The 144,179-nt window shown below is 43.2% G+C and overlaps 4 protein-coding genes, 1 long non-coding RNA gene and 2 other non-coding genes across 9 annotated transcripts; 3 read left to right on the top strand and 4 right to left on the bottom strand.

Annotated features, from left to right (window-relative positions):
* Positions 1–75,317: 75,317 nt before the first annotated feature.
* TMC2 (transmembrane channel like 2) lies at positions 75,318–104,774 on the top strand. The gene is made up of 20 exons (XM_042816816.1): positions 75,318–75,363; positions 75,643–75,690; positions 77,584–77,905; positions 78,502–78,654; positions 80,317–80,407; positions 81,279–81,360; positions 81,648–81,754; positions 83,775–83,873; positions 85,880–86,022; positions 86,949–87,096; positions 87,608–87,796; positions 89,453–89,632; positions 90,461–90,610; positions 91,303–91,431; positions 94,403–94,470; positions 95,274–95,513; positions 97,065–97,190; positions 101,244–101,322; positions 102,848–102,968; positions 104,518–104,774. Exons 1-20 carry the CDS (start codon positions 75,318–75,320, stop codon positions 104,772–104,774), a joined length of 2,778 nt encoding a protein of 925 aa, XP_042672750.1.
* An 11,063-nt stretch (positions 104,775–115,837) lies between these two features.
* Positions 115,838–120,470, bottom strand: RPSA (ribosomal protein SA). Its single transcript, XM_042816925.1, has 7 exons — positions 120,418–120,470; positions 120,031–120,198; positions 119,379–119,497; positions 117,738–117,983; positions 116,778–116,906; positions 116,393–116,561; positions 115,838–115,979 (listed from the first exon to the last, which is right to left on the bottom strand). The coding sequence occupies exons 2-7, from the start codon at positions 120,161–120,163 to the stop codon at positions 115,885–115,887; spliced, it is 891 nt and encodes a 296-aa protein (XP_042672859.1). The 5' UTR covers positions 120,164–120,198; positions 120,418–120,470; the 3' UTR covers positions 115,838–115,884.
* Positions 117,419–117,574, bottom strand: LOC122159791. The gene has a single exon (XR_006168631.1). It is a non-coding gene; the product is annotated as a small nucleolar RNA SNORA62/SNORA6 family (small nucleolar RNA).
* LOC122159790 lies at positions 118,623–118,781 on the bottom strand. The gene has a single exon (XR_006168630.1). It is a non-coding gene; the product is annotated as a small nucleolar RNA SNORA62/SNORA6 family (small nucleolar RNA).
* A 3,654-nt stretch (positions 120,471–124,124) lies between the features above and the next one.
* LOC122159581 lies at positions 124,125–125,928 on the top strand. The gene is made up of 3 exons (XR_006168562.1): positions 124,125–124,309; positions 124,437–124,505; positions 124,850–125,928. It is a non-coding gene; the product is annotated as an uncharacterized LOC122159581 (long non-coding RNA).
* A 1,705-nt stretch (positions 125,929–127,633) lies between these two features.
* On the bottom strand, positions 127,634–134,392 carry SLC25A38 (solute carrier family 25 member 38). Its single transcript, XM_042817333.1, has 7 exons — positions 134,347–134,392; positions 133,975–134,096; positions 133,671–133,755; positions 132,717–132,896; positions 132,122–132,290; positions 131,340–131,506; positions 127,634–130,183 (listed from the first exon to the last, which is right to left on the bottom strand). The coding sequence occupies exons 1-7, from the start codon at positions 134,365–134,367 to the stop codon at positions 130,061–130,063; spliced, it is 867 nt and encodes a 288-aa protein (XP_042673267.1). The 5' UTR covers positions 134,368–134,392; the 3' UTR covers positions 127,634–130,060.
* A 920-nt stretch (positions 134,393–135,312) lies between these two features.
* Positions 135,313–137,677, top strand: LOC122159579 (C-C chemokine receptor type 8-like). 3 transcript variants are annotated; one of them, XM_042817330.1, is made up of 4 exons: positions 135,313–135,384; positions 135,483–135,629; positions 135,719–135,781; positions 136,504–137,677. In XM_042817330.1, exons 3-4 carry the CDS (start codon positions 135,728–135,730, stop codon positions 137,581–137,583), a joined length of 1,134 nt encoding a protein of 377 aa, XP_042673264.1. In that variant the 5' UTR covers positions 135,313–135,384; positions 135,483–135,629; positions 135,719–135,727; the 3' UTR covers positions 137,584–137,677. The 3 variants fall into 3 exon arrangements, with proteins under 3 accessions (XP_042673264.1, XP_042673266.1, XP_042673263.1); XM_042817332.1 differs by having other exon boundaries at positions 135,483–135,781; positions 136,789–137,677; XM_042817329.1 differs by having other exon boundaries at positions 135,483–135,781.
* Positions 137,678–144,179: the final 6,502 nt, after the last annotated feature.

Raw genomic sequence — 144,179 nt, 5'->3', positions numbered from 1 at the left:
ACTTAGCTCCAAGGATGGATGGATGCAGAAAAGCATGAAGCCAGGACTTGCAGTAAGCTTGGATCTGTCTTTGCCATGCCACGTGAGCAGGGGAAGGGTCACAAGAAGCCCTCCCTGGGGTCTGTATCCTCTGCACATGCTGAAGTACAGCCATTCTCCTGGAGGCTTGAAGTAGCAGAACTCCTCCTGAACTGGCAATAACTCCATCATGCCATGGCCATATTCCAAAATCCTGGCCTACAAGCAAAGCCTGACAGCTCATTAGAGGCTCTGCTGGCTTTCTCCACTGCTGATCCTTGTGATCTAGCTTATTGAGTGTGAAAAATCAGCATAGCTTCCTTGCCCTGCTATTGCTAAGAACAATGTGCATCTCCATCATGCCATGAAGCAAGAACTCAGCCGCCAGTCATTGGAAAGAAGAGGATCCCTTTCACATGGCCTCTTCCCAGACTCTTTATCAAAGGCCTCCTATGCAGCTTCACAGTGCTTTGAGAGACAACTGCTGATGAGCCAGTTTTCCCCTCTGAAGCCATTATTAAGCCATGTCTCTGAACAGAGACATGGTGTCACCCCATGATACAACACATCTGTTGAAGTAGTCTCTGTCTCAGGCTGCCTACATCTTCTGAAGTGGTGATATCAATTAGGTAAACTGAAAAATGCTTTTTATTATTAAACCAGAATGCTGAATCAATGGGGAAATCAAGATTTTGCTACCCAGAAATGAGTAGGCCTATCTTATATTTCATCCTAAGGCTAAAACAAGTTTTTCTTGCCAATGAAACTGCTGAGATTTTATACACTTTAATATATCAGCACATAACACACAATTGATTTGGGCACAAAAGAAGTTTCCTCATTCAGAGAGTATGTAGAGATGAGAAACAGACCAAGGACCTCTGTTGGCTTTCCTTTTCACGAGATCCAGAGGTCCTTCTACCAGAATTGCTCTGCAAGAACAGCTTGATACCTGAGTTTTTACTGCCACCTTCTATGGCCCAGAAGATGCCAGGTATGGTTGACTGGAGAGAGGCACGCAGGCCTGGCACTGACACACATGGAAAAAACGACATTTTTAACTGCCAGTTGCAACCCTTCCTAATTCCAGAGCTGATTTAATCATCTGAGCCAATGGTTTTAGGGCGAAATTAAATGACAAAGGTGACAGAAAGGCCCACTGCTGCTTCCTTAAATAGAACAAATTGTTCTGATCTGTCACAGTAGATCAGAATGAAGGCTTTAGGCTAACCATAAAGATCAAACAGGGATGAGGGTAGGGGAGAACTGATGTATATTTAATCCCAGGAACTCTACTGTAATAAAACCTTTAAATTTCAATTCCTAAAGTTCTTTGATGTGATATTAGATGAGGGAGTAGCTCTGCAATCTTGCCCAAAGCCCTTTACCATGCACATAGGCCAGAAGCTAGGCAATGACTACAAGACCAATAGCCTTCCCCTCTCTCTGTCCTGTCTCAAAAGGAGTCCTTGGAGCAGGAATGGGACAGTGTTACCCCAGGGCACTGCCAAGACAGGAAAGAGAAGGATCCTCCATAGCAGGGCCAATGGAAGGCTGTGCACTTCCATCCATCCTTCCATCCATCGCCCCACCAGATGCCATTCCACAAGCAAGTCTGAGGAAATGTGGAAACTGAAAGACTAAAAGAATGCAAGAAGGAAATAGTGCAGAAAATACTGTTGCCCATAATGATGCAGTATTCGGGACACAGATTGAGGCTGTGTGTGCTGAGCTCAGGATGAAGGTTGTTTTCTCCTGCTTCTCCAAGGCTGCCTAGCCCAGGGCACACTTGAACATCTCACATCTTCCTCTGTTGCCTGACAGTTCTTTTACAAACCCCCTTTCTCCGCTAACTCCAGCCGGTGCATCTTAATGTTTGGAGGAAATCTCAATTCTATTAGCAAATAACAATAATAACTGCTGCTGCTATTTGGAAGACTGCTTCTGTGCCCAGAAAGAGTAGCCTTTGCAGATCACTGAATGAAGGCTTTGCAATTATCCTCTGAACAAATCAAAATGAAACACAGAGCTCGAATCCTCAGCGTGTTGCATTTATGTAAATATCCAAATAAAACAATCAGCAGCACCGTTCAATGAAGTGAGTGGGATGTATTGGGGCGCACTGCTGGCAAGACTTCCAGAAACCTCAGAGCCAGAAGCTGAAAACACTGAAGTGCCATGAGAAGGATGGATTTGGGTTCTCCAGTCGCTTCACATTCCATTGAACATTACATTTCTGCTTTGTATTTTTGAATAGAGGAGGAAAAGTCCCTCTGGGCTAAAGGTTAAAGGAATCAACAGCAAGAAGATACAGTTGCTGAGAGACAGAGCTTCTAAAATAGGTGCTGGAATTGCCCTAAATCCAATGGGCTGAACAAAGGCTGGGTCACAAGATTTAGGCCCTTTGGAGCACTGTCTACTCAGATATTTAACTGAGCTGCTCTCCTGGAGGTCTCTTTCGCACATTTATCTCCACTCTTCTAGTCTGCAGCTTCTGAGATGCCATCCTTCAGGTGGTGTCTGTTTCCTCGCTGCTATGTACTTTCCTTACTACAGCCCCCAGTCATAGAAAACACACAGTGGGATCAAATGAGCACAATTCAAATGCTCCAGGCCATCTTCATCCAGGGAGGGTTATCACAGTCTCCTTCCCACCCTGGGAGAAAGTTTAAGCAGAAACCTATGCCTAAGTTTGTTAAGATTTGTTCTGCCCAAATGGAAACAGTGTTCTCTCTGGGTAAATCCGAGTCAAACAACAGTTTGCCCTCTGAATGTCACAGCCAAATGGTGGTGTCAAGGAGCTTTTCTCGCACACCACAGCACACTTGCCATCTTCCCTCTTCAGTTTGCTTTTGGATTTTCTTCTGCTCACTCTGTCCCAGGGACCCACAGCCTAATCCCGTGGTCAGGAGGGAGCTCCTTACTCCAATTTGATACTATCTAACTTTGCTTATGGCTGAAGAGAACAAGGACGTGTGCAAGCAAAGTTAATCAGGATCATTTTCCTGGATTTATGGGGAGAAAGGGCAGAATATCACTTTGGAAGTCACACACCCTGACCTCATCTTGCAGAGGTTACCTAAGAAGCCCATTTATCCAACCTGCTGCCTGAGAGTGATGCCATTGCTGAGCCCTGCTATAGAGTCAACTAAACTGGCCCATGTGAAACCACATGGTAATGCTCTGGACAATTTGGGAACTTCAAAATTAAGTTTTCATCATTTAGCATCTAGTTATTTATGCTCCTGAGGGAAAAGCTTTATTAGTATGGAGTGAATGCATTCACATTTTAAAGACAAAAGAACAAGTGACTCAACTAATACTTCATAAAATAATCTTCCCAGCTTGCCTTGAACAGTGGTGCAGAAATAACATGGTTGAAAAAAGTATTACAGAACCTCGGTCAAACACGATCCTTTGGAGCTAAGGAACTTCATTTTCATGCATACAGATGTCATTCATTCAGCCCTGCAAGTTTTCACCCTACATGAAGACAACACTACTTACTGGGGAATTAAGCAAAGCAGTTAGTTACTCTCCTGCTGCAACACAGAAAAACAGATTGGACAGGATTGTTTCATTGGGATACCCAGTCTGCCACTAGTCAAGGATCATCTAGACCTACGGCACACTTGCTGTGAACAAGTATTTCCCTTTGCAACAGTCCAGATTGCTAGCATGGCATTATTACACCTAGGTCAGGCTTTCAAACCCCTTTACTTGTGTTGTTTTTTTTCTCTTTGAAAACCAAACCACTTTCATTTTTCAACCATTTGTTAGGGGACAGCAACAACACAGTGGTTTAACAAAAAAAAAAAACAGAGCAACTAAATTCACTCACAGATAGTCTTAGGTTACCTTTGAGCTCCCAAGATGAAGGAAGTTGCTCTCCAGCCACACTCAACTAGTCTCACCCACAGACTCTGGAGAAACGCCTGTTGTGCAGTCTGTGTGAATGCTTTGAGCTGAGACATACAGCATTACGGGAAAGATGTAGCATAGCAAAGAGAGGAAAAGAACAGATCCTCCCGAAAACTCCTTACCTGCTGTGACCAATACGTGTCTTTCAAAGCATCTGTACATGATGTGCAGGACAGACAGTGACAGATACGCTTAGATTTGTCACTGTACAGATATGGTTGTCCACTCTATTGGCTTGTTACAGTTTTGTGGCCAGGTCCAGAGAGCAGACCTGTGTGCAGCAGGTTGGTGGTGGTGGGATGCTCTGCAGAGAAGCAGCACGTCTGGTCTGTTGCATGCAGTGCAAGCTGAATGCAGATAACCTACATGCAGAGGAGTCAGAGAAATAAATCTGCTATATGACCTTTCTGCAGTGTAAAGCCTACGTGGACAGTTCTATAAATCCTGATCAAGAGAAGATTTTACATCCATTTAGATAGACTAAGCAACTCAGATATTAAAAAAAATTATGATGGTGCAAAGCCAATGGCCAGCATCTCTGAAGATTTGGTGCTTTGGCCACCACTAGGTGCTGACACAATGCAACTTCCACCCATTTGTTACCTGCTGAGGTTATTACTACTTCACAGTTCACAGAGCAGTTCAATTACTTTCCCAGAGTCACATAGCTCATCTCTGTTAGAAGTGAGAAGTCAGGTGCTCACACTGCCACCCCAGACTACAGACTTCAGTAGTTAGATTTTGTGTTACCCAGCCCTTTGCCATCTTCAGCAAGAAGCAATTTGAGAGCGCTTCATCCAGCATTATATGCAGGAAAGGAAACAGAAATTTGAATAGTTGCCATCTGCTAAGTTGCTTTGATTTATTGCTTTCCAGTCTCAGCTGAAGATCAAACATGCTCTACAGAGAAATACTTCCTTAATTTGTTGTACCGTGTGCATCTCTGCTCAGCGCTAAACTGAGTCATGGGGACACAGCCAGGGGATGTTCTCTTTCCTCACCAGAATAATTTATACCTTTAATTCAGTACTTAAAACTAACAACACAAAAGGTGCTGTTTCTTCCATATGCTGATGGCAGATTTTCATTCAACCAGCAGCAAATTCAAAATTGAATAAAACAATTACTTTTTGTGGTTCCCTGTATGGCTTGCTGTACTTTCTTAGAAAGAAAATCTTTATCCATAAGAAGCATACTCATATCTTTTTTCAAATGTCACACAGACAACAGTAATTTTATGGCATTTCACCCCATCTGTCTACATTTTTCAGAAATAAGTTTTGCACTTCCTTTATTTCCATTTCCTATCCAAGTCCAAATCCATGTAATTCTTCAGATAATTACTGTTACAGTTTCCTTCCCATCATATAATCATTTCCCATGTCTATCTATCTGCCCCTTCATTTTCTGTTTTAATGTTGGTTAAAGAGAAATGTGCTACGCTACTGCTATTTTTACTTCAAACAGGGAGTTTCACACCAGGGGAAAATAATTTTAAAAAACAAACAAAAATGGCACAAATATCCACTCAAAGTCATTATTTTCTCATTAATTACTTTTCCCTTAATTTTCTTTACTCCCTCAACTCCTTCAGTGTTTCTGAAGATTTTTTTCCTGTTTGAATTAACTCTATTAGCTTGCTCCCAGATTAATCTTTGGCTCAGGTCCCAAGCACTGGCAGTATCTGAGAAAAGTAATTAATGGTACTAAAGACAGTTTCTAGCAGACTCTTACCTGAAAGGGCAGCATCTGTCCTACCAAGCATGCAAAAAAATATATCAGTTGTTGGGTCAGAAAGTGTTCAAAACTTATGCTGCTTGCCTGTACTCTCTGTCAGTCTACGCTGGGAAAGAAAATAATATTTCTTCCAAAACAAATAAGAGGCAACAATAATAATAAAACTTACAACAATAACCAGTAAGAAGACAGTCCTTCAAATATTCAGATAAATGCTTTGCCAGCTATTGCCTTTATTTTTCAATGTATGAAAACATAACACATAGCTGTATGCTACCTGTGTAATCAGTCGGCGATTTCACCAACCTGAACAGAACTACAAACAGATATACGAGAGACAGAAAAGGTTTAACAGCTCCCACTGCTACTATCCAGAAGTTCCTCACAAGCTTATTTACCTAGCAGCTTTCCATCCTTTAGCAGAGATTTGGGCTAAGTCCTCCCAACTACCATTCCATCTCTCCATCTTGGAGTCAGGGACTCCACATGCTCTTGCAAGCTGAGATCCCCTATCTTCACAAACTTCTGTGTGGGCATCCAAAGAAGAGTCTGGCAGGTGGAAGACTGACTTTCCTTGCCTCTGTGCAGCCAGCTAGCCATGCCTTCAAAGCAATCTCATCTTTTCCTTATATTAGATCATTTTACAGTGATAACTACACAGATCACTAATTCAACTTCCCACATGCATAGCCGTAACGCCAAGGAGCACCATACCAGATGGCAGTTTTGCAAGGAACTGTGCTAACATGAAGTGCAAAGAGTTCCTGTCCTCAAACATGTCAAGAAATAAGACATCAGGATGGAAGGATGTTGGTCCAGACAGTAATCTTGGCACTCCAGCAGGCTAGCTGTTGACAGGTTCAGATATCTTACACATTTGCGGGCAATACAGGAGGAGATCTGTTTATGGGGGGGATTTGAAAGATGATGCTGTTTATGGCTTTTAGGTATCACAAAGGCAGAACAAGACAGACCACACCAGAAGGCCTCATTCTCCCCCTCCTTTAGTCAGGACCGCTCGGAAAACTTAGGGCTCAAGACACTGGACTTAATGGGAATCATAGAATCATCTAGGCTAGAAAAGACCTTCAAGATCACAAAATCCAACTATCAACCTGAACTACCAACTCCCATCATCAAACCATGTCCCTGGTCTCATTGAATTGTTCTTGACCCGTATATATATTTTAATAAAAAGTTCAAAATCATTACTCTTCAATTCTTTCTACATCCATTTGTAATACTCTGTCAGAACTTCACTGACTACAGGAGAAGCTCAGCCGTACATGTATGTAAACTGTAGCTGTGTCCACTAAGACTAAAGCAATGGAGAGATTTAAGATCAGAATCAAGCTTCTAATTCACTTCAGTTAACCTAAAAGAAAGGGCTCTAACTTCATTCCTTCCAAACCAGATTCTGAACTCATATGTCTTCATGTCAAATTCCAACTTCCATCTCTTTTCTTGGCTCTTTTCTCATGCATATCATTGTCTTCGGGGTAACAGGTGTCACATCATTTCCCAGAATTCTAGACCCCTTAGAAGAGTCTGATTTCTTACATTAAAGGCATTAACAAAGCCTGAAACAGTGCTCCTTGCTGCCAAATTCATTCCCTAAAAGAAGAATGAAACAACTCCAAAGGGAGCCTCAGGATAAAAACATTCAACCTTATCTTTCAATAAATACCCTATGTATTCCATTCTCTCCTCCAAAATAATTTCAGGGCAGCAATGCCATTATACTGTACCAAACACAGCCATGACAAAGCCTATTTGTGTAGAGAATAAATTTCGGGACACAGGGCAAATTCTGTAAGACATTCTTGCTTAGTACTTACCTTAAATTTCCATTTTCTCTGGCAGATTTAAACCTACCATGAATGATTACAATAACTTAGAGGTATTCAGCAGCTTCATCAGCACTAAATTCCCAGAAGGATATATGGCAGAACTGCAGCAAAAACAGGGATATGGTGTGGGTGAACAACAACGAGCCGTCCACGTACTACACGAACAAGCTAATTTCACATTCTGATAGAAAATCTGATCAAAGCATTAACGATGAGCGATTTAAATATTATAATTAAATCATTATTTTTCTTCTCTTGTGAAGTGGGAAATGGTTGTAGCTTCAAATCTCTCATTTTGCGCAGATTTCTGGTAGAAATCAGTCTGGGATGTTAATGTTTGCATTTGCATTCATCCTACAAACACCTAAAATGTTCTAAAATGTTCGCCTCCTATGAATACTCGGTTTATAAAAATCCAGACAACATTTTTCACTTGCAGGTCAATAATTGCAATAACTTATTCACCAGAAGAGCTGAAATATGTATTGTTGAGCAAATATCTGTCTGTCCATCCATTCATCTACTTGAACAACTCATTTTAATTGCAAATAAAGCTTGTGGGAAATGTCTTAAAGCATTTGATCTAGAATGAACTTCTATCAGGACTGGTACAGGTGAAATATTGCAGAAAACAGCAATCAGTAGATAACAGGCTACTAAAGACATCACATTCCCCTAGAAAGGAACCCAGTAATGCCACGCTTGCACTTTAAATCTTATGTAAATGTGAAAATTTGTAAGTACACATAAAAAAGTGGTGGCAAATCACAGAGGACAGAAGGGTAGCCTTGTAGTGGTACGCAACAAAACTGCTTCTAGCATGGGGTTATAGCAGGTATGAAAGCTGGTAGGCCAATTATGTTTCTAAACCACCTGAGGGCAATAGAGAGAGTATCTTTCAATGCTCATTCTGCTGATATCGCTACCACAAGTATTTGCTTTCTTGCAGCTACCAGCATCTGTGCTATCAGGCTTTGGGTTCTGCTCTGTTGCTGTCTGCAGTCAAGATGACCCAAACCACTCCCACAGCTTAGTTCTGCAGCTGTATTGCCAAAAATCAGGTATAACCGTAGTTCATGTTACCAACCTACACTTATTGGTAAAAATGCTTGAATTACACCTCCTAAGATACAATAATTCACTCTAATTTAACAAGGTGGATTTTTCCACAGCGTAGCATGGTGTCCAAAGCTATCTGGAGGTCACTTGGAGCACTGGGAGCTGGTGGCCTCTGGATGCAGTAAAAGGCAGAAGTATATGCTGATAAAGTAGCTGACAAAGCAGAAGCCAAATGCAATTAATATGCATCAGAAAAGGCATTTCCAGGAGGAATAGGGAACTATTAATGTTACTGCACAAGCAATTGCTGCTGTCTTATCTAAAGAATAGCCCACATCTCTGAACACTTTGAAATGTCTAAGAGAATTCAAACCAAGTTGGAAGAAAAACCATGAGGGTAACATTTTTATTGGGGATTTGAAAAATCTGTGCTAAACCGGCCTAGAGAAAGGAAAGGTGTGGAGAAACATCCCAGTGGCTTCTCATACTGTGTTTGACCAGCAAGAACACTCCAACATGATTGCCTGCTATAATGAGGGTGAGATGCTGTGATCCCAGAGCATTTCTTCCAATCCCGTCTCTCAGTATCCATCTGAAGCAGCATCTCAGTGACAGAAATAATTCTTATGAATGAGATGACAAATGCTAACACTGAACTGTGATGGAAACAATACTTCCTTCTCAGAAGCTCATCTTCTTTATACAAAACTCAGAGACTTCAAAGATGGTACAAGAAATGCTGGAGGAAGTGACTCTGCTGTTCCCCTAGGACTGCCTGAGTAGAGAGAAGCCCCAAGTACAAATTCACACAATAATGCATTATTCAGATACAAAATACAGCTCCACTAATAAACTTTTTAACATCAAAGGGCAACGCTACAGTAGAATGCAAACAGTTGCTGTGATTACAGAGCAATTTTCTTGTGAGGCAAATGACTTTAAAGAAAAAAAAGAATTCAAAGCTATTTTTTAGGGCGGCCAAATTTGTTCCCATTTTGCAAGCTGTAGTAAATTCTAGCAAGCAAGTTGAGGAACAAATGACAAGACAAGCCGTGTTTCTTCATTATGAGCTGCGACATGATCCCTCTCTCTCCAAAATGGCTGTACCAGTGCGTGAGGACAAGGTTCTTAATTGTCAGAGACATCTACAACTATCGGCTATTGAATTCTGATGCTGCCATGCACAAATGGGAACACTCTGTTGGGAAGGACCCACTCGGATCACAGACAGAAGGATCTTCGTGTACAAACAATTGGGAAATTCCTCCCAAAGTAGGTGGAATGGAAAGTAGAGCATAAATGGCAAATCCCTCCAGATAAAATGTTTAGGGTCGGCACAGCTGGAATTAGTTTGCATTTCCTATTTATGTGAAGGACTGCACTGAGATGGAGGGGACCACCCTTCCCGAGCCAAACAAAGCGCTCTATTCTCACGCCTCAGGGTCTGCACTCTGATATATGGCAGTGCTCCCATGAGTTAAGTCTTTTTATACGAAAATGCAAAGAAGGCAACAAGAGAAAGCAATCTGTCACAGCTACTGATCTGTACAAAGAGGAAAAAAAAGCTCTTGGGGAACTACAGACAGAGCAACTACTTTGGTTTCCTTTCCAACACTTCTTGCAACTCTGAGCTCTGGCTTTTTTGAAGATATCAGCGGCAATGAGCACACACAGTTAGCTACTCTTGGATCCAGTCTTCAAACACATCCATGCTTCTGTTTGAACTCTGCTATGTTCAGCCTATATAGCATCACATGCTGGGAGTTACCACATTTATTAATATATCTAGAAAAAGGTGTCATCAAAATAAACAAGAAGTAACAGGCTCTTTTCCCAGTGACCAGAAGCGACACTGTTCCATGATACTGCAACTATCTTTCTCTGTTAGCTAAATTCCCACAACCTACAACGTATAGATTTCTTCAACACAGGTAAATATGCCACTGTGCACCCTTTTCATGAATATTTCTAGAACAAAAGCAAGCAAATAAATATTTTAAGAGGGTTTTTGATGTATTGCAATTTCCCTGATGTGGTTGTAGGCAGAAACATCCGTGTTTCTTATAGTCAATACACAAACTAATAATGAAGAGTAGATGGTACAGCTAGACCTGAGATACACTTTGTTAAGCACTTAACATGTCAGATGAAATATGATTTGAGATATCAAACGAGACAGAAGAGCTCAAAGGAGATTCCCACATGAATTGAGAAGAGTAAACAGATGGGCCCAGGGAACCTGACATATGAAGAGCCCATTTATTGCCTTAAGATTGCTTTTCTGCTGAAGTACCTTTTTCTTCAGCATCCACTATAATAAAGTAACAGAACAGAAGGTCCACCCTCAAACCTCTCAAGAGCAACCATGGATTAAAGTCTGATCTAGGGGATGGCAATCCTGCCCACAGCAAGGAGGTTTGGAAGTAGGTGATCTTAAAGAGCCCTGTCAAGGCAAGCCATTGATGATTCGACAATTCTAAGAATTGAATAAAATTCTAAGAGTAAACATTTCAGATTTGAAAGGAAAGTATTTGACTGATCAGGACCAGATGTGCACAATAACTGAGATCTCTCTGGTTCACCAGAGACTTCATTTTAAACACCAGTTCCCTCATCTGTGCCATTCACGTTATTGTAATATCATAACGAAAGCTCTCTAATATTAAAGTTTAGCTTTCTCCACATTTTTTGTTCAAAGCTAAAAATTGTCTGAAGGCCCATACTCTTTCCTAGTTATTATCTTCTGTTACATTCAGACTAATAGACTGACATTATGTTACAGTTGCGAGCAAGTTTTATAATGTTTGAACATATGAGATTTCAATAACCAATCTTGAAGTGGGAGAAATTCTGTTAAAAAAACATCCCACCTATCTGTCATTTTGCACACTTCTCACATCTGACGTGATTTTGTTTTTCAGTTGCATGTATATCATTGCATTTGTGAGATTTTTGCCTGTGCTTTTGTCCTTTATTACTATGAAGTTAAAATCAGTCCGTTCAGCCCTCAGAAAAGCTTCCTTGCTGCTAATAATGGAAAACGATGCAAGTGGACTCTCCTGTAGGATGCTAATGTATTTAAATACCACTCTGCAAGGACGCTCTCTAGATGTGAGAAAAGAGAGGAAAGTAGGTAGTCCAGACATTGGCCTGTCTGCTTCATCTGCCAAGAAATCAAGATTTATTGCTGACCTTGCTCACTGGGACAAATCAACGGAGCTGCTAGTAATGAGCATGAACGAGCTTTCATCACAAAAGGCTGAAAGCTTTTGTGTGAACATAGTTCTCCCACTGAACTATCGGCCATTGAATTCTGATGCTGCCAACAGCACATCATGGACACAAACGCGCAGAGAGCCCTGAAGATATCCTACATCCTAGTTCTGCAAACAATGCTGGCACATTGCTGGCTACAGGAAAACAGGGTCAGCTGAAAACTCATCAAGATGTTGGCTTCCATGCCTGAGCCCAACATGGGGAGAGGGATTTGCATTTCAACATTAGCATTAATGCGCGGTAAAACGCTTGACGGATAGGTTAGCAGTAACCCTTCATGAGAACAGTCAGTAGCTTCCTTCTTAAGAAGCTGTTCATCCTATCTTGGCTACTGAGAAGTTGTTACCAAGATGTCATTCTTGCAAGTCACTCCACTGAATCACTAAGAAGAGTAAGTTGAAGGGAAATTGTAAATCAATTTGCTTCCTGTTTAGTTCAGTTTCACTCTATTAAATGACTTCAACAAGTAACAATACAAAAAAAAAAAAAAGTCCACCCCATTTAAATATAACTGCCCCCTTTAATGCTAAAAGTCATGGGTTAAATTCTTAGAATAGACTTAGTATGGCTATGCCTAAGTCCTGTGTTTTGGTAGCCACCAGAGATGCAAAACTATGGTTTAAAATGATGTTTCCAAAAAACAGAATATTTTGCCCTGCAGCAAACATTCAAGGAACATTTGGATTTTGTTGAGGGAATGGTTTAGCGAGTACTATTGGTGATAGATGGATGGTTGGACTGGATGATCTTGAAGGCCTTTTCCAACCATGGTGATTCTGTGATTCTGTGAATGCAGTGCTGCCTTGCACCTATGGTCACATTTTATTTACAATTTTTAGATACTCAAAGAACAAGCTGGAGCCATACGCTCAATAATAAGATTATTATTATTTATGCCCAGTTTCAGGATGTGGGTATGTCATTAATAAAACAGGGAACAAGAAAAGCTATATCAGCAACAGCACAACCAAAACAAAAATGTTTCTGTGACTGCGTTCATCTGGCACAGCAGAGTCATAAGACACCTGGCCCCTTCTTTCAATGAATAGATTTACAAAGCCTTAAATCATGAGAAAAGATTCACTTTTGCAGCCTGTTCCATGGAAATACTGGTTGATTTCAGAATTCAGTGAAATAATCCTCATGAAATCATGAGCTCATGAGTTAAGATTTAATTGGAGAACCAGAAAGCTGCTTGACGAAGTTTACGATTCAGGCCAAAACCAAGTTCATCTCTATTTTTAAATCTTGTGCTAGTATGTATTCCTGGATTTAGAGCAAAGTTTAGATTACAGTTGCAGGAAGAAGGTGAGATGAGGGATCCTACCATCAGCCTTATTCCTTTGGATGCCTGTCATTTCATCCTGCAGACTTGTAGGTGCTTTAGAGCGAGCTCTAAACCCATCAGCACTGCGCCAAGCACATCTGTCCCTTCCAGTCAGAGCCTCACAATCATCCCTCACAAAGATGAGTTGAAGAAAGACAGGGATGATGGCATGGTAAAAGCTGCAGTTGTCAGCTTTAGAGGTTTTCATGTACTGCAGTGCTGTCGGGCAGATGCAGCTGCAAAAGCATTTTCCTGCTTTTTACACACTGCCCCTTGCCATGCCAAGTGACCAACCTGACCACCACCGGCTCTGCTTTGTCCCTGCTCCGCCATTCGCAAATTCCCAAGATAAAGCACACAGGCATGCCTTCATGAGGCTGTAAGCCACTTCGAAAGGACGTCATCTAAAAATTTGTGCAGGGGAAGAAAAAGTAGTGCCTGACTCACAGGTAGGCTGACAAACCTTGGGAAGGTTTTCTCTCAAGAACTGAAATTCCTGGTTTCGTTTCTTGCCAGTTGAAATTAACGTCAGCTATAACTGCCCATGAGTCATTCATCCAGCTCTGTGTTGTGGCCACTTGGGTGCATTTGGCCTGTTTTAGCCATTGCAGTTTTCTTTTGTTAAGTATCAAATGGCTTTTATATCATCTAGCGATGCACTGTTATCACTGAAAAAAGGCTCTGGAACTCAGTGCTACAAAGTGCCTGCAATCATGTCTTTTTTTTTTCCCTTTCCTTTTTATTTATTTATTTATTTATTTTTAAAACATCAGAGCTATTTTTTGAGCTGAAGAGAGAGATGAATGCTTCCCTGCTGTGAATACACCACTTATTTGATTACTGAAATTTGCAATAAAGTATACCCCCCTCCAATAATTTTACATAGCTTGCTGAAGATGCAGCACAGAAAATGGACTGCAATTATAATAGGAAGATTACAACAAAAATAGTTTACTTCAAGATATTTTCTGGTCTTTTTTGCATTTATTTTTTTAATATGAGTGGAATATTATCCTCACTTTAGTTCCATTACTCACTTTTCAGAAATAAAAACTATGTTTATCTATATATACACAAGACACAGAGCTCTGCGGATGTCTGTATTTTCTTCTTTTATCATTGAACAGGGCAGCAAGCAAGATCAACTAAAGCTGATCAGTCCTCAGCTAAGATTTGATCTCAAGTTGGGCAGAATGTGAGGTAGCTCTTTGACCCCTCTTGCATGTTCCTGCTTTGATCTCAGGTGAGGCTTAAATCACTTTCCCATCTGCTGGCTCCTAAGGGTGGAATTAGGATTATATACGGTGGGATCAACATGCTCTGTTCACAGGTGTTGCAATCCCAAACCTTTGATGCCAAAATATCTCTATCCTTTCACTGACTAAATCCATCTAGAATGAGAGCAGAGACCTGTCATGAGCTTGGGGCATGGCTACATGAACAGGCTACAGAGCTTCTGTACCAGAGCTGGCAGCTTAGCATGGTTTGTCATTGCCTTGTGTGGTATTATCATGGAGGGATGAAACTGCCTGAGGGATCTCTACACAAAAGCAGATATCTCCAAAGTCCCTTCAGATGACAGTCACCCACCTTACCAGGGACAGTACTATCACAAGACAGGCAAAGAGCTGAACAGGTGGAGTGCAAGTCTGTCCACTTTAAACAGAAAAAAAATCACTTAAAAACTTTCAAACAGAGAGAAGGCCACCTTCAGTTGATAAAATGGCTGCCACAAACATTTCATCCATCACCACAGTGGGAATCCTTTCAGAAATTTTTAGTGGTACTTGTAAACACTGTCTTTTGTGATATTAAAACGACTCTGAGTATCCCTTACTAATTACTGAACTTCTGAGAGAGCAGAAAATACCAGCCAAAAAAAAAAAGCAAGAAGGACTACCAGGTGCTTGGAAATTCAAACACTGAAGAGCAATAATTAGATGAGTGCTGCCATTTATGATTTTAAATATTATGAGCTAATTCAACCACATCCTGATAAATGGTAACTGCTTTGCCTCATTCCAGCAGTACTCAAGCTTGCCCATCCTTGGGGAGGACTTAATGCTAACTGTGGAAAACAGATACAAGGCAGGAGTATGAATTCAAAGCATGGTTTAGAGCAACTGAATAAAAATCACCATAAAGCTGAGCCTCACAGTGGTGTGTTTCAAGGAGAGTCTGAGCATTTCCACTACTTCTACAAAGACATGCACCCACGGCAAGATCTCAGACCTTTGCTGCTGTGTTGCAGGATGAGAAGCAGCCAAGAGAATTATGTCAAACAGATTCATGGCCATATAGATCACAGAGTGAAGTCCACAGCAGCATTTCCACAAGCGTGATGACTCTGCCAGAAACCAACGTCATTAGTAGTGCTTATCTCTCAAAGCAGTTCTATGTATCAATTTATATTTCAGGCACTATCTTGCCATTAAATTTCTAGCTAAAAATGCCTCTTTTCTACTCCCTCCCTCCTTCCAGTTCTCTGTCCTCCAAGATTAACAAAAACTCCTCTGTGCCTGCGTATCAATCACACCACAGAACTAAACCACAGATTGGAGCTGCAGCACATTACAACTGCCATTAAAAACTCAATATTGCTATTTTCCATCTTCAATTTTGTGAGGCTGTTGGCATTAATCTCTCCTCTAAGTATACACAACACCACAACAAATACCCTGATAAATCCTGAACTCTGGTAGATGCCATCAGCTTGCTGTGCGTTACAAGAACAGAACCCTTGTCTGGTAACTTGTTGGTGTCTACAAGGTGCAAATACACATGCACACAGGCTCACACAGGATTCAACTGAAGTGTCCTGCCAGCACATGTTGACTGATGCTTTACTGTAGAGAAACAGCAGGGAATATGGCCTGATGCACCTAAGGGTATGGTTGCCCCTTTTAGATGTTAGGGCATGATGCTGACTAGAATTTGGAACGAATAAAAAGTTTTTTTTTTTTCCAGACCCTATTTTAAACTTGTTCTGTAAAGGTAACACTGTAGAGTAAGAGACAACCTCTCCTTGCACTTTGTGTAGAAGCAAGACAGCATCCTGTGCTTAGATAGAAAATAAAGGAAGCACAACTGGACAAAAATACAGATTGTGTACACACTACTTTACAACCAAAAGTTGAGCTCCTTTACCCTAGTTTGGTAGCAGAGAGATACGCCATGGCACCCTGTTCTAAATGTCTAATTTCACATTCACCAAAGAAACAAAACAAGAAAGGAGAATTGCAGCTCTTGAACAAAACATAAACATCGACTCTCTCAAGGACTAGTGAGGTCCCCTGGGAGTCCACAAGAAAAGACAGCAATCCTGTCAGCAAATTTCTTCAAACCCTGTAGACACTGAGTCAGCTATTATATTAAGCACTTCAAAAAGCCCTTAGGCTCACACCCCTGACTTGGAACTGAATTATGCATGACTTTAAGCATGCAAAATGACCCCCGGCCACATTAAGAACTCCTTTATGTTCTTCAGCTTAAGCAATAGGGTCTTAACCTGCAAGCAGCAAAGCTTTGAACTGAATCCCTCTAAAAGGCACCTCAGCTGGTGCAGGCTGTGGCCCTGGCCTGGTGAAGTCAATGAAGGCACAACTTTGCTGCAGGACTCTCTACCACACCCTGCTCTCATCTCGAGGCCCAGCAGGTAGATTAAAGGCACGGCAGGAGGTGCAGCCCTAGGATCCATCTCTCTTCTTGGGAACTGTGGGAAACCTCCAGGACTCAGGCAAACTGAGCATTCCTGCAGGAAAAGTATCTGCCACATCACCTAGAAGTACCTGCTTGCCTTGCATTGCTCCTGACCTAAGCATACAAAGGGAAAGATGATGAAATTGCCAATGAAACTTGCTTTTCTAGCACACGCAGATCTCTATGACTTGTTTACAGTGCATTTGCGACAATAATATTGAAGCTATTTTGCTCACATAGTACAGAATAGCAAATCAACCCAAGCTTTCAGATCAGACATACAGTCCCCAGCACTCAATTGCTCTAATTAATTATATATACATCAACTGTGTTCATCCATTACCAGCAACCCTAACTGCTACACGAAATACTTTTCCTTGCACAGTCTACCTGCACATCCTGATGTTGTGCCTGTGTGCGATGTATTGGGTTGTGCAGAACCAGGGCTTGGCCTAACAACTGTGTTTCCTTTGGTGGTATGTGTGATCATGCAAATTTTTTTTCTAAATGTCAATTAAAAAAAAAATATCAGCAAAGCAACAAGGTTTTATCTCAGATCATACTTGTTTGCTTGTGAACTCGTACTTGTGTGTGCCTATCTGCAATAAGAAAAATAGAGAAGTTAGTTGACTGTTACCTTCATTCTCTGTGCACAAGTACATATTTTTATGTATAGACCTTCTTCAGATACCTGGCACTGCACAGAAACAGAATCTGAAGCCAAAATCCCACTCTGTTGGCAGCAGCAGACTAACTACACAAAGAAGCTAACAGCTGCATACTACATTTCTTCAGAATTTATAGGTTGCTATTAAACCAGCACTGTCATGGTGTTGGTGGCTAAAAGTTTAGAGCTTTCATCATTTATTTTCATTGCTTTAAACTTTGCAGATTCATTTTCATTATTCCCTGAGGAGCCACATTTTAAATCTCTCTCGAGCTACGATGCAAAACTGGAGTCATTCCTCAACAAGACAATAACTTCTTCTCTGACCCTGCTTCTTCTGCTCCTTGGTGCATGTCTCCACCTTCCTTCCCCTGCCTACACTTCAGGTTTGCTTTGATGCTCTTGCTGTAGGCACCAGTACTTAAAGGTACCCAAATCTGAAGCTGTTTGGGGATCAAGGCAAGGACAGGTGAATGTATTGGTTTGTCCAGAACTGAAGTCTTAATCCCCTCACTCTCTGCTCTTCTGCTACCGCTTGCAGGGCAGGCAAACTCATGCTAGTGGTACCATGCTTTTTGTTCTCCAGACTCCCAGCGCTTGTCTTCCCCTGGGATTTTGAGAAGTGAGGCTATGTTGGTAAAACAGGGAGCACTTATGCCGCTGTTCCTCATGCCCTTGACAAGGTGGCGTAGGATCAAGTCATAGCCTTATCTCTAGATTTTCCTCTAAGTGAGATTCAGTTCAGACTCTTCTAAAAACCCAAAGGTGGCTAACAGGAATTCTCTTTTTTGCCCTGAAGTAATTCAACAAAATAAATACTGCCAGTTGAACAGTTCCCACACTACTGTAGAAAACACTGTGTTCAGAGCTCCTGAAGACCAGAAAGTATTACTTACTGACAGTTCAGTTTTAGGAGAGGAAGCACTATGAAGTTATTCCACTAAATCAGCATATCATAAACACGTATCATTTCAATCTCTATGAAGCCTGTCCGCAAGTGGATGAGTCACTGATCAGCTGGGGTCTGGTTCTTTGCTCCTGGCCTCCCAGCGGATATGCAATTTTCAGATGTAAAATACTCCTGATTAGCATGTCTTTTTCTGTGAGCACGATGATTTTTTAGTGGGACCTTATGCTTGTTTGCTTAGGCACTGTCATCTATTCACGTCATCTCTCAATCAATCAGGTGGAAATTGTTTGAAACAAGAACTTGAACTTAAACACAGCAACATACTGCTACCCAACCAGCAAATTCCACTTAATGGCTGTACACTCCCAGGTGATTTCTAGTCTATATTTGAAGCAACCCATTGACTAGGTTTAACATAACATTTTATCATAGCTGAATTTTGCTCTTTCTGCATCCTGAAGGAATTACACCTAAGCTTCCCACATGTTTGAAAGCTCAGCTGATGGTTAAGATCAACACTAAGATGTTAGAAACAAGCCTTCTTAGGGCGGTAAGTAACATTAGAGGTCATCCTTGTTTAAACTCTGTTGATGAGGATTACTCAGCCCTTTTCCCTGAAGTCATTTCAAATTCTTGCATCTTGTCAGCGTTGAGGGACATGCTGCCTACCTATTTTGTTTTATTTATGGATAAGTCATTTGGTTTAACGTTGCAAAGTGTAACTATGCAGGAGATACTGTGCAGAAAAGCACAAGACTATGTTCTGCTCAAGCTCTGTGCCAGCCAGAAACAGCAGCTAAACTAGTGCCAAACTAGAGACTGTGTGGCTGTGTCAGGATGAACCAAGCTCAAACGCTCTTCTACTGAACCAGCATTTGATGTAGGACCTCAGAGTACAACCTCAACAAGTAGCAAGTCAGTGAAGAGTTTCATCTGAGGCCATGCAGGCAGACTAATACATGCCAGCCAGTTACCTCAGGCCTGAAAAACCAAACGCGGGCAAGACCTTCAAACCCACAGCTCAAATACCATCCTACTGCTCACAAAAAAGATTTCAAGGTCAGTAAAAATGTTCCATCTTTTAATTTCATGACTACACAATCTGCTTTCCTGTCCCATTAAATACCAGGATAAGATTTCTACTAACAGCTTCAGTATACATCTTGTTCTGTGAGTCCTCTAAAACGCAGAGTTGAGCAGTGGTATATCCCTCTGTTATTTACTGCTATCAATTTAAGGTGCTTTTGTGATACCTCAGAGAACTCGTTTTTACAGCTTCTTCCTCTACCTGAATAGCAATTGGTTTGTCTCATTACTTAGGAAAACACTTGCCAGGCCAAATATACTACTACAAAGCAAGGTTAAGTGAACTCAAAATTACACTTCTCTATCCTGATTAACACCAACATACACTGAGAGAAAATTGCATTACTAACATAAAACGGTATTACGTGCATTGAGAGCTATATTTACACAAGCAGTTGGATAAGGCTTAACCTCACATGATTTTGTGCAGAAATCAAATTCTGGTGTGGAAAAATACTCTATTTTGCATTCAGAAAACAGTATTTGGCAGCAGATGAAATGCAGTTTTGTTTCGTAAGCAGAAGTTATTAATTATCAGACCTGCCCACGGCTATTTCACTGGAAGTAGGGATATGAATATATTCATATTTACTGGAACTTCGTAGGGAATTACAGGCCATGCTAACACATTAATTAAGCTTATTTTTGAATTAATTGCTACAACACAGACAATGTTCTACAAAATTCTCAAGTTATCTATCATGTAAATGTATGGACACAGCCTCCCTTCAGGCTCTCTTTGCTTCTCCCAGCAGCAACATGTGCAGCCTCTCACAGCTATGCCGGAAGGCAGTTGGTGGTGGCTCACCTTTGAGTGCCAAGTGTGCAGCCATTGCTTCTAATGGGATGCCCACAGAAAAATTCAGGAGAGTGAAGCTAATAAGACACCTTGGAGATGGAGAAGCAAAAAGAACTCCTGTGGGTTCAAATGGTACCTTCCACACTGGGAATTCCAAGGAAATCAATAGAGACCTATGCCTTGATACGCCCACATCCAAGGAAGTTTCGCATACTATTAGTGCAGTGCTTGGTGCTCAATGAAGGCTTTAGGGACTCCAAAGAAATAAATATTCAGGTAGTATTTATCACATCTGCATCTTCACTAAGGAAACGCAGATGAGATTTTCCCTGCACATTTAAGTACCAAAGCAAAGATTTCACTGTTAGCTACAAGAGGAAATACAGTGACAAGATCCAGAGGGATTTTTATTTTAATAATCATTTTTTTCTTTCATTATTCCTCCTCATTTTCAACCTTTATGCTTAGGTTAGGACTTCAGTCAAAGCACAGAGGCAGACTGTGCTGTATTTCCTTTTGCCAATTCCAAAAGCAAGAAAGCTTTAGAAAGTTAAAGTAAAAAACATGAAAGGGAAACTTGAAGAAAAAAATGAAAAAGAACAAACCTACTCCTATTCTTTTGTATGTGATTTAACGATAGAAATGAAAAAGGGGCACACCTGACTTTTTGATAGAAAACCTAGAGGTGAAAAAATATTGTTCTTTTTTAAATACTTTTGAAGGGATATTTTTTACTGCTGCTAAAGCAACACAGTTGTACAACTCACGTTCCAGGTAAACGTGCCCACTTCAGCTGCAGGATAAAGGTGTGACCGGGGCTGCTTAAGGACTTTGCTCTTCGAATTGGCAATACCATTAAACCACACTTGTGCTTTCAAAGAATAAAGAAAAAAACAGAAATGAGAAGTCTACGGGATATATGCCTGGTGTACAGCACCTTCCAATGCCAGGATAAAAGCTATTTTCACAAGGGCATTAAATAATCCTGAGTCTTTTTACTAGCAGCAGGGAAGGTACTGGGATGAAGAGCAGGTTAAATACAAGCTATTGGGTACTCCGTTCTCCTATCTTTCACACTCCGTAACTGTCTTTGCCCTCCATTTCCTACTAGCAGACAGTTTGAGGTCTAACAGCCTCCACAGTATCACTCTCCTGCTGATGCAGACAATAAGAAAAAAATGTAAGTGAGGGATAAGCCTTGCTAAAAGCGAAAAACATAGCACCTTTAAAGTTGGTGTTACAGCTGGAAAGATTATAAAGATGAAAATGGGAAAAGAAACAAATAGGAAAGGAATGCTCACCTGTATTTGAAGATCCAGGTTCACAGAAAAGACTCCACAAAAGAGGGAACTCCAGCAAGAGACCCTTCCTCACTGGCAGTCAGCCCTTAAATGGGTCTGGGAGAGGTGCAGCCAGGCTCCAGCCCTTCCATCACACAGCTGAATCTCCTTCACCTGTGCTCCCAGGGCTGACTCAGTGCTCACCTCAGGTGATCAATCAGAAGTTCTGGCTGTGACTCAACAGTTCCCATGCAGCACCAAAACAGCCTTACCTGATGGAAGGAAATACTACACAATGACTATTTCTCAGCTACTGTTAGCTGGACGTGAGGGGAAGGTGTTTGGCTGAAAGTAGAGAATTGTAGCATGTCTTGGGTTGAAAGGGACCTAAAAGATCATCTAGTGCCAATCCTTCTGCTAGGGTCCTAGATCAGGCTGCCCAGGGCCCGGACAACTTGGCCTTGAACATCTCCTGGGATGGGGCATTTACAGCTTCTCTGGACAACCTGTTCCAGTGCCTCACCACTCTTTGAGTAAAAAGTTTCCTTCTAATATCTAATCTAAATCTCCCCTCTTTTAGTTTACAACCATTCCCTCCTGTCCTATCACTATCAGACCATGTAAAATTCTGTCTCCCTCCTGCTTATAAGTATCCCTGAAGTAATGGAAAGCCTTAATGAGGCATCTGCAGAGCCAAGCTGAACAAGACAACTGCCTCAGCCTTTCTTCATAAGAGCCCTTTGACCATCTTCGTGGCCTTCTTCTGAACCTGCTCCAACAGTTCCATGTCTTTACTGTACAAGGGGCCCCAGACCTGGATGCAGTACTCCAGATGAAGCCTCATGAGGGCAGAGTAGGGGGGATAATCATCTACTTTTCTCTCCCTGCCGGCTATCCCTCTTCTGATGCAGCCCAGGAAACAGGTCACCTTCCAGGCTGCAAGTGCACGCTGCTGGCTCATGTCAACATTATTGTCCACCAGAATCCTAAGTCCTTGTTGGCAGAGTTGCTCTCTGTGAGTTCTCCCTGTCTGTACACATATCTGGGACTGCCCAGATTTTCAAGCCTGTCCAGGTTCCTCTGGATGGCATCCCTTCCTTCTACTGTATCAACTGTATCACTCAGATTGGTGTCACCTGAGGGACACCACTTGTGATTCATCTCCACCTGGACAGAGCCACAGACTACAACTTTCTGTCTGTGACTATCCAACCGATTACTTGTTCAGAATAATCCAGCCTTCAAATCCCTATCTCTACAAGATGTGGATGCAATAGGCTTTGCACAAGTCTAGGTAGACAACATCAGTTGACCTTCCTTTGTCCACAGATGTCATCACTGTGTTGTCCTTGAAATACAGCATCAATATTCACATTAAGAATGTGAAGAATTAAGAATGTGAAGAAGCTCCTGTAAATAAAGGCAAGCAAACAAACAGTCTTCAAGCAGAAGAGGATTGGAATGTATCTATAAAGCCAGAAAGAAGCACAAAGTGGAGAACTGTTGCTGCAGATCAGAACAGCAGGAATCTGCAGATGTTTGCAAACACTCAGCAAATCTGCTTCCAAAACAGAGGAGAAGGTGGGAGGGAAGGAAGTATAAGGGCTACTCTGAAAGTAATGCCTCCTATTTTGTTATGTTCACTCATGATGTCAAAGGCAGATGTTGCTGGCATGACAGTAGAAACTGAGTCTTTCTACCAATATTCCACTGAATTTTGTTGTCATGTGACAGATGGCAGCAGAGGTGCAGTCTGACATAAGGGCATCAAAACCTGCCTGGATGCATTCCTGTGTGACCTGATATAAGTGTCCCTGCTCCAGCAGGGAGATTGGACTAAATGATCTTTCAGTGTCCCTTCCAGTCCCTGATATTCGGTGATTCTGTGATTCCGTGATCTGACATGGAATTGCACCTGAAGAAAAAAAGTGGAAATGAATTCCTCCATGTGGAAAAAATGGCATGTATTGACACTGATGGATGCTTGCTGAATGTTTATGGACATCAAACAGATATGAGTGCAGCAAGGCAGTGGGTGGTACATTTCAACAGTGGCAAAAGTGACAGAGGAACCCCTTTGCTGGTGCAGCGTGAGGGAGAGGCCTCTGCTTTGCTTTGAGAAGCCCAGGAAGGATCTGAGTGTTGACTACAGCTGCCTACTAAGAGCATGGGAACACAGAGCATGACACTGCTCCCAGATACTCAGTGGTGAAAGGACCAGAGTCACCGGGCTCCTGCTGGAGCATGGACAACTCCCAGTCAGGCAAAAGGAAAGGACTGCCACCGCAAGGGTGCTCAGATGTGGAACCAGCATCCAGAGAGACTGCAAGTTTCCATCCTTCCCAGCATGCTCAAACTTAACTGAGCTTGGCTGAATCAAGCCCACAGCACCAACAACGAATTCTCTAAAGGTGCCATATGCACCAGCAGCCTTCACAAAAAGGGATGAGCCAGAAGGAGAAAAGCTACAAATTGGCTGAGAGGAGACATTGCCCCTATGAGTCCACTGGGCAGCTTAATAGTTTCTACTGCCTCTTGTCAGTCATCTAGACAAGGCATGAAAGCAAAACACTGCAAACATCCAGGAGGAAGGGGCACACTAGGATCACCTGGTTCCACGTCAGCATAGGCACAGCAAGCCATCGCCTGACATGTGAATACAAATGGCCTTGGTCTTAGTTCAGCAACAGTCTGTATATGCTCTTGGCACACTGTTGGCAGTTTAGTCATTGCAAACATCTCCCTTTACTCTTCACCTGATGGTAGGGGCTGAACACTTTCATGTTGCTTGAGGTACACTGGGGTCCACTGATGGGGACCTACATACCTGTGCCCATAAGCTCTGAAGAGTACTATAGCAGAGACTGCAGAGAATGAACCAGTCCAAACTACTTAGAAGGGATGACTGACAGCCAGCTATTCACTGTGCACTGCCGTGGAGGGCCTGGCTTCACCTCCAACCATCCATTTTGTGGCCAAGGAGAGAACAGGACAGCAATCACCAAATTGGTGTCTCATCCCCCAGGTGCAAAACCCCAGCACCAGGCCCCAAGGAGCTCACAGACCCTCCAACGCACCCCCTGCAGTCCCAGTGCGGCCGCCCAGAGGACGCCAGGCCCTCTCCTCCACACCCCTCTCCTTTGGCATCAGGGCAGAAGAGATGCCACCTTCTCACGCTCCGGGGCCAGAGCTGAGGGATGGCAAAGGACAGCCGACACAAACACAGCAACTCCACTGCTTTTAATGACTGCCAGCCACCATGTTTGGGCCAGCATGTGGCACTCAGAATCCTGTCACCATGGGCACCCAACTACCCTCAACCGCAGTCCCTCAGCTGACACTGCAGGAGACAGCAGCTTGCCAGGCTCTCTCCAAGAGATACCTCGCATTTCTTGTGATTTCTGAGGACGGGATGGAGCAGCCACCTTTAAAGAAGAGGCGGCTGCTGGAAGAGGCTGATGACATCGAGCCCATGGAGGTGGACCCGCCTGGCAGCGAAGAGGAGCCCATGGAGGTGGATCCACCCGTGGCAGATGAGCTGATGGAAGTGGATCCACCTCCATCGGGGCAGACCGGCCATCTCTCTGCTGCTGCCAGGCCAACCAGGAAGAGGTCGCGCCCCAAATTTCATCACAGGGGCGCCAGGATCCGTCCACCTCCCGCAAAATGGCCGCCTCGACGCCGGCGCTGATCCTCCCGTCCTGTAAGTTTGCCTTACCTGCGAGAGCCCCAGCTCACGGCCATCCTGCGGGGGATGCCTCCATTGCCTGGTCCTTCTTCTGTTCACAGCCAAGGCTCCTACGAGCCCTTCCTTCCCGACCCCCTCCCTCGTCCCTTCCCAAGTCCTCTCATCTCTTCTTCACCAAGTCCTGAGCAAGAGGGCAGGGCAGGGACTGCCATCCTCGGAGCTGCTGTGCCGGGGCAGCGGGACGAGTCTGACAGAGGGACCTCAAACATCGCAGGGCTGCGAGGATCCCGTAAGTTTACCCTTAATCTTAAGTTTGCCAGGAGGGACAGCACCAAATCAGGGCCATCCCATGGGCTCACACAGAGCCTCCATTTCCTGATCATTCTTGTCTTTTGACAGCCAAAGCTCCCATGAGCCCATCCTTCCTGTCCTCCCTCATTCCTGGCCAGGATGGAAGAAGTCAAAGAAGGGACAGAGGCAGCTGCTCCTGGGGAGAACCACACTTTGGTTTGGACAGGAAGAAGTGCTGAGGTGCAGCAAGAAGGTCCAGTCCAGGTGTTTTCCTTTTTGGAAAGTTTAGACTTTCCTTTCAAGACTGGACAATCAACAATTTAAAACAACAATACAAAATATTATAAAAGTAAAAACTGCGATAGAAAATAAACACATTTTCTTTTTTAAAAAAGAAAAGCACTGATTGTGTCTCTGCTTTAGGAACCTTATAGTTTGCACGTAGGTTCCCGCGTCCCCTCCCTGCCTCCCGCACACAGAACGCACCCCGCAGCAGGACACGCTGCCCTCAGTGCCAGCCCGAGGAACAGCACCGCACTGCACACACCGCTGGGGCTGCCCCTTGCCCTGCCTCAGCACCTTCTGCTACTTTGCAGGGATCTTTCACACACATATAATAAAAAAAAAAACAGTAAAGAGCCTCTTCTTACTCTTGAATGACAGAATTAGAAAACTCACAGTATTCCACATCCTCTCAACAACTGATCGGTTAATGAACAGAGATGCTTGAGCTGAATACAAGAATTGGCATTTGTTGGGACAAATGCAGAACTAAAGCAAAACATTTTGGTTTCAATTAATGACAGCCCCCCCCCAGGTGGCAGTCAGAAGTCCCCTGCCCTGTGCCATCATGGCAGCAGCTCTGTCCCACCAAATAGCCTGGCCCAACTGCAGCCACACAGAGGTGTGCAGTCAGTGGCGGATGGGCTGACACCAGGACCTGGGGAGCGCACAGCGCTGTGCTAACTCAGGTGATGGCAAATAACCGTGTGCAGTTTGATAACTTCAGTTTCTGTGCAGTTTCTTAACACAGTCTGTGAACAGTGGAAAATTCACAGCCATGCTTTCTGTTTTGATTCAGGAATTTGAGAACAGGTTTCAAGATTGCCAGGAAAATGATCAGTTTTTTAATCTAATTGCGACTCCTTTTTCAGTCGGCTTAAGTAGGTTCTCTGCAAGTTTTTAAATGGAATATTTGCAGTCAGACACTCAGCTCAAAAAAACTGACCATGTCTCTTTTTACCAGACTTCTATAAGCCCCATCTGACCAAAGAAAAATACCCCTCACTTCACAGTCATGTCTTATACATGTAATTGCTTTCTGCCAGTACATACTTTCGTGATTGACTGTTTTCAAGGATGAATCACAGGAAGAGTAATATTTCATCAAAGATCTCTGACAAACACCTTTTGAGCTTACTGAGAATTGTGGCCACTGCCACTGAACTAGATTGATGTGTTTGCGTCACAAAAACAAAATCCATTTTTCTTGTTCTCTCTTTATTTTTTAAATTAAAATATAGAAAATAATAAAATATAGGTGGGCTGATCCAAAAGTTATGCCTCCTATTTTGTTATGTTTGTTCATGGCATCAGAGGCAGACACTGGTGGTATGGCAGTTGAGGTTAAGCTTTCCCACTAGTATTCCATTACCTTTTGTTGTTATATGACAGGTGGCAGCAAAGGGGCAGTCCGACAAGTTGGCATCTGATGTGGAAGTGCACCTGAAACTAAGGTATGTCACTGAACTACTCCATGTGGAAAAAATGGCACACATTGCCATTCATTGACACTTGCTGAATGTTTATGGAGACCACACAGGGTTTGTGACCAAAGTGAGGTGGTGAGTGGGGTGTTTCTGCAGTGGCGACAGGGGGTCAACTCTGCTAGTACAGATTTTTCTGAGCGTAGCATGCAGTATTCTGCTCATTGCTAGTGAAAATGCATAGCTGATGGTGAGACTATGTTGAAAAATAACATCTTGTAGCTGAGAATGCACTCTATCAAATAGTGTGGTTGTGCTCTTTGTTGTAGCTCCTGTTAAAATAAAAAAGGAGGCAGTACTTTTGGAGCAACCTATGTAATCTTAGGTGGATCCAATATGAGGTGAATTGAGACTTTTCCACCATGGAGGCACTCACAGCTAGTTAAACAAGTGCACATAGTCCTGGCCAGAGAGCTGGCTTTTGTCATTGGGTTGGCAATTGCTTTTGAGGCCACAAATCTATCTCGGTTGAGAGAATTATATTTGGGTATCAAAGGGCACAACAGATAGACTCAAAACCAAAGAAAAAGCAGGAAATAAAACACAGTGATGTAGTAAAAAGCAAAGAAAAAAAAGTTCTGCAAGATGGTGGGTGATGCACCACTCTTGAGATGTAAAGCCACCACTGCACCACGAAAACTAATTGCACTGTCGGTTTATCACACACATCATACCAGCCTTCAAACCTTCTACCTCCATATGCAGGCACAGCACCACAGAATTCCCAGGACATGCTTCACAGCTGCTGCTTCCATTTGCAGTGATTTCTGAGCAGCACCAACTTCACACAGGATAGGTGCTTTTTACTCCCAGAAAATCACAGACACATGTAGCTGGAGCAGGAGTTCCACAAGTCTGCAGTCCAACCCTGTTCCATCATCCAATCGCCCTGGCTCAGAGTTTTCTCTAATGGAATCTTCTTCCTTACAGCTAATCTATATCTGTTTTTCCAGCTTGTGCCTGCTAATAAACATTAGGTAAAAAAGTCCATCTTCTCTCAAATGCCAGAATTTCACTCTGAGTACATGGCCCATTTTTTAATTTTAATTTTGAGCATAATCACTTGAGAAAATGGAAAGTACAGTAACTAAGATTACATAGAGTAGAAAGGAACAGAAGAAAATAAATACAGGCTATGTAACAAAAGAGGATGAAATCACTCTCCAGGGGACATGGAATGAATCTCTTTCAGGAATCCCAATAATGAAATCCAAAAATCTAAGACAAGATTAGGAATACTAGATGCAGGATCTGAGACAAGGGCCTGAAGGTTACAACAGAAGCATTAAGAATTAAGAAGCAGCAAGAAGAATTTAAAAAAGATAAACTCTTAAATAGGAGGCACAGAATCCAGAAGCCTTAAAAAATCTTTTAAATTTGCAGTTATGGAAGTTATTCAGAAATATCAGGCAGCCTGAATAGTCTGGTCTTCCTCACACCTCCCTAAAACAATTCAGGAGCAAATGGCAGTGAGCAATTCAGGGGTGTCTTTTGCTACAAATAAAATGTTCTCTTTGTTGTTTTGTAGTATCTCTGTGTCACTGAGAAATCACAATAGAAGTTACTGTACAAAAACATTAATGCACTAAGCAGGTGAGTTAAGAGACCAGTCAAAACTTTCAAATATCAGCTCAAAAAATGGACTTTTACTATAAATATTAAATGAAAAACCTGCAGAGTGAACATCTCTTGCCATTTCTCATCATGATTCCTTTCTCTTAACTGGAGTAAATATTTCATTGTAGTAAAACTGAACTCTCATTCTTCAGTAATGGATTTGCTGAGATTTAGATGAAAGTATTTCTAAAGCTAGAACAAGCATGCTGCTCTTTAACCCAAAAGTTCAGTTGTGAAATAAAAACAAGAAGTGTTTTCACAACAAACCCTCACAAGGTCTCAGATGCTCCAACTGCTCTGCTTTCATTGCAGAAATCCCACAAAAGTCTCTTCCCTAAACCACTCCAGTTCATAAAGTGAGAGCTCACAGACAGATAGTTCTCCGTTCTCAGGTCCCTTTACCTATTTAACAATTTACTTATTTAATGGTTCTGGAAACAAAACATTTGAATAACAAACCTTTTCAGTTGTCATGCTTTTTTTGCCATTCATTCATTCAGTCACTGGTGAAATCTCAGATTGAATCGGTGTTTTGTCTCTCGAAAGGAAGCAGAAGCAATGGTTGTAACATCAATTTGATGGTAAGAAATCTTGGTTCTGTAAGAACCAAGCTCTAGATTCTTAGCTATAGAGATATGTTAATAATAACAGAATACTGTTAATTTCAAGAGAGAGTTTCCCTTCTGATGTTTTCCTACACAGCTATCAAGCATGAATTGCACTATGGCAGAGCCAATTGCGCCCTATGGGAGTCTTCAACATATGAAAAAGTAACAAAGATGTAAGACTGGGCTGAGCCTTTACTGATCCCAAGAAACCCGAGTCTCTTAAAACTTCATAGCTACCAAGTGACTTGGTTTCAAATGACCTGCCCTGCAATGACCCATTCCCACATAACACCAATATATTTTTTTTCCTTTTAAGCTGTGTATTATAATGTATGTCCCATTACTGCAGCCATTTCAGGCAAAGCTGCAGTTAGGTGTGCTACCTATGGGCCTTTCCGTGTGTCACCTTTTGTGTAAGCAGATGATGAATAGTGATGAAACGTACTGTAGCTCCACTCATTATTCAAGCCAAGGCTGCCTGTGCCTCCCTAAAATAAAACTTATAACCGCCGCTTGCCATCTGCTGCGGTGCAAAATACATTTAGGATAAAACAACCCTTTCTAATAAGACGAGAGCACAACATTTCATTTGTCATCAGCAAGTGTAATAATAACAGCTACTGACCTGTGGCCACAAACACGTCACTGTTCACAAATACAGAGAAAGGCAATTAAAATCTGAGGTGGTCAAATACTGAAAGCAAACTACAAGGACACGTAAATCGGAGTAAAGGAGTCATTTCAGAGAGGATTGGTTCAGCGGTGGGAGAAGATGAGTGAATACACAAATATACATGAGATGAGTAAATATGTAAATATACATTTCTTCACATGATGAATTAGGTGAATAGGTCTCATAGCCATGCCTTGTTACATTAATTTCCTTTAAAATGTCATTCCCCAAGCTGTAAAACCAGAGGCTTTTAAAAATGCAGTCAAAACATGTCCAAGGAAGAGAAATCCCACATAAAACAAGGCCCAACTTGCCACGCTGCTTTTATCAGTTCCCCATCCTCCAAAACCTGCACTCCCCTCTGGCTTCACCAACCCCCTGCTACAGGCAGTGCACCTCCACCCAAACCTAATGGGAAGAGGAGAGTTGCTAGACTCCATAAAAAGAAAATGCCTGTAATTTAATGCCCAATAAGACAGTTTTGCTACACCTGAAGCAGCCTGGAACAGGAAGATCCCTGTTCTTCTGGTTGCCATCAGCTAACGTATCTTAAACTCATTGCCACTGCTCTTTCACCTATGCAGTGAGCTGCTGTGCAGCAACTCAGTAAGGCCAAACAAATTATAAAAAAAAAAACACCTCGATGACCAGGTGGTTTTTTTTTTTCCTCTTTACATTTTGCCAGAGTTCTTGCATGCTAATAAGACAGTGTTGGGCACTTGCCCAGCCAGTCACTGCTTCACTATTAATTCTGAGTCTGGATACCGCAGGCAGCATCCCCAGCTATTTGCTGGAGTCCAATCAGCCAGATTCATACAGTCTTGTAGGGGGAAGCAGACTGTATCCATTCATTATCTCTAACTCTAAAGAGAAGTGACAGATGTTTTAGATTCTAATCTTTACAATAAATAATAAAAGCAAAGTAAGTTTTCCCAGGCAGAAGAAAGCAAAGAGGTATATTTCCTGACCAGTGCTAAGTGAAAGTGAAACGAGTGAGGTTTATGATCTTCAAAAGTATCACTGCAGTGGAATGAGTATAAGTGATAAAATTGTTTCATTCTTATAGCAAAATTGAAGTTGGAAACTTAGAGTAGATATTATTCGCAGTTTTGTACTACCAGCAAACCTGTTTTATATAAATAAGTTAAAGAATGACAGTCTAAGTGGATTTCAGAAAATTCTCTGTACTCTTCTGGACGATTATGAAATAAACTCAACTTTGTCTCTCTGGAGCTCCTATGAAAATACCAACTAAATTCAGTTTACTGAATGCTGAGGCACAGCCCAAGCTATGAGTGTTAAATGATTTGCCTCAAGTAATTATCAAGATCAAATGTTTCCATCACATTTGTATATAACAGCCTGCTGTGCTTCAGATCACTCCTTCAGATCATGAGGTAGGATGTTTCTGCTCTCATATCTCAGACTCACATTAGTCCTTACTTCAGTAATTTGCCCATGCTCCACATGACCTGGAGTGGTCATTTTCCTGGAAGAACTCCATTTTTCAATTGTTTTTCCTTTTGATTCACGTACCCACGCCTCTGAGGTTGAGGTGAATTTTCCATCCCATTTCCTCTTATTTTTTCCATGGTCACCCAGGTAAAACCACAAGGTTACACATGGTGTGCATCCATTATAACCCTGTTCTAGAGCAGAGGAATGCTTACTTCCAATAGCTGGGATTCTGGTCCATACAGCTGGGAAGTAGGACATATTGTCTTTGAATTGCTGGAACTCCTGGGACAGTTTCTCCACAGGAAAAGCCCAGAGGAAAGAACAGAGATTTTCTTCATACTGACAAAGTAGGCTACCCACTGTATCCACCGTTGATATTTTATCATCTTTTCAAACTATTACTGTTAGTGTGTTGGCATACAATGATGATCCACTCCATACAGATTTTCACCACGTAGCCCACAGGCACTTTACGTCATTTAGACCTTGGTAACCACTCTCTGTCTGGGTCAATACTATACATCATCTCCAGCACAGTAATTCCTTTAGGTATGGGACACATTTCTCCATGGTGACCATTTACCTGGGTATCATGCCAGATCTTCCTTAAAGGGCCTTCTTTCCTTCACAGTTGACAAGAACCGGGATGAAGTTACAAAATCCTAGAGGTGTTCTAGGTACCATTCTAGGTATCTGCCCTTATCTTCCCACACTCCCTACTGCTCGTAATTGTCCAACCTTGGGGCAGATCTTTGTATGGTATTCCTAAATAGTTGTTTAACTTTAAACTAAACCTGAAACACATACAGGAGGCATAGCAATAGGATCATGATGGTTTGAACAGTGCCCATTTTCTCCCCCATAGCTTGACTCCCTGAGGAGACAAAATAAAGAAGGCAATTATTAATAGTTTTTAAGATATGATTCACAAAGAATAAAGATGACTGCAATACTGAGTACAAATTAGACCAGATTAGTCTCCCAATCACTGTGACACAGTACAGAAAATTGATAACCTTAATCTAGCCCCTAGACATGGTGAACAGCACAACAGGGAAAATAAATACCAAGTAAAGTTGTAAATAATAACATTGTGATTAACAAATGTTAAACTACTATAACATGTATAACAATTTAGTTTAAGCATTCTCTGGTCAGATCTGTTGTTACGTCAACCCTTTGAAATCCATGTTGGATTCCAAAAAGGGCTCCTGTGGTTTAATCCAACAGGTAGCTAAGCGCTGCACAGCCATTCACTCATCCTGCCCACTCACTGGGAAGGTGAGAGAACTGGAAACAAAATAAAACCCATGGGTTGAAATAAAACTATTTACTAAAACAGGAGAGGAGAAGAAAAAAAAAAGAAAAAACACTGATAACTATGTAAGTATATATTGTTATAAACTTCCACAATGCAACTATTCACATCCATCAATTGAAACCCAACTAACACCTGCTTGCCACCTGCTGACTGACATTCAGCTAGCAACACAATGACTCACCATCCACCCAGCTTATCCCTGAGTAGTAGCTTCCCACACTGGCCAGCTCCCCGAGCTTTCTAGCCTTCCACAGGTGGCATGTGATAACACAGATACCAATCCAGGCCAGCTATCCTGGCTTTGCCCCTCCTTGTGCCCTGTCCTGGTGCTGCAGTGGCCTGGCGCAGGTGCCTACCCATTGCTCAGCAACAACCAAACATCAGTGTGCTGTTAACACCATTTCAGTGGAAAACAGAACACCTTTAGATATGTGTAAGTGCTGATAAGATCTCCTCTCCATCTTATCTTCTCCAAGGCTGAAGAATTCCAGTCACTCCGTCTTGTCTTTCCGTCTTTCCGTCTTTCCTGGTAAGGGAGGTACTCCAACCCTTAATCACCAATGCAGACCTCCACTGGACTCTTTCTAGTAGTTGTCTTTCTTGGAGCTCTCCTGCTGTTACTGAGTTCTCAGGTCTTATGTTGCTTGTGGAGCTATCATGGAACAGAGTCCCTGCATATTCGCTGCACTCCACCTTGGGAGTTTCCTCGGTGCTGTACCTTCTTTTAAGAGGTGGATATCACAGTAAGTCACCTCCAACAATTATTCCATATAATCTACCTCCAGACTATATTCACTCAAGCTTCACAATACAGAGAAAGAACTGGTGAGATCACATGCAGTCTTATGAGGATTAGAGCTCAAGAAGCTCTCTGGCTGCTTCCAGGTTTGCTAGAGACGCCGGGGCCATGTGAAGGGAGCTGCAGATACCCTCCTTTCCCTCTGCTGCTGGCTGTGAAGTTCTTCCTCAGCTATGCTATTCTTTCTCTTGTACTTGTACTGTTCTTGTACTTAACAAGGTTAACCAGAAATTAATAGTGGCTTGACAACAGGGTGAGAGATAATATAATTTTACTGGCACTGAATGTAAATACCCAAAATACACGCATATGTGCTCTGAGAAACTGGTAACTCAAAACACAAATGATTAAGAAAATTAGTTTCTGATATGACATCCAAGAAAGATTAATACTGAATTGATGCTCGACATGGGAAACACATCAGTCAGTACTTCACAGTACTTCTTGGACATCCTGTTTTTGGTAACTTGTTTTTGAAATGCCACTTTTTGGATAACTTCTGGATGAGGATCTAATTATCCTTCTCAGTCCTTTGGATTCACTGAGAGAAAGAAGGGAGTTAATTACTTTTCAATTCTATTAAAAAATAAGATTACAATGAGCAGCATGAAACCAAAGCATATCAGCTATGGTAAGGAACAGGGTTTAATACAGAATTTAAAAAATCTCTACCTTACGTGATAAAAAAAAAAGCAGTAAGTGATGCAAACTCCTAAAGCAGGCAGACGTTTACTAATTTTGTTTCATTTAAGTCTCCCTTCTAAATGTCTGTCTGCCAATGTGATATGAATATCTAAACCAGTAAAAACTGCAGCTAGATACTATATAAAAAGATGAATACACCTCGCTACCTAGTGCTTTTCGCACCAGAAGGGTTGCACAAAATTTACAGTCTGTGGCTGGAGTACAGTACATAAAAACGCAATGCACCATCCATCACTGAAATGCAGAACTGGTTCAGACAAGAAACAGGACAGTTTTTTAACAGCAGCAATGCACCAGAGTTAAGACAAGAAGTTATTGAATTCTATAATGGATATTTGGATAGGTATAATGTCATTGAAAGGAAACTTTTCTATTTTCTGCTCTTCTCACAAAGCAAATGAACTACTGAGAGAGAGCATGGCACAAGTGGTCAAGAGCTCAATTTGAATCTTACCCTGAAAATTAAAATTTCAAATATCAGGTAAGTAATCTCAGAGGGTGAAACCTGCAGTAGCTGTGATGATTGTGTTGAGCTTGCTTCTCAGCATTTCTGAATGTTTCCCATTCCCCTTATGGTGGGATCCTACCCAATCTTGAGACCTGGGGAGGAAGCCAGGATGGATACCAAAATGCTTAGGAATGCAGCAAAATTTTGTTGAGACCAAAAGTTTTTATAAACTCAGATTGAGGGGCTACCACACAATACACATATGTCTTTCAAGCTGAGCATGCACTCTTCAGAGCCAATAATCCTCTGAAGGGAAATAAAAATGGAACAGTAAAAATAAACTCATTTTCTGGTACTACTCAAGGACAATCCTAACAACTAATGCTGTGACAAACTAGTATGATGTGTGAAAAGGCAGTGAGGACAGAAGACAAGTAGTCAAACCAGTATAAATACAGAGATGTCTGTTGGTACAGGGCTATGTACAAAAGACCCAGCGACAACCAGAACAACCCCATGCCCATATTTACTCTGTGGCAGGTAAACGTAGCCCAGTAGCATCTCCCAACCTGGCTGCTGAGCTAATGGCTCCTTTGTCACTAGCATTGCATTGCATACTTCTTATGTTACAATCTTGGTAATCACCATCAACATACACGTGGTAGAGACTTCAACAAGTACCGGGGGACAAAATCACCTGATTTCTATCCACCTTGACTTATTTGTATGAACGTGGCTTCTAAATCAAACTTTCACATGGCTAAAGCTCTGTTAGAAAGCTGCTTTTAGCTGCCCTGATGCTAGGTGGCACAGCATGGAGCATCCAGACTGTAGGTTTGGCTAAACTCAGCCTCAGACTCCAAAGCTCAAGTTGGAAATATATTTCTTTGCAGACACATGGTGGCACTTTGGGGATTTTGAGCACAGCTAAACTGTATGCACCACACAGCCTGTGCACACACAGTAAAAACTGCATACACGCATACACAGAGACAAGTAGCAATCTCATACTGGAATCACAACATGTTCTGCCTGTAGGAAGCACTTGCTACATGAATACTGACCACAGCCAGCTCTGGCCTTAACTACAGCGCAGAGATGTTTGAAGGATGTCACCTAAGAAAGTAATCTCAGACTGCTTTCACTGTGCCTCAAACACAGCCCATTTGTCTTGTCTTCCAGACTTTGCAGTTGTTAAGGATGCAGTTCAAGATCATACACAGCCTTCCATTTTCCTGTGAGGGCAGGAAGGTGACATAAGGCCACCTGGGGCCTGGACATTTCTTTAATCTGAGTGTGGACAGACACTGGTTGAATGATGAGCCAGCATCGTGTACTTGCAGCTCAGAAAGTCAACCATGTTATGGGTTGTATCAAGAGCATAGCCAGCCAGCAGGGTTAAGGAGATGATTCTCCTCCTCTCCCCACCTTGTGTGGTCCCACCTACAGTACTGCACTGAGCTCTAGGGTCCCCAGCATAAGAAGGGCATGGTCCTGTCGGAGAAGGTCCAGAGGAGGCCACAAGGATGCTCAGAGTGCAGGAGCACTTCTCCCTGGACACAGACTGAGAGAACTGGGCTTGTTCAGTCTGGAGAAGAGAAGGCTTTGGGGAGATAATATTGAAGATTTCCAGTACCTAATGGGGCCTACAGGAAAACTGGAGAGGGCTCATTATCAGGGAGTTCACTGACACAAACAAGGGGCACTGGCTTTAAACTTCAAAAGGGTAGATTTAAATTAGTTGTAAGAAAGAAATTCTTCCACGTGAAAGTAGCGAGGCACTGTCTAAGGCTGGCCAAAGAAGCAATGGATACCCCATTCCTGGAGGTGTTTAAGACCAGGTTGGATGGGGCCCTGAGCAGCCTGGTCTGGTGGGTGACAATGGCAGAGGGCCTGAAACTAGATGGTCTTTTAGGTCCCTTCCAACTCAAGCTGTGAATCAGAATTGTCAAACCAGTTTTGAAGGAGCCGCACACACTTTCATGTTGGATGTGTTCATTCAACAGCATGGGCAAGCCCAGTATGTGAGCCTTGATCTATGTGAAACACAACTGGTTTAATGCAATTTGCAATTGGCTTGATTTTAAATTGATGAGATAACCATGTGCCTGCATATAATTTTCTAAATCTGCATGATCTAGGATGTTATTTTAACTGACAGTCCAGCATTGTCTGTTTTGGGGAAATAGAGAAGTAATTGCAGATTTTAAAATAATTGCACAGACAGCAGTCAGAAAGATCCCAAAATCCTTTGCAAGTTGAATACAGCTGCTCAGAAGGTTAAGGTTGCAGGCATGATTGACATGACAGTCAATCACCTTCTTGACCAAAATCATCAGTTCTTGTTGAAATCTTCTTCTTTTATCATTACAGGCACTTGCAGATTTAGGATCATGAATGCATCTACAATACAGAAGATCTGCCTCTAGCAATCATCCTACACTGTGCTACAGTGCCACACACAATTAGAGCCGCTCCTTCAACACATCAGACAGGTGTACTTCCTGCCCAGAATTATTTCATGTCTGACAGCAGCATGAAAGTTACTGGAAAAGACAAATTGAGAAATGAGCAAAAGCACATGGGGGAAATTCACAATGCCTGGGAAAGTGGAGGAGCTGCAGCAAAAGGGGGAAAGAGCAAAGGCAGAGAAAGACTCCTACACCAAACCTGCGAAAGTTGTGAATGGTTTCTTCCAGAAGTGCCACAGATGGGTGCTGAGACAAGCTTTGACAGGGTGTCCAGCATCCCTCTACACAGAAAGGAGCATGGGCATGAAGGCACAGAGGCATCCAGTCACAGTGGTGACATCTCCCTGTATGCAGCCTGCTTAGACTTGATGTTACCTCCAGCCTTCTTCCCCCAGCATAAAGTATGGCTCCGCGTTCCTCCTGAGACAGACCATAGCTCTGCAAGGCTGTTCACACTCTTCTAAACCCACATCAGCAGTGTTTGGAGCTTGTGTGGTGTTTTTCAGAGCAATTGGGTGCCCTGCTGGTGTCAGTGTCCTCAAGGAGGACTGCTGGGGGACACCGAGCAGTTGAGTAGAGCTTGGACAGAGCTAAGGAAACGCAAATTCTTTCCAAGCAAGGTAAGACCAAAGACAAGGTCCCAAGTACACTAACACAGAAAATTTATTGTAACTGCTACCTGTACGCTGGGCAGCTATAGTATTTCACAGGCTTCTCCTGATATCAACAAAATTCTGATCAGATTCATTCATTCATCAAAGCTTCTTCCAAATGAAAGGATACAGGTTAAAATCAAAACCTCTCTGAACCTGGACTGCATAAAGTACTTTGCAGCCCAAAATACTCTGTTCCCCTTCACCACTTGACACAGCCAGAAGTTCACATGAATCTTTCCATCTCCCTCAGATAAATGGAAAGAGAATTCTGACTCTATGTGAGAATATCTTTCATTCTAAAGGCCAATTCAAACAATCTTTGACCTCACCCTGGCTTGTCATTTTCAGATAAGAAATAAGAGAAATGTTCAGCTGTCTAGGAGACACCTTCAGTGTTTTCACTACCAGCAGTGCAATGCAAGCGGCATGTAAAGTGAAAATAAAGACTTAATCTGTGATTTTAACAGTTAAAATAACCATGTCTGCATGAAGGAGATGCATAAATTTACACATTAGAATACAACATATTTGAGAAATGGGCAAAGAGAGCAAGCCATCTGGTGCATGAGAAGCGTTGTGGTAAATCTCACAGTCTTTCCAGATCCTCGTGAATTGTTTCCCATACCCCAAACAAATGGAATAAAAGTCACAGAAAAGGGAAAGTGTGTGTTTGTGCCTGTTTTTCTTCATTATGCTTTATATGGATACAGAGCTCTTGATGGCACACTCTCAGGAATATGAATAGCTGCACTGTCACTCAGATTTAGCACAACCCCAGATTTCCACGATCTGCTACGTTCTTCCTTCTATAAGAAAATAGAGTTCTTCAATCACATAGCCTCATTCTCATTCAAACAGGAGAAAGTACATTGGTAACCTGGACTGAGAGGTCTGAGAAAAAGATGACTGATCCAGATTAAAGGAAATCCTTTTGCTTATTACGGTAAAAGAAAATTCTATTGCAACATTAGCATAAGAAAAACGTATAAGCTACAGGCCACTTTGAGGGCAAAATAGACTAGTGGAACTAAATCTGATCTATATCTCAGCCAATGAAGATTTTTGCTTTGCTCTGCTTCAGGATTCTTGTCATCGCTATGCTCTGGATATGTTTTACAGTACATTATGCCAGTGAAACATCTTAATTATGAGCATGACTGAGAAGTGGTGCCTTGGGCTCATCTTTCCTCCATTTAAATCAGCAAAACAGAGGAAACTATCACAGTGATGGGTTACTCTCAAAACATGAAAAAAGTCACAGGATTGGATGTAATGACAGGGGAAAAAAAACTTATCCCTTACAGATAGATTTTAAATATTACCAAAGCAGAGTCAATTCTAACATTCCTGTTTGAGCATCGCACCAGGCTGCCTGCACATTACCAGAGAAAACAAAAGGGATGAAGAGCAAATGTAAGCTCCTAAGCTGGGGTAGGCAGGATTCATGACACCTAGGTAAGAGCTCCCCAACACAGATCCTCACTCCAAGGAGTGGATGAGCAGGGGAGGTTGGGTTTCTCTCCCTGGAATTATAGAGGCTGAGTGAACTTCAGCACAACAGTGAAGATGGTGTCATCTTCTGCTTAAGGCACTGCACAGACTCCTGATGCTAACCTGTTATCAGCCCACTTTGTACTCTTCTTCAAAGTAACATCTTTATTTACATGCTTGTCTACACAGGTTACAGATTTGCCATGGAAATGGATGTTGTCTTGTCTATGGTGATCACACCATGCCCCCAGGACTCTTCCCATTTTGGTCTCCTTCTCATAACAGCATCTAAGAAACCTTCCTTCAGGCTGACCTTCTGCAATTAATCTATCCTCTGATTAAAAGCATAACAACACTGCGTGTATGGTGAAGAAGGCTTTGATGCACCACAGTGCATGTATTCTTGGAGTCACTAATATGCTGGTACCAACTACTGAGTACTAAAGGCGGACCATGCAGAGAGGGAGTGTGGAGTACTGCATGAACATCTTGCTTGGATGCAAGCCGCTGTTCCTGCTGCAGCTGCAGACACTTATTTTTCCAGCTTTAGGAAGCCTTCACTAACAGCTCATCTCTTTGGCAAGGCCAGGAACACAAATATGACTCAAAGAATGGTGATTATCTCAGGAAGTTTTCTGACAGAGCAAATGGCTGAGTGAATTTTTAGCCTTCTACACTGAAGTAAGAAAAGCTTAGAATGGAAAAGAAATGCTCATTTCATTTTAGATAAAGGCATTAGGTTGCAAAGGAAATAGAAGTATTATAGTCTGCTTAGCTTAAACTATACACAGAGATGCCATTTATCAATAGAGGATGTGATTTATTCCTCTGACATTTGCAGGTGACCCTCAGGAGCTTTGATAACGAGATCTGTACTGCCAGACTAGCTTTGCTTAAAGTTTGACTGCTTAGTGGAAGTGTGTAAAGCAAGAAGAATTTAGTTCCTAAGTTCCAATTTGAGAAACCTCTTTAAAAACTTTAAAAAGAAACAATATAGTGAAAATAAGTGATGCTGGCTCTAGAAGCGTAGAAAAGTCAGAGAGAATTACACATCCTGAGAAACGATTTCTTACTACTGTATACACTTAGAAGATGATGAGCCTATATCTGTGAACAATAGGAAACAGAGTTAGTAACTTGCACACAGCATACAGGCAACAGAGACAACAAGTTGATGAGGATGAAGGCTGCCTGCGGCTCTTTGCTTGTGCATGGGTCCTCTCTGGAGCCACCTAACAGCTAATGTGTGGGAGCCAGACTGACATTATGCTCATGAGGAGGGCAGCAAAGAGAAGCTTAAAGAAGAAAATGAGATGAGCTCTCATTTCAGACAGCAATATAATTTACTGTGCTATAAATGGTAGAGAGAAGGGGGAAAAAAAAAAAAAAAAAAAGAAAGAAAGCATTTGGTATTGCTAGCTGAATTTCATAAAAGCCATAAGAAAGTCAAGCAGACAACCAATCAATCCACATTTGCATTTTAGCTTCAGAAATCTAAGATCTAAACAGCAGGACTGAATTTGACTAAGAGTCAGTTCAGAGCACCTCAGATAACTACTTTTTAAGTTTGAGTGCATCCTTTATCGGCTTCACCCAGACAGAAAATGGGACAGGGATGTAGAGATGGTAAAGCCACACACCGAAGTTGAGAAACAAAAGTCCCAAAGTGCTTGCCAATGATATATCCACTTGGATATACTTGGATCTTCTAGTAAATATAAACTCATTCGGCATGCCAAGTCAAGGCCCACTCTGCTACCCAGATCATAACTCATGCTGAAGCTGACTTGAGGGGAGATCTGGTCCTTTTGATACACATCCCACTTGGACCAGTTGAAGAAATTAGTATAGGAAAAATGCATGCTGCTGTCACACCTGTGTAATCTCATTAGTGTTGCTTTCTTCTCCGTGAATTACAGATTTCTGTAAAACATCTACAATTCAAAGCTGAATCTTAGGAGCTTTTTCAGTCCCTTTTCACTGTAGGCTTGCTATTTTCTAGCAGATCAAAAAGATGTTTCCATGGCTAGCAAAACCACTCAACAGAACCAATGGAGAATTGCTTTGGGAGACAGCCAAGTCAGTGACCTGATGAAATGCAATTTCATTTGTTGTATTTAGGAAACACAGAGTGTTAGCCATTATAAAGACTTTCTAATTCACTTAGAAAAATACAGTTAAATTTTAAAAAGCGTTTGCTGATAAAAATGGCCAGCAGGGAAAGCAAGGGGGAGAAGCCCCTTTACACTGCTGAGCCCCTGAAAAAGCTGTGCAGAAAAATAACCACTTCTCTGGGCCAGAAAGAAGTGCTTCCAAGTTTACAGAGTGTATAGCATGGTTTGGCTGATGCTTCAGCAGAGACAATGACAAACATTACAGAATTGAAATGAGGACTCAGCATAAAGCTGAATTTGAAGAAGTGTGTTGGAACTATTTGAATTGGGAGGTGCTGGCATGAAAGATTGAATACAAGAAAAACCATTGTCTCATGTCTCATCTCCATCATAGAGTGAAATGCCAACAAAACATTTCCATGCCATGGCATCAACATGAAGCTAACCAGCTGCTTTCATTATGCTATGTGGTACCACACGAAATGGATGGAAAGGATATTTTAACCATCTCATAGGCATTTTACTGAGGAAAGAAGAGGAAGGGAGGATTTGGAATTTCTCTTTTTAAGCACGATCCTTTCTGGCAACATTCATTAGAAAAAAAGTACAGTCTTGTACTTCAGAAACATCTTCATTTTACTTTACAGAATGTTTTGGTCCAATTGCTCGAGAGGAAGTGGATGGTAAATGTTGCTGTTGGCATGTAACAGGCTCTCCAGGGCAGTGGGCATGGCCAAGTTGCCAGTGTTCAGGAGGCATGTGGACAATGCTCTCAGACATATTGTCTCATTTTTAGGTGGTCCTCTGTGCATCTAGGAGTTGGTCTCGACGATCCTTGTGGGTCCCTTTCAACTCAGAGTATTCTCTGATTCTATGGTTAGACAGGAAGCTTGTCTCAGGTCCACTGAATTCTGCTTTGTAATGAATCACTCACAGCAGCTTCGGTGGCTCTTACTAATTATTTGCATTGCAGCAGTGAGAGACTATGAGGAGAAACGAGGGTACATTGGTCCAGTAAGTGCATATTCTAAATTTCAAAGACAAGACAACGCCTGCCCCAAAGACCTTGAGCTCTTCAAATCAATGGTGAGAGCCTCAAGGAAAATTGTGTTAAGCAGAGGATAACATGATTCTCAGAGCAGGATCCTCATTCAACTCTGACCCACTGGTCCTTGTAAAGGCAGCAAGGAAGCAGCTCAGCAGCTGGCAGGGCTTTTAACCTAGAGGGGTTGTTTTTTTCAGCTGCCCCTCTGTGCTGACACTGCATTGCCTTGGAGAGTGCAGAAACCTGTAGCAAACAACGCTAGCAATCCCCTTTGCTGTATTTTTGGCCAAGAGAGGAGTGCCATCCATTCAGCCCAACACTGGAACCCAGCAGTGCAGTGAATTTCTTCTGAGTCCTTTAATCTATTCCAAAGGCTGAAATCACTCTTTACAAGGAGCCAATTCAGCTGTGATAATGATTCCTGTATGGCACAGTTTAGTATTTAATAGACATATCACCATCTGTTCGAGCTTTAAACAATAAAATCAGAGACAAAGGAACCAGCAGCTGCAATCGTTTCAGAGAAGGAGAAAAAAAAAAAAAAAAAGGAAAGAAAAAAAAAAGAAAACAGAGATGGAGAGGAAGGAGGTACATGAACACACACATACAAAACAATTGCAGGAGAAACCTTCCCAAGGTGCTCCGCAAGAGTGGGCTCATTGCTATGTTCTGTATTCTGCACAGCATGCATCCGTCATATTTTTTCTTATGTTTTCAACATAAACCAGTGGGGGAGAGACAGGAGTAGAGCTCTGTGCTGAAACAGTGAGTCCCTATCAAATGATTGCACCACAGCAAACAGGAATTCACAGCAAGGCCCTTTTCTGATGCTGGAGAAGTGCTAAGATTAGATGCATTGAGGAGGACAGTATTTTTCTCCATGGGCTGCAAATGGGTCTGAGTTGGTGCTGTGGTTTATTTCATGTTAAAGGAAGGAACTGCATTTTCCACAAGTCCTGCCTCTACCAGCAGCTCAGCACCCACAGCAGTGCTTCTGGAATCAAGCATATATCGAATAAGTGCGAGTTATGGTCACATTAAAGCAATAGGCTTTAGACTATATTCCTTCTCAGCATCTTTTTAGACAGTTTCTCTGCCAACAAGTCAAAGTAGTAGTTTGGCTGTTTTCACCAACCCTCACACAGCGTGTTTCCAGTGAAACAGAGCCTAAAAACTTTACTTTACCTTTTCGAGCACAAGTATGTTTTACATTTTCCTAAGGAAAAAATTTGAAGCTCAAAAAAGTCAATCCATAAACAATAAATCTGAATGCATATAAGAACTGTACTATGAAAATAGCTGTAAGAACGTGCAAGAGAAGAACTAAAATTTTGAATGTGATTTTAAGCTTATGCCATCTCTATAACCTGATGTGACATCTATTAAAATCAAGAGCAGCACAGCTACTGTCAGGGAGTCAAACCCATGTTAAACAAACACAGCTGGAATCAGGCTCTGTTCCTTATTATCTCACACATTCAAAATTCCTGTTGGTTTTGGTGGTATTTGGTTCTGTTTTTAAAAAATCCCACTGCAAATTGAAAACTTTGCTAATGGCTTCAGATAAATATCATGAAGGCAATCACAGCAGAAGGGATATCAAGATCAGCTCATCTCTTTAAGAGCAGCTGTGGACAGAATTTGTTGAAATAGTGTCTTAGCGTCAGCTGGGACAGAGTTGCTTTGCATCATAGTGCCCAGTATAATGCTATGTTTTGGTTTTAGGAGGAAAATAATGTTGATAACTCACTGATGTTTCCACTTGTTGCTGAGCAGTGCTGTACAAAGCCAAGGACATTTCACTTTCTGTTTCTCAGACTGTCTAGCCAGCAAGGGCTGGGAAGGCATAAAGAGCTGAAAGGGGGAAAAACCAAGACAGTTGACTTATGTCAACTGGCCAAAGAAATGTTCCATACCACACGGCATCATGCAGAAGGAAAGTTGGAAAAAGTGGGGAGGAGTTTTCTGGGCACCCTTCTGCTGCTTGGGGGCATCAGTTGGCAGGCAGTGAGCAATTACTTGTGCATCACTTCTTACACAGAATCACAGAATTACCAAGGCTGGAAAAGACCTACAAGACGATCCAGTCCAACCATCCATCCATCACCAACAGTTCTCACTAAACCATGTTTTTCAACGCAATGTCTAAATGTTCCTTGAACACCTCCAGTGTTGGTGACTCCACCACCTCCCTGGGCAATACATACATGAATATATTTGTTATAACTATCATCCTTTTGTTCCCCTCTTCCTTTTCTCTATCTTAGTAAATAGTTTTTAACTCAGCCTGCAGGTACTACTTTGCTTTTTTGTGCTTATTCACCATCCCACTGGGAAGGAGAGGAGTGAACAAATGACTGTGTGGAGCTAAAACCCTGGGAAAAAAAAAAGAGAAAAAAAAAACAAACCATTTGTATGAACAGTGCATTACAAATAAAATAAGTTACTATACAGCACTTAATTTAGAGGTTTCTGTACTGTATTAAGTCCTGTTCTCCATATAAATTGATGTAACAATATTGAACGTCATGCAGCCAAGCCTATTTTTGCTACACAAATACAACAGAGTTAACCTCGATGCTACTAATCGCTCACTCTAATATATAGTCAAAGAATCACAGCATGGCTGAAGTTGACAGGGACCTTGGGTCCACCTGCTCCAATCTCTGCTTCAGCAGAGCCTGGCCACCCAGAACAGGGTGTCCAAGATTGTGTCCAGGTGGCTTTCGGAGATCTCCCAGGAGGGAAACTCCAGAACACCTCCAGTCATTCTGCAGCAGTGCTCTGTCATACATCTCAGTGAAGCTTATTTCTTCGTCTTAGCTATCTCAGATGTTTTACTTCAGGATTTACTCTTTCCTTCTGCGCTTTATCTACGAGTCTTTGCTTGCTCCTTGTTTGTAAGTAGGTGTAACAAAGAGTGGATTGGGTCACCCCACCTGCCTATAAGAGATCATCATAAACGGTAACTGATGATGACCTTTCATACAGATTTAAGACCAGAAAATACGCATGACTATTTTTTCTCTGTGCTGTTACTTAACCATATCTATTGCAAGTTCAGATGCTGAAATTAGCTTTTGACAAGACATGCATTGTGCATATGTGTTAAACACTTTGTCAGAATAAGTTGCATATTACGTCTCTTGACATGATGTTTTTTCACATCTTTGTTCATTGCACACCTATCCAGGTGGAGTCTGCTTCAACAAGATGTAGAGGGAGAACCTGATAACATCTGTGAGAAAACAGCTAAGCAATGTCATGAACTGGAAAATGAGAAATGTTGTGTTAAAAACTGAAAAACTATGCAGTTTGAACTAATGTACCAGAAAGATATTTCTAAAAGTGATAAATTTCAGAAGGACTACTGTGGTTAAGCAGCAACATCCAAGGTGGCAAAGTTTGAGCTGAACAGGTTTACTTCACTGTTTTAACATGGATTTGTAGATGCAATCATCTTTCCATGTGAATAGCTTGTCTAAGATGGTCGCCAAAAATGAAACTTGGATAGCATGATATTGATTTTGTATGGACATCTGCTGCTACTGCTCTTATTTACATGTTGCTGGTGAATTTTTTTACTTGCTTGCAGTAAACATTATTGTTACTGAAGATTTGGAGCGTATGCGTCACATCTGTGGAGCTAAGCAGTGAACAACACAAAGCTGGTGGATGCACTTGAAAGCAGGCAATAAAAATCAGCTATTTGGATTACGTATAGCACCAGAACAAATTGTTATTAGTAAAATTAGATGAGATCCTCCGAATACTGAGACATGAAAGGACATTCAGTGCCTACAAACTACAGAGACCCGTCCAAAATAATGCCTCCTATTTATTCCCATGGAAACTTCATTAGATACAAAGAGCACAGTAAGACTATTTGATAGAGCAAATTGTCACCTACAGAATACTATTTTTCAACAGTCACCTCCAGTTACCTATGCCTTTTTGCCTGCAATGAGCAAAAGCCTGCACGTCCCACTCATCAAAAACTGCAGCAGCAGAGGTGACCCACAGTTGCTGTCATCACTGCTGAAATGCACTACCCACACCAAAATGCACTGGCATTCACTGTTGGGTCACCATAAACATTCAGCAAGCATCAATGACCACCACTGGGTAACATTTCTTGCTCGTGGAGAAATTCAGTGACACACCATTGCTTCATATGCACTTCCATGTCAGACACCATTTTGTCAGGCTGCCTCTCTGCTGCCATCTGTAGTAGAAAACAAAACATAATGGGATATCGGTGGGAAGGTGCAGCTTCTACTGATGTATCGCCAACATCTGCCTCTGACGTCATAGCCTAATAGAATGAAATAAGAGATATTTCTTTTGGAACAGCCGTCATAGTTTTATTTGTTTGCTTTCCTTCTACGTTTTGAACAGGGCAGATGGAAGGCTCACACTGATTAGCCAAGATCAATTGCTACGCTCCTGAAAAACCTTGTTATTCTGCAAGAGGAAAACGCACGTATGCTGTTGAAACATACTTTCTGTCCACGTGTTTTGAAATCATGAAAAAAATCAAGATTCCTTGAATACTGGATAGATCAGGACAGAGTGTACATCTTTGTGCTATTTCTACTGAAAAAAAAAATTTCCTCTCCTTGGTGCCCTGCCCTGACTTGGGTGCTGACGGATATATGAGAATGGTTTGAGGTGAGATGTCACACAACTAAAACAACAGCAGAAGCCCAGCCACAGGAGAAACCACTCCACACCACACGCGAAGAGCAGGCATTGCTCAGTCCCAAGGAGCAGGGCCTCTCTTGGGACTGTCCTCCCTCACCACAGCACACACATCCAGGCAGCCCACTGCCTAGCTGTATGCCTCTTAGCTAAACCATTAGCAAATAAGCTAGTATCTGCTTAGGGATATCCACAAGATTAAGAAGGTTAATATCCCCAGGTTCACTGCTTGCAACAATCAATGAAAAGCTCATTTCTTGACCATGTTATGGAAAAAGAGAGTCAGTTCCTTCTACCATCCTTCACACAGAATGAAGATATCTCAAGAAATACACCTCTGTACTGGAGAAATAAGCCTTCTTCACAACCTTACATAGAAGAAGGACAAAGAGCTAACACAACTTACTCAACATATATTATCATCAATAAATGTAATAGTATGTACTATATTACAACTGGATTAGTTATATCAATACTGAAAGAAATCAAATGCAATAAAAGCCAAAGGCTCACTAAGCTATCTGTGACCATCTGGATTTACCTACAGAACAGAACCTCTACATATACAAATGTACAACTTGGAAACTTACACCAAGAAGAGAGGCTTTGATACTATTAACTTTACTTCTGATTAAAAAAAAAAAAAAACTATCCTACTGCATTTGAAGCAAACATATCTGTTTCGTTATTTGTGTCTGAAGAGACGCAATCGCGTTCCTTCGTGCCAAGTCAATAACCACAGTACCCTGCACTGACCCACCAACCAGACAAGGGCAGGATTCTGGGTATGTCTCAGAACTCCTCAATCTGGAGGAGAAGTGCTGTGTTGTTTTAAAGACCTGTTTAAAATAGGATTTGTCTCAGTTGTTTACACTTTCATTCCATGGATGCCTACATTTGAGCAAGCACCTGAGGATGCACCTCATGATCTGCAGAGAAAGCAAGACACTGGTGCCAGAACCCCTGGCACAGCTGAGATGTCAGCGTGATGGCAAGCTTGAATTCTACTTCTGAAGTATCAACTCCTCTTTGTTAACTAGAAATGAAGCCAAAAATGACTAGTTCAGGTGTAAACACCAATACTTCAGGCACCAACAGCTCAGAGGGGATGAACTCTGTCCATACGGTTCTACAATTATCTTGCAACACACATCATCCACTTCTGTCACCAGCTTCTGATTGTTTAACTGGAGAGTTGGATTCACTAATTCTCAGTACTTAGAGGTTCTTTTTGACCAGTAAATATTTAAGACTTTATATAAAAACTATATATTCATCATTAACTAGAAAGTTGTGTCATCAAGAATATAGTTACTTTTTATAATCTGTTTCTTGGTAAAGGTTATATAACTACACAAAATCCACAGATACAGAAGCCTTCAGAATGCAACATCAAATCCTGCCAAGTAAAGTGGTGTCAGTAGCTGAAACTTCAGATTATAAATTTGACAAATGGGAGAAAAACTGAGAAGTTATAGCTGACAGATTCAATGAAGCACTGTGTCTGCAAAAAACTTCAAGAGAACTCCTAAAAAGTAAGAGATCCTGGAAGGCAGGGAGGAAGATAATTTGAAGGTTATGACTCCATGATGAATAGTATGACCAGAAACGGCAGTGATGATGCAGACTCTCAGAGACCAGATCAACTTGGAGATGTAGCAAAACTGGTGGTGAACAACCCCAGTTTAAGTGCTTGTTTACTCTCATGGGGCATGATATCAGGAGAAACAAAAGGAGCAAAGTTACATCTTTAAATATGGGTAGTATCTTAAGGAACATGTGAAGAAGAAACTGGTAATCGAATAGTGAGAAAGGGAAAGAGCTTTAAACTATGAGGGGGGAGACTTAGGTTAGATGTTAGGAAGAAATTCTTTACTCAGAAGGCAGTGAGGCCCTGGCACAGCTGCCCAGAGAAGATAAGGGTGCCCCATGCAACCTCAGAAGAGCTCACCATCCATGTTTTCAAAGGACATAAAAGTCTGGGGAAGATGTGGAAAAGTCTCTACAAAAGTCCTCCATATGAAAAACTGCTTTTAGGGGAATGTCGTCCATAGGAACAGCCACAGACAGGGAGTGACTGGACAACAGCAGGCTTCAAAGCAGGTTTTATCTCTCTAATGGACACAGAAAAGCAGCTATGTGAGCCAAATGCAAATGTTAGCAGCAACAGATCTGTCAGGAGAGTAGCCCATGGTCTAAAGTCAAACACAGCCAGGTTCTCCTCCTGTTCCCAGAAAAGTAGACCAGGGGATGCAGGAACAATGCAGGCACTGAAGCCATATGCTGCAAACCTACACAACTGTTCAAGGTAACAATCACATCAGAGAGGTCCACCATGCTGAACTGAAACCACTGCCTCACCACATGCCAGGTGAGAACCGCTCCAGGAGGTACAACAACACCCTTTCCTACCATCAGTGTTTTACTGAACTCGTAGCAAACAAGGAGGAGGACAGGAGGAAGTGACATTGCAGCCAAGTGCCTTTCTCTGTGCTGGAAGATGAACAGGCAGAGCTTGCATGCTTTGCTGAAGAGGTGGCAGTGGCAGGGAGGGCACACGAGGGCATCAATCTGTCCCCATGCATCAAAACCACTGCGGATTGCAACAAAGGGAAACATCCAGCAAATTTCAGACCCAAGCTTGAAATACTCTGAAACTAGGATTTAGAGTTATTTGATCTTCTTTTCCAGTAGAAACATTTTTTGTATGACCATAAAAATGCTCCTAAGAGAAATTATTACCTAGGGGCATCAATGTAGAACTAAACTGTTCTGTGAGATTTTCACATGAGGTTGGATGATACCTCTATGAGAACATTACAGAATTCTGCCTTCTTTCTTCCCCCTCTACTAAATGATTTCTGTGCAGAAAAATTTGCACTATAAAAAAAAAAAAAAAAAAAAAAAGCACACAGAACAAAGTTTCTTGACTTCAGATGCCTCCACCTTTCAGGTACCAAATTCTGACCTACCTTTCAAGGTAGTGGAATGATTTTGAAAAATGATTTTGAGTGTATCTTTTCTGGGAACCAGGTTCCTTTACAGATTTTGAAATTAAGAATCTAAATATCAGTTCAAATACTTTAAAATAGAACTCCTACACTTGATCCATCTCTCTGAAGAATGGTCAAAGGACCTCAAGTTAGCAACTCCCTGGAACTGCAGCTTCAGTCAAAGCAAGTCCCAGAGCAAACGTAAATTCTTGGTTCATTCTCAGATACTCAGTTACAGAAGTGGCAGAAGAGCTACTCTGCAGAAAAATGGACTAGAGCCAGGGCTGCAACCGTGGCTACATGCAGGATCCAGCAGATACGTGGGTGTGTTTTCCATGACTCTTCTGATGAGAAATTCTTCCCTCATAGCATAGAGGATTTCCTTAATTCAATGAGCCAAACTCTCAACCTCTCAACTTAGGGAACAATGTGAGCAAAAATAATTGATTTTTTTTTTTTTTTTTTTTTTTTTTTTTTTTTTAAACTGAAGATCTCATGCAGCTTTGATCTGGAGTGGGAACAAAGCAGACTGAAAGCATCGACAAGAATTTTCTGAACAGGAGAAGTTCTAGAAAGTACCCACATAGGGATACAGTGCAAGCTGCCTTTGCACATACTTCTATTTCAGAGCAACAGGATGCTTTAGCTTTATAGCACCCTGAAATCTCTTATTTCAAGAGGCTCCAGGAGGAAAGGGAAGAAAAGCAAAAAGACAATTGCACTTCCCCCTTGACACAGAACCTCTTCACAAAGGACCAGTTCTACTGCTGACAGCATGCCCAGTGCTCTGCACAACATGCCATGACTCCATCATCCAGAAAGCTGCAGTACGTGTGCCAGGCTTTCTGTGCCTTTGGAATCAGAAGGCATCTGCTTCCTGAAAAGCAGCCAGAGCTGCCTGGTGATGAGAATGCTTTTCTTGTGCTGGAGTGGATCCATCTCTGTGTATGCCACAAGGTACTTAGAATGCAATAAGTATTCATACATCACTGGTAATGCAGAGGACTTTTCAGGAGCGCTCAGCCAACACCAAGTACCCCAGAAGTGAATAGTGTTTTTTGTTCTTAATCACAGAAGAGCTTTGGAAAAATCCAGGTAGTGTACCAAAATTCCCAAGGCAAGTGTAAAAATTACATCTTCTTTCTCACAACTGCTTATAAACCTAAGCAAGGTATATGCAACATGAGACGTTCAATTGCAAAGCAGAATTAAATAAACAGATAAAATTAAGTGCTCCAAGCCAAAGTCACAATGAATCAAAATATAATTACATCCACAAATTGCCATAATCTGACAAATTCTACAAGTCATCCTAGACTTCAGTTAATGTTATCGCCTCTACCAAATTACCATAATGATATTTCACAACTTTGGCAGTCTCAAGATAGTTTAACCACTGGTGTTACTTAGCTCCAGCAGCCTTGCCAAGGAGCTGTGACATTTTGTTTACTCATTGCTGGATGTCATCACTGAATTGCCTTATTTCCTGCCCTTAACCTGAGATGCTTTGCTCTGGACAATCCCCTCCAATACTCAGCATGGAAAATGATCAGCTACACACACTGCTTCATAACAACTACTAATGACATAATTGCTGTGTCATTGTCCCGTTGAGGACCTGAACATCCGCAATTTTCAAGCTTGGCTGTTGAGCTGAGCACAGTGGTGAAGAGTTTGCTCCATGTGCTCTTTGTGTTGGAGATGGGGGTCTGAATGTGAGCTGACAGACAGACTGCACTGTCATTACAGCCAACAAGAGATGATACTGAATTTAAACTTCCTTTTTTTGTCACTTAATGAAGGCAATATAAAAGAGCTGCTTATAGGAAATAGTCTGAGATGGAGAAGTGCTGGGTTAATTCCCAAGAGGATTAAAGAGATAAATCAGTGTTAGTTTGTGGGCACAACAGAGAAATAAAGGGAACTGTTGGAAATACAAGCTGAAGAGAAAAACCTCAGCCTTTGAATTGCAAGAGCCTTGACATTTCCATGCATCTAGGGTAAAGAAAGAAGTCCTGCTTGGAGTTCTCAGTCTATGCTGTGGTAGAAAGCTGTGGGAAATGATTCCCAGTGGGAAGAAGAGCAGCATATTTGACTTGCTAGAAGTAAGAGGCCACAAGGATGAAGAAAAATAGAGGTTCCATCAAACATTTTAAGACAAAATGGTTTTGCCAATTTCTGTCCAGGACAAACACGTTAGAGAGGCAAAGGCAGCACAGTTGGCTGGAAAGCTGTCCTGCATGGAAGCACAGAAAACACTGTTTATCAAAAAAGGGAGAAGGAGGGATTTGAGGACAACCTCAAGGTGTGACAATCTAGCCTCACAGCACACAGAGGTTCAGAAAAAGTTGTGATGGGGGAAAAGAAAAAAGAAAAAAAAAAAAGAGTAACTTAAGACATAAAAAGAGACAATATTTAGCATGTAGTTTTCCAATCCCAGTTACATCAGAATAGCCTGTTGTCATTCTTTGGTGAAAAACTTATTTTCTAGAGAAAGGAGATCTGGTGCATTGCATCTTCCTTGCACTTCTTTGTGATGCTACCACAGAGGTTTACTAAATGAATTAAGAATTAATGCAGGAAATTTCAAGTGGTTAAAGTGACTGCAACCAGCTGGGCTGAAGAAAGGTTTCATCAGGCCAGAGGAAAATTAGAAGCAGAATTCATTATAGATAAATCTTTTCATTTTTTCTATTCACATTCATCAGTGTTTTAATTAATTACATTGCGTCATCAGCACATTTCCTACCAAGATGTTAAAGTAGAAACTCACTACTAGCATGGAAGAAAATAATAAAATTACCTTAAAAAACTAGGCAGCATCAAAGACAGGACTAATGGAAATATAATGATAAAGAGCACCAGATTGTGCATTTAAATACACAGAGTTATTGATGGTGGGGACTGGTCAATGTAGTCACTTGTAAAAGCAGAGGCTCAGACCTGTGGTTCTATAAAATTTTGTTTTGCGTGTTGACTGTATGCAGTTGTAGGTCAGGAGAGGGAAAATAAGACACAGGGGTGGCTACACTGTGCAGGACCAAAGAGCCACTATCCCCAAATGGTTTATTCACTAGCAAGTGTCCAAGACTGTGCAAGAACAGGACAAGTCCTTAGCAAGGCCTCCTTTCACACTGGGGAGCAGGAGCTGAAGCATTCTGTAAAGGTGACAAGAGAGGAAGAATCATCACTCTATGAAAGGTGATCATATTGTATCCTCACGGGAGTCATTGCCTCATCTACCAAGTAAACTGAAAAAGGCCACTGAGCGTGGACTGTGTGTTACAAAGGAGCAATAATGTGTATTGGATTTGGAGTCACAGGATGCTACACCGTGAATTCCCATGTGATTAATTAATCCTGTCCCCAAGTATCAGGGATGCTGGTTGCAGAAATTAAGGAAATCCCTGTGAAACTGTGCTACTGCATGATAAATAGTCACTCAAGTTTCTCTGTTATTCCCATAAGCAAAGGTATTAACAAGTGAACACTGGTTGGCCTTCTTGATAGGTTACCACAGCTTTGTCTGCACCCTGATTTTGCTATATACAGAAAGGCACATCAGGGTACAGATAGTCCTAAATAATAAGACAGTCGATGCGTTAGGATCCCATGCAGGTGTGAAAAAATAGGCCTGCCTGATTCTAGCTTCATCCTCTGCACCAACTTGTATGAGAATCTCTCTAATTTACCACAATGTACTGAAAGCTTGGAAACAACTCAGCAACAAGGATCGTAACCATCTTGATTTGGAGGCTAAAAGATGGCTTTCCATTGTGCAGGCAGTGATTACAGCATATAAATCAAAGTTAATCACTCCCAGAAACGAAGCCTGCTCCAGCCACCAACTCTTTGCTAACAAGACAAAGGAGATGGAAGATAAATAAATAAATAAAGATCAATAAATAAAGTAGAAACGAAACTGCAGAAGCATTTTACAGCAAGGCAGGTACATATCCATCATCTGCAAAGTAAACAGTCTTAAGAACAAGAATTTCTGTGAATTTCAAGTAGGCAAAAACAAACAAAAAAAAAGGCTCTGAAATGAGCAAGTAGAGTAACATATTTCATCTATCAAAACCCCAGTTACTCCCAGTTATCAGGGTGGAGGGATGTGGGCACAGTTTAAAGAACAGATCATCACTTGCTTCACATCAGCTTTACGGTTTTGTGTCAGGGAGTTTTGTTTGTCTTCCTGGCAAATCTTACATAACACTTTGTTGGCAAAAAAAAAAGTGATGTTCTGAAGGAAGGTGGACAGGGGACTTGCCACCAAGGACCCGGCACCAGTTTAGGTCAGCTTATCCCCAGACAGGCACCCAAAAAGTTGGAAACAAGCACGTTTCTGTAAATAACCAAAAAGGAATGGGCAGTCTTAATGTGAAAGTGGAGAAAAAAAAGTCACAAAACATGGAGCAGTCCTTTTGTCTTTCAAATTAAGGATGAGGAGGAAATGAGCTATGAAACAAATAATCCTTCTGCTCCTATTCATCGAAGAAAGCTGATTTCTGGATATATTTTGCCCACCCAGAATAAGAGCATCTTAAATCATTACTGACTTCATAGGGCTTACAAAGATGGTTCTGACACGGGTTTATCCTAGCTGAAATCTTTGCTGGCTCCCTGCAGATAAGGACTTGTCTTATCTGAAGTTTGATCAGCCATCAATAAGTTGTACAAGAAATCAGAACTCAACTTTCCCTGAAACATGGGTACAACAATGCCCTAAACAACTTAGAACTGTGACCGAGTCGCCTTCTGGAAGGTAAATTCCAATTTACAAACTTTGCCAGTTCATGAAATAAATGGATTACCTACAATGCGCTAAAATGCAGAGATTATTTTTGTGCCATATTCAGTCGCCTGCTCAGTATGAAGCCGTTTTTCTTGTCTCAGTGCTTTGAAGATAATAAACCTCAAACTCACAAAACTACTTGACATGAATTTAAGAGACCAGAAACAAATTCTTCATAGATTCACTAGCAGTATCCTACAATTGCAGATGTCAAATCGATGACCATCTACAAACTACATTAAATCTGTATGGCAAAAGTGGGACCAGTATGGGCTAAGATATTGAGTGATGACTCACATCAAGTGTTTGGCATGCCCAGAAGATGCCTCAGGAAAACTAGCAATTGGAAGAAGTCTACTGATGCAATTTTGTAGTGGTCTGTTCATCACAACACCTACGTCTGCATTATCAGAATGTGTAGTGGCTCTAATGGCATCCCAGACCTTGACATCTGTGTTTCTCTGACTCCTCATGGTTAAAATAACAAGAAAATCTGCTCTGTCTTAAAGAGGGGGAAAAAAAACACACAAACAAACAAGAAAAAAACACCGAAGGCACTTCAAGAATGAAATGGCCCCCTCAAGATACATTGCATTCTGGAAGAAAACAAAAAGCTTACAAACAAGTTGTTGGTGATGGGAAGGGAGAATATCCAAGTTGTCTTCTAAACTTTTTTTGTTTATTTTCAAGCTGTTGATGTATTTTGTAAACCAAAGGATTTAATAAGATCCCGGGAGCTCCAAGGCGTGGAAGACCAGCACGATTGAAAGTAGTAGAGGGAGTAAACGCTCATGAATTATATTCTGTTATAATTAAATCATTTTGCTGAATACATCACATTGCTAAACACAAAAATGTTTACATATAAATCAACGTACCCCTTCATGTTTCTGGTATAAATACAAAATACTATTTATTTCGGTATCATGACTACAGATCGATACCAATTCTCATGCTGCCCCTAAGAGGAGAGCTACAGCAAGGAAGAGCCTGGATCAGGAGTTCACTCCAAAATTGCCCCATAGGGAGGGATTCAAAGCTATATCTAGTTACCCTGAGAAATGAGTCAAGCACATCAGAAGTGGGTAGCCCCTACACTTCTCACATCTTAGTCAGACAACATAATCCAACAATGCCAACAACTGCGACCAGTGCCACTAGCCCTTGTTTAGATTACCATTCCTAAAAGAATGGGTGTTGGGCCCCTAAAACAAAGGCAGGAGTCACAGGATCACGTCTCTGGCATGGCAGGACAAAGCTTCTATTTAATTTAAGGCATGGCATTAATATATCACTTTACAGCACTTGAGGCAGGCCAGGAATAACACAGAGCAGCCGCAGGGATTTTGTTTTCTTTCAGAATCCATTGTATGTTCTCTCACAAAACCTACACGGCAAGAAGGTCCAAACTCCAAACACACAGTGTAGGTTTTCAGCAATTATTGGTTTTGCTATTCAAGTAGAAAGAGTGGTTTCCATGACAACAAGCCCATCACTTTCCACCTATGGCATCACTTGTTCTCATAACATGAGCTCTTCATTTAAAAAAAATATATATGCTCCCAAGGCTGTGCCTCAGAGAGCAATTTCCTTTCACTTCACAAAAAGAGGAGCCTGCCTTGTGTCTGACTACTTGAAAATACAGCAAAGGCTTCCCCGGCTCCTGCAGGGATCTGCTGTCACAGCCCAGTGAGCAGCTATCACGGGGTTGTTGGGGCTGATGCTCTTCCCCGCGTCCCAAAAGACCTTGCATCACTTTGGAAGAAAATGGATGCTCTGAAGCACTTCCAGAAAAGATACGAGGGCACATTGGGAGCTCTCGTTTTGCAGGTGGTTTCGTTTGCAGTGAAGCCCTGTTCTCTCAATATCAATGCTAAGTAATGGCAGAGGTGCCCCCCAGTTTTTCTTATTTATGCCATGCTAAACTTGACACCTGTGAGAAGCAAATTCACCATCATTCACAAGATTTCCACACACATCTGTCTAATATTAATTAAGGAAGAATAAATAACTCTCAAGGATTATATAATTTAAATATATTTAAGTGATATCATATCACTACAGAGAAAGTATGACAGCTATGAGGAGAAAAGCATAAAGTCAACCACTTTGAACATTCGCATCACTTAAATAATACACTAGCAGCAGGGGCTGACTCCTCAGGAGTTGCAAGTCAGCATGGTTCCTCGTTACCTTTACAGCAATCAAGTTACACAAGCTGATGAGCAGGTTTCATATCTCGGGAAAAAATGTCACTCAAAAATGAGAGATGGAGGGGTGACCGGCAAGGCTATGCTGTGGAAGCTGGAGACACACTGCTACTCTTACCAAAGGTGGCAGCAGGCTCATGTTGCAGCTCCCTTCCCACACCAGGAGGGGAGAGGAAAAGGTACTGGGACCTGGTGAGGAAGCATGAGAAAGGCCAGCCATACCAATTCAATTTGGAAAACAAAAGCAAGATCTAGGGGCAGAGAATATGCAAGGAGAGAAAGCAAGGGAGAACATGCAAGACTCAGCTTGGGAGAAGTAAGGTGTTAAAGCTGAAGAATGGTGGGCTGAGAAGAATAAGTATTAAAAAGCAAAACAGGAGGAAATAAATCAGTTGGAATAACTTGATGTGAAAAGACAAGGAGGATAGTGACTTTACAGCGTGCCACTTGGAGACATGCAACAAAGACCAGGAAGATAATAATGGACATTAGAAAAAAAAAACAACCAAATAGTGGAAGTCAGAGTGAGATGCCATTTATTAGAAAGGAAGGTGTGAGGACTCAAATCTGGTTACAGAACTGGGAGACAAGGGAAAGTAGCCAGGGGTGCACTGGGGTCAGATAACGTAATACAAAGCTCACAGAGGTAGGAAGCTATTGCATGAGAAGCTCTAAAATGGTGGTAGTATGCATAGTATGCTGTCTCATGCCTGAGCTCATGCTGCCAGATGCTGTAGCAAGAGGAGAGGTTGGCAGACAGCTGAAGTCTAGCCTTAGAGGTGGAGCTTTAGGCACTAGAACACCCTGCAGCAAACTGGACCCCATCAGCTTGTCTAGAGATCACTGCACAGATTTGAATTTGTTTTATTTGGCAGCTGGATGGACATCAAGTTTATCTGTACATACATAGAGGTGAGAGACAAAAGATATACAGAAAAATGGGAAAACAAGCATCATCCTGCTTGCTTGACATACTTAATAGATCCAGAAAAAGTTGGGAGGAGAGCGTTCTTATTGGTTATCTTTTTCTGAAGACAAATAAATACAACTGAACCTGTCAGATGCTCTCAAATAAGATTTTTCTTCAACACCTGTTTTTCTGCTCATTCTTAGCTTCCAGGCTGGAAAAGCAATACTTGGGTATACCGTCCTGTCTCCACCATCTGCTTGGATGAATCTGGTTCCTGAAATATCCTTTTTCAGCTTATTGTCTATGGTTGATCTTGACTACTTTTAAAAATAAGAAAGGAGAAAAATCAAAATAAAAGACAACTTGAATCATAAAATAAACAAATTAAATAAACCAACCTACAGGAGTTTTCTGGCTTGTTTTGTTTTCCCCATGCTATTGTCCAGACCTGTGAATTCCCACTCATGGAAGAGAACATCTGTTTCACTGAGACAACTGAGCACGAGGAAGGATGAAGCACCCCAAAGGGTAACAGGGGGTAGGACTTACACAGCATCAGTCAGCCCACTGCATCAGCAAAAGGAGACAGAAGTAGCTTCCCATTGTTAACTTCCATTTACATCTGCTTATATAGCTGAACACACAGTCCTCCAGGACACCACATAGTGATTAAAAACAAGACAGTAAAGAAAGTCATTGATATTTTATATCATATACTACTTAGCTAATATTGAAGACTACCAGCAAGATTGCTCATTTGCCCTCAAGGCATAGAAACTTCAGGTTCTTACTATTCTGCTTCCTTCCCACTTACTAATTTTCTGCCAATTCTCATCTAATTGAAGGCTGCATATCAATCATATCTCAGGATCAGTCTATAGAGAGGTATGAAAGTGGTAAGATAAAATTATTTTGTAGCTCTTTCTTATTCTTATCAAAGCATGCTGATTATAATAGAATTTTTCGGAGTCCATTTCTGGATCTGCATGGAAGGGCAAACAATTAGGAATCTGAAATATTCTCTGGGGATAACTGTAGGTAACCAGGTGCTCCACAAGGGAAGGCTGCCTTCCTATCCCCATCACAGAATTGTTGGCTAACTGTCATAGAAACAGGACTGTGCGAAATAGGTATCTGTTTTCAAGACTGTCATGAGCTTGATTCAGCCAATGTACTAATGACAAAAGCTCTCTCCCTGCAAATAAGATTGCTGCACTGTTCACAGAAGAAGCTGTTGCATTATTTTTTTTCCTAGTTCACTGCTGAACAAGGCCGGGATGCAATAGAAATGATGCCCTTGGCATGTCATGTACAAGGCCACATAAATAGTAAGCCTCTTGTTTACACCTGTTTCCTTAATGCCATTACAGCGTAGTTATGAAAGACCGTTTTACATTAAGAAAATAATACAGGTCCCATGATCACATCCAATAGGATATAAAGCATGGGAGAAAATTAGGATTTCCTGCTATTTAATCTAAGGATAGGAGGTGAACATAGATGGCTACTTTCCTGTTGAGATTTTGTCATTCAATGTATTAGTCATCAATTAGATGACCCAATTATCCTTAAATATGTAAAGTGCAGCCTTTTAAGTAGACTAATTTATGAGCTTGTTTCATGGCCCTCTGCATCAATTTACCACTTAGTCCCAAATGAGAGGGCTGGATTTGTCTTGATGAGGTGGCACTTCTGAGGGTGCGATCGCAGAGTAGTGCAAAAGCAGCATCCATCCATTCCCTTTCATGTGTCACAGGAAGAGAAAACTTAGTTGCCCCTTCTATAGGGCACAGGCTCAAAAAAGGCCCAGTTGTACCCATATTAAGACAAAGAATAAAGAAAAAAAAAAAAAAAAAAGAATGAGAGAGTGCAAGGATGGCATGGAATTTAAGTTCTAAAATTATGATCACCTCCAAAGCTGCTTGAAGTTCAGTTCATCTTGCAAGAGCAGAATTCAACACAAAGCACTGCAGTCATGGATATGACTGGGATGCTATGCAGCTCATAAAGCAGGTAGCTTAGTCACTCAGCACCACCCACCAATCCTTGTCATCATTAGCAAAAACACAGAGATTATATCAGGATATATGGAGATTAACACAGGACTGCCTGCACAATCAGCCACAATTTGCCATCACAGAGCTGCCAACTCTGCAAAGCTGAAAGTAAGATGGAGAACCACATACACCATAGCACTGATAAAGATAGCAAACACAGATCTGGGTGGATGATAAGGAACACCACAAGTAGAAATAAATGCAAATTCACCACCAAAGGAGACAGTGGAAGAGGAAGTTTACCTCTTCCACCCACATTCCAAATAATTATTAATTGACCAAAGTTGGCAAAAACAATAGCTTTGTAAGGTGGAAAAAAAAAAAAAAAAAAAAAAAAAAAGAGTAATAAAAAATTGACCTTATAGCTTAAAACAGAGGCAGTTAAACTACAGAATTTATCCAGAATTATACCTAGACTTGAACTGTTTAAGTGTTCTACCATAAAGTGGGGGGGAACAACAAACAAACAAAACTGACAACAAGATCTATCTGACCAAACACAAATTAAATGGAAGGAACAAATTTCTTTTTATGTTGATCAAGAGAACAAGGTCACTTTCAATGTGCTGGCTCTTACTTAGTCAAAGACCAGGGCATTTCAAACTTGAGTTGGGTCAAAGATTTCAGGCATGAGCTAATAACAAAAATGAAATTCTGTTACCTACTTGACAGGGAAAGTCAGATTCAAGGATTATAGTGATTCTTTCAACTTTCAACCTACTGGTCCCTGTGTTGCTGCAAGTTGGAATCAGACCCTCTGCCAAGAGGTTCTTCAGGTGTTGGTGGACCTTAGCCTCCTCCTGCACTTGAAAGCCTCCATGAAGAGAACCAAGAGGATTTTTACTTGTTTAGCACCTCCCTGCTCATTCGTTTTGATTTGCAGCATCCCAGATCTGGAAATCTCTTGCTTCTTAACAAGCTGGGAGCTGCACGGATCCAGAATTTATGTCAATCCCACAGAGACTATTTTTAAAATCTATCATATGCTACATTTATGCAGGTTTCTGCAAAAATATTCAGCTTTTTCTAGTGGGCCATAGATGTGTCTTCTTTTTTTTTTTGGAGTACATAACTACATGTTTAATTATTAACTGGAGTGAAATAAGATGCAAAACTGGATTCAGGTGTCTCCATGAATGAATACCCCAAGAACTCAACTTTTAACCACTGCTCAGAGAAATCCATCACTTAATTGGGAAGCAGAAGTGAGATTACAAGGAGCAGCATGCAGAACCCCAGAATGAATAGCAGCTTTGGACATGAACCGCCAGAAGAGGATAGTGGGGCAGGCAGGCCCCTCTAGGCTCCATGCATTCTGCCCCTCATGTGGCAGCAGCTGCATGGCACTAATGACTTTAAACCATATTTAAAATGGCTAGAGGTAAATACGCAGCCATGCAGCCCAAGGCAAATTAACAAATACTCTCTCCACCTTTTCTGAGCCTCCTGGGGCAGGAAGCTTTGGATTTAACTGCTAATAATGCAGTGAATGCTAGTCAGCTGCCAGCTGCTCAGGAAGGCAGCAGAGTTGTCATGAAGACATGTTTGTGGGGGAGGAACAGCAGCTTCTGGGGTACAAAGCATTATCTCCTTCACAATATGAAGCACCTGGAGGCAGTGCAGGTGCTGGAGTGCTGAGGAGATGGATGGAAGCAATCCTGTGCAACTCGGAGTCAAGAGATCTTCCAGAGCCCACTTGGTGCTTACAGTGTTTGTTTAAATGCATGAGTCGTCACATAATTTAAATCCACAGGGATTTTCCCTCCCCTAGGAAATTAATTAAGCTACACAGCGTGTTTTGTTAGCTTACAAGAAGCCTATACCTTTCATAAGACTGTGAAAGAAAGCATGAAAGCTGACTATCACAAATACTATACACACAGTGCTGACGTGGCCAGCATATGCTGCTTCTCAAATGTGCTTCCAGCCTTCCACAGGGGAAAAACTTCCCTTTTCAGATTAGCAGCATCTGCATGCAGCCCTGAGCCCATCACTCTCCAAAATTAGCAGCAAATGCCCAATTTACTCTATTTTCTTCAACAATTTCAGTGCTGAGTTTCAAAATTCGAAATGCTGGCTTCATTGTGTGTGACCTTGAACTAGTATAGACCGTGGTGAAATCCTGAGCTCAGCATCCAAAAATCCACACTGCAGTCAGTGCTCTGGGAAAGGCTTCATACACAGAAGAGCAGCCCGCAGCCTTCCTCCTACAAGCCTGCAGATGCACATCCTCTCATTATGACTATCAGCTTCAGCTCAGCATACCTGACCACAATGCTACTTTTTTTACATGCATTGGCTACTGGGGAAAGCTACCCACAATACAACTATCCCTGCTGCATTTCCAAGCAGTCTGTCCCTGACCACCTTCCATCCCGTGATCTTCAACACTGTGGAAGTAGAGATGATGTTGGGTGTCAAAAGCAGCCACCAGACTGACTCCACCCTCCCATAAATGGCAGCTGATCAGGGTCAAGTTCTAGGGCCGCCCTTTTTAATTAGCACTACAGATATTCCTGCAGCATGACTGGTTTGCCCTCACTTGCCTTTAGACCCAAATGATTTGAGGCAAAGACTTTTTGTTCTGTTCCTGGCATAATGCACTTCCAACCAGGTCAGCTTCTAAGTACAATAGCAGAAAAAAAAGCAGTAGTATCATTTGAAAGCATAAAAAGCCTATGTGTTAATGTCCATGCATTGCCTTGCCATTTTTGCTTTTTTTCCCCCTCTCCAATTTTAAGCAGCATGCAGAGGTACAAATGTGGGTTCACACCAGGAGTATGTCGTCTTTCTATGGTCTACCATGGCAGCAACTGTACAAAACAAAAAACAATTTGTCCGCCCCACAAATTGTTTTCAAACAACTGAGGAGAGAAAGAAAGGCAGGCTGTTGCAGGAGCCTTTCCAATAATTTCCTTTTTTTCTTTCTCTCCCACCTGCAAAAGCCAAACAGAAACTTCTCCCAAGAGACGCATCTGCATTAAGTGCTCCAAACTACAACCAGATGCTCAGTCTTTCACTATTGAAGATAAGAAAGCTCATCATAGGACATATTTTTAAACATGCGATGCATCAGTGTTATTTTTGTTTCATTTTAGAAATAAAACATCAGACAATCAAAGCAGCAACATCACAAATACTCCCTCCCTGATAAGCAAGAAGAGCCAGGCTGATTGTTTAAAATTCAGCACTTTAGTCAAAGGAAGTACAGCCAGATAGAAAGGCTCCGAATTTGTGCTGACAGCCTCAAAGATGGTAGAGGCCAGGCACAGGCTGTGCCCCAGGTGGCAGCAATTATCAGGGTTGTGCTGCCTGGTCAGCCCACAGAGACCCATGACCTCGCTGCCAAGCCTGCCATGTGCCCTTTACCTAAGCATCACAAGACAAGAAAGCAATCTTCAACTTGTCTTTGTTTTGGAGAATGGAGTCCTCTGTTTCATATGGTGCTGGGAGGGAAAATTACTGATGGCTGCAAGTGTACAAGTATTACAGTGCCTAGAGAGAGAGAACTAACATCCCTAACTTTCCACATACCAAACTGGTTCTGTGTGTGCTGTCCCTGTATTTAAATGCAGGCTGGAAAGCTGTGTTGCAGTTTCCCCCAGTATTGAAAAAAAAAAAAAAAAAATGGCCTAGACAAACCATGGATTTGAATATTTTATAACAAATCATTAATAATACTTCTGAAATCGCTGACTTCACTCTGAATTCAAACAAGCATTAGCAGAGATGCTCTGGACAGAATCTCTAAAACACATTTTCTGAAGAGAATGCACAGACAACACAAGGGAGCACGGATCTCTGTAAGTACAGTTTCAGCCAGGTTTCCAGCAGCGGACAGAAACAACAATGGACTTCAGCTGCCCAGACCAGCTGTTTCACTTACACTCTTTGGACCTTCTGGTCTCATGTAGGCTCTCAGTTTGCATACAAATCATAAGTCTGTTTTCACAAGCACGATATGTGTGTTTATAGCAAGTAACTTTCAAGAATAACTTCTCTCATGCATTTATGCAAGCTTTGAAAAAAGTTTCCAAGCATGCCTGCATCACGCTTACCTGGCTGTATGCATGCCAGAATTCATGATAAGCTGCTTAGGAAGAAGTAAATGCATAGAATGCAATAACATATCCCACCACTACAAGAAAGCAAAATTAAAAATGCCAAGATCTTCTTGACCAGCTCACAAGACATCCCTGCATCCATTCACACTTCATGCGCTGACTTCCCAAGCTCTTCCTGCTCACAGCGAAGGTAACCAGAGCTCTTGCTTTTACACCACTACGATGGTATGATACACAGGCTTTTGTGGAACACATCACTTTTCAGCACAGGGAATGAATGTGTAACATCGCATTGATGGTACTCCTATTGAAATATTTGTTACGAGAAAGAGATCAAAACCTTCAGAGAAGTGAGGAGCAGCAGAAGCACCTACAAGCACTCAATGGTTCAGACAGGGTAGGTCCCTCAGCCTGGATTTCCCAAACACCAGACAAGTGTCCTAGCAACTAACTTACAAACGACAGGGAGGAGTGGTGGGGACAGCCTGTCCTGCTCCTGGCTCTGACACAGGACAGTGCTTCCATTTGCTCGTCCATGTATCCTGTTGCCCACAGTCAGAGACTGCTATTAGCAGTCTCTGATGATCCCGTCTCTGTTGATCCCAAAATAATGCTTGGCTCTAACCAGTTTGCATCCTCACCCCAGCCATTCCACAGGCAAAAATCTTTGTAATGCTGATTTTTTTCCCTGTAGCAAACAAGAGTAAATTTAAGTTTCTCCTAAGGAACAATTCATATTTACTTCCCTTCAGAAATATGAAATAGAAGGACAGTAGCTTTTTTGTAACTTAAAATGCCACACTATGCTCTTTTAGCATAGCTTAATAAGATAAAAGTTCAAATCTCAGGTAAGCCCCAGAGGGACACAGAGTTTAGCAGGTCAGAAAAAAGGCCTTTCAAATCCCTTTCATATGTGCAAGCTTCAACAAAATCTCTTTAAGTATTCCATAAAGCCAAGGTAAACAAACAGCCTAGTGCTTGGGGATGTGGGGAAAGCATTCACTGTGTGAAAGAAAAAAAGAAAGAAAAAAAAAAAAAAAAAAAGTTGAATTTCTAACTTACAGAAAAAAAAAAGAGCACCAACATCCTTTTTGTAAAGAGAAAGAGGGATTTCAGACCCCAAACTAAACCTTTAAGATACATGGACTAGACTAAGTCTGATCTGCCTCTTCTTCCTTCCCTGCAGAAGAGACCCCATTAGCTCAGAAGTCCATAGTGTTTTCCAATTATAAGATATCAAAGAATGAAGGCACCCCAGAAGATCTGTAGTCCAACCCTCTGTTCAAAGTGGGGTTCCAATTGAGTTCAGACCAGAGAGCTTAGGATTTTGTCAGTTTTGGTCTTAGTAAGTACAGATCGCTCTCTTTCTCCGATGGCCAAAGCATTGATTTTGACAAGCCTGTTATTAGGCTAAAAGTATGACCACACAGTGTCACTGCAAGTGTGCATTTCCTAATAAATTGCCTTTTGTGGAACTTGGAAACAAGTTTCACTGCAGTACTAAAAACCTCATCCAAGCCAGATCATTCAACACCAGATTTCCCCAACACATGGATCCTCTGGAAGTGGAAGTCAACGTGAACATTTGTAAAACAGGAAGAATGTTGACATGCTATTCTCCCAGCCATACGGTAGAACAGGCACGCAGGTATGTTTTACACTGTACACTTAATGCTGGACATGAAGTTTCAGAGCATCTGGTCCTAACACAGAACTTACTGTGTAACACAACCAAGTTGGGACTGCTGAAATCTTCAGCGATGAATGCCCTGAGATTCCTGTGATTTTTACCTAATTGACAGCAACAGCATCCCAATTGTTTTTCTACACACACAAATGCAAGGATGAAAAACTGTACAAGATGGTGACAGTGCAAAAAGAACTGACTCTGCTCTGTGTGCTATTCAGGGAAAGCCTGTCTTTTGCTCTGAAATGGTATATCAGCTCCAAGTAGGTTATTTCCATGCAGGTCCACAATGTATTGGGCACAATTTCCTACACATTTAACTGCTCTCCTGTGCTAGCACATTAAAACATAGAACTTTAAGTACCGATTGTCTTTTAAATCAGTGGAAATCAGACTCTCCAGGTGCTTTTTGGTAACTGGAGTATAATTTCTTCACACATTCTGAGAGCTATAGCTTAACCTTAACTGTCATCCCAGGAGCACAGCAAAGCTTATTGACACCACCACTACAGTAGTCTGAACAAAAGCAGATACACATACCTGCATGGGCAGTCACATACAGGCATATTTACATGCAAAAGCATCTATAATAAGAACAGATTTAACTCTTCTTGCATCTCTAAAGAGAAGGATCTTCCTCACAAGTCGTCCAACAAAGGGAATGAAGACATACCATGACTTTAAATAAGTGCAAACAAGAGCAGCAACTTTTCATAAGCCAGTGATAGCAGCAACACAGCCTGGGCTGGCAAAGGCTAGCCCTTGTCTAGCATGTTTTCACAGTGGGTATTTAATAATACACAGACTGTATAATGATATGCATGAAAATATCTAGAAGTTCAAAAACATGTGACCTGTCAGAGATTTTCTTCCTTTGCAGCTGAGTAGGTATTTGATTTACACATAAGACAAAGCAACAACAAAGTCTTCCATCTAATTTGGGAAATGTTTTGCTGTGAATGAGCGTCTAATAGGATTTGTTCAGGACATGTAACCAGCCTTGACTTTTGATAATGTACTACAGTAGCAGTACAGTGAAAGAGAGGAGAAAAAAAAAAATTGAGGCAGACAGCCCAGAAGTTTTTCCTTACCCCAGCAAGATGTACAGATACCACTAAACAAGTTTTTCTAGCATCACAAGGTATACACCAGAAAGCGCCAGAGCAACACTTCTGGGCTCCATAAGAGCCTCAGTCTCACAGTTTGTAAAATTACACCTCAAATAACATGGCTGAAGTGAGCTGGATTATTCCACTATTTGAAAACAAACCCCTACACTCTTATCTCCAATATCCACATTATCTCTAACTCCACATCTACATACATTTCTGTACTATATTACTCACCTCAGGCCATGAGCTCAGCCTCCCTCCACAGATTGCCTGGTTTGCCCTGTTCAGCTGTGGGTCATACTTCATCACTACATTAACCTGCTAGAACACAACCTCTATATTTCCTTCTAGTCCCACCCCTATTATTTGGGGCTTTCCCTCAAGATATTTATACTAAGTGACTGTAAGTTACTCCTTATCATAGGATATTTTCCAGCTTGGTTTTCTTACCAAGCAAGAATCCCAAGCCCACCTGCATTCTGTTAATCACAGATTAATTGAAAGGAAAAAAAAACATATCCTTGAATAGTAAGAAGTTTAGCAATTATTCCTTTAAAATATATGAATGAGAGGAAAATAGAAAAGTATGAAAAGTATTGTAGTTAGGACCTAACACAGTATGTTATAAAAGATCTCATTTTTATGTACTTGTGTAATTTAGGATATGATGTTCAAGCCCATTGTGCTTTCTTTGCTTGTTTTCTGTTTTTCAAGGCTGAGACTTAATTGGGAATTACAGAATCACAGAATGGCCAGAATCACAATTACAGTTCTGCCTGAGAGATAAGAAGATGAAGACTCTGAGGGCTTTAATAAAAACTGTACTTTTAAAATGTACATTCACTGCAGTCCTCACCCAAAATTTTCCCCACGTTTCCCAACAGCTACTCAGTATGCTGTTCAGCACTTTCACTTCAGACAGAAGTCAAAGTATTTGAAGAGAAGTTACTGACATGGGCACCCCTGCACAGAGACATGTGGTGTTGAATATGAGAATTAAAGTCTCAAAAACATGCAGGCAGAATACAAAATGATGTCTGTATTTGGCTCTCATAGAGGAAACAAGCAGCTGGCCCAGGGAACTGTCTGGAGAGGAGGGCAGAGACGTACCTCCCTTCCACCTACACTTCTGCAGTCTTGGTCATTCTACTGCAAGCACCCAACACAGCATCATTTTAATGGAGTGCTATTTCATACAAAAAGTAAGGAAATCCTTGGCCTAAAGTTCTGGAGCGTTGTTTGTTTTTTTTTTAAATTCCTTTATTTTGATGTTTCAATAAACTGAGAAAACCCTCGGTTTTGAAATGCAGATTGTGTTTAAGCAAGGCAGCTTTTTTCCACTCAGTTTCTCAGCTTGGCAGCCACGTTAAAGAGCCATACATCACACAGTCCTGGTTGTAGCTCCAGTCCCACAGGATGCATCAGCCCAGAGGTGCTCACTTGGAGCATATTCTCTTAATAAAACACATACAACACCACTGGAGGCACGGGGGTGCGAAATGCGACGATGCTTTACAAACACAGATATTTCTCTCTAGAAACACCCATGGAGATTATGGCAAGCATAAAAAGGACTTTTTTTAATTGTGATATTTCAACTCAGTACCACGCCTGGTCTACCGCACCAGATTTCTTTCTGAATCAGATGCTAATGAAACCTCTGCTGACTCAGTAATGAGACAGAAAGCAGACACAGCGTGAAGGAAAAAAATAAATACACAAGCGTGCCACCTCAGCCAGAAGAGAGGGCAAATCTGCTAAAAGGAGCAATTTGCAATGCAAAGTAGCTGCCACGAGAGGGAGGCACCATTGCACTGAACTGGGCTCACCCACCTCAGCTACATTGAGCGTGGAAAGGTAGGATCACTGAGGCTGAGAAAGGTGTTCAAAATCATACAGTCCAACCTGACCTACTGAGTCCCACCACTAAACCATGCCCCTAAGCACACGTCCACACATTTCTTCAACACCTAGGATGGGGAATTCACCACCTCTGGTGAGGCAGACCATTCCAATGCCTGACCATCCTTCTCCATGAAGAAACTCTTCCTCATATCCAGTTGAAGCCTTCCCTGGCACAGCTTGGGATTGCAGATCACCAAGCCATCTTACTCCTCTGCCATGAAAGCCTGATAGCCATACTATTATCTTTTGCTGGGGCTCATCTTGCACAGGAAGCACACCTACCCCATGAGGCACTGTCCTGTCCCATGTCACCTCATCATATCTCTTCCTTGAAGAGGAGCTGTTCAAGGGCCAGGAAAAGCTTGGGCACCTCTGTGCTTCAAGATCAACAGGGAAGGCCAATAGAGGTCATCTCTGCTGGTTTTGGCCCTGAAGATCATCCAACGCTCTTTGTCCTTCCATCGTAAACCAGAATGAGATGAGTGAATCACTCCTGGGGACCAGCCACTAGACTACGGCTAGAAGACACTGTGATGTATTGTATATCATCATAGACTTGGGCCAGATCTGACCTAGCTAAGACTATACCAGGAGCACACTGCATGCAAGCAATTCTTTCTTAGGAGCAGTCTTATCAGTGGTACCTGTGCATTACTCAGAGAGTAACTGAGACTATGTAATGATATAAATGCATTTGGGAGTAATTTAAGATGCCTAAAGATTGTATTTCTCTTCCCCGAACAAATTGATTTTCTTCTGTCTTAGCTTGTCTCATGCTGTGTGAGGTTTGTGCATAATCTTGATGCTGCTTTTATGCTGCATTTTATTCCCTCTAAAAACTGAACTGGAAAGCCCAAGAAAAAGATAATTCCAAATACATTCCTAATGTGAGACATGGGGTCAGCGAAGACAGCTGCAAGCAGGCAGACACCATCCTGTGTCCTAGGTTAGGGTCTTAATAATTGCAGTTTCCCCCATGAGGCTGCTGCTAAAGGAGTGGTCTCTCTTCACACAACTGGAAGTATCATTACAAACAAACGTTTAAAACAAAAAAACAAAAAAAACCACATTTATTACTAGCTTCTGCACCGTAAGAAGTGGAAGTCTGAGGGCTGTGCTCTGTGATTGATCTGATGTTCAATGATATCTCTCCTTCCTGGCACAGCTCCAGGACCTGCCAGTGCACTTCCTCTCTCTTCTTTCTTTAATTCCTCCTGACAGGCCACCTGAATTAGCAGCCCTCCAGCAGTAAGTGTTCTTCAGCAGAAATACAGACTAACAGCATGTCCAGAGCTTGTTGCACTCCTTCCCAGGAAACTTCCAGCTGTGCCTTCAGGCATCAGGTAAGTGAAAGCCAAAAGAAGAACACTGAAATAACAGCAAGAAAGAAATGAAAGAAAAGTGATGGCTTGCATCTGAGAACCTTGTGCTCACTACCCTGGCTTGCAATTATTCAGATGTGGGTTATTTCCATTGGCAGAGCACAAGATGGCAAAGCATTAAGCTGAGCATCTCAAACACTTTGGGATTAGTCTCACACACATTCTTTCAGTGGTCCCTGAAAGTAACAAATGCCCATAGTGCACCAACAGCACAGGATCTACGTTTGACATAGTCTAGGCCCACTGTTCTGCACGAGATTATCTTCAGAGACTGCAAAAAGCTGAGAAATTTTCTTGCCAGATGATGTTAAACTAACAAGACTGCCTACCCATGTATTTACAGCGAGCACTGCTGATGAATCCTTGCGTCCTGAGCATTTTCCTGCTGCTTTACCTGAGATCACTCCAAGTACCAAGGTACAGAGCAGCACTGCAGCATGGCAGGGATTTCATGGGGGTGAGGATGGCCTTTGCATGCATATATGCTCAGGTTTAATGTGTATCCCAGACTGCAGATCCATTGCTTAGTCAGTATATGTTTTGTAAAACAAAATGCAGATTTTGGTCAACAGACAGATTGAATCACAGCTGAGCTGGAAGTAATTTTATCAAGCATGTCTGAGAGACCCTTGAAAACATGATTATGTCCTTACTCAAAACATGTAGCTGTCGTTAACAGACAGTCCAGCAGAACTGAGTCAGTGCTGGGAAGTGATCTCTGACTTTAAATGTCTGCCTCAGATATGTCATTAGAATCGGCATCTATACTTGGCGATTTTTTGGCTCTCATCAAAATATCCACATGCAGCACAGGTATTATTTTTATTACTGAAAGATTTTCTCAAGTAAAGATTACTTATAGATGAGATGAATATTGAACAAATGTAATCCATGGATTAATTAGCTAAAGCCCTATGTTAATCAGAAAGCAAGCAAGAAAGAAACACTATCTCATTAAGCATTTAGGAGCATGTTGTATGTGCCTCCAGGATTCAGTTACCCTCTCTCCATAACACAACTGCTTTTTATTTAACACTTGGAGGTGTGTGAGAAGACTAATGTCCTTATATGTTAAAGCTGGAGACTGTCAAATTGTGTAGCATTAGTCATCACCGTGAGGAGAAACAAACTAAATGGCATAGGACCAAAAAGTTAGCTCCAGAACTCCATAAATTGCTCACATTCTGCATAAAAGCCTGACATTTACATAAGTAATAGCTGGATTCATGATTGTGCATTACTTATTCATACCTTGCGTGGAGTAACTCTGAGGTAACAGACTAATCCATTAATCCCTCCCAGTCTGTAATCCTAAGAAATCATAAACCATGCAAGACACTTTATCCTCTTAGGAAAATCAAACTCATAAGCTGAGGACGATAGCATATTTGGTGCTTGAGACCAGCAGCGTTTCCCTGCTGTAGAGACATGTAAGCTAACGTCAGTCCTACACAGAGCTGTTCTGGGATCTGCCACCAGTTTGATGCGTGCACACCAGCGTGGAAGGTCCTCCTGCGCATCCTCTCTCAGAGCACACGGGATGTCTCTCTCAGTGATCCCTCAGGCCTGCCATGCTGGTGTTTGTTGCAATGTTTTTGTGTACATTTCCTTCAGTGAAGTTTCTTCTAGCATCACAGAAAGATGTGTGTCAAAAGGATGTGAAATGAAGCATATTTTTTCTACTTCAAATACAATGTTCTGTAGAATATTGCAGCTTAGTTGTTTTTTTCTTCGTGAATAATCCAGCTTTGCATGTAAGCAGTAAAATTTTCTTCTCTTCACTCTTTTTTTTTTTTTAACCAATGCTCATTGGCTTCCAGCCTCTCTGAAATGCACTACAGATACCATATCACATGGGCAAAAATAGCACAGAGGTTAAGGGATATCTCCACCAGCCTAATTCTGGAGCGTAATTACAGATCTTCAAGCACATACAAATATAATGAAAATGGGGAAAACAAGGCAGGTGTATCTGTTGGTTAGCCTAACCATACTAGACTTTTCTTGGGTGTCATATTGTATGTCACCACATCACTGCATTAAACCTTGCTCCTTGGAGGTTTCCCAGGCTCACCGTCTCAGCCTGTCTCTTGAATCCTATTACCTGGCACTGCCTGCTCCCCCTCAGCCTCTCCCTGCAAGAATGTGTGTCAGAAAAGACAAAGACCATGAGTTGTTTTTGTCTTTCTCATGTGACTGCAAAACTGCCATAGGTGGAGTGCTGCTTCTGGAGAATGAAGGCAGCATCAGTTGGGGTGCAATTTTTTTGTTTAGGTTGAGGTTCTCAGGCAAAGGGAGAAGTAGTTCTTGTGCAAAGGGACTGATGTATAATACGTCACATCTGAACAACAATGTTGGGATTTCACCTTATGGTTCAGGTGTTGGTCAGCTATTTTAGTAACTCTCTCCTCTTCAAGTTGCCAGCGATTAGGCACCTCCCACTCTCCATGTGAGTGACTCCAGTGAAGCTGGCAGTGTGAAAGACAATGATTCTCACCTGTAAAAAGGGAAAATGCTGCTCCCCAGCCTGAAAGGGTACTGTTTGGTCATGGTCAACTTTGCTACATTTGGCAGTGTTGGTGCAGTGGAGGGAAAACAGCATCTGAACAAAGCTTGTTGCAAGTATGCTGAGCAACTAAACAGCCATGTCCATGCATTACCTTACATGAAATACAGATAACATTCATGCTCTTTCCTGTATGCTGGGACTCCCCATTAACATCCTCTCCTACAGTATGATGGGATCTCAGTCCTGTGCAGCAAGAGGTGTGCCACGAGTGCTGCAGATTTCCTCCAAGTGCCCATAAGACATATGGCTGCCATAAAAACATCATAACTTTGCCACCACCTCTGCAAACAGGAGTGCAGATTGTAACATCGGAGGGCAGGCGTTTCAACTGAGCACAGAATTACTTTGGCCACACATTGGGTTGCATTGGCATCCCGTGAGCAGGTGGCACTGGACGCTGAGCACTGCTTCTCAGGAATGGAGTTCACAGACCTTCAACACACAGGAATCCACAACAAAATGAATCTTCATTCCCTATCACCTTCCAAAATCACGTAACAAGGATCTGTGGGGATGCCAAGTCACACAAGCCGCTTGTCCTAGAGCTTGTGGCTTTCTTCCAAGATGATGGATGAATGATTGCTCACACAGTGGGGCAGAAAACCAGATAACGCAGCTTGCTCCTTCCTAAAGCCTTTTGAATACCTGCAGCAATGAGATGCTTACTTGAGTGTGCCCTGAGCATGCAAACAGTGCCAGATATTCCATGCTGAAGGAGGAGGGTGCCACTTGGCAAAAGCTGTGCCAACAATGGGAGCAGTGCTGGTTCTCCAGAAACCTGTTTTACAGCTGTCAAGGGAAATGACATTCCCTTTGGGCAAAGGACATTTCGGACTGAGGTTTGAGGCACCTGAAGTGTCCTGCAGAAAACTTGCTCCAGTAGCCTCCAGCTATCAGCAGGTTGCTCCGTCTTGCCCAGAGTGGTATAAACTCAATGGCCTAGTAATCATATCTTCAATAATTTTCTAGCCCACTGCATTAACAGGTAGAATCATAGGTGAAACTTCTCCATGGGGAAGACCTTCAAAGATGTCAAGTCCAGTCAGATCCACACAATGTGTGGGGATGCGTGCTGGAAATGCCCTGTGTAATGAACCTGTAGGGCCAGACCAGTTAATAATATATGGGCACATACCATACATTATGTATTTAGCTCAGGCGAGCTACGCTGAAGTCAGAGGTAAATCAAACTATCCTTGAGATCAGATCAGGCTTAAAATACTTAATGGTGTTTATGGACCAAAACTCAGCAACAAAAGGTCTCCTCCCAGAAACTGCTGAGGAGACACTGACTCAAGTGAAAGCTAAAGCTGCTGCTGAATTCCCCTCCTGAGGCTGTTGCTGGGGCAGACACTGAGTTTTAATGCAGAGGTAACTCAGACAAACCTATCACTGATGGAGCCCATCGAAAGACTCAAGCTGCAGGGTGCAACACAATACTTTGTGGCACAAAAAGACCTTCCGAATGAGGGTCTCGCATTAATTAATTAAGCATCGGAGCACCTAGAAGGAAAAGCTATCCCATTTTACCAGCAAGAACAATGAGTCTGCAAAGGTCACACGGAGCAGAAGGAGAGAAGGAAAGAGAGAGCCCGTGAATTGGCTGCCAGCTCTTCTCTGCCTGTTCACTCCTGAGACCCCTATAGAGGCCACAGGCAGAGGACGGTAGGACCAAAGAGAGGCACTGCACTGAAGTGTTTGACGAGGTACAGAAGAAAAACCAACAGGGCTACACAGATTGAGGCAGGGCAGTAAAGAATATGGCATGAAGATAGCTGATACCTTCAAAGCCCTCAGCCCCGGGCTTATGCCAGAACTAGACGTGACTTGTGTCTGTGTTTCATACGATACTGCCAAGCATCCACCCCGGGGCTTTCCTTCATGTTTAAATCATGGAATGCAATGTAATGCTGACAGCTGCCTTTCAGAGGGAGAGGGGAGAAGAAGGGAAAGTGTTTGGGTGGGCTGAGGCAGAGCTGCACTCTGCTCTGTGTGCCCGCACGGCTCTCATGCTGCAGCTCAGCTTTGGCGAGACGTGCCCATCTGTTTGCCATGCCCAGGAGGGGAGCACATGGAACTGGAACAGGGAGTGACCCGCCTATGATTGGGGTGCATAGCGGCTGCTGCGTCTGTGCAGAAGGCAGAGGCCATCATGGGGAAGAGGAAGAAATGCAAACTGCGGGACATCATGGAACATGGTTGGTATCATGGAGAAATGATTTCAGCTTGGGACTTTCCAATGGTGTCATTTTGCACCTCTCAAAGATAGTGCAATTTCAGTTTGCTCACGAAGGGAAATGTTGTCAATTTTCCAAATTAAAGGAGATATTACGAACATTGCTTTAGAAAAAAATACAACGTGTAATCAATAAGGAATGCTCTGCCAAGCTTCTCTTGTGCTTAGGAACCCTGCATAAAGCAATGCATGTGCAAATCCCAGCAACAAGTGAAATTATTCTTTATTCTTTGTCTTGCAGTTGGAATGGAGATCGACGGACAAGTCGAGAGTGACTCAGAGAGTGAAGGTAACCTACAGATCTAAAAACATTGTCTTGCTTGAAATACAAGAGGTGATATCTTTCATTTTTCTCTCTGTGTTGTGGCACAATCTACAGCAGTAACCATTTTGTGAGCTGTCTGTAAGCACCCAGACTTTTCTCTTGAGGTTTGACTTAGAATAGTGATATATAAAGCAATACTCTTAAACAGCCTACCCCCCTCATCCTTGTTCTTATAGCCCATGTCTCTTGGTCATTACCGTAACAGAACAGTTGTTGCATTGCCCTGCAACTGCATTGCACCACACTGAGATCCTGCCTGCAATGCACACCACTGTAATACATGGGTGTCTTGATTAGTCCTGACCACAAGAAGGTAAAAATGAGAATGTATCGGAGAGAGGCTAACAAAGAGAAATAGCTAAGGGGTAGGATTATAACACTAGATGAAGAGAGACAGCTGAGAGGTAAGATCGTAACACAGATGACATGAATGGATGGACAACTGCAAAAATGGTCCACAGTCATGTCTGTGCAGTCTGCACTATCCACTAAGCACGAGGAATTAATTAGAAAAATGACAGTGTTGTGTTTTTTTTAATAAATCATATTCACCTTTGCCATACAGTCAAACCAGAAAATAAGATAGAAGCAACAAATGAATGTTCCACTTTTACCCAAGTATTTGATAGGCTGCAAATGAAAACAGTGATAGCTGACTGCACAAAACGAACAGTTTTTCAAAGAGGGTAGTTGGTCTTTTGATCTAGATTAGCTAAGACTTACTACCACATAGTAAGTGAAATCTACTGGACCTTAAGAAATGAGTTGAAAGATCCTTCTCATGCCCAATGACAAGTATGACTACCATTTCCTACTATCTTTTTATGACTATCAAGCAAAAATAATTTGCTTGTTATTAATTTCTGTTAACCAAAAGAAAAATGCAAGCTATTGTACATTAAATTTTATAAATAAATTAAAATTATAAATAAATTAAAATTTATTGTAAAATCATCAAAAGAAAAAATGTAAATCCCCTCCTTCCATTTTCTTCTCCTTTTAGGCTGCTCATCTTTTACTCTGAATCCCACCCTAACCCAATCTTCCTCTTCCATCCATTTCTCCAACTGTGAAGAAAAAAATCCATGCTGAAACTATAACTTCTATTTTTGATGTGAACGTTCTATTTTTGTTAGTTAAGTTCTGGAAAACTAGAAACCAAAAGAATCTGAAAACCTTACTACTGATTTTAATGTCCTTGGTGGCAAAAGGGATGGAGTTTTTTGAAAGTTATTTTTCCCCTTTCCATTATATTCTGCAATTGAATCACATTCCACTTCAACCCTTCAAAATGGAAGCGCTTCAGACTTTGTACAAATTAGATTCTTAGCTCGCAATGCCAGAGAGAACAAAAAATGTATCTTCTTTTTTTTCTTCTCTGGATACAGACTTCCTATAGAAGGAAAAACTCAGAGAACCAAAAGGTGATCTGCCTAAGCTGTACCTTTTCTCTAGTTTAAAATAAACATCTCTGAAGGAGCTCTCAGCAAGCAGCAGCACGTTGTTTGACTGCAGTTTCTGTTTCCACTGCCCAGGTTTGCTTACAGACAAGAAAATATATTTGTGCTCATGCTCTCTGATGGATTGCCTTTTGCTTTTGTAACTAATTTCCTAATGGTCACACATGCTAAAAATGAGCCTTACTGTCTTAAAAGGCAGCTGGATGTGGCCTTGGGCAGGGCATAATGCAAAGTTCACCGAAGTAAATGGGAGCCTGCACACTGACTTCTCTGGGGTTTGCACCAGGCATCCTGATGGCACTTCTCTGGTGAATCCTCTTGGTGTCAGCACAAAAAGCTGTTTCCCAAAGTGCTTGTTGTTTCATTGGTTTGGGTTTTTTTTTTTTATCCCTTGCAGAAGATGAAGTAAAGGACAAGAGATCCAAGAAACAGACCCGCAGGGAAATAGTCAGAGCAAACAGACTTGAAAGGAAAAAGTCACAGAAAAATGAAGAAGAAAATGAGAGTGAAGAGGAAGATGATTGTCCTCCACAAAGCAGAGCTTCTAGGAGGAAAAATCACCGAATGAAAAGAAGTGGTGGGAAAAAGGAAGGCGAGGGAAGAGAGAGAGACAAAAAGGCTTCTTCCAAAGATGAAAAGGAGTCAGAAAATAAGGAAAAGAAAATAAACACGAAAGGAAAGGAGGAGGAGAACAAGCAGAAGAAAGGCAGGAAAAACAGGTAATTCATCAATCCCTGAGTAGTGCCGGGTGACAGATGTGCAGTTCTACGGGCACACCATGAGCCCAAGGCATATGGGTCGTAACAGCAAAACCAATAAACTGCAAACATGTTACTGCTTCCCAAAAGGGGGGAAAACATCAGTGTGAAATGCCATGTGGCAAAACCCTTTCCAAGTTCTTCTCTTATTATTCTTTCTCAGCCAGGGTCAGACTCACATTACAAGTAAAGCACTCTTAAGACAGCTTAAATGTCTCACATCAGGTACATTTTTTGTTTCTCTATGGAAACAGTAAGGTTAAAAGGCATCTCTCACATTTTCAATGCTATTCCAAACCACATCTGGCTTATCCAAAGCATGAAAAACATTTCTCCAGAGCCAGCTCTAGCATTAGGCAATGCTTCCACAACTGCAGTGAGGTCCAAAGCTCAGTGTCAGGTGAGTTATGGTTGTTGGGTAGGGACAGCGGTCCCCAAGGGGGCAAAATCCCACTCTTGCACATCGGCCACTGGCCCTGCACATTGTACTGGGATCTGTGAGGTTCTAACTCCTGTGAGTTTTTCCATTTGTGCCCTTAATTTTATGTCTCTCCCAGTGCCTCTTCCAACTCTTCCAACTCATCCGATGAGGAATCGCTGTCAGAGGAAGAGCTTGCAATGCTGATGGAGGAGGTGGAGCAAAAGAAAAAACTCATCTCCACCATGAGAAACAAGCCCTGGCGAATGATGAAGAAGCTCTCTGTGCTCAGGTACTGGGAACCCATACTCAGCTGCTGTCAGCTGCACTTTGCCTCTTCCAGACACGGCATTTTTGCTGATGTTACCATAACACTCCAGACTTGGAAAAGTGACCAGCTGAACCTGGTCACCTTATCTGGGATTAAAGGATCAGAGTTAAAATGTGGAATTTGATTTTCAGTCTCTGTAACCAGAGAATGGACGAGGTGCAAATCTGTTCAACTGATATCCACTGCCAGGTCATTCTACCCTTGTATTTAAAACCAAATGACTCACTGCTGTCAGTCTGCTTGTTAAAGCAAACTGCGCCCTGCTTTGCTTATTCATGCCCATTGTTAGACAAATCAAAGCGGCAGGGTGACATGTTACTTCAGAGTTTGAGATGGTGCTGCTTGGAAAAAAAAATAATAATAATGTATTATTTGCAGATGTTTGTCAAACAAAGATAACTGCTGCCCACAGTTCAACAGGAAAGGGCTCATCGCGAATGGTTCCTGCGTAAAGGCAAATCCCAGATCTGATCTGAAATCCCCTTTCCACCAGCAGATAATTTCAGTTTCCAAAATGACGATGTAAGGTACATGCAGCCCCACAGGGTCATGGGGCTTGACAAGAGGCTGCCCAGAGCTGCTGTGATGGGCTGCAAAGGAGGGCAATCCCCATGTGCCTCTGCTTCTCTTTAACACGCCCAAGGCCAAGAGCTGTTCCATCTTCCCTTAGCATCACGAGCTGTGAACACCAACAATTATTTCTAAAAATCTGGGTAAAGCTCTGTACACCTCAGAGTCTAAAGTTTTGCAAAAAAAGAAAGCAAACAAATAAAAACAGGAGTATTAATTCGGGCGTATTCTACCTTTGGGGTAAGACCCTATCTAAAATTCTGCCAAGGATTATGTTTGGCACTGTACCTCCATCTTATCCCTGGATAATGGTAATCATTGCCTCCCTCCAACGAACCTAACCAAAATTGTTGCACTGCCTGTGCAGGGAGCTCTCTGAGGGCTGCATATCCATAGTCATTTTGGTTGCATAAACTCATCCACAGACAAGAAAGGATTAACCTCATTGTGCTGATAAGGAATGCAATGCATAGAGAGTGAAACAACGTGTTCAACACTTCCAAATCTGAAATTAGGTTTGCAATTAAAGTCACAAGTCGTTTTTCAAAGGTTGTGAATTGAATTTGCTGATGGTTTCTACCAGGTAGAAGTCTGTCTTTTTCACAAGCCTAGGATTGAAAAGGATCTCCCAAGTCCTTGAATTTAATTTCTTCTTGTTTTTTTTTTTTGTTTTTTTTTCAACGCACCAATATACAGCATAATTTTATTCACAAACTCATCATACCCCAATACCATCTACCCTGTTTGTTTCTCTCTGTTTTCCTTGGAAACCTCTTCTAAAACTGATTTAAATTTCCAGTCTGATTTTACTCCAGACCAGCATGCACTCATTTCTCTGGCACTGTTGGGCCATTTCCAGATGTCTGTGGAGGTGTTAACAGAGGGAAATTCTGTGTTCTCTTTGGGTTGTTTCACTAGAAATTAATTTCTTCTTGACAAAAGCACTAGGCTAGAGAACTGTCACAGACATGCTGGGATTGGAGAGGTAGAGGTGAAAAGCTGAAGACCTCCTTTGCTCTTTCAATAATCTGCACTTTTTTATTTTCCAACTAGGGAGGCACAAGCTTTCGTTGAAAAGTTTGAGGGAGCCCTGGGAAAAGGGAAAGGCAAGAAGTTGTATGCATATAAGATGATGATGGCAAAGGTAAGCACTGAAATGATGGTAAAGAGTGCAAACTGGTTATGTATTCAACATACTGTCATCAGTTTATTAACTCACAATTTGCAAAAGAAACACAAAGATGTATGGATAAATCTTCCTGTCCACATTCAGAAAAATACTAGCCAGCTTCAAATCTGTGGTGATTATAGAAAGAACAGGGGGAAATCTCCCTTGCCTTAATCTCATTGCCACCTTCCCTGAAGTGAGGGAGGGATTGGAGAAGCAAAAAGCACAGCCCTCTGCTTGCCTTCTCCAAAAATGTTAAACTGAGAGACCCCTAAAGACAAGAGGGGCCATGCAAAAGCCCTGCACTACCCCATGGACTCCTGTAAAATGTCATCCCCCTGGTTAATGCAGACAGTATTTTAAGACTGTATTGGTAACCAAGTTGCATGTTGTCATGGAGATTATATTGAGAAGGGCAAAAGGAAGCCAGGCTTGAGCTGATGGGAGTTTTGTTGTTGGTTTGATAAGGAAGGATCCAAGCTCAATCTTTTATCAAACTAAAATTTGTTTCAAACTGGGTTGGTTCTGCATTAGTACTTTCTGCCCAGAGCTTGGTCTGAATTTTCCACTCCTATGGCAAAATCACAGGGCAACCATAATTTTCTAAAAGGCTGGGAGGGGGAAAAATCCAGATAATGAACATGAAAATTTAGGGGACTTTGGGTTTAAAAGCAGTTTCTGAAGTAATCCAGAAGATCAGACTCAGAACAGATTTTGCTTTCAACTTCAGGACTTTAAACACACACTTCTAGCAGTGCTTGCAAGTTCTGGCATTATAAACACCCTCCAGACCAAGCAGCCTCCCTCTTCGTACCTCTCTGCTCACAGCCATCTCGTCTTTTTTCAGAAATGGGTGAAATTTAAGAGAGACTTTGACAACTTTAAAACCCAGTGCATACCCTGGGAGATGAAGATAAAAGAAGTGGAGAGTAAGTAGAAGTCACTTCATGCAGCGAGATGGCAATGAGGCATTTTGTAAGGCAGCTTTTCTTTCATTCAGACCGCACTCTGGTCCATAGGTCTTCACTCACCATGGGCACTGGTGCCACAAAATGAGCACACGAACAGCACCAGCCTCCTCCTTCATTTCTTCCCTTCACCATCTGGAGGGTTTTTGCAATTCATGGAGGGAGAGCTGTGGGTAGATAGCTCTAAGTCTTGCTGAAGACAGTTTAACCCTCCTAAACTCCTAACCATAAAGTATCTTCTGTTTAAGGTCACTTTGGTTCCTCTGTTGCTTCCTATTTCATATTTCTGCGATGGATGTACGGTGTAAATCTTGTCCTTTTTGGATTAATATTTGGACTGGTTATAATTCCAGAGGTAAGTGCTTAATTCTGTCTGTAATATCTTGCCCATTGCTTAATACGAACATTAGATTGATGGTTTAAATAAGGGGTTGTAACAGACAAAGCTTTAGAACAACAAAATGCGTGAGGATGATTATTTACAAAGAAAAACTTCCAAGGAGGCTACGGAGACAGAACAAAAGTTGCACTGCAATCAGTAGCTCTAAAATGCTACTCAAGATTTGGCCCATCCAGCAGCTAACACAGGAACTCACAGACCTAGCATGAGGCTACTTCTACATTTTGACTAAAGTGAGAAGCACGACCAAGGAATCCTCCTAGGCGCAAGCTCAGATCTGCAAGCACCCGAAGAAATCAACTGCGGTCTTCAACAGATTAAGAAAATCCCAGTGACAGTATGGAATCTTCCAAATATTTCCTCCACCTCTTTGCATTGTACAAACTGTGGTAGAATAACAACGTAGGATCAGTTATTCCTATGTAATTATGAAAGATCAGAGCCATCACATGCATGCAATGCAGTCCTCACTAGATGTGTTGAATCCAGTTTTGACAAATGTGCCTTGGCACAAGCGTTCACAGGCTCTAGCATAGGATTATTGTGGAAAACTGCCCAGGTCTCTGGTGGAAAGAGCCAATGGCAAAGTCCTTGCAGGAGCCCCTTTCGGCTCTCTGAGGGGCACAACCCCAAGATGATGACCACAACAATGTCCTGAAAAAGGAGCCACTGAAAAAGGAGGAACAACTGATGCCCCAAGTAGTTCCCAAACAAAGTACTTGGCAAACTATCTCTTTTCTATATTTCTAACTCTGATGATTCACAAGGATGTTTCATTTTTAGATTCTTGCATGTCTCCCTGTACTTGGAGAAGGAAAAGGATTTTGTAGCCAACTGTATATGATCATTTCTTGATGAAATTTTTAATACAGCTATTATAGTGCTGGTTAAATTATTTGGTACAGTCCTCAAAGGCTGTGCAATTCACAAACAGTGGCATGTGATCTGTTCAATGCAGAATTTTAGGGAGTAAAATTCAGCTCAGAGTCCTTCCTGAGTACCATGCTTTTGTTCTCCTTGATGTGGTTGTTCACCACTAGCAAAAGCTAAAGCTCTGTTTCCTCACAGAATGGAGAGACATAGCTATTAGCACTGAAAAATACAAATGTATTTTCTGGAGAAATATGCATATGGTTGAACACTAAATAGCTTTTTGTAATTTGTCTTTAAAGAATGCATACTGTTACTCACTGCCTACAGAGCTGTTACAATACAGAGAGAAGCTGGGCAATAAACATTTAATCATAAATGATTTAAATTAACTAGATAGCCTTAAAAACTAAGTTATAGACAATATGCTAGGATCTTTCTGGGCTAAGAATGCTGAGATACTTTGGCATGGGCACCAGTCAGAGTCCGCTAGTAACTATGTTACTAACTCTCCACAGCCCTTGATACTCTCTTTGTGGACTTAGCTGCTGAAGTTGCTGCAAGGCCTGATGTGCATGGTGCCATCAGGAGAGCTGTGTCATGAAAACTGTTCTTTGTGTCATTCTGTCATACACTCCTTCCCCAAACCTAACTGCCCTTCACTTCACCTCAAGACCATGTTTTCAATTCCAGACTGTATAATAGAGAATCTACCGCAAGCTTGACCCAATGCTCTCGACTTCTCTCTAAGGAAGAGTCCTGCATAAATAGATAAAAGTAATCCCTTTATTGCATTAGACCCATGAAATTCAAGCAAAGAAGCCTTGTGCTAAACTAAGGACATTTAAGCTGGAAGTGTTCATGGAGGGATGTAATTCACTGGCAAAATATTTCCTGCGCAATGGATGTGACCAAGGAAAGGGAATACCTCTAGTAATTAGTTATGAATATTTTAAACTGCTCTTCAGGTACTAAGAAATAAAATCTATAGTAAAACCAATCAAAATAAAATCAATGGGGATTTGTTAATAAAAAAAAATACTGAAAAAACACTATCTGTGCAGCGTCTTACTGAACATGCATCGCTGTTATTAATGCTTACCAGGTCCTGATGGGAATGCCCTATGGGAGCATGCCAAGAAAAACTGTACCTCGGGCTGAACAAGCAACAGCTATGGATTTTTCTGTTCTTTGGGACTTTGAGGTAAGTACAAGAGTGTTAATCATAAGAGACCAGTTGAGTACATAGTAAAACCCTTCTGAAGCTAGAGGAGCTACAGAAATGAATTTGTCCCAAGTTAAATCACTAATACAACTGTTTCTTTTAGAAGATGAAGAGATGCCAGCTGCTATGAATGACAGGTAGTACAGATCTCCAGAATGCAGGCACATATGTATGGGTTTGAATTCTTCCTTCTACATGAGAGCACAGCTTTTGGAAGGGGAATATCCCCTCTTCATTGCCATTCCTATGTGCCAGGGTGAAGGGATGTTGCTGATTTTAACTGAGAGTCCATGAAATATACAATCAGTAAAAAAAAGTTATCTTGGATGAGGCTGTACCATCACATTAAGGAGTAGCTAGCAAGACGTGCCCACCTCATGCCTGCGGCTGGCTACACCCACCTGCATGGCCATGCTGACAGTGAGGTCTTGGTCCTGCCAACACCTGCTGTACAGCCACATCTGGCAAGCTTGAGAGGCAGCCTTCAACTATGGGTCATCAGTGCACAGCTGAACCCTCTGCAGTCTGAAGATGTCAAATTAAGCCCTGGAACAGATGCTTGCCCTTTAAAAATAAATGGATGCTTAGTCCAGCGTGCTCCATAGAAGAGGTGCAATGGGGAAACATATTTCAGAGCAGGTGTAAAATGATGAGCCAATACAGTGAAACTGAAATAGACATTTTGAGAGGAGCCAGGAAAAAGCATGCTTAGGCTGGAGGAGATCATATCACGGGTTTCCAGAGGGAAAAGGAATAAATCTCCCTTGACACCATGCTTCACAAATGGAGCTTAAAGAACATGCTGGATGACATGTAGATTCATTTTTTAGTCCCCACAATTTGATGAACCAAGAAGATAAAGGTTAGGATTTCCAAGCTGAGAAAAACCTTCATCAGTGCCTTCCAGAAAGATCATCTTTGTGTTTCATGGAGATTTTTTCACTACAGCTCCCTAGCATACACTATGCATAACATGCTCCAAATCCCAAGGAGACGTACTGAGGGTCTGTCAGTCACAGGCATGCTCTATTTCCTGCAGCTGCAGTCAGCAGCAGCACCAGAAGAAAAACATGCAATTATCCTGTTCCTGTGACATTGCACTCGGTGCAGGACAAATGTGCAGCTCATGTTGCACCCAGGGATACCAGAGACACCTCTAAACTAGATCCAGTGCACAGCCTCCAATACACTTTTCAAGCGATGGCTCAATTTTGCGTTTTCTAAAACGCTGATTGGAAGAGAGCCTGCACAACTATCACGGGCAGATTAATCATCTACACTTAACTTACAAGCTGAAAGGCACAATGTGCAGTGATACATACCAACTTGGACGAGACACGACAGAAAAACGGGGAGAGATCAGGTTAGGAGAACTGCATACTCTTTGAATGTCCCATAGTTTGTGCAGAAAAAAATAGGTCTAGTTGTGACAAGGTGGTTGTTATCGTGTCTGAGCTCTGCTTTGCGCAGAAAAGAAATACTTTGATTTTAGTCTTTAGTTGAATTTGCCCAGCAGGTGGTGGCCAGTAAAAGGAATTAAATCTGCAGGGTACCGAGCATCTGCTGCCTCCCAGCTGACAGGAAAAGTTCCATCTCATGGTGGGGAGCCCCTTTACTACAGCATTTCTACAAGATTTGAGTGTTTGATACCGACTTAGAGAAGCAGGTGGGCTAAGACACAAAGAGCAATAAGGAGGTTTTTCTGGTAAGGATGAAACAGCAATAGGCAAAAAATGGATGCTAGTTTTGATCCAGTATCTTCTGACGCAACCCTTCTCTTTTTCTCTCTTGGAGGAAGGTAAGCAGGGCACATCAATGGTTCTCAGAGATGATGGGGCAGCAAACAACTCTGAATGATACACTAAAAAAAAACCCACCAAGCTGATTTGCCTTGTTTTAAGTTTTCAATTTTCATCAGAAAGCTCATTCCTACAGAGCAACAGCCACATGGCTTTCACAAAGGTTTGTGTTTGCTTTTCTTCTAGGGGTACATCAAATACTCAGCGCTCTTTTATGGCTACTACAACAACCAGCGGACAATTGGCTGGTTAAAATACAGGCTGCCAATGGCATATTTCATGGTTGGGATCAGCGTGTTTGGCTACAGCCTGATGGTTGTTATCAGATCGTAAGTATGGCAGAGTTGCCCCCCTGCACAGCCCACTGGGAGTATTTCCTAGCTGGGCTCCTCCAACAGTACAGCACTCAGCCAGGTCCAGCTTCTACAGGTAGAGCACAGAAAGCAGCTTCATGCCTGCTGGGTTCCTCTTTAGTCTGCTTCATCCCTTCCTCTAACATTACTGCGGGGCTGCCTTGCCGACAGAAGTTGTACATGAAGGTGCCAGGGCAGCAGGGATGCAGCTGAAACTGCTGCTGAGCCTACCTCTGCCAAAAATAAACCCCTCTGTCTGTATGGAGGCTACACTGTGGAAAGGTTATTCTTCCCTTGCAAGAAAGGAGAAGCCAATAGATTTGTATTGCTAACAAAACAAGCCCTATTACTATACTGCAGAAAGAGCCACATGAGCCTTTGGCTGGAGCAGGGCAGGGGGATTTGCTGTGTATTTGCCACGAAATGGCAGCATCTGTTGTCTCATCTTTCTTGAGGGGCTGGTGCTAGGAGCTCTAGCAGGAGTTACACAAGGATTTCAAAGATCAAACAACAGAGAGGAAACAACAGAAGCCATAATCAGTTCCTATGCTGATTAGTAAGAATAATCCTTTGCCTCTCCTTGCATGATTTGCTGCAAGCAATCTTGACTCAACAGTATGCAGCTACCAAAATCTCACTAATATGCTGTGTTGCAGTCAGCACACTAGACAACAGCAGTGGTTTTTGACTAAATTTAACTAGCTAAAGTCATTATCATTAACCCCACCCCGGGGCCCAGAGGTGCTGTAATAGACTTTCTTCATACACTAGGTGGTGGAAGCAATCCCTAGCCTGCTTTCATCATCCATAGTAGTTTTTGTACACAATATAGATTTTAATATAAGGCCTGTATACCTCCAACAACCCCAACAGACAGTTCAGTTTGTCCTAAATGTTCACAGGATGGCACGCAATGCCAATGAAAGCACAGCAGATGGGGACGATGACAACTTTGTTTTCAGCTGGAAAATGTTCACGAGCTGGGACTACCTCATTGGCAACCCAGAGACAGCAGACAACAAGTTTGCATCCATCACCACCAGCTTCAAGGTAAGCCCTAACCAGTATTTCTCTGTTCACTTCTGGAAATGCTCCCAGCATCTCTTGAAAGCATGAATAGCTGGTCCAACAACCACCAGCTCCACGCTTTCCTTTACACATTCATACCAGCTCATGTAAGGAGAAAGCAATAAATAAAAGAGCCGTCAGTCAGCATCCAGCTACTTGATCTGGAAAGTAACTTCATCCAGTTTAACCTCATTCAGAGCTAATGCTCCATGTAAAACCCCAGAGAACAAGGACTTGATGGCACCCTTGCACACAGATAAAACCAGAAGGATTTTTGCTAACGTGCATGAACAAATTTTGGGAGTGTAACACAGCTAAGGCTTAGGATCCTGAGTAGACATTAGCTACAGAAATTGCTCTTAAAGTACCATCTTCAATATAGCCATCATAGTTCTAATTTACACTTTGTAGGGCAGGAAACCACCTGATGTTGCTTTAGGCTCAGTGTTATGACACACACACTCCATTTCTGTGAGCATCTCTGGTTTTCCAGGAATCTATTGTGGATGAGCAAGAAAGCAACAAGGACGAAAACATCCATCTGAGGAGGTTCCTGCGGGTCCTGGCCAATGTCCTCATCATATGCTGCTTGTGTGGCAGCGGCTACCTCATTTATTTTGTGGTGAAACGCTCCCAGACGTTTTCAAAAATGCAGAATGCTGGATGGTATGAAAGAAATGAGGTATGGAAAATGTAATGCCAGTTTACTGCTATGAAAGCATTCCTTGAACACTAGCATAATTGTTGCACCAGCCTGAAGATGGCATCCAAAGCAGAGAGATTCCCTGCCATGGCCCTGGAGTCCCTCTGTAGCTTCAAACTTGTGTTAGCCAGGAAGAAGACTGCTCTCGTTGAGAGTTTCTGGGACAAATCTACAACTCCTGCAGGCAGGGAAACTGCTCTCACAATAAATAGCAATAAAAGTCAGTGCAACTTCAGCAATCACATTACTAATATAAATGCTTCAACCTCCAGTTGCATATTTCTACTCACAAACCCCTTTGTACTAGAAGGCTCTCTGGGTGTTGAAAACATCCATAATCAGACATAAGTTAAATTCAAATGTTCATTTCTATTGAATAACAAGAATAAGGTTTTACAACCTGCAGAAAAAAAATCAGTTGTCAAAAATCTTTGTGTCTGATTTTAGAATGAAATACAAAAGTTGTTTCGACCTACTGAAAGGCTTACTTTCAATGCACAATTTCTTACCATGTATCTATATATCAAAGTCAAATCAAATTCAAAATAATGTTTTCTCCTAATTCCCTCAGAAAACTCTGAGACAGCTCACAAAATGCTTTGATTTATTTGAGTCAACATTTTCAAAAGAAAAAGAAAATTACTGGGAACTGCAACTTTTCTGTTGATAACTTAAAATCTGCACATACACAATGCTGGGTACTGTCCCCCACCCAGGGAAGAAAAATTAAAAGAAACAAGTGACTGAGATCGAACCTGCTGTTGTGGTCCTCTGTGGGCCAATGGGCACTGGATGGCTTAAAAAAGAAGACAGAGCCTGCAAGTCATGCCTGAGCTAATGCTGACGTGTCAGTGACTTCGCTGACCACAGTGACCCAATGCTTTGCAACTCACAGACAAACAAAAATGAGACTAGGACATATTTTCTTGGACTGCAGCACCGAGTCCTTGATGCACTTGCATTCACATTCATAACTGCCTATCAAAAAAGCGCAGGTGCTGAATGCAGCAAATAAGCATTAGCATCAACTAATTATTTCTATGCACAAGTACAAGCCAAGCCTCATGCTTCCTCTGAAACTAAAATAAGCAACTAGGAGCTGATGCAGGCAACAGCATGAAGGATGCGAAGAAACTAAATATGCATGAGCTTGGACCGACCAGGAACAAACTCCTCAGAGCTCGTCCCTTTGAGATAAGGGCAAAAGTGCTCCCGCAGGAGCTGTGCAGCTGACACACTAAGCCAAGCTGGGAGTTGAGCTCACTCTGACTCCCTCTCCTTCATAAAACCTTCAAGAAGCCCCAGACAGTTGCCGACAATTTGCTGGCAGCTCCATGTGTTCCTCGGTCTAAACCTTATTACTGTAATTGGTTGCTGTTAACAGGAAAGAGCAGAAACTCATTTGGTGGCAGGCTATCACATAACACAACTTTCTCCCCATTACACGCCAATGCCACTTTTGCTGCACTGCTCTAATAGAAAGTCATTTGCTGATGGTAAAGATGTTTGTCAGCTTTCTCCCTGGTGGAAGCAGTGGCCTTGCTATAGGAACAGCTAGCACACCTAATTTTGATAACAGCTCACACTAACGTAGTCGTTCTTGTTGCTGTTAGCAGTAACTTTCTCATCTGACAGGTTGAAATTGTGATGTCCTTGCTGGGTATGTTTTGCCCTCCCCTGTTTGAAACTATTGCCACACTCGAAAACTACCATCCACGCATCGGTCTGAAGTGGCAGCTGGGGCGCATCTTTGCCCTTTTCCTGGGAAACCTCTACACATTCCTTCTGGCCTTGATGGATGATGTCAACGAAAAAGTAAGGGCTGAGATGAGCAGCCAAATTTCCTAGCATTTTCTGGAGCCAAGGGTGATCGCAGCCCATCTCTTCATCCTTTGCAGCAACTCCTTCTCTCTTCCCTATTGTTCTCAAATATTAAGTTGTCCCAGAGAGGGGCTGAGTTGTTTTGGGAACACCAGGTTAAGGTCATGGACTCAAGGACACATTCGTAGGCCTGTCTCCAACCAGCCTCCAACTTCTTTTTATAGACACGAAAAAAAGAGGTGCTATAGTCTTCTGTAATCACAGACTAATAAGGTAATTTGACTTTTTTCTCTGACACCATTTGCAGTTTCTGTTAATGCAGACCCTAAGGATATGATTTATAATCCTCTTCCCCTGCCCTCCCCTTCTTAGCATGATCCTGGTAGAGTGTTGCAGGCAGATAACTGGTGGAAAGGATAAACGTCTAACTGATCCACAGAAAAAAAATGACTCTGTTTTAAGCGGAGAAGAATAAGAGGAATCAAGGAGGTTTGCTCAGCCCTGAAGAACAATGAACAAAGCAAGGAAGGAGGACTGCACAGAGGTCCCTCCACATACCTATTGACAGTCCTGGTCTCTTTTTTGCTGTGGCCCCACACCATGGCTCATGGCTCTTCCACGTGCAAGGAACAAGTTGCTGGCTCCCCAAAACTTGCTGCTTTTGGTCTGGAAGGGCTGTTAGTTTACATTCTGGTGCAACGCTATTGTAAGCAGTTTCTTGTATTAGGGGTAGTAACTAATAGAGAAGAGAGGGGAACCCGTTAGCATCCTTTGGAGACCCCATGTACTTATGTTTTTGGCTGAGATTTGTCTCCATTGCAGCTGGCTGAAGAGGACGTTGTGAAGAACATCACACGCTGGACACTGTTTGGCCACTATAACTCATCCATGGAGAACAGCACGGCTACCCCTCCTCCCCTCGACCCTGCAGACGTGCCCAGGGGACCCTGCTGGGAGACAACCGTCGGCATTGTAAGCAATTTGTTAAGTAGAAAATCTCTGGGATTTTTCAGGATGGGTTTTTTTGGTTGACGTCTTTGATGTTTCCAGGAGCAATGTTTTCCTTGCAAATAGCATTGTCCTTCCCAACTCTCACATAGTAGCACCAAGCTAACAAAAATCCTTGGCCACGGTTCTCAAGCTATGGCCATGAAACCTCCAACACACACAAATCTGTAGCACTTTGCACAAAGAAATCACCCTTCAACTCTCCTGCTTTGGGCACCAAGAAGTTCTGCAGTTCTTCAGAATAGAAACTCCAGCAAGAATAGACATCAATCACAGACATCAAGCCATAGTAATACAGAGATTTTTTTGACAGCACAATTAAAATTATTCTCCACGTATGTATGTTCTACACCAGCATTACTGCAGCACTGGCTTTGTGCTTTCATTTTACGTGCTGCCACAACACAGAGTGCAGTCAATAACATCAACATCAACTATTGGGGCAAACAGCCATAACACAGCTCATTGTTCCCAACCACAGAGGTGAAGTTTAGGCACAGCTGAGTGCCTGAAAACAAGTAGGGCATCTGCACAAAGCATGCCTTTCTGAAGGTTGTTGTCATAAAAACTGAAATGTCTTAATAAAAGATGAAGTCCTGAATGCGCTGCTGAAATTACAAGAGCTAAATGGTTTTTTTCCTTGCTTTAAATTGCAGGAGATTGTAAGGCTCACCGTGTCTGATATCCTGGTGACCTTTGTAACTATCCTGGTGGGAGATTTCGTCCGAGCTTGCTTCGTGAGATTCATGAATTACTGTTGGTGCTGGGACCTCGAGGCCGGATTTGTAAGTCAATGTCCTGTTGGGTCTTATAGTTGAGGAGCCAGAAGTAATTTAGGGCCATATGTTCAAATATGGCAAATAGGTTGATTTTGAATGCTTCCAGCCTTTATCTGGTCTTAATTGTTAATTTAATTGATGTAGTGAATGAAGTCTTTGCATCACTTCTCTGGATCAATCGGTTTGATCCCAGAAAATACCCTACAAAAATAGGGTTCTTTCTCCCATAGCAGGACTTGAAAACATGAAGATGATATTCATACCGTCAGTATAACCCCAAAACTTTGAGTCCATCTATATTAAGTTCCAATTCTCAACGCCTCATATCTTCCTGTACTCTGTAAGAAGTAGGATGCTTTATTCACAACAGAGTTTTCTAATTTGTGCTAGAGGTTGGCCTTATTTCTGCTGCAGCAGAATAAGGAACTCTTCCTTCTGTTCTCCCCATGCATAACACACAAGAGTGCTGAACCCTTTGATACTCATAAAGGCTATATTACCAAAACTGCCAGCACTGGAGCTGCACAGATACAAAGAAAAACAATGAAAAATAAAGAGACAAGGAGGAGAAGGAGAGGAGAAGGAGAGGAGAAGGAGAGGAGAAGGAGAGGAGGTCCATTGTTTCACATTATTAACAAACAAACAAACAACAGATGGATTAAGATAGAGAAGCAAATACCCGGAAATAATGCAATTATATAAGAGCACCAGCTGGCTACCCATCCTGCTGGAAGGGTTTCCTGGAGAGGTCTAGAGAAGAGCAATGAGGTGAGATTTGCAAGTGCCTACTGGGCCTTGGTAAGACAAGGAGAGCTGGTAGTGGGCGTTTTGCTGCCCGTGGGGCTCTTTGAATTTATTCTGGAGGAGGCAGAAAACATTTTCCCTGGTGGACAATGGAATTCTGAGCCTCCTGACAGCTCCCTCTTGCACGTGCTCACAGATCTTGTTCTCATGTAAGCTTCTGTTTTCCTCCTCCAGGCTATCCCTTTGCCTCTCTTTGTTAAACACCTTTTTTTTTTTTTTAATTTTATTTTGATGCTTTCCTCAAAACAACCTTTGGAATTACCACAAAGGGTTTTAGGGTTTTTTTTCTTCATTCTTAAGAAGATTTCCATTTTACAAATAGCTGAAAGTCTCTTCTGTACTGCAGGCATTCCTTGATTTATACAGAAAATAAAATAACAATAACAAACATAGCTATCCATTTTCTACCTCTCAGTGAAATGGAAAAGATCTGTTTCAGAACTTCCCCCTCTCCTTCTCCCTGGCTTTCAGCCCAAGCAAGCTGTGAGGTGATGCTGCACTCAGATACGAGACCCATCCAGCATCTACCAGGAGATGAGCCAACTAACATGCTCCATCAGATTGCCTTTTGCAAATGAGCCATCTAATCCACTCAAGCTCAGAAGGAGCAGGGCAAGGCCCTTACTTACTAGGACTGAGCAGCAGAATAATGTTGCAGCCCTTATCATGGAGCACTGCTAGAGGGTTTGCAGTACAGTCTGGCAAAAGACAAACTCTCCTTTCACGCCATGTAGCTCCCGTTGTAGTTACAGAAATACGGAATTACTGTAATCTTACTGTGATTTTACTGTTCTTTTTCTCCTACATCTTTGGAGGATTACTCCTGGTGCTACATGTGTAACTCCAACAGAGCTCAAGTAGGGTTATGCTTTTCACCCCCCAGCTCAGGAATGACACTGGATGTTTTGGCAGCAGCCATCTAAACAAACCTATGGGATACTGCACAATCATACTTGTGTTTTCTAATGCATGAAGTGAATGGGGCTTTTGCTTAATCTGGCCTTCCTACAGAGACTTTGCTTCCCTCAAAGCAGAAGACAAGAGACATTGAAAACTTTTGTTACTTTCATGTCAAAAAAACAAGCAAGTATCAATATCTAACTTAAGGTTTCAAGTCGAAGTGGGCCAGAATCAAAAGAGAGAAAAAAATGTTATTTTTGTACCCATTTCTTCCCAAAGCTGTGAGCATTCAACTCAGCATGGCTCTGACTAAGCTTCTTTTGAGTTTTCAACGTAAAAGTCACACTTGTTAAAACTCAACTTTATAAAACATAACAGTATGAAGTACATGCAAAGTGGGTCAAAAGCAGACATGCTACACTGGACTTTCCAAATACATGAGGTCATTACCCATCATTTTTTTAGAATTATGTTCTGTTTCGTAATAGAAAAATAAATGTCACTCATGAAAACAGAACTTTACCTATAAATTGCCAGAATTGACCTAGATTTTGTATGTATTAAAGCATATCCATGAAGACCAGTAGCTATATGACAGCAAACCTGGCACAATAACAACTTACAAGTACTATCAATAGATTAGAGCTGCCTGTCCTGAGTTTAGCACTCATATCAAACAGGTTGCTTCACAGAAAGTATTTTAACTACTGGCTAACACAGTGCAACGCCTGATACTGACCAGGTTAACTATTCCTCCAGTTTTCCCTTCTCATGCTCTGTGTTTCTCCTCTACAGCAGCCTGCTACCCCAGGATCTAAGGACACGCATATACATATCTGGTGCATCATTTGCTTGCCAGCTCATCATTATGGCTGGTTTAATATTCAGTATCTTACTGTGGTGAAACTGCAAGTCTGCAGCCAGATACACCAGCTGGTACAAAATCCAGTCCCGTGCCATGATTCCTTTGCTTGGAATAGCCTCTATTAGTAGGGAGGAGATACAAACATGGAGCAACTTAAGTACTTCCACACATCCATGTGATTTTAAGCACACCAGAAGAAGAGAAGCAGCCCACAACACAATAGCTCCAATTCTGCTTTCACAGCTCTTGTTCTCAAGCAACATGCACACAGTGGAAGCCTTCCCTGAAATCCCTTCATGCCATGTCTGAATAAGTGTCCTTACACCCAGAGCAATAGCAAGCAATAAGCAGGTACCTCTGGCAACAACACATTCACTTCTTTTTGCATTCTTTTCTCTTCCCACACAGCCTTCCTATGCAGAGTTCGACATCAGTGGCAATGTTTTGGGTTTGGTCTTCAACCAAGGAATGATTTGGTAAGATAATTTCATGTTTGGTTTTTGAATTACTGAACAAAAGCTATCCTGTGGAGTTAGAATGTTTGGGTTTCAATTTCTCTCATTGTTTTGCTTGGCTACAAAAGCAGAAATTTAAAACTGTCAGTTTAGTTGCCAAAGAACAGCTGTCTGCTGAAACAGGGAACAGTTTTGGAAACTCTGCCCTAGTCTCACTTTCTAAGGTCATTTTTTGGTAAAAATGTAATTTCCTTATCCTTTCAAAATGACTTAAGAGCTGGAGGAAGAGATTAGGAAGGGTTCTGGGAAAGCTGCAAGCTCACCTTGTCAGCACAAGGGTGGCCATGGAGCCAGCTGAGCACGTCAGGCAAAAGAGGCACAACCCAAAACTGCCCCAAAGGAGGGCAAACTAGAGCTGCTCTTGTGACAGTACAAGGCAACCACACAAAGACCTTCACTTCCTCCGGGAACAAGATTTCATTTGCCAGAGTTTAACGTTCCTCTACTTCAACGTCTCTGCAGACTCAAGGATGCCTCCCTGCTGAGTACATCCACTTGACATTTTCCAAGCTATCCCCACGCAATTTTTGCCACAAACTGCAAATCCTCTGCAGCCACTGAGGTTTGAGGCCCATCTGGTGGTCACTATAAAATGGGCACAGGCACTTCTCCTCGAAAAGTACAAGGCTGTCACAAACCAGCCCCCTCAGGCTTTAGCTGTGGGCAAACTTCCACCACACTAACAACATTTTTTCTTCCTTTGAAAATAAAAAACCTTCCAGTCTGTCAAAAATTGGTACCTTTTCCTCTTGTTTCCTTTTCAGGATGGGATCCTTTTATGCACCAGGGCTCGTGGGTATAAACGTGCTGCGCTTATTAACCTCCATGTATTTTCAGTGCTGGGCTGTCATGAGTAGCAATGTTCCTCATGCACGAGTATTCAAAGCATCCAAGTCTAACAACTTTTACATGGGACTGCTGCTGTTGATCCTGTTCCTCAGCCTCCTGCCCGTGGCTTACACCATCATGTCCCTGCCTCCTTCCTTCGACTGCGGACCATTCAGGTAGTAGCAAAATATCAAAAATACCTGTTTGTTGCTCTGGTGCAAAGGATTATTTCCACAAAGTTTGAAGGCCTGGTCTCCAGCAGAGATGGTTTAATACCTCCAATTTCCATCATGAGGCCATAAGCCTTGCTCACTTCTGCCTTAAGTCTCCCAGCAACATCATGGTAGCAGAACAGGATTCTAAACCCTCCAAGATCTTCCACATAACCAAAAAATCCCACACCATGAGCTGTGCTTAATTTTGATGGGAAATTGAAGGAAATGAATAGGTCTGAGTCTGAAGAGTTGCTGCTTTTAAAAAGAAAAGCCTATTTTTTTTTTTCCTCTCCTAGATTAGCACTGCTCAGAGCATTCAGTGGACTGGATTAACATGCCAATAAAGTCTAATTTGATCGAGTAACACCATTTCCTGGTCCTACTGAGTCTGACTCAATACGGAGCCAGATTGGAACAAATTGTTCCTGTGGGTTATCTATCCACTGATTGAGAAGGATAATAAAAGATTCAGGGAGAAAGGCAAGAAACCAAAATTTCCTCTGTTCTGCAACAAGGACAGGTGTCTATCAGCAATGTCAGAAGATCTGACAGGAAGCTAGTTGCCTGCATGCTATCATTTGGAGATGACTAACCTGAAAAGAGAGAGAGCTATTTTAATTCTCTGTCTCTTCTTCAAAATCCACTCAGCCTATTTCACCCCCTCAGCACAACTTTCCACCCATAACTTGATTGAAAGCTTAACTCTCCTAGGCTTAAGGCAGCTGAGGAAGCTGGAACCCCATCTAGCTAATCTTGTCTCTCATCATAAGGACAGAGTCCAACGCTTTTCAAGCAGAATCCAAAGGGACTCTGGATTCCTTTGGCAAGGAGGAAGAAGGCCTAAAAATGAGGAATAGCACTTATGGGCTGAATTCACAGGTGCTGGGGGAGAAGGTCAATTACACAATCCAGCCAAATTCTCAGCTTTTACAGTTTTGTTCTACTTTCCCATAGAATACCCTCATCTGCTTTATCAATCCAATTTGAAATGACTCTTTTGCTGAGTTTCCTATTAAGTGATAATCACAGCTTGCTATTTCTGTCATTGCTTAACAGCTCTTCAAGTTGGTTCATCATTTCAGAAAGGCAGAATTTGCATAGGGAAAGTCATCTCTAATGTGAGAAGGCCACATCTAACAAGATATTGATCAGAAATGTACGATTATTGCAATCTGCAGATTTTTATACATTCCAGAATGGTAAATGGATAGAATTCTTAAAGGACCTGCCTACTGAAATAAATGTACAATCTTTGGGATCAAGTTGGCTTAGCAGAGATCATTCCTATAATCAGTGGTGGGGCTGGTCAAGGGGAAATGGACAAAAAGATAATTTGGAATGAAAATAATTTGTCATTTCAGTAGAATTTTTACTTCCAAATCCTTAGTGATCAACAGCAAGATGACGTTCACTGACAGAGAGGAAACATGCTACTTAGCATCATTAAATTGGGAATTACTGTGTCCCTCTGTGTTTTCTCCACACTTCTTAACTGACCATTTGTCTTTCCAGTGGAAAGAAAAGGATGTATGATGTCATTCAAGAGACCATCGAGCTTGATTTTCCACTTTTTGTTGCCAAGATCTTCGGCTATGTGGCAAATCCAGGACTAATCATTCCCGCAATTCTGCTCATGGTGTAAGTTTTCCTTGCAATATTACAACCACAATATGGTGGGAGGTGAGGAAGAAGTTCTAAAAATGCCTGGGATTTTAGCAACGTCTACATACATCTGCTGAGATAACAGCCTAGATGAAGACAGACACACGTCCTGCTCCCCAAATCCTCGCCTGACCCAGTTTCCCAAAATTTAATTTCCCAACCCAATTAAACGCAACCTTGTAGATTAAACATATTGCTGACAAAGGCCTCATGGTTGTCACAGCTTCCATTTGAAAAATTTTCAGTAGCCAGTAGGAACTAAATGGGCAGTGTCAGCCTGGTGCCTTGTGGAGAAGCAATTTCTGTCACAGCTGGTGGCATTCACAGCACTGCTAAGCCAGGGCATTCAAAAATTGCACGTTCCAAAAATATGCAGAGTATCTTTTCTTCTATTCTTACGAATAATATATCTGAAATTTGTTTCATTGCTGTTAGATCATTTCAGCTTTGAAGCTACATCAGAAGCCATACTTGATCCTTGATGCCTCCAGCAGCATCAGAACCAGGGCAGTTCTCATTTTATTTATTTACACATATACATTAAGAGACTTTTGGCATTACTCTTGAGCTTTCCAGAGCTATCAAAATGAGTGGGAGTGCTGTGGCCAAATTTTACTGGCAGCTTCAAACACATCAGACTAAACAGCTGAAGATAGTGAAGGGTTGGAAAGCATATTTTACAGGCTTGCCTCTCTTACGCTTCCTTTGGCATGTGATCATGTTAGCTTCAGGTCTGATCTCTCTTGGGCACTGTGGTCATTCACTGTGAGTAGGTTACACAGAAGTTAATGCCATTAAATTAAATCAAATGTAAGTTCATGTGTTACAGAGTTTCTAACAGGAATAGCCTGATAAAAATCCAAATTAAACTGAAAATCACTAATTGTCCCTCACCCTGTCTCAAACTCCATGCTCATTTTAACCTAAGTAAGGATTATTAGATACTATAATACATGCAAAACATCCCAAACTTGGAAGAATCCGATATGAATCACACAGAAGACAAGAAGTCTAATGTCACAACTCCAATGTGGCCAAACACTTTACTGAGCTATCAGCTCTAGCTCCACAGGCCTCACAGTAGCACTATCAGATGCTACAGCTTGTATGAAGACCGAAGAACTAACCCAACCCAAATGGATAACCTTTGCAAAAGGGCTATATGTCAGGTTTTTGGGCCTTCAAAGCAATCCCTCCAAAAATAATAAACAAATAAATAAATGTGACAGATCTTTGAAAGTAATATTTTGGTCAGTGACAATCTTTTGCTCCACTGACAGCTGGGTCAGGACATGGCAGAACTCTTATCTACCTGCTGAAGATGCTCCTTTCATCAGCCCTTCCCCATCTGGGCTATTCCTCATCTACATATTGCAGCCTTCCCATGGGCCCATCTCACCTACATACATTATTTGGTCTCTGTCCTGATTCCAGCTCCAACAGAGATACCGCCTAAGACATCCTTGCTTCCTACCCAGATACACAGCCTGTGCAGCTTGGAAAGATATCAGATACTGGACTTCCAGTTATCCTGGAAGAGGGTAGTTACCATAGAAGGACTTTTTCTAAGGCTTTTTTTCATCTCTCTCATCCTGGAAACTTTTCAGTTGAAGAAATCCCATTTAATACACAATCTTCACCTACAAAAGTCACATGCCTCTATCTAGAAGCATGGCCCTATTTAACAATCCACAGCAGCCTCTCACGATATAACTGGAAATGACCTACATATACAGAGAGATAAAATTATCTCAATTTAGATCTTGCCAGAAGAGCAAGATAATGTTCCTTTTTTGCTTGCAGTCCTGTAACTGATTGCTACCACTGGTCAGAAGCTTAGGTTTCTGTGTCTTTCACCATTTTATTCAGAAAGTAGGTAACTATAAGTCATATAAGTAATCCCTGGCTTTGCTTCCTTCTGCTGTTCTTTCTGCTGTGGTGCAGGCAGCCTCAAAACCATGGATTACAAATTCTTTTTATATTTCCCAAGCAATCAGTCTGATAATACGTAAAAGAAATCCTTCAGAAGAACAAAAATAAGAATCCAAAATGTTTTTTCAGAGACAGAGTGCCTATCTCACCAAGACTGACTGAAGATTTAATTCTAGGTAAAAAGAAGTAAATGTGCTTCCTTCAGAGAGAACCAAGATGAAAGGTTCCAGAAAGGCCACCCAAAGTATTCCCTTCCAATCTTCTTCCTGGAAACCAAAATGGCTGAACTTACAATGCTAAAACCCTCCAGCCCAGTCTGAGGATGCTGAAGCTCCATCATAGCCGTGCATTCAGGAAACTGACTGGAAAGCTGGAAAAGGAAACCCTTATTTTAAACAATCCACTTACTTTTTTTGTCTAACCTGAATTTTCTAGTTATTAAAAAAAGCCACACACACAATAGCAGTGAACTGAATGGGTGGTGGTTTTCCCAGGAAAGGCTCGAAGTCACTGAGCATATGATGTTTATAATTAAGAAGAACAAAAGCTCTCTACAAAAGCTGGAGGAGACAGTTTTGACAACCAAAAAATAAATGGATGAGACAGCCTCAGACAGTTGGGCACATTTGGAAGCACGCACCTCATCAAGTGCCAAAGACTGGCAGCCAGCATGCCCTCTCTGATCCCAGTCACTTTTCAGTGTCTTCCAGCATAGCTGGTTCCTTTCCCTGCTTTGGCATGCCTTTTTTGCAGAAGGAATCTAAACAAAAGCCAGTGTCTCTGTGCCAGCCTGGCTCCTGCTTGCCCTTAGTTCTAATCTCTGCTCACTTACAGCAGGCAGACCCTGCCTTGAACAGTTTGCTTTACAGGAGTGGGTTCAAGGCCTTCCTCTGCCTTGTTTTTCCTAGTTTCTTACGTTTTTCTAACCTCCCTGAGTAACCTGTTCTGTCTCATGTTTGGATTCCTGTAAGCCACAGCAAAGACCTGTGTGTTTTATCTGTTTCATTGGTTTTCACCCAGAGAATGCGCTGGTCTCACCATCAGTTAATGTTCCAAGGACCAAGGCTAACCTAGAGGAAGCCAGACAAGGCAGAGGAAGAAGGATTGTTTTTCTCTTATTTGAGCAGAGCTGAGCTGTTGGATTCGCTCAGGGCACTTAATCTGTCTGTGCCCTGAGGCAGCTTGAGTTTTTCCTAAGCCTTGAGCATCTAAAGGCAGTCTGCAGACAGCTGTCAGGAAAGCTGCATAAGGGGACGTTGTTAAACAGTAGATTCAAATCCTTCTTCTTCCCACTCAGTGCATTTGACACTGTACCACACAACATCCTTGTTTCCAAATTGGAGAGAAACGTATTTCACAGATGGACAACTCTGTGGATAAGGAATTGGCTGGGCGGTCACATCAAAGGATTATGGTCAGTGGCTTGATGTGCAGGTGGAGAACAGTGACAAGTGATGTCTCTCAAAGGTTTTATTGGAACTGGAACATCTTTGTTGGTGATACAGACAGCGAGACTGAGTACAATCTCAGGAAGTTTGTGGGTTACACCAAACTGTGCAGTATGGTCAAAATACAGGAGGGAAGAAATGCCATCCAGAGGGACCCTCATGGGCTTGAGAGGCAGGCCTGTGTAAACCTCATGAATTTCAACAAGACCAAGTGCAAGGTCCTGCACCCGGGTCAGGGCAATCCTAAGCACAAATACAGGTTGGGAGGAGAGTGAATTGAGAGCAACCCTGAGGGGAAGGTCTCAGGGGTGTTAGTAGATGAAAAGCTTCATGTGAGCCAACAGTGTGCACTTGCAGCTCAGAAAGATGACTGTGTTCTTGGTGGTGGAACAGGATGATCTTCAAGTTCTCTTCCAAGCCAAACTATTCTATGAGTCTTTAAATAACCGTGTAGTCCAGGCTCAGCAATTAAGTTTAATTAAGCCCTATATGTAATCCTACACGGGATGCTTGTGCACAGGCTCACTGTATGGGGGGCAACAGGTACTACAGGAAACCAAGTGGGATTTTTAGGCCTTTGTGCTCTCAGGAAGGCAGCAGCTTTGGGAATTACTTTGGGAATACTGCAGCAATACATTTATTTTTGTAGCCTCGCTATCTATTATCTAAATGCTGTGTCTGAAGCATACCAGCGCGCCAACGCAGAGTTGAAGAAGAAAATGCAACTGGTAAGTATTTGTCCAGCAAAGCCATCTTTGAAATACCATGCACTTCAAATTTGATGTGCAACATATGCTTTTAAATTGCTGTTCATTTCAGACCATGTTAGTGACACAAGAGGAAGATGCATTTAAAGCTAGCTCATTCCTCTCTGATGGCATTTAATGACTAACTGCAGAGCAGTGCCATCCCATAATAGGCTTCTATTTCAGACATCAGAACTACAATAAGTTTTCCCATAAACTGCACTTTCCACCTACAAAAATAAAATACCTCAGAGTTCAAGTAATGTTTTGGAGCCTGAGTTTTCCCGGGAACAACGATAAGCCTAGCAACACAGCAGCCTGATTTTGTAGAGGCTGAAGAACAGAGATCCATAAATAACAATGTGGCAGTAACACACAGTAATTCTCAAAGCCCTTTAGAAAGGAGACTGATGTTTCTGTCTCTGCTATACAGATGAGAAGAGCAAGATACAGACAGAGGTAATGACCTGGATTTATAGGGTCGGATTGGACCTTGTGGCATCTAGAACTGAGGGAGGTAGCACCATGCAGAGGACCACAGTGCAGAGACCCCAAAAGTAATGTGGATTAAGTTTAGAAGCAAAACACCCACAGAAGTGCAGCTCTGCTCAGAGAAAAACCAATACTATCAGGTCAGCACAGCCATGGCAGTGGGACAGCTTGGTTGTTTCTCGTGACACACTCTCTGAGCAGAGCTGCACTTCTGTGGGAGACTGAAAGAGGCTCAGTGTGAGAACCACTGAGCTCACTGTGATCTGCTGCTGTTGCACAAAAGCCTGCAACGTTTGCCCAGCAGAACAGAGGCCTGCAGGTTGGAATCTCTCAGCTCTAGCAAGACCACAAGTGCCCTTTGCCTACCCAGCTCCAGCATTCAGGCTCCTCTCGAGGAACTGCCCTTTTTGGAGGAGGGAAGAAGCCAGAGTGGCATCTGTCTGGGCTTTCTCTGTGTGTAAGAGAGGAAGCTCTCCCTTCCCCACACGTGCTTGCCCTTATCTGAAACATCTCCCTGATGTTCCTTTCCCTCTGCCATAGAAATGGAAATTTTTCAAGACCTAAATACACGCAAGTAAAACTGAAGGCAGCCTGACAGTGCTCCCCAGCCATGCCGTTGTCCCTTCCTCCCCTTCTTCTGGCGTTCATCACCAGTCCTTCAATACACCCTCCAAGATACAAATTTAAAACAAACCAAAACCCGGGTGGGGGCAGCTAGGCAGCAGTAGAAACACACAGTCAGGCAGATCTAAATCATGTTAACAGCACATTCTTTGCCCTAACAGAGGCAGAACCATCTCTTCTAAGGCTCCCCATCCTGCCCAGGGTGTACTTTCTCTCCATTCTTATGGAGAGATGTTTGAAATCTTGATCATTAGACCAAGGTTCAGCAGTACTTTGATCTTGGCACAAAGATTGCATTCATCACCACAAAACACTTAGCATGACACCAGGCCGCCATTTCACAGATTAAATCCTAAGTTTCAAACTAAACTCATGTTTTTCATCAATGCAGCAACGTGAAGAAGAGAAAAACAAGAGGAACAACAAAGCCAGCACTAATTCTATGATGCAAGATCTGGAGGATTTACTTGCACCGAGTACAAAGAGTGAAAGCTCTCCCAAACAAGCAGAAGGTAAAAACTAAACAACCCCCCCCAGCTCCCCTGGAAAAAATCTCTTTTGTCTTACAGTGATGACTGGGAAGGACTGAGATATTGGGACAATACAAATTTGTGTGGGACCAGATGAGTAGAAGATTTTGTCCCCTTATGGAAATCCATTGGACACTCAGGAAGGCTTTTAGACTATGTTGCTTATCAAGGCATGGGAATTGGAATCCAAAATTATGATTCAATTCCCAGCTATCAGTCATACCAGTCATGAAACCAACAATTAATTCAGAAACAATGCTGAAGATACGGCATTGTTTCTAGACTGACGAATTGAGCCAGAAATTTTTCTTTTTTTTTTTAAATTGAGATGTTCACTGGAAAACTTGTTATGAATGAGGTGGAGGCATTTTTCAAAACTGCCTTGGTCTTAGGGCATAGAAAATGGCTGCTCCAAAAGTAATGCCTCCTACTTTATTACATTGGCCCACGATCTTAGAGGTGGGTGCTAGTGGTATGGTAGCAGAGGCTGAGTCTTCCCACCAACATTCCATTAGATTTTGTTGCTGTGCAACAGATGGCATTAAAGAGGAAGCTGACAAAATGGCATCTGACATAGAAGTGCATCTGAAACAAAGGTGTGTCACTGAATTCCTCCATGGGAAAAAGTGAAACTCATTGACATTCATTGAATAAGTATTTATGGAATTCAAACAGTGGATGTAAGCACAGTAAGGCAGTGGTGGTGCATTTCAGCAGTGGCAACAGTGACAGTGGGTCTCTTCTGCTGGTGCAGATTTTGACGAATGTACCATGCAGGCTCTTGTTCTTTGATGGTGAAAATACACAGCCAGTGGTGGAGCCTATGTTGAGAAATAGTGCTTTGTAGATGGGAATTTGATCAATCAAATAGTGTTATTGTGCTCTTTGTATCTGAGGCAATCTCCATAATGTCAAGTAGGAGGCATTACTTTGAGAGCAACCTACACAAATGCATGCTCTAGGTTCTGGTAGGTGATCCCTGTCTAGGTGGAAATGTGCAGGGCATGGCATTGGCATCAGGCAGATCCTCCAAACTCTGTTTGAACCATACCTTTCTTGAACGCCAAAACCTTCTGCTCTCATTTGTAAAAAGCTGTGCAACAAATGCAAAAGATTTTATCTCAAAGCAGATTAGAAAATTGAATTTGTTCCACCATAGCCCTCTTGCACTTAAATGGGTGGCTGTTTTCTGGAGAGACCAAAACAAGCTGAAAACTTTGGCCAACCTGTTACAGGTTCGATCAGGGAGCAGACACAGAGCGTTCACTTAAATGGAAATAGTTTGCAACATTGGAAGTGCACTGAAAATAAAGACTGAGATCAGTAATTATCCATAACCACGACAAGGTGCAAGTGAGCTAATGTAGTCTGTAGGACTACTATGTATTTTAAATGTATTGGTAAGAACATGCAAGAAGTACTTGGACAGCAGAGACTGTTGTTGCGTCTAGAAGAAACAACATCCAGTGGGGGAGAGGAAGAAAGGCAGCGTTTGCTTTCAGGAAAATAATAATAATAATCTTTACTCTAGACAAGAAAACAGATTCTCCCAGTCAAGCCAGCCCTGTTGGGAAACAAGAAAAAGCAGAAGCCCTGAACAGCAGCCCCATAACCACTGGGAGAAGACCAGCGTTCATCCCACCACCACACGTACTGGTGACACGGCCGCTGACACCAGGCACTTGGGCACCATACCCTCAGCCAAGACAGCCCTGGCCAGGAGGACGCCCAATGGGGCCATTCCCTGGACGAGGGAGAGGACAGCCACGATACGTGCGCCCTGTCTGATAACTCAGCAACGTTTCTCCTGGAAGTGTTACATAAGCTAGAGTAGTTTTCATAGGAAATGACTGTTGTTTGTTGGTCAATCACTCGTGATTATCTGTATCTACCCAACGCTGATTCTATCTAAAAAGCTTTGTTTAGAGGTTTGGAATTACTGCAGCCCCTTGTGGCTGCCCTGATTTTGATCATAAAGGAGATGGGAGGTGTTGGGCTGACACTCAGCCATGGCATTGCTAGCCTACTACATAGACAACAGCCCTGTGGCCACCAATAGCTGTGTGGCAAGTACACTTGGTGGAGTGAGCATCTATCAGGCCCCTTAAAGTCTCTTTCAGTTAATAAAAATAGAACAGTTTTACATTCCAACAAAGACCTTTTGCTGTTCCCATCTGAGGAATTAAGTATTCTTAGAAGAAAAAAAAAAAAACAAAAAAAACCTTTCCAGCTGCACAGCAGCCAGTATTGGGAATAGAGGACACTTAGTAGGCCAGCACAGAAGGACATTGTCAGCAATATTTCGTCCTTCTTGACAGCTTTCCTCCTGTCTGCATCCTCTAAAATTTCATCCGTTTGAGCCCTGCTGTGCATCTTTCCTCCAGTTTCTCTGTCTTCTCTCTCTGCTCCTCTTTTCAGTCAGCTTACAATAGCTTGAACCATTATTTCAATCCCTCACCACGAGTTCTGATTTAGTAAGATCAGCCAGCACAGTCGAGAGACCAGAAGTACTCTGGACTGGTTTCTGACTGTAACCAGAAAACCTATGACTTTCTAGAGCAACACAGCAAGACTTTGCCCAATTGTCCTGTTTAAATCTTTAGTTTGTTCCAGTTGCCACAGTCTCATCCCAGCCAGCCTGGGTCTGGAGGAAGATGTTCATGCACTTGGCATTCTTCACAAAATTTATACAAATAAACTCATTTTCTTCAGTAAAAAGAAATCCATACATACTTCTAGGAAGATTTTTCACTAACAGCAAACAGATATTTTGAGTTAAAGGTGCCCACCTTAATTTTTCCTCACTAAATGCAATAAGTCTTCTTGTGTGATGAGTTGAGTACAGGAAACTCAGCAACTTACTCTTACTCTATGTCTGACAGAGGAGAAAGCAATTGACATTCAGTGCAGGAATGTCTGCATTGAAGGAACTGAGTAAAGAGATGGAATTCACTTGGACAGAAAGCAGATTGCGAAAATTATTCCCTTTTTCAGGTCCAAATCAGCAAAGGTGTTTAGGTATCTGACTCTTCATAGAAATTAACAACTTAAACATTGTGCAGTGCACATTTGTAGAGAGAGATCTAGCTCATTTCTTGATGCCTGGGGCTTATGAAAGAGAACAGAGCCCTAAGGAAGTACTTCCAGGAGATTCAAATGAGAATCAAATAGATGGAGGATTCAGAATTTCTTCAAAAAATGAATCATCGCATTTTGCTTCCAAATACAAAAAGGCAAATCAGTATGTATATATATAAAATATAAATATTATATATATATATAAATAGCTGCCACCACATTGTGGTTCAGAGTCAGCTTGGTTGTTACCAGGGTTTATGATGGTCAGCATTACCTGGTCCCCTAGAGAACCTCCTCATGGGATGTCACTCATCAGATTTATTCCTGGCTTTAGAGGGATGTTTCTCTAAGCTGGGTCTCACAAATAAAGTCTCAGACCTTGACATCTCACACGTGCCTTGGTATCTCTTCCAGGAGGATCCACTCCGTGATCTTCCCAGGCACACATGGGAGGCTCATCAGCCTGCAGTTTCCTGGGTTTTCCTTTTTCCCTCCCTTGAAAATTGGAGTGAAGTTTCCCTTTTTCCAGGGAAACTTTTAACAGGGGACTTTGCCTGACAGCCACAATTTTTCAAATACGATGAAGAGAGATTTGGTGACCGCCTCAGCCAGCTCTTTCAGAATCCTGGGATACACACCATCCCGCTCCTTACACATGCATGCATTCACCCTCATGAGGTTGTGTCAGAACTTGCTCTGCTCTTATGCTGGGAGAGTTTTGCTCCCCCAACACCCCTCAGGAGTCCAGGGACACAAGAGACATGTGAAGCCTGATTGGCAATAAAGACCAAGGCAAAGAAATTATTACATGGAGAAATTATTACCAGCCCATCTTTTTCATTTTTAGAGGGATACGTGCTCTTTTGCCTGTCTTCCATCTCAATATATTTAAAGAATCTCTTACTGGTGTTTTTCACATCCCTCACCAAGTTCAATTCCATCTACGCTTTGGCTTTCCTGATGCCATTCCTGCACATCTGAATAGCATCCCTATATTCTTCCCAGGTCATTCATCCCTGCTTCCACTGCTTTACCACTCTCCCCTCCCCTCAGTCTGACCGGGAGGCCCTTGCTCAGCCGTGCTGAAGATTTATGAAGAAGCCAGAGCAGAAGAGAACTACAGACAGGTTTTGAAAACCTGGAAAACTGAGGTAGACTTAGATCAAGATTGAGTAACTATTCTAGGATCTGGATGCTCTCCAAATCAGGCCGCCGAGTCTTGCAATAACACTGAGCATTACAAAGCACTTCATTGTCTCTGGATCATGCATGCTCATTAGCTAAAAGTTTGTCTCTAATTATGATACATTAGGTTCACCCATTGATCAATGTTGTGTGTAAGCTCAGCGTCCTCAGGAGACAAGTGCAATAATAACAGATAGACAACAATATCTGCAGGCTGGTGACAACTTTCTCCTTGGCTCCAGTACAAAATAGGGACCTCTTTTAAATTACAGCAGTTCCAAAGGGTGTGAAAATGCCACCCTTTGGACATCCCATTGACTGACACGACTATTTGACTCCAAGTTTTGAGCCTGTTTACTAATTACTCACATATCATAAGGTTAGTCTTCACAAACTCATTGGAGCACTCAGTAGCATTTGGTTTCATCCCTATTTTTCTACTGGTAGGAAGGAACAGCAACAAGCATTTTTCTGAGAATTCAGCATTGATTTTTCTCACCTCCTCCCCTGGCATTCATCCCAAAATTCCCATGTGTTCCAGGCTCACTTCAAGGGAAAATGAAGAAAAACAACTCAGTGGTGTGTTACTAGAAAGTTCCCACTACATCTTGCACAGTACAGAGCTTGCTTTCATATGCTGCTAGAACTGTGCCCTGCATTGCAAATTTTACATATGTCTTGCTACTGCTAGCTCTAATACTGTATCCAAAAGGTTTCGGTAGAAAATAAGGAGATACCTAAACTTAATTATTTTCTTATTCTTCTTGATGAAGCCTTATTTTCAATCGGGCATCTCCCAGGGATATCAGCACTTAGTTTGTATGAGCAGACAGAGCAGGTAAAGATCGATCATCTGTTTGATATCAACGAGGAATTGGAATCCATTAAAAAATAATTTAAAAAAATAAAAAGAATTGAAATAAATTATTTTTTTAAATAGCAGTTTTGCAAAACACGTGGCTAAGCTTGAACCTTGGAAGGGACATCAGCATTTATACTTAGGGTCAAAAATGTTGTTAAGCTGTTTGTCATACAGTGCTCAACAGTGATGCAAGACAAAATGGTTCTTATATTTACACTGAACCAAAAAAAGTAAACACTACTAAAGGGATCATTGAGAGATGTGGAATAAGTAAATAAATATGCCTGACAGAGAAGGACAAGAGCTTACACCTCCACAGACAAGATGCTAGTGATGCTGACGCAGTTTCTGCCACAGAAGCAACCATAAATCAAGCACTTCCGCTGCCTCCAAGGCAGGGCAGACAGGGACTTGTGAAGTCTGGCCTCGCCAAATCTCCAAACCACATCTCTTCAGATTGGCTGTGTCCCACACAGGGAAAGAAAGGGAAGGAAGCTCACCAAAAGGCTGATGCCAGGCTTTAGAGAGCAATTATTCAGCTTTGAGTCATGCTGCATGCATCGTTATCAGCTCTCCAGCCTGACAGCTGCAGGGACTTTTTTCCTCTCCACTGCACTTTCCTTACCATTTGTCTAAGCCCCAAGGCAGCAGCCTGTGCAGGTGGCAGCCTGGTTTCATCCTTGGCCAAGACTTTATCACTCACAAATGCTCAAACATTATTTTTTCCTAGGGAAAAGACAGCTCCACAAACTGAGGATTTCTAGGTCCCAGCCCATGCCTCGCACAATAAAGTCATAATTGCTGAATCTGAATTCAGCAGTGTGTTGAAATGAACCACATCAATGTGATGCTGCAGCAAGCTAATGCTGGAAGCTCTGGCTTTGCTGCAATTACTCATTTCCAATCACAGAATCCAATTCCCCTGCTCCCCTTCAATTCAACCATCTATAGTCATGCTGACAAGATGGCGAATATTGTCTCTAAATCTTCTACGTATCACATGGCATTACTTAAGGACACTCATCTCCTCCGTGTGCTCAGATGTAGACCAAGGTCTTCACCGTGGGATCTGAAAATCAGCTTTGTCCCCCAGAGCCTTTGGCACAATTGCAATTATCTTCATAACTGGGTCCTTCCATGGATGACCACACTTCCAGAAGGAACCTATGACTTCCCTAAGAAATCAGCAACAATCACTAGAATTTGGAAACCATATTTGTAGTAAAGAAAAAGGGAAAACACAGATCCACATAACATTTCTTCCACAGAAAAGTCCATCTGAGTGATTCCCCCACTCCCGGTTCCACTCCTGTTTTCCTGTAGCAACTTTCATCTAAAATAAATCCACCATAGTGACACAGAACCATTACCTGGACAGTCTGGATTTGGGCAAACCATCACAGTGATTGAGTGCATGGATAAGGTGAGTAATAGATGAAATAGTAATAAAGCCAAGTGAGTAACCCATAGCATATCACTGGGGAACAGCAGCTGCAGTCATCCCAGCCTCTCTCCTTCCATTCCAACCAACTGCGCAAAGTTGTTTAGGGGAACCACGGCTTCTGCAAAAAGGCTGCAGAACCAAACCTTGCTCTCAATGGGAAGCATTTTACACATATGGGACACTTTATTATTATCATTTAGATTTTTCTAGATAGCAGACACAGTGAATAATCCAGTGTCTAAGCACTACATTGTTAAGGATCTCCCAAATATGAAGTTTACTATCAGGTTAATTAAAACTAGGTGTCAGGAAGACCATCGAAAATCAGGTAGAGAGGGAAAAAAAACCCCAAAAACACATTGTTTCTTCAGTAAATAGAGCACTTTGGCACAGCAGCTTGTGCATCACAGCTGCCCCCTGCTCCATGGGCAGCAGCTGAAGTGGGCAGCTTGGGGGGCTTGCTTTGCACCCCAGCACCAAGTTTGTGCCCCAGCAAAGAGAGCAGCTACACTTTAGGAAGCCCAGCATTTTGCTGGGGAAAGCTGCAGAAGCATTTCCACCCTGCACATGTATAAATAAATAACTAATGGAGACCACAAGCAGCCGCAGCTCAGCAGGGCACCATTGCCCTCTGCTGATAGCAGACTTCTGAAAAAGAGTAAGAGGTGGCAAGGAGGAACCATGCAGAGGGGGTATGTGCATGCTTATAAATTATCTTTCTGGGCTTGGCTGAGGCTATGCAGGTGCCATCGCGAGCCCCTCCTTTGGTCACGGGATAAATAGAGTATGAACAGTTCCATTCACTAAAGGCAAAGGCAAGATAGCGAAAGTCAGGTTCATTTTAGAGGAAATGAAGGAATCTGAGCAAATATGTCAAATATAGAAGAGTTTAAGGACAGATGATAAATATTCAGGGAACATAAGACAAACAGTTGGGAACATACACACACCAAGTATTTCATGCTGACGGCAAGCGTATGGGTGAGAAACTGTCCTTTCACCCTATCCTGGCCCATTGCCATCAACTTTTCTCCTACTCTGAGTGATTCACGCTCAGCTACAGCACAACCACCACTGTAGGAAGGGGAAGAGGGGACCACATATCTGGGATGGTCACTAACACACCGCTTTGACAGATACCAGAATCACACCCAGCAGCATCAGATTCCCAAGAGATGCTACCTCTTGCCCCACTGTCCCTCCCTTGGCAAAGATGTCGCTATGTTTCAGGTCACTATCACAACAGCACATGTGGCACCAAGTGAGCACCACAAGACATGAACTTCAGTCATTCCCAGAGGTGCAAAATACTAGTATTGGATATCCATTTCCTCATCAATAAAACCCTGTCATGCACTACAGTGCTGCCAACAGATGTTCCCTTAATCTGCTGAGATAACCCTGTAAAGGCATCCCAAAATAATTTGCTGCACAGGGTTGCTCCAGCCATGTTGGAAGTGCATCACCCCCACATTGGGATAAGGCTGTTCCACAGCAGCAGAAAGCTGGCAGTGGGGAAACCTTTGCACTGCCCTCAGCATTGAGCCACTGACAAAGCTGGTTACCTTGTACAAAGGCAGTGGAATTGTGATGTAAAACATCTATAGGAAAGCCAAATATCAGGGATGTTTCTTTCAGGCCACTTCCATCCTCATAAATGCCAGTAACACGGAAGAAATTCAGGAACAAAATCAAATATCCATCCAAAGACACAGGGAGGTGCACATAGCCAGGATAGCTTTTTGACTGGGACAAAGCTCACACCTCCTCACTGTAACTCAAACCAGAAGTACAGCAAGACCTCACAGCCATATTCTAATCCTCCTTGTCCTGCCAGGAATGGGAAATGCTGCCTTTCCCCATTCCATTTCCTGCTATTGTTCTACCTGGCAGTGCGTGAGAAGGGAGCCCCAGGAGGTTTGGGGTCCATCAAGGCACCAGGCAGAAGACTGAGGCTTCCCAGAAACAGTGTCTCCAAAGTGACTCCAAGGAATCAGCGCTAGTTCTGTAGCAAGCTCTTCACATACTGCAGTAACCACTTATTCTGATCCTAACCCATGAGAGATGACCATAGGAGGCTCCACGTCATGAGACTCATCCATGGTGGCCTCCATCATACCTCATCTAATCCAATAAGGTCCAAAACCCTATCCTCATCACCTCCGCTTTGCATTACCCCCATGGGAGACGTTTGTTGCCCTGCTTTGTATTTTGTGTTACAATTTATTGTTAGCAGAAGAGCCTCAGAAGTCACTAATCACAAAAGCACTGTCTCACAGTGTTGCACAGCAGAGTGCAACAGCAGCCTTCTCATACCAGAACAGATGCTGTGTTGTACACACACACACTAAGCCTTTCCCACACTGCATCCAGCCAGGAGACTCAGTTCTAACACAGGTACCTACAAAGCAAACATTAGACGCAAGAGCAATCTATCCACACTTTGTGTAATTCTAGAAGGACAGACAGGATTTAAAATCAAATCAAACAAACATAAAGACTTTGTTACTTACCCAAACCTCCAGCTCCTGGTTCCCAAGGGAGCAGAGATTTCTGCATTTCTACTTTTCAGCCAGTGCAGACCAACTTGCAGCCACAAGAGGATGGTTCTCCAGAGCAGGTCTCACCTGTGCACCAGGCGGTGCTGGAAACTTGCAGCATTTTATATCAGAAGTCTCACACTTGACATTTTCATTGAGTTCCTTGCTTCGTATTTGAGGCGTGGTTCAAGAAATCTTAATTCTTAGTTTAAAACAACGTGTAGGAAGAGCCTTGAAGTCAAACTCCAGCAGGAGAAATCCAAGCCACGATCAGGCAAACAAAAGCACATTTAAAGCTAAGCTCACAACTTTTCAAAGGGTTGAACCCTTGAAGTCAGCAAAACCAGTTACTGCATTTCTCAGCTATGTGATGGATGGGCACTGGCTGTTTGCACCACTCAAATAAAACGTGTTCTTTGTACAAAAGAAAGGAGAAATCAGAAGCACTCACCTGTTCCCCTCACAGCAATCCTTGTGGGAAAGGAGAGGAAGTGCTCTAGCACCTGGGGCTTATGGAGCCATACCCAGCTGGGTGAAGAAACCAGGCTTAACACCTGCAGAAAACATGCACTGAGAGGGGAGCATTAGGGTTATATGTATGTTTTTAGTCTTGTTTATCAGTAATCTTGTTTATTAGAGCCTCTAATAGCAAAATAACAAGTTGTAAGAGATTGTTCTGTTAACGTCTGTGTCTCAAAGCTTGCTGGGGACACAGATGGACTTGTTCAAGTGCAGACAAATCCCGAGCAAGGACTGTGAAATGCTTTGTCTGAAGGACACAGATGAACAAGGCCAGGCAAGTCCTGAGCAAAGGTTGTGAGATCCTTTCTCCGGAGAGCTTTGATGGACAAGTCCTGGGCAAAGGTTGTGAGATCCTTTGTGTGGGGGACAAGATGGACAAGGCCGGGGCAAGGAGAGAGCTGAGCTGCAGCTAAATGGCTGTGAAGTGCTCCTTTGTGTGGCCTTGTCTGAGGATGACGGCCATCTCCGGCGGTACTCAATGACTGTTGCTCGAGGCCCCTCCTTGTCACGTAGGCAGGAGAACGAGGATAAAAAGAGGAACCGAAAACCATGAGGAGAGATTTCTGGCAACAGATTCCTCGTGAAGAAGATCAAGGATTCCTGACGATCAGATTCCTCGTGAGGTGACACCTGCATGCTGTCGAACTCTCCTGGCCTGCTGCCTGAGCGCTGCTGCTTCCTCAAGGCTTGCCTCTGCAACCGCCTCCGCTGCCGGCTCGCTGCCCAAGGCCGCCACGCTGCTGCTCCCCGCCCCCCGCTGCCTCGGACCTTCAAACGCCGTGCGACGGACCGCTGCTGGATCGTGCTGGTGACCATCCCCGCTTTACGCAATTCTTGCTTCTTTCCCATCTTTTCTATCGCCCTCCTTCCCTTCCCCGTCTCCCTGATTAGGTTTTGTAATAAACTGGTCAGACCAACAAATTGTTTCTTAATCTCACGCCGGGTATACAGATATTAAAAGAACCTCATCTCCCTCCTATAAATTGTAAGTAAAAGGAAGTGGTACTCACTCTGCTTTCCTCTCCACATGTGCTGCTCATCTCTCCTCATTTAAGCAAAGCCAATAGGGACAAAGTTGTACAACCTGACTTTGCTACTTTGCTTTGAGGAGGAGATAAGTCCCTTCAGAAATGCTGGAGGTGATGTGCCAAGAAAGATGGATGAGCTAGAAAGTTTCTGAAGCATCTTAAATTAGGAGCACTGCATTCCTCTGCTGGAAGCCAACAGCATCCCACAGCTGCTCCCTCAGAGAGAATTATAAAGTACAATCACAGTTTGCAGCTGAGCAGGGAGGCAGCAAGTTTAACACTCGGTTTATATACAAAACCAGTAGTTACACACAGTTGTGAAAAGTGTGGTATGAGGGAAAGTGCACCATCCTGCTGCAGGGAACGAAAAAGCCAGGGGAGGCAGGAGAGTACTGGCTGGACAAGCCCTGCCCGACCTGGGGGCAGTTGGCAGTCGGACAAACCAGGACTAACAGCCCCATCTACCGGGCTATCGGAAATGTTCAGGACTCAGGCTTTGCAGCTGAGCAGCTCATCGTGATCACCCCTGCCAGGTGGAAATGATGCACGTAGTTTTGCCTGCCCCCAGAAGCCCCTTCTGTTAGCACGTCTGAAAAGCTGGCGTGGTCATCATGTGATCTACACCCCATAGTTCCGACCCAAAAGGCAAACAACCCTTCATCCCCTCGGCTCTCTCTCCAGGGGCAAACAAACTCTGGCAGAACCAACTACTTGAGCAACACCACCGAGTTCAGCATCACAAGTGAGGCAGTGATCCTCAGTCAGATTTCTCGGCTGTGCAGCCTCATCTGGGTTTTCAGCCACAGCACGGAAATGAGCAGTGCCTAGGCATATGGTTATGGTAAAAGCTTGTCCGAGTCATTGGCACAACCTCCAGCATCCACAGCTTGAAGATCTGGCAGAGCAGAAGCTGCTGGATCCTGCTGTCCATTCCCTGAGTGCTAGGCATAGAACAAGATTAAAAGCAAACAAAAAAAGTGGTGAGATGCTCCCTGGAAACTCAAGGATGCAATTTTCCCCTGCTTGGGGTTAATCACAGCACTCATCTCTGAGCCAGCCAGGCTGAGTTGCTGACACCGCCATCTTGTGGTTCACCCGCTTTACTAGCAGCCTAGGGGGAAGCAGCTCACTTTGAGGGATCTGCACAACCAGGAGCAAGAAGCCATGTCCCTTAATTAGTCATGTACAAATACAATGGCATGAATTGAGCTCACACCACCAAAAAACCGTCAACTTCATAAATCCCTACTGTCCTTCTTTGTAGTGTCAGTTGCATGATGCATACAGTGGACTCTCACTTTGCATCCCACCCAGCCCAGGTAGTCAGGGTGCCAAATGAGTTGTACTTCAGTACCAACCACTTCTGAAGCAGCCCAAACCCCTCCATATGCTGCCAGTATCTCTTTTCAGTTAGAGTGCAGTGGGCTTTGAGTCTCCACTGGTGCTTTCTACCACAGTCTCCAGGTGAGGCCATTCTCCCCAGCTGCAGTGCAGAGTATGTTTTTTACATCTTGCCCTCCCAGCTCCTTGTGCAACTGAGCCTCTCCAATGGCAGGGCAACACAAAAAGCAGAAAAATCCTTCATTTTTGAGTAGAGCAAACTCTAACATTATCAACATTTTTTACCTGAAACCCAAACCATAATCCCACATCAACTACTGATGAGCTTTCTACAGGCTGAAGCCCAGCTCCTTCAACCTTTCCTCCATAAAGAGGTGCTCCTTTCTCTGATGATCTTCGTGACTCTCCTCTAGACCCACTCCAACAGATCCCCCCATCTTGTGCTGTAGCTCCAGGCCTGAATGCACTACTCCACATGGGGCCTCACAAGGGCACAGCAGAGAGGTACAATCAGCCCCAGCACCCTGCTGGCCACCCCTCTTTTGTTGCAGCTCAGTATCCTGTTGGCCTTCCAAGCTGCAAAAGCACACTGCTGGCTCATGTCATTTTTTTGTCCACTAGAACACTCAAGTCCCTCTCTGCAAGGCTGCTCTCACTGATTTTTTTCTCCCTATCTGCATACATCTAGAATTTCTATGACCCAGGTGGATGGTCTTGCACCTGACACTGCTGAACTTCATACTGTTCACACAGGCCCACTTCTCAAGTCTGTGAGGCCTTTGGCTGACATCCCAACCCTCCAGCATGTTGAACAAAAAAACCCATACCAACCAGCACTCGTACAAGCAGAATGGATATTAAACTGATCTTTATTTTTGACAGTACAGCGGCTCTGAAGTTAAGACCACTCTGTGGTAGTCCCAACCCACTCTGTAGCTTGGGCAGTGGGAGCTGCTGACCAGTCCTCAGTGGCAGGCTGGGCACTCCAGTCCTCTGAAATTACAAACAACAAAATTCATTGCATTCCTACTCTTTTTATCCATAAAACACAGTGCACACTGCCATTCTTGTACAGGTATATGCAAGTACACAAACTATTCTTCTCATGACTCCAAATCAACTTAGTTGGGACTTCCAAGTGCAGTAACTAAGGTACGCACTCACATCCACTCTGCCTTAAAAATGCATCATTTTACTGCTTAAAGACATTGCTGGCAAAAACTTGCATAAAGCAAGTGAAGTATACTCCTCAATTTTCCCTACAAAATACCAGCATCTGTGACTTGTTAAAGACAGATGAATCAGTACACCAGCACTGTGCACAACCCTGCAGCTAATCATACAGTGACAATTTATTTCTGCTCTCTAGATCCCAATTCCTCTAGACACCCCTTCACACAACTGACCTGTGGGGAACTGCTGGATTGGCACAGATGGGACCTGCACTCCCTCAGACCAATCTGCAACCTCAGGCTGAGGAGGAGCAGTGAATTCAGGAGCTGGGGCTGTCCATTCGGTCTGGAACTCCTCCTTTGTCACTGCTTTCTCAGCAGCAGCCTGCTCCTCCTTCTCAATCTGCAATGAAGAACACAGACGACATAGCACAGGAACAGACACTCCTCACCACACACCAGACAACATGTACCAGCTGACAGACAACTAATTAAATTAGACACTAACTCTCAAATCTTTGAGACTGGCAAGTATCTGCCCTCAGGGGCAAGCACAGAGAACCATGGGCAGGTACACAAGCAGCACATCTCACTCACACTCCCTCCCACAGGTCTTTACCTCCTCAGGATCCCTGTAGAAGTACAAGTCAGGCATGACTTCCCATGGATGTTCACGGGAGATGGTGCCACGCATGCGCAGGACCTCTCGAGCCAGCATCCACCACATCAGGCCCACTGAATGGGCTCCCTGGAACAGGAAAATGAAGTTACATTAAGATCTGCTTCAAATATACACCTTTAAATGCCTTTTCCCTCCCCTGCCCTTACACACCTTTAAAGGGAAACTTATTTGCACACAAAATTCTTTTCAGGCAAGAGAATCCCTGACAGACCTATGATGTCCATGGACTCAGGACACAGCAGCTCTTCAAATTCACAGAAACATTGTCAGGTCTCTGCAGCACTGCAGTCACCTGCATTTGAATTTGCCTCAATCAGTACTCCTATTCAATGTCCCATGTAAATCTTATCCAAAAACACAAGGATTACACATCCATATCACATGCTAATACAAAGAAATTAATCTTACAGACTCATTCCAGCTCAGATTTGGCTTACATTGTTTTGTTAGTAGCAGTGTCTAGATAGAGATCAAAGCTAGTTTACCACTTCCCTAGATTTTACCTTCCAGCTGCTAGTAAGAATCTATTTCATAAGAGTTTCTTCACAGAGTCACATTACTTTTCTTTCATGTTCATGAACTGTGGCAAGATTGACTACCAAACTCCTTTCACTGGGACACGAAGACCTTCAGGCTGTCAGTAAGTCCTGCCATGTTACTGTAGCACACATCCTACGCTTGAGAGTTCCTTGGCCAGAAGTTGGCCTCAGCTCCAAGCTCCAACAGTGTGCAAGCCCAAACCCTCCTCACCTACCTGTTGGCTTGGCAGAAATTTATTAGCTAACCACCCAGGGAGTCACACCATAAACACACTAACCTTCCCTACCAAAAACCATCTATTTTGCAACCTACAGCACACTCTAGAGAAAGCAGCTTTACGTTCTGCAAAGCAGTAACCTTGTTGTTGCAGGGGATAGCAATGTCCACATAGCGCAGTGGGGAGTCAGTGTTGCACAGTGCAATGGTGGGGATGTTGACATAAGAAGCCTCAGTCAGTGGCTGATGATCAGCTCGGGGATCTGTAACAACCAGGAGCCGTGGCTCACGGAAAGCCGCCTGGATCTGATTTGTGAAAGTACCAGGAGTGAAACGTCCAGCAATAGGAGTAGCCCCGGTGGCAGCAGCAAACTTCAGAACAGCACGCTGCAAAACAAATCAAGAAGTGAACTAGGAAATTCAGTTTCAACCAACTCACCCTAGTATGTTATCAGTGACCACGTAAACTTGTTTCCATTCCTATGGCACCAGGGCTCAACGTACCATTTCTCTGGATGAGTGAAAATCATACTGCTTTTAAAGATAACTACACCACAGAAAGGAGTGATAAGAACACATCCACCAGCAAGGCTGTGCAGTCAGTGTGAAGAACGAGTTTCTCTCCCCCCATTAAACTGTGTTGTATGCTCCACTCCAAAGTTAAGAACCTCCATCAAACCATGAAAAGGGTAGATTAAACAAATGGCATTACAGAATCATCTAGGTTGGAAAGCGATGCTTCAAGATCACCAAGTCCAACCATCAAAGTGACCTACAAAGTTCAATTCCTAAACCACATTCCTGCTCTCCCTGGACTGTTTTCGAGTCTTATAGAAAAAAAAAAAAAGCCATTCTCCTCCATTATTTCTGCATCCATTTACTACGCAGTAGCATAACATTCATTAACTACAAAGAAGGCTCACTAGTAGTACATATATGGAAACTGTAACACTGTCCACTAAGATTGCAACTGCTAGCTCCTGCTCATTTGCAATAGTTTCTAATTTCTCAAGAGTAAGCCACAGAGCATGTGGCAGAGCTGCTATCAAACACCAATCATAGAGGCAGCTCCTCTCCTGGCATTAGCAAGCACTCTGCCAACTGCCTTGTTGTAGCACACCTCCGACACTTGAGAGCTCATCGGTCAGGAACTGACCTCAGCATCAAGCTTTAACAGTGTGCAAGTTGGATAAGTAGGTGCTCCCATCTTTCTTTTGTAAATCCACTCAACGTCATTCTGCATTTTCTCCTATGTTTGTGGCACTATCTAGATTAGGACAAAGAAATTAAGTTTAGCAGTAAATCTCAGTGACAATTAGATTTAATTTGAATGGTGCATCCCTTTCTATGAAAGTTTCTCTGCTTAAAATCTACAGGAAAAATCTGAAATGTTTGTTTCCTTGTTACAATTCCCCTTCTAGTAAAAGAACATTATTCCCTCTTTGGAAAAAAAACCTTAGATCTATCAGGTGCTTTTTGTTCCCAAAAGCCACGCTGATGAACCCAAAAATGGAGGAGGTCCAGCAGAATATATTCAAATAAGGCTAAAAGGAAAAAAACATACAGTTCAACTACTCATATCTGCCCTGAAATCTACAGGATCTGAGGCTGTGCACAAACCCTCTATAGAGCTGCTCTACACTTCAACCACAGCAAAAGAAATACACCTCTGAAGCTGTTGGGTCACTGTTTATCATCACGCTGCCAATGGCATGCACTGCTACAGGGCAACAGTCCTGCCCCCAAGACTGAATGCCTCAGGTAAGTAAAGAACTCCCATACCTGTCCAGTATTCCTGGAAGAAATGACGCTCACATCAGCTGGATTCTCAATAGCCACAATAGCACGGGCTGCCAGGAGGAGCTTCTCCCAGGTCCTCTTGAGATTGATGATGTAAATACCTACAGGTGACAAAACAATTTAGATAACAAGTAAAGAAATTTCTAAATCAAGACAGCACTCGCCTGCTATTAAACTTGTCACAGAGCTGCAGTTACTACAAAACACAAGTTAGCAGAAAGCTGTTCCAAGAAAAATCCAACAACATGATTTTAAGATAGTTTAACTGTAGCCATTATGGTCCAACCCATAAGTACAGACCTGTGTCTGTTACGAGCTGGAACCTTTTCACATGGTGAAGTTTAGATTTAAGAACAGCACAAGAAGCACGAATTACTACTCAGACTACACTTATTGCTACATTGCTACAGTCAGGAACTAGTAGAGACGCCTCAATCCAAATGATTCCTTTGTGTTCTATCAGAAGTGCTTTGTTTTATTTTTTTGAGGAACGATATTTGTTTGGATTTCTGTACTTTGCAGGGTCACGAACTACTGGGAAACAGAAACGGTAGCACTCAGCTTTTTCTGTTTTGCCCATCAACTCCCAGCTAGCCCAGCAGTTGCACCCCGGACTCCCACCCCAGCGATCTACCATCGCTCTTCCTCTTGTAGATATATTGCTCCATCTGGAAGTCGAGATTGGTGCCTCCCAGGTGGGTCCCGGCAGCGAGGAATTTGAGGACATCCTCCTCCTTCATCTGCAGGACATCGAGACCTCCGGACATCGTGGAGTTTCCCTTAAGAAGCAACGACAGGGAACCTGCGGGCACAACCACCCAGCTCAGTCCCTCACGTGGCGGGCGCCCCGGCCGCCATCTTGCCCGCGCCGGCGGCCTACCCTTCAATCCCCCTCTGCTTCCCCGAGGAAGCTCGGCCCGCTGAGGGGAGCACGCATAGAACACCCGCTAAGAGCCATTAACGCCTCAAGGTGCGCGCACCGCCACCAGCCCCCAAACCGCCCGCCGGAGCCACGACTCACGCGGACAACGCCGTGTGGAGGCCTCGGCGGGCGCCGAACGAAAAGGAAGCCGTGGGCCGTATGACGTCAATATATAGCCTCCCCGACAGCCAATGGGAGCGACGCGTTCACCGGAAAGGGCGGGGCTCCGCGGGTTGCTAAGGAAGTATGCGCCTAGCGACCCGCGGCCTGCGTGTGTCGTGGCGGACTGCGGGGCGGGTGGGCGTGGCTCGTCTGTGCCATGGGGGAAGCCGCGGCAGGAGAAGGGAGGGGTTGATTCGTGTTACCCTTAAGCGCTGCTGGACCAGTAGCGATGTGCTGACCAAAATAGTCTAACCACAATCCTCGCCCCAAAAAGGAGCAGCGGGCATTTTGATATGTCACTGGTGAAATAAGTCACACTTAGCACTAGTGTTTCATCACATTCCTTTGGCTTCCAATTTCGCCATTAGGCGTTTCCTTTAATAAGCGTTTGAGATTCTGCTTGTCATCATGTTTCTACGTACCCCGTCCCTTGGCTCTTCCACAGTGCTCTTTGCCACCCTGAAGGCAAGCTGAGGAGTGCAGTGGGCAGCCAGCACCTGTTTGTGACAAAAGTAACACCTTGCCCATCATTCTGCATATAAATTCCTCTTTCCCTATCAAAAATCACCTTCAGTCTTCCTGTCCGGTGGATGATTCACATGGAACAAGGTTACCCTTCACCCCTTTGTGGTGCCAACTGATTTGCCTGGCAGCACTCTACCTGGTATTTCAGGTGGTTTGCTGCTTGCTGAGCTTTGAGACACTACAAAGCTTCACCAAATATGTTACCAGTGACCAGTTGATGTTCCTTTCATTGTACCAGTGTCTGTTATTCATTTGAATCAATAAAAAAATCTGTCATTGTATTACTGAATGGTAATAGAATGAATAGAATACTGAACTGGGAAGCTCTAGAAGTGCTTCAGCTTACTTGTGCAATGAAACGGAAGATTATTACAGCAAAAAGAGTGTTCATCCACAGTGCGAGGCTGTTCCTGCTATGCCTCACTTCGTGTGACAAATACATTTCCTTGTGGACAATGTCATGCACTAGGCTAGCAATGGCTTTAGTGGCACTGCAGCTAGAACCATGAAACAAACTACCTGACTGGTATGAGTGAAGCATATGAAGAGTGAAGAGGAATGCAGTTATGACCGTGCTGCAGAACATAAATTTATAGAAAGCTGCCCTTCATTCTTCAGCTTCTTGGATGATAGTATCTGCCAAAACTACATGATTTATTTGTCACTATTCTTTAAGAGAGTAATTCATACATTTGCCACGTGGTGGGGACAAAGGTATGTAAAACCATGCCATGCTGAAATGAGCAAGAATCATAGAATCATAGAATTTCTTAGGTTGGAAAGAACCATAAAGATAATCTAGTTCCAACTCCCCTGCTGTGGGCAGGGCTGCTACCCACCAGACCAGGCTGCCCAAGGCCCCATCCAACCTGGCCTGGAATACCACCAGGGATGGGGCATCCACAGCTTCTCTGGGCAGCCTGTGCCAGAGCCTCACCACCTTCATAATGAAAAACTTCCTCCTAACAACTAACCTAAATTTCCTGCTATGTGGAGAGCGAAAGTTGACATTTGGGATTATGTTCAACATATTTGTCCTAGCAGGAGATTCTGGGTGGGAGGAGACAGGTGCTGTTACTGCAGTGCGTGGTATGCTTGGTCTGGAAAACACTGTAGAAGAATAATAATTTTTAAAATTGTATTAGAAGTTTATTTGAACATGATTGAAAGATTAGTAGAGAAAATGCAATACATGCAGTGTTATCAAATGAGTGCTGCTCATAAGCATTCCAAGCTCCTCTGCAATCTCTAATTTCTTATACTTGCACCTTGGGCCTTTTCAGGTGGACTAACTCTTCCATCTGCAAGAGCTCTTGCTCCACAACTCATGAAAGGCCTTGGAAGGGTCATAAAGCTTGACAGTATTTTTAATTATTTTCTTAAGCAACCTGAAAATTCACTTTTTTTGTGTACTGAGACACTTCAAAATGGCTCAATCACTAATCACAGAGTCATAGAATGGTTTGGGTTGGAAGGGACATTTAGTTCCAGCTCCTCTACTATAGCCACCTCCCACTAGACCAGGTTGCTCAGAGCCCCATCCAGCCTGGTCTTGAACAACTCCAGGGAGGGGGCATTAACAGCCTCTGTGGGCAACCTGTTCAGGTGCCTCACTACTCTCACAGGAAATAATGTCTTCCTAACATCTATTCTAAATCTATCCTCTTCGAGTTTAAAACCATTTCTCCTGTCCTGTTGCTACATGCCCTTATAAAAAGTCCCTCCACAGCTTTCCTGTAGGCACCCTCCAGGTACTGGCAGGCTGCTATATGGTCCCCCTGGAGCCTTCTCCAGGCTGAAAAGCCCCAGCTCTCAGCTGGTAGTTGGGGGAAAGGTTAAGTGGCAGGGGGAGATCATAGAATCATTTGAGTTGGAAGGGACCCTTAATGGCCACCTAGTCCAGCTCCCTGCAGTGAACAGGGACATCTGCAGCTAGATCACTGCTCAGTGCCCCATTCAGCCTGGCCTTGAGTGAGTCCAAGGACAGCATCCATCACATCTCTGGGCAACCTTTTGCAATGTCTCACTATCCTTATTGTTAATAAATAAATAAGTTCCTTATATCCAGTCTTAACCTTCCCTCTTTCAGTTTGAAACCACCACAGCAGACTCTGCTGAAAAGTATGTCTCCTACCTTATCATCCCCCTTTAGATACTGAAAGATCACAATCAGGTCTTCTTGAAGCCTTCTCTAGTCTGAACAGACCCAGCTCTTTCAGCTTGTGTAATGGAGATGGTGACCACTGACTCAGCTTAAAGCCAAAAATGCCTCCTCCACAGCGGGGAGCATGCATGCTAGTTTGGGTACATAGAGCCAATAGAAAACAAGTAGATATATCTAATGCTATTTCTTGCAGTAAATGTCTATGTAACTACAGACTAATATAAGTACTATTTTGTGGGTCTGCTGAAGGTGTGCTAGCTTTGTGAAATTTGCACCTAGCACCCATCTTTGCACAAATACAAACTAAATACATTTTTTGTTCTCTGTGTATAGGATTGGCAGGTAGGACACCAGCTACCAGATGCCATTTGCAGGACAATGTTAAAGGAGTTTAAAATGGCTGCAGTCAGTTTTTGGCAGCCTGAAGTCTGCAGCTCAGTCCACTGCTTAGGCAGCGAGATGGTTTCAGAAAACCACAGAGCTAGAGAAGGTTTCCTGCATAGATCAGGTCTGTCTGCAGGACTTCAGCTCTTACTCAGTGTATGTCCATTTCTGTTCGTAGACTTAGATGCCTTCAGCAAAACATAAGTTTGTGTCGTAAAACCATTGAGATCAGTGGTTGTAGATTCGAACAATTAACAATGATTTAAATCCATGGAAACCAGGAGGGTAAGATGTGTAGATAAAAATTAAATATGATAGCACCTTTAATACCAGTCAGGTGAAGAACGGCAGTAGCTGTGGCTCTGAAGTGCTTCCTTGTTTCTGTGTGGTTGTTTCTGTTGTGGCTGTGTGGTTCCAACATGTCACCAACTTGAGATGCGGAAAGCTGGTGCACAGAACAAACACCCTGTTTCTATGTGCTAGAAACCCTCAGTGCAGCCAACAAATGCGGCAGTTAGCACAGAAGGAAAAGAGAAGGAGGCCTCAGCTAAATTCTTGTTGGCATAAGCAAAAAGCTGGGAAAGAACAGCTTTTCTGTATGTGTTGCATTTGAGGCTATTCAAAGTGATCTCCAGCTCTTGTTCATAGCTTGCTTTAAGTCAGTTCTGCATGTTTCTCATGTGATAAAGAATGAAACTTATCCTGATTACTGCAGTAAGTTTGCTTCTTCACCAGCTGGGATATTTCTTTATGAGGGTAAGATCTTCATAGCTGTTATGATCTGCGCTAATGAAATCCAGTGGAGCTGATTTTCATTTCACTTTTTGTGTGTGTCAGCATGAACAGACAGCTCACTTACAGTTGTATGTTGTGTTCTGTGCAGAAAGCTACAGTACAGGAGGGATCTGTATGCAGATGGCAGTGAGCCAAAGGTGACACAGGACCCTTCATGGTGAGTTTTGAAACTAAGTCATGAAATACTGTGGTGGCTTGGGAGAAGTGGCCAAGGGGAATGCAAATATGCTCCCAGCGTTACAGAGCTTGCTGAAGTCTAATTATGGCTTTAAGATATTTTTGTTTTAAGTTTTAGACTGGGTGAGTTTGTGACAGAACACCCCTGCCACAACTGCTGGATTATTTCCCATTAAATGGAGGCCTAATTCAGGTCTGCTTTGTGTTCTCAAATATTAGCAGTGTGCTGTTTAAATGTAGTAATGCGATTACTTTCTCTACGGTTGAGCCAGGAATTTGATTTGTGGGTCCTTTCTAGCTCACAGAATCACTCTATGATTTCAGATCTGTGTGGTCTGGGGCTATTTTGAACTGTCAGTACCAGCAAGGCAGTGACATCTCTGAAGAAGCCTTGTGCAGAGCAGCAGGGTTGGAGCCCAGGATGCCCAATGGGACACAGAAGGCTTTTCCTGAACATAGGAGTAGCCTTAGCAAGCAAGATGGCACACGGGAGTGAATCCACAAAAAGGAGTCCTCAGCATATGGTCACTTCTGCAGCAGCAATGAGACTTGAGGCAGGATGGCACAGAAGCATCACTGAGTTCGTGCCAACCTCTGAGAAGTCCATCAGCAAGGTTGAGGTTCCTGGCGTGCTCACAAAGCCTCAGAAAGACAATCTCCCTGGCAGCTAACCCAGGCTGCTGGGAAGAGCAACAGCCCTTGCTAGGAGCCACCTCTGAGCAAGGAGTCTGTAATGGGATCCCCAAGTGGAGGGAAAGCCACCTGGCTGCTGCACAGACATCTGTGCAGAAGGGATCCTCTGAAGAATGGGTTGAATGGTTTATTTGGTGGGTGACATGAGAGAGGATCAGGAAGGCAGATCTTTGGGCTCCATCTTTGCCATCAAGCATGTCTGGAGGTGTCATGCAGGTGATAGTATGGAGTCAGTGGAGGAAAATCCGCACTAAGACCAAAATGAGAACATAAATACACAGCCATCTCCCACAAAGGTTTGCACTGTTCATGTTGCCTAGGATTCCTCAATGAAGAGGTGGGAACTCAGCTAAATGAGACGCTGGCTTCTCTGATGCCTCAGCCCAGTGCCTTGAAAGGGTGCTTTGGTCCACTGCCAGAAGGCAACTGAGGAAATGGAGAGTGAAGGCGTTGGCTTCAGCCAGTCTGTGCACAGCCTCCCTACTATCCATGGAGTTACTGAGTTACAGGTGTTGTTTAAGCCTTTTTTTCCCTGTCCCACAAAGTTCTGGTCTGGTAGTTCCATTCAGTGGAACTGATGAGCATCCAGTGAAGGGGATACAGTTGTGCAGCACCATGCCTAGGATCCCATTGACAAAGATGCAGAAATAGTCAAGCCGAGAGGATTATGGCCTCACACTGCTTCAGGAAGGACATCCCACAGGTGGGAAACAGAGGTGTTAGCCAGCTAACACAGTCTTCCTATGGTCAATAAAAGACACATTACCTTTTCTACGTTGTGCGAGTCCTTCCTTCTCATCTCACGTTGTCTGTGTGTCCCTCTTCCCCCTGTCCCTGGACCATGAAGAGGAAGAGTCTGTTCCAGGGTGACCCCCATGGGGAAGGGAGGAGAGGGCTTTGCTTCCCTTATCCTGTTAGAACAGAGAGAAAAGGCAACTGGCAGAAGGCAACCAGGGTCACTGGAGGTCTGGAGGTGTTGTGTGTTGTGTTTTGTTTTTTTTTTTTTTTAAAGTTGATGGTATTTTTATTTGAAGCAACAGATTATCTTCATTACCCTGTATCTGTTTTTACACCTTGGTTTCATTTTTATGTGTGGAGATGGGCCCATATCCAGTGAAGCTGTGCAGTATTGTACAAAAGCAGTGTTTGCAGACATTAACACACGCAGTGCACAGCCTAACAGGTGAACTTCGGGTCCTTCCAAGTACAGGTTTAACTGAGTGCATGGTACACTGGGAAAAGAAAGAACCATTCTCCTGTAGCTGCGTGGCTTTTGTCCAGAGGTGGTCCCACTTGCCTTTATGCAAACACAGTGACTGAATTTTGTGAGGCTGTTTGTCATTGCATATCATGCTACATACTTCTGTGGAAACTGCCTCTGGGAACAGCTACAGCTTTCTTCAGAAACGTGCTGAAAACTCCATGAAACTGAGGATAGTACTCAGTGCAGTGACAACTCATGCAGTGCATGGAGGCAGGGTTCTTTTTCTGAAGATATAATTTTCCCTTCAGCTTGCAGTTTCATGGGAGAAAAATGTGTCACAACTGCATTACTGAAGTTAGAACTGCTATCTGTTAGAGCCTTACTAGTATTATCTTCATAAATTCCAGCTTGGCCTGCATTCCAAAGGCTTTTCTTTCACATGTTGGAGAAACAAAGCCTTCTAGTTCTACAGAAGTTGCAGATGTCTCATCTTTAGCCTCATTTTGCCTGTTTTTTTTTTTAGTAGAAGGCAGAGTAAAGGCAATGTTTTATTACAAGGACTTCAGCTGTTCCCTTCCCCGCCCCCCAGGGTTGACAAACCTGTCCCTTATCTCTCCTCCCAGCTGGACAGTTGGCAGTGGTGCGAACAGAAACGCCCTCTGAAGTGAATGTGGGTCTGCAAGGCAGCAGCTCTGGGAGCTCTGCATGCTATGAATCCCAGGTCAGCACTATGACAAGAGGAGGTCAGCAGTCAGCTGTCTCCTTGCACCATGCTTTGCAGTGGAAAATGAAATCCCAGGCACAATTTCTGGCCTTTTGTTAAGAGCAGACTGCCTGAATAGCACAGTTCAGGTTGGCTGGAGATGAAAAAGTTAGTCACTACCCAGCGTGCTCAGAATGCCAGCATCTGAAAGCATTTTTAACACTGGATATTGAGATTAAATTTCTTATCAGTTTTGACACACACAACAGGCAGACATAGGATGGTGTGAGAAAGACAAGAATTGCTATGTATTATTTCTTTCCATTTAATAAAAAACAATTTAGGTGTGTTTACTATGCCCCCAGAAGAGAATACTCACTGCCTTGCATAAATCTCAGCTCATCCAATAGTTCAGTTCCCTTGGGAAGCTTCTTTTGCTTTCCTAAGCCTCTTCTCCATCCCACCCCTTTAGATTTTCTTTTTTGGAAGAAATATTCAGAAGACATTCTTAATTTTGGTAACCACAGCTTTTAATATAAATATATTCCTTATCACATAAATATTTCATGTAAACATACACTCAAAATACTGTCCCAAAGCTCCAGTCAAAAAAAAAGAAAAAAACACTACAGGCAGCATGGAAATAACACAAAATCAATAGACAATCAGACTATTTCTCCTGTATCTTTATAATTTTCAGGTAAATACTGACTGCCTCCATCTGTTAACCAGTTGTGTTCTTAGAGCACAGCTGCAGGAATAACAGAATCAATGCACGTTCACTAACATGGAATTGCCAACAAGTGAGGTCATTGGGAGAGGGGTCTGATGGTGATCTGGCAATCTAAAAAAGCTCACACTGTCACCTTAGCTTCTCCAAAATCCAGGCTAAAATGACTTTGTCAGTGATTATCTGCTGGGATTGTTAGCACTGAATTGCAGGGGTTATGCAGACAGGAGACTCAGTACCTGCCTCTGGAATTTTCTTTGGTTTTTATTTGCATTTAAGTTGCACAACAATAATTTGTTGTTCATTAGAAGCACAGAACATCACAAGCAATATATCCAAAAAATTGTTTTTGACTTGGTATAACTATCAAAAAGTAACTTCAACAAATCACTCTAGAAATAGAATGTTTTTGAAGAGAGTAAAAGGGTGAGGGGTAGTGAGGATCAGAGCTGAGGAAGCTGAGTCTTCCTGCCTATTGACACAGATGTCAGATCACAAAGCAGAACCTCAGGCTCTCTCTTACCCTATATGTAAGGGAAGCAACAAGAGAAATAATAAAAACAAACTCACATGACAAAACTCACTGGCTCCTGTCTAGAGAGGTCTTTGGATTTACAACACCAACCGCTGATGAAACAGGTGGTGAAACTTAGGTTTGTTAAAAACCAAGAGCCCAGGCTAGTTCACATGTCAGAAGCACACACTTTTTCACACTGCTGCAACATTGAAGAGCCTCCTCATTCTCCAAAAAGTGCAGGCAATGGAAGGGCTTTCAAGAAGAAAAAAATCTAACACAGCATTAGCCTAGAACCCAGATAAAAATCAGTTGACTTTGAAGACACCAGCAGTCAACTAGATTCTTCAGGTCTTTGTTACTTGACCAGGCAGAAGGAGAGGGCCTAAAAGCCACTGAAGTATTCCTGCATTTTAGATTTCTAATGAGGACATAACTTAATACAAGATTTGTCACCTAGCTTTCCTTGCTCACGTGCCTCATTATGCCTCTGTGTGCACAATTTGTACAGTGCTTTCCCATTGCTACATCAGGAATACTAAAATAAGAACAGGCTACCTGCTAAAAGAAAATGAACATCTGACAATCTGTCCAGGGTTTCTTTGTCCTTACCAAACACTCAAACCCCTCGAACTTTGGAGAAAGCTTAGAGAAAAGAACAGCCTCTTCTCTCAAACCAAAGATATTCCACATGCAGTCAGTAGTGGCTTCTCAGGGAAATTTAAAGTGTCAGTACAGTAGCAGTACCTGCTTCCATTATACATTTACGCTCTGGAAGCTATGACCTTAAAAGCTACATCTAAGGAGCAGAGGGATCAGCAAATGAGCAACAGGAGGCAAGTAAGTCTCTAGTACAACTGGATAAAAAACATTTGAGTTTTCCTGATATAGTCTGACCAGCAGGAAAAATGTCTTTCAGAGAATCAGGAGAACTTTGGTAGCAACTAATGCGCTCTCTACTTCTGGTTTAAAGTGCCTTACTCTTTCTAATTCCACTGCAAACGCTGTTGTAGCTACAGAAATGTATTTGAAGTGTTAAGATGCTCAGTTACCAAATGAGGCAACACAGCAGGGAGGTGCACATTACTTTCTCTGCTATCAAGCACAGTACAAAAATAATGACAGAAAATGTATTCCTAGTTTTCCCTCGGGGCCTCTTTTCTCTTCCATCCACTCTTGCATTATAAACATCAAGACACATATCCAGTCTTCTACTGTGGTCTGCAGTGCTCCCGGGGAGAACAAAGCATATGAGGAAGAAGGATCTGCATCAGATGGTGTACCATGATGGCCTTACTGGCCAGACAGCAAGGAAAACACAAGCAGGTTCTGCAGTCAACACTGCCCTCACTGTTTTCTCCTCAGACACTCAGCAATTTCTCATTGCATAAAGGTGGCACGCACAGAGCTATTTTTAAAATGGGCTTCTCTCAGCATAGATACCATGCTGTGGAAACCCTGCCCAAGGCAGTCCCAAGTACAGTCCTTCTGGAATGCACTGATCAAAAGATGCAAAGATTTGATCTTTCTTCCTTCTACTTCCCTAAAGGCCTAATCCTCTGCCTCAGAAGGGCTTTCTTCCTCCCAGCTGAGCAAGGCTTATTCCTCCTTGGAGCTGGGAGCTTTCCAGTGCCAGCTGGTCACAGCAAGCAGGAGAAGGAGTGAGGCTGGGCAGTTCCAGTGCAAGTCAGTCAGGATTTCAAGCCCATTTTTTCCATCATCTGCTCATATACAGTCCACGCCATTGCTGCCATCAAAGTACGCCTGAGGGCACGAGGCACACCGCCTCTGAAGAAGCCAACCAACCCAAAGTCCTGCAGCAGAAAACAAACAGCAATCCATTACCATCTACCTCCAGCATTTTAAATCCTCATCATTTATTACATGGAACAGCCCAGCATGTATTTCAGCTCAGATTCAGATCAGCCTCTGAAAGATCCAGGCTTAAATTACATTCAACCTTCAGGGAGAATCCAAAACACTGTGCAATTACAGGGCACCCACTGAAAAAAGAAGGAGAAGGGTATGCCAAAATAACAAAGGACAGGGAAAGCCACACTCTAGCCTGACAAAGAAAATGTCAAGGAGCAATCGTTTCAATCTGCTTCAGGAAAATGACTTGTCCTTGTTTGAGTGCTCATTCCTGTACAGAAAAATAACATAACTGTTCTTTAAAAACTGAAATTTATAAGTACTGAAAATAAATACATCTGTTAGGAGGATGCACAAAAAAAAAAAAATCCATACACAAATACAGATTCTTGTTTAGGAAAGAAAACAAAGCAAAGCTGCTAAGATCTACTACATTCTAAGGAAACCCTTTGCCTTAGTGTGGTAATTACAAATGTGCCTACACAGGTGGCAGCAGCTGCAAGCACAGCTACTCCAAGCTCACATTCAGAGCTAAAGTAACCACCAGTGTGAAGACATAGCAGGCATAGCAGACAACTGAAGCGTTATCATTCAGCAGCTTGATGCATGAGGCAGATCTGTGTGGAGAGATACTTGTGGAATTAGAGCACAAAGGTGGGCACAGCTTACTCTTCAACTGCCTACCTTCTGTAATTTTGTGCAAACAGTTAAAGGATTTGGGAATGGCAAGAGTAATTGGGGAGTAAGTTCCACTCCCTTGTAATCCATTCAAGAGGAGCAGGAAATAATCTGAGTAGTGCTAATAGCCTGTTAAATACAAAGAAACTCAAGGAACAGACTGAAACATCTGCCTTCAAACCATCAACCACAGCACCCATCCAGTTAATTCCCTGAGCAAAATTCCCCACGCAAAAAACAGTAACAAGAGATTCAGCCTCAGACTCCCCCAGAATGACCCCCCTCATCTTCTGAAAATGCTCACAGTGAATAGCCAAACTGCAAGAGCATACAGACAACTTACTCAGCATAACTGTGCTCTGGGCACAAAGACTCAGAAGCAAGGCTGCAGCTGCACCAATTAGAAGAGATTCACCTTACCCTGTAGATGAAGGCAATGGCCTGGCTTGTCCTGCGGTACTTTTTAGGGGACAGCTGCATGTGTGTTTTGATGACATCAGCAGGCTGCGTTGCCAGCGAAGCCAAGATTCCCGCGAAGATCCCACAGCCAAAATTCACCACAGGCATGAGCACTGGATCCAGCTGGACTGTGACAGAGAAGAGGGAACCCACTCAGATACAAAAGAGGCCAATAATACCCACACTGCATAATGAAGTGAAAATCTACTGAATTATAGAATCAATGGCAGAACATGACAGAAGTTAAAATCTCCTGACGGTAGAGCAGAAGGGGAGAAATGGCTACAAGTTAAAAGTTAGAACAGTTTAAAGCACTCACTGCTAAGGAACTGAATGTAACAGGAACTTAGATAAGGAAAAGTTGTTTAAGTCTTGCCTCAGCCAGTTCCTTAAGCAGAAACCCAAGCTCAGTGGAAACTAATCAGTATACAAGACAACCAGCAGCAAAAACCACTGCTTAACACATCCCCTCTTTCAGTTCTTCACTACCCTAACTTATGCATCACTCACCTACCTTAAGCAAGAGTCCTCAAAAAGACAGTAAATCTTGGTCCAATTTCCATTTCTATACTGACATGAGATCTATTAGCTCTCCACAACCAAAAGGCAAACATCTCACCTAAAGCCCCACAGCAGAGTAACTGAACTACTGATGACACGTGCAATAAGCAGAGCAGGGAATTATAGGGCACAATGAGAGAAAAGCAATGTTTTATGTCACAGCCTCCAAAGTTCAGCCTTACCCTGAGGTGTGAGTTTTTTGGTCTGCGTGTAGAACATCAGGTAGATCCCAGAGAAAGGTGCATCCCGTAGCAGGGTGGCAGTGAGCCCACTGAACATGCCACGAGCCCCTTCTGTCTGATAGATACTCTTCAGAGCTCCATACACGCTCCCATAGCCAAATCTTCCACTCTGCAGAGGTAGGTAAGAGTCAGTCATCACAAGCCAAGGAGCTCCACTCACACCCTGAGGCCAGTGTTCTCATCTGATACAAGATATGGCAGTAGAGATGAAAGCCCAAGGCAAAAACTGTGTTCCAGCTACCTCAGCCTCTAAAAGTCCTTCAAGAAGGTAAAACAAAAAGTATCCTACAATTACAGAGGCACTGCATACAAACAGAACTTTAAAATCTCAGTGTGAGTTTCACATTCACTTTCTGCCTAGTTATCAGTGGTATGGCTTGGCACTTGTGGCCCAATGTGTGAAGCAGGATGACACCACGACTACAATCCCTGGCTGTACCAAGGGGCAGCAATTTCCTCCTGACAAAAATGTCTGTCATCAGGAGAAAGGGATGTGACATCATTAACAGTGAACTAATTAGAAAGTCATACTCACCTCATACCGTGTCTTCACCACTGTTACTGGCAACATGCAAATCCCAGATACTGCACGTGCAGTGGCACCCAGAAAGACAGACTCCAGGGCTGTGGGTGAACGGTCCCCTAGAAACTTCTGCTTCATGGTGTACAGAGTGCTGAAGTAAATCCCGACCCCAGGAATACATCTTGCAAAGGACTTCACAGAAGCAGAAGCAAAGAAAGACAGAAAAAACATACTTTAGACAAAACATATCACTAAAAGCCAATGGTTTCCTGGGGCATAAGGAAGAGTGTCACAAAGATGGTGACAAAGGTCATGAGGAGCCTGGAGCACCTCCCTTATGAAGAAAGGCTGAAAGAGCAAGGATCTCATCACTGTTCATAAATCTAATGGGCAGGAGTCAAGTCAACAGAGGCTAAGGAAAGAAGAGGAGGAAAAACTAATGCCACTTAGATGCAGTGGGTTCAAGTGGGGCCAGGATCACAGAACGGCCAGGTTTGGAAGGGAGCTCAAGAACCATGAACCTCCAACCCCCTGCCACATGCAGGTCCACCAATCTCCACATTTAATACCAGATCAGGCTGCCCAGGGCCCCATCCAACCTAGCCTTGAACACCTCCAGGGACGGGGCATCCACAACCTCTCTGTGCAGCCTGTTCCAGCACCTCACCACTCTCATAGTAAAGACAGTATCCCAAAGCAGAATGAGGTTGGTGCAGCTGCCACTCACTTTTACAAAGTTTATTCGTGCATTCAGCTGCTCTGGATTGCAAACGCGCAGTGACTGCACCAGTGGCACTCACCACATTAACCATTAACTTCTTACAAGGGGATTTAACCATCCACATCACATGACTTCGTTCATAATTGTACAGGAGCCAGCCACTTCAATCCAGTCCTTAGTTATCAATAAACGGCAGGTTTGCTTGTGCATGTAATTATTAAGTCAAGGTCGGAAGAGCCACTTACGGGAGAGACGCCTTTCCACAGCCCCAGAAGACTTTCAGTTCGAACCACCCTGAAAAGCACCGTCACCATCCCAGCACGACCGGACCTGGAAGGAATACCAGACAGCACTCCAATGCCTCCCCGCACCACCGGGCCCATCGCCGCACCTCCACGTGTCACCCCGGCCCTCATACACTCCTCGTGGCCCCTTGGCCGCTCCTTCCAGAACACGCCGCTGCTCCATAGGGCCTCGGAACCAGTTACCCGTCCAATTACCCACCCAGTTACCCTCCAAGGGCGGTCGGCGCAACCCCGCAGCCCTCACCCTCCCACGGCCGGCTGCAAGGTCTGCAGGCGGGTCTTCAGCAGATCGAGGGGCTGAAAGAGCAGCGTGGAGCAGGTGCCGCTGATGGAGCCGCAGACGAAGGCCTTCAGCACGGGGTGCATCTGGAGGGGAACGGGGGACATGGCTGCTTTATCCGCTTCTAAACCGCGTCGCAAGGAACGGGAAGGGTGGAAAATCGCTCCTTTAAGGCGCGGCCGCGCGGCCGGGTCCCGCACCTCGCACCCCGAGGCACACGGGGCGCCGGGCAGCGGGCGACGCGGGCCGCCGCCCCCCGTCTGCCATGCAGGGGGAGCCGCGCGGGACCCCGGCGAGCTTCGCGTGCGCCGCAGCGGGCCGGACGCACGTCATTACCTCGTCCTCTCGCCCCGGCATCCCACCGCCCAGCTGAACCAGTGAGCGCGGCGGGCGGCAATGACGCGCGGACCTTTCCGCCGGCGGCCAATCCCAGCGCGGGCTCGGACGGCGGCGGGATCGAGCCGCGCATGCGCAACTCTTAACCCTTAGCGTGCCGAGGGATGCGTCAGATATGGCTTATTGCATCCCGGGCGTGTGATGGGTCGGTGCCGCGGGCATCACTAAGCACGGGTGTGTGTGGTGGAGCGGCCTGGAGATGAGCGCTGTGTTTAGAAAGCTGCTTTGGGCTTCTTTCTCTGCTTTGAGACCCCGCGTTCTGAGGGGTCACGAATCAGTGATTCTGTGAGTCGGCACCTTGTTTGGCTCCTGCTTTGAGGACACGGTGAATTACACGTGTCTCGAAGTGCTGGCCTAGTGGTGTGAGCTTTCACCTCCAATAAAGCTGGCAAACCCAAGTGAGGTGTGTTTGTGTGGAGGTTTTTGTGGTGCTGGGGTGGTGCGTCAGGCTGCTTTGTCCAGCTCATGGCGGCAGCTGGGTGCCCCTGGCTCCAAAGACCCCACAGCCGTGCTGCCCCCTGGCAGAGCCGTCCTCATCCCCACATGGAGCCACCAGGGCATCCGTGGGGCGGCTACAGACACCGGGACCTGCTGAGCCAACCAGAGGCTGCGGCAATGTCAGCCGAGCAGCTCACAGCTCATGCAGGAGCTGGATGCTCTGGCAGTACCGTGGCATCCTGGTGCCCACCTTGCTGTGGGGTTGGAGGAGCTTTGCTCTCTTGTTATGATCACGATGAATGAGGAGGTGACCCAGCACGATGGGGACAGTAACAGTGGGGTCACCTCCACTGGTGCAGGTTTTGACAAGGGTGACATGCAGGCTCCTGTTCATCTGCATCACTGGGACGTCCCCCACAGACATCTTCCCCGATAGTCCCTGGTGTGCAAGAACAGCAGTGCTGCTTCCCCCTCACGGTGATGCAGGGCAACGGTGCTGGGGCGCCCAGTGGGAGACAGGACACCTGGCAGACGCGTGGGGTGAGTGACAGAGCTCTTTCATTGACGTTCCTGCTCATGTGAAATGACGTACTGATCATCCAGGAGATAAGTCTGACACACGTTTCCTTTTCTGTAAGCATGAACTGAAGAGAATGAACTGACTGCCTTGTGGGTTTGTGCACCTTGAATATAACATCTGTCACACAGAGGAAGAGGCACTTTGAGATTCTGTGCTGTCAGGGTAAAGACTTTGCTGGCGGCTTGGTGCTGAAAGGTAAACTAAGGTAAGCGCTGCCACTATATATGTATGAAGATATACTTACCTCTCAGATGTGCTTTATACACTGAGACATTTTTCTGGCACTTCACACAGTACTGGATTATGGATGGGGACCTGAGGAGCCTGCTGGCCGGAGGAAAGCAGGAGGACTTGCCGGTGAGTGGATGCATCTGGGCTTGTTCCTGAGGGGCTGTCACTGGGAGAGGTCATTCTGGCGGGGACAGTGAGGATGTGGAACAAATCTCAGTGGTTGGGGTTCTTTGAAAGCAGCGTATGTGAAGGCACCTTCTGCAGAGGAGGCTGCTTTTGTCAGGGCTCACACACCCCTCCCTAGAGTCACAGGGGAAGTCCCTGTGCAGGAGATGTGCCCTCACCACTCTCAGTGGGCTGGGCAGGCTGTGGTGGGCACTGCCAGGAAGCTGCATGGCTTTGGAGCCGTGGGCACCCAGCTGACTCCATGAGCTGGACAAAGATCTTGACAGAACATAGAGCTGAGCCGCAAAACCTCTGCTGAGGGCTCTCTGAGCACCCTGGTCCATTTGACTGCTATTTTGGTGGTGCTCCCTCCAGCACTTGGACCAGCCGATCAGGCTGGATACAAACATGGGACTAGGCACATCAAGAAGTTGTGGAAGGAGGCTGATTTATCACAGCAGCTGCATTTCCTTTCATCTTCCCTGCCCCTCTGGCTCAAGACCCTCATCCTGTCAGGGCAGAGCCATCACACATGTTCATTCTCCATTTTCCCCATTTGTGTCATCTGACCTGGCCAAGGCACACCTGATTTTAACTTGTGGGCTTCATGTGAGATGAACTATATTTTTACTAGGAATGTAATTTGAGATTAGGATCTCACGAACTTCATTGTCCTTGAACAGGTGGATTACCATTTGTCACCAGCAGTTAACTCCTCTGCACCCTATGATAACATGTACTACCCTGAACTGGACACTGACTGTGAATTTGAAAGTATTCCATCATTTGCATCTTCATTTTTTCCAGTGCTGTACTCTATATTGTTTGTGGTTGGCCTCATGGGAAACGCTTTGGTTGTTTGGGTCCTAACAGTCTTTAAGAAAATCAGGGCCATGACTGACGTGTATCTGCTGAACCTCGCCATCTCTGACCTCGTCTTTGTCTTCTCCCTCCCTTTCCTGACTCAGTACTCCCTGGTAAGCCAGTGGACTTTCGGCAACGCCATGTGTAAAATTGTCAGCTCTGCTTACTTCATTGGTTTCTACAGCAGCGCCTTCTTCATAACCATCATGAGCATTGACAGGTACTTGGCCATTGTGCACTCTGTGTATGCCCTGCAGGTCCGGACAACCACCCATGGAATCATTGCAAGCCTGGTCCTTTGGGCAGTAGCCATTTTAGCATCAGTGCCAGGCCTTGTGTTCTTCCAGGAAGTGGATGATGATAACAGGACACTGTGCATCCCTCTCTACCCTGGCAGCGGTAATGGCTGGAAGGTCTTCAGTAATTCTGAAGTCAACATCATGGGGTGGCTGTTCCCTGTCAGCATCCTCATTTTCTGCTACCACAACATTTTGAGAAACCTACAGAGGTGCCATACTCAGAACAAATACAAAGCAATGAAATTGGTTTTTATCGTTGTCATTGTGTTCTTCCTGTTCTGGACCCCCATCAATATCGTGCTCTTTTTGGACTCTATGAGGAGCTTGCATATCATCGATGACTGCCAGACTAGCCAAAGGCTTGACCTGGCCTTGGAGCTGGCCGAGACACTCTCCCTTGTGCACTGCTGCCTCAACCCCATCATCTACGCCTTTGTTGGGGAGAAGTTTAAGAAGTATCTCTGTGAGGCTTTTGGCAAATATACCCATTTTCTCTTGATCTGCAAAGGACACAGTGCCTTCAACAGACGCAACACGGACAGACGCACCTCTCTGTATACAGCATCCTCACAGTCCTCTTTCGTCGGCAGCATCTTGTAGAGCTGCAAGGCAGAAGCTCCCTACTTTAGACTTGATTTGAAACCGAGAAATTCTCCCAGTACTTCAATAAAAACAGTCTTTCTGTTTCCTTGTAGGGGGAGGTTTCAGTGCAATGGCCTGTTATCAAAGTAAGACTAGGAAATCACACAATACCAGAGCAAGCTGTAGTGCACCTTGCTCTTTCATGTGCTCTGACACCATTCTGAACAGGGACACTATTCTGTCCCGTGCTTAGCAAATGTGAATGAGAACTTCAAACACTGAAAATCACCTTGCAAAATTCATCAGGTACCCCCTGCCCACCAGCTGAATAGTTTATCAAAGAAGACTTTTGTCTCTATCACAGGGAAGTATGGGGATGCACTGTTCAGACAACTTTTTAGGACAGGAGGTACCAGAAAAGTAGAATCATTTGCTTAAGCCTGCTTGTATTATTTGGGATTCTTATTTTTAGCATCTTTTTTATCATCTTCCTCTCTTTCCAGTAGCTCCTTCTGCCCAATCGACTTTGTGGAAGTGAGGCTGAAAAATTATTAACAGACTTCACACCAAGAGATATGCCCTGTCCCTCCAGCACAGGACACACGGTCCTCCAATATTCCTAATGAAATGATGAAAACCTTGAAGGATGGGAATACACAGCCTCTCTATGCAGATAGGGTGTCAAAGTCACACCTCAGTATTCCTCACCTAGATGTTGACAAAATGCATGTATAATATTTATTTTTTTTAATGCTTATTTAATTCCTCATGCATCCTGAGTGAGCTGCCACTCTGAGGGAGACAACTAAGTCTCCCCTAAGGAAAGGTCAGTGGTTTGCATACTAATACCAAATGGATGATGGTTATGGCACTGGGGCTGAAAGCCACCGCCTTCTGGTCTGCATGAACAAATGTCTAATTTTGGAGAGTGGATGAGAGCCTGGTGTCGGGAGGAACAGCTCTCATTTCCAAGCCTGGGACAGCAGGCAGCTCTTTCCCTTGTCTCAGCAGAGTGGATTTATCCTACAGGCGGTGACTGTGCTCATTGCAGGGTTGAGAGCATGCTTTGTGAAGGGAAACAGTCCCTCAGTTTAAGGAATCACTCCAGGGCTTAGCTCCTACCTGATATCTAAGCAAAGTTTCCAGACAGAGCTTAGTGAATGAGTGAATTAGGCAAGCAGCAAATAAATTACTGTTATATGGTAAGAGTGATGGGTAAAATCTTCCTGGGGATCTGCGGGAGGTAGCACAAATATTGACAGATAAATGCAATGGTGCTTTGAAGTTTTTGTTCCTTGTATATTTTTCTCTACAGGATATCACCCTGTTTTAAGTTTTATAATAAAGATTCTTCCTGCAGTGTAAATGCAAGATCTGAGGAACTCCCCTGTCCTATCACTGATTATTTCAGATTGCACATTTTCTTCTGTCCTGGCAGATTCACATAACTGACCATTCATCCAGCCACCTCCTCTCTCTTTCTCCCTCTTTCCTTCTCCCTGGGAGAAAGAGACTGAGAGCAGGTTGTCTTCGGGCAGGTTATCTTCTAGCAAGTCAGCCTCCCCTGGTAAAATCCCCACACCTTTCGAGTACCCTTGAGGTTATTTCCTAGAGAAGATCAGAACAAAACTCAGAAGGCAATTCTCTTTAGCTGCTGATCGTCAGATAGTGTTTATTTTAATGTGCATCCATATTGGTGATCTGCAAAATGCAGTCTTTTACAAGAACAGGTTGATAATAATGTATACTACAGGTAATGTTCCTTCATGTGGGCAGTGACAGATTCCCCAAATGATAAAGCGAAGACTGTGAAAAGATGAGTTTTAACCACTTCCTCAATACCAGCTCTGCACTGCAGCTCCTGCCATTTGGGCAACTTGACACCTTTGTTCAACATGACTTTTTTTTTGTATGTGCAAGCGTTTAAATGCCCAAGAATGGGTTTCACAGAAATTAAGGTTGAAGCTGAAGTGTGGTGAACAGGATGCCAGCACCAGCTATCTGTATCCCCTGGAGGTTTGCAGCAGTAGTGCTCTATATCATACCTTGCTCGTAGCACAAGGATGGCAACAACCTCTGCTTTCCCACAGCACATATTTGTGTATGTGCACCACTGCAGGATTTCATGGCATGCATCCTGCAGTAAAGGATTCTGTAAAACTGACTTGCAGACAAAAGCCTTCCTTGCATGGCACAGCTCTCCCCCCAGCAGCTGGCACAGTCATTCAATTTCCATCACAAGATCACTGCAGGAAAATAGCAGTACCTTCAAATAACAAAATAATGGGAAATGCAGAATCATTTCCATCCCTTCTCACTGCCTACACTCTCTGTCTGCCCATGCTACCACTGTGCCACCCTTCAGAGCTATACCCCCTTCATACCCGCAGACAAGCAGGCTCAGGAGTTGGGTATCTGCATTGTAAAAATGTCCCTTTAGTAACAGGAGGCTCCTTATCAAATGCTTGTTGTCCATTCCCACGTTTTCCCCTTCCTCCTCTATGTATGAACAGAGCTTTTTTTTTTTTTGCTAAATTTCACCAACACTTGTCTTGTCCATCCCCTGCACATCAGGTTTTGCAGTCAGATCTGAAATGGACATCATTTGCAGTAGAGTAAAGCAGCCCCTGACCTATGCAAAAACAGGACAGAGATCTTTCAGCAAGTTAACCTGTGGCCTAAAAGGGATCCAAGCCACGTAGATTAAGAGCAAAATATTTTTTTCTGAAGTATGTGTCTCTAAGTTTAACAGAAAGTCATCCCTCCCTCCCTGGACCACATCAGGCTCGCTCTTCTGAAGCCCAGTAATATCTGCTATTTATTCTCAGGTCGTGCTCCCAGCGGGCAATTTCCAGTAATAGCAAAAATAATCAAACAAGAAGTTGTTTCTCCATGCATCTCAGGAAAAGCTGTGTGGAGGTGGTAGCTTAGGCATGGTGACCAAAATGAGAGGTGCACAGATTGCAGTGAGGCTTCTGCCACAGAAAGGTGTGAGGAGAGGACAACAGGGTGCAGCTCACCCTGGGTGCTGGGGTTTTCTTTGTTCTGGATGCGCTGTATTTGTGTGATATGCTCTGAGGTGACTGTGAACTTTTAGATCTATGCATAGTGTTAGTCTCAAGTGAGTCTCGAGCAAAGAAACCACTCAAAGACCCACAGTGCCTCCACGGTGCTCCTGCAGCCTATCCTCGGCTGCTCAGGTGAGCTGGTATGTTTGCTGTGCTCTTCCTTTGCATCCTCCCAGCTGGAATTCCACAGTGTAGCAAAAATGGGCTTATTTTGCTGTCATTAAAATTTTAATTTCTGGTGCTGATTGAGATGTCATGCTGCAGGTCACCAGCAACCAAGTCAGGACGACGTTACGCTGCATGAACGAGCTGGTAGATGTCAAGTACCATGGGCTTCACCAAAGCTCTCTGTGTTTTGAAAGGGGGATGCATTGCTCCTTGCACACAGCTCTCTGCAGCGATAAAGATTTCCTGCCAAGGCAGCTGCCTCCCTCCTTGCAGCAGCAGCACTGGGAGTCGGACCAACCTCAGCTCCTCGCTGCAGCCTGGCGCTGCGAGCTGCTGCTGCCGCAGGGGCGGAGGTGAGACCCACATCCTGATGCTGTGTGGGCAGCAGAACAGGCAGTTCTCTGTGCTCCTTTCTGAAGGGACAGGCCTGGGAGATGCCTGCTCTGAGCTGCGTGCAAGGGCACTAGGAGCGCAGGACAGAAGGAACCCTCTGCATCTTCCTTGAGCCTGAATGGCATCACAGTGACTCCAACTTGCAGGGCTGTCCCAGCAGCTGCTCAGGTTGGCTGAGCTCGTCTGCTCTGCACAGACACAGTGCATGGTCACTTGTTTGCTCAAAAGGAGCCTGCCGCAGTTTCAGCATTGGTCCCCACTCACTTCTGCTACTCAGCTTTACATCCTGATCTTGGTCTTTTTGCTGCAGTGAGACAGGTTGAAGGGAAGTCAGAACAACTTGGGCACATCACATAGTCAGATATTCTCATGTGTATCATCTTAAAACCGAGATAAAAGTAACAGTCACTCACATTCAGTCTTGTTTCCTCTTGATTCACTATTGGTATGTGTAAAACACAGAGTAAAAAGGAGTGAGTAAAAGCTGTGTTCCTGGAGGAAATCACACAGAATCACAGAATCACCCGGGTTGGAAGGGACCTCAAGGATCATGTAGTTCCAACCCCCCTGCCTAGCAGGGCCACCAAACACACACATTCAGATCAGGTTGCCCAGGACCCCGTCCAACCTGGCCTTAAACACATCCAAGGACGGGGCATCCACAACCTCCCTGGGCAGCCCGTTCCAGGGCCTAACCACTCTCCTTGTATAGAACTTCCCCCTAACATCCAACCTAAATCTTCCCTCCGAAATATGTCTATGCACAATGTAACTCCTTTTACAAGCTCCTGTGCAGGAGGCTGACCTTACTGGTAACCTGTGTCCTCCTGTGTATCTTCGATATGCCTGTAGGGTTTTTCAATCACCCTCTTAGGGGAGCAGCAGGGAAGTTGCAGACAGCATGGTGACCAAATTAGCTCTTATCCATAATGTGGCTGTGAGGCTGAGGGTGGGCTCTGCACCACTTTCCCACCAGTAGCCCAGCCACATCACTCTTACTCCAGATGTTTGCTTCCTTGGGACAGGCAGCCAAGCAGAAGGAATATTCCACCAAAATGGAGTATTGAGCCAAGAAGGGGAGGGAAAAGACAATGTTCAGCAGATAGATGTCAGTCATGGCCCTGGCTTTCTTAAAAACTGTTAACCCAGGTGCAGACCAAAGCTTCTGAATGTGCTGCTGTGCTCAGCTAGCAGGGCAGTAGCCAAGGAGTGACTCACTGAAGACCTGTGCCAACCACAAATCTATGAGCTTGGTTCTTTTACCTGAGATTCGTACAAAAACAGCAACTTCAGCTTCATCTTGAAATGTAGCTTCAGTCAGCAAAGAGATCTGTAGAATGTTAATGGAAGAGTTCTGCGATTAGCCCCACACATCTGTGAGCTGCTCACCATGTGCCTCACACCACCATCAGGGAGGAAGAAGTATGACTGCTGGGATTCTGATGAAGGTGTGCAGCCCCATGTTTTGCAAGGTTTGTTAGTTTGTTTTCCTTAGGAAGTATCCGCCCTAAAAGTAAATTCAGCCTGAGGTATCACTTTGTTCATGCCTCTCCTTGAGACATGCACTCTGTGGGATGGTTCCACTATAGGGAATTATTAGAAATGATCCTTCCAGAAGTACTCCTCCCACCTAGAAGTGCTTCTCCATCTCTTCTCTGCTGTGGTAACATCCAGCTATGCCCAGAGACAGGATGGTTCACATTCGTAACTGGGCTCTTCCTGGGTGTATGCCCTGCAGTCTGGGCAAGTAATGCTAACCAAAGCAAAGCAGCTGCTGAACCGCAGCAGTTCTGATGCACAACTTGCATGGTGTGCTTCTGCTTGACTGAACATTTTTGCATAAAATTGTGTTTCTCTTCGCTGAGCTAAAATGCCAAAATGCGCAGAGGCACATCACAGAAATCTTCACTCAGCACAGTGGAAACGTGAGTTGGGTTTCCACAGAGTGCTGACTCGTGCTGAGCTGTCGTCTCCACCCAACACCTCTCTTATTTCAGAGCTGGCTGGTACTTGCATGGGTCCACTGTGCTTTTTGGCTAATTGATGCAGTCAGGGCTAATTAGTGCAGTCAGAGAATGCCAGGCCAGCTCTGGTGTGAGCACCTCTGTCGTAAGCACCTCTGTCAGACACCATGTAGGACAAGATACCTCCAAAAGACCAGTGCTACCAAGCCAACAGCAAGGCCTGCTATGATATCTCTCACTGAGGTATTTTTCCACTCCGTGCACTGCTATGCAGGCAGACTTTCCACTGACATTAATATATGTGCCATGTGCTTGCACATGGACATCACAAAAAGATTTATTCACACAGCCCTTCTTTACCTCGCATTCTCCAAGAACACTCAGAGCCTCCAAAATCATCTACACGCTTGGTTTTGGGGAAGGTAAAGCACATGCATTTTGAGAGGAAGGGCACTTCAGCCCCGAGGTCTTCACATCCCATCTGCCCCCACTGGCTGCCTGGGCATCTATTCCTGACTTCAAGGATCCTGCAGCACAGGTTCAGGAGGGACTTATGTGCTAGACCAGCATATAACAGTGGTCCCCTATTTTCTCCTTTCTGTACAGGAGAAAGCAAATGAAACAAAAACAGGCTGTTTACTGATGTAGAGCAGCAAGGGAATGATGCCCCAAAGTCCTACCCCTTTGCTGACCCACACTTGGAAATAAACGCAATCTTTCTAGCAAACAAGAATGGAGTGCCAAGGTGTGGGCAGAACATGTGAAATGAGCTGTTGAATATTAAATGAGTCATAGAATATCCTGAGCTGGAAGGGACCCACAAGGATCATCAAGCTGCACAGGTTACAGATTCATAAGTTGAGAGGACATAGATAGTTCTGGAAAGATGTTTGAGTAATAAGCCTCTGCTCTCAGGTCATTTTATTTATTTATCTAGTTATCTATTTATTGGTACTGGAAATGAAATGTTTGAATAATAAACCAATTCTGTTGTCTTATCCTTTTAGTCATCCATTCATTC

This window comes from Centrocercus urophasianus, unplaced genomic scaffold (genome assembly GCF_019232065.1).
Source record: "Centrocercus urophasianus isolate 14NV4802_14NV808 unplaced genomic scaffold, USGS_Curo_1.0 seq_16, whole genome shotgun sequence".
In the NCBI taxonomy this organism is placed as follows: domain Eukaryota; kingdom Metazoa; phylum Chordata; class Aves; order Galliformes; family Phasianidae; genus Centrocercus; species Centrocercus urophasianus.
The sequence above is the reverse complement of the archived record's forward strand: the minus strand, read 5'-3'. Positions and strand labels throughout refer to the sequence as shown.

What these genes read in the sequence shown, in the direction of transcription:
- TMC2 (XM_042816816.1), top strand. Translation starts at nt 75,318, where the DNA reads ATGGGGAAGAGGAAGAAATGCAAACTGCGGGACATCATGGAACATG. An exon ending in GACTGGTTATAATTCCAGAG is followed by an intron (nt 81,755 to 83,774) that starts GTAAGTGCTTAA and finishes AATGCTTACCAG; the next exon opens with GTCCTGATGGGAATGCCCTA. An exon ending in CTGATGGTTGTTATCAGATC is followed by an intron (nt 86,023 to 86,948) that starts GTAAGTATGGCA and finishes AAATGTTCACAG; the next exon opens with GATGGCACGCAATGCCAATG.
- RPSA (XM_042816925.1), bottom strand. Translation starts at nt 120,163, where the DNA reads ATGTCCGGAGGTCTCGATGTCCTGCAGATGAAGGAGGAGGATGTCCTC. An exon ending in CTACAAGAGGAAGAGCGATG is followed by an intron (nt 119,498 to 120,030) that starts GTAGATCGCTGG and finishes TGTCACCTGTAG; the next exon opens with GTATTTACATCATCAATCTC. An exon ending in CTATCCCCTGCAACAACAAG is followed by an intron (nt 116,907 to 117,737) that starts GTTACTGCTTTG and finishes TTCCTGTTCCAG; the next exon opens with GGAGCCCATTCAGTGGGCCT.
- SLC25A38 (XM_042817333.1), bottom strand. Translation starts at nt 134,367, where the DNA reads ATGCCGGGGCGAGAGGACGAG. An exon ending in TGTGGAAAGGCGTCTCTCCC is followed by an intron (nt 132,897 to 133,670) that starts GTAAGTGGCTCT and finishes GCTTCTGTGAAG; the next exon opens with TCCTTTGCAAGATGTATTCC. An exon ending in CCATTGCCTTCATCTACAGG is followed by an intron (nt 130,184 to 131,339) that starts GTAAGGTGAATC and finishes TTTCTGCTGCAG; the next exon opens with GACTTTGGGTTGGTTGGCTT.
- LOC122159579 (XM_042817329.1), top strand. Translation starts at nt 135,653, where the DNA reads ATGAAGATATACTTACCTCTCAGATGTGCTTTATACACTGAGACATTT. An exon ending in GAAAGCAGGAGGACTTGCCG is followed by an intron (nt 135,782 to 136,503) that starts GTGAGTGGATGC and finishes GTCCTTGAACAG; the next exon opens with GTGGATTACCATTTGTCACC.